This window comes from Ptiloglossa arizonensis, chromosome 1 (genome assembly GCF_051014685.1).
Source record: "Ptiloglossa arizonensis isolate GNS036 chromosome 1, iyPtiAriz1_principal, whole genome shotgun sequence".
NCBI classification, from domain to species: domain Eukaryota; kingdom Metazoa; phylum Arthropoda; class Insecta; order Hymenoptera; family Colletidae; genus Ptiloglossa; species Ptiloglossa arizonensis.
The window spans coordinates 5,342,863-5,473,693 of NC_135048.1; the positions used below are offsets into that span (position 1 = coordinate 5,342,863).

General features: G+C 34.9%; 1 protein-coding gene across 2 annotated transcripts; it reads left to right on the forward strand.

Annotated features, from left to right (window-relative positions):
* Window positions 1-45,768: 45,768 nt before the first annotated feature.
* Window positions 45,769-121,625, forward strand: Cycd (cyclin D). 2 transcript variants are annotated; one of them, XM_076324343.1, is made up of 5 exons: window positions 45,769-46,892; window positions 60,193-60,408; window positions 107,344-107,506; window positions 118,701-118,846; window positions 121,275-121,625. In XM_076324343.1, the coding sequence occupies exons 1-5, from the start codon at window positions 46,695-46,697 to the stop codon at window positions 121,491-121,493; spliced, it is 942 nt and encodes a 313-aa protein (XP_076180458.1). In that variant the 5' UTR covers window positions 45,769-46,694; the 3' UTR covers window positions 121,494-121,625. The 2 variants fall into 2 exon arrangements, with proteins under 2 accessions (XP_076180458.1, XP_076180463.1); XM_076324348.1 differs by lacking the exon at window positions 121,275-121,625 and adding an exon at window positions 117,778-118,013 and having other exon boundaries at window positions 118,701-118,790.
* The last annotated feature ends 9,206 nt before the right edge of the window (window positions 121,626-130,831 follow it).

Below are 130,831 nucleotides of genomic sequence, written 5' to 3' on the forward strand. Positions count from 1 at the left end.
TTTTAAACTACAAATATTAGTACACACGTACAAGAATCTACCAAAAGATCGTCGAATTTTTCTAGTTAATAACCTGGTTCCCTTTCTTACAGCTTTTCCAAGACTTTTTTTAAAATTTAAATAGACCGTGAGTACAGTATTTTTAAACTACAAATATTAGTACACACGTACAAGAATCTACCAAAAGATCGTCGAATTTTTCTAGTTAATAACCTGGTCCCCTTTCTTACAGCTTTTCCAAGACTTGATTTTTCACTCCGTGAGAATCTCCTGATTCCTTAATGCGCCCAAAGAGATAGGAAAGAATTCGAAACAAGTTGATGACCTCCTGCCTGGTTGGGTACCACGCCTACGTTGCCTTTCAAAGGTTCGTTCCTCTTTGGAAGAAAAATGCTCGCGCGCAGGTTCTTCGCCAGCGAATAAATATCACTAAATCATTGCATTGAAAAGTCCAACGATCCATACCGCGCAAAATTACGGTATTGTTAGGAAAACTTCCGTCTCTGTTCGAACGGTGGAATATATTGCAGCGATTCGAGGAATATGCACTCGAGGCGACTGCATCTCGGTGTGAAAACATCCTTTGTGAGTCGAAAAATTGCAATCTTTGTAAGCGTTGCATATTTTCATTACTGCGTTTACGTTATTGTCTCCTATTTCAATTATACATTGTTCTCGATTAGTGGATCAAATCTTTACTCTTTATTTATTTGTTATTCGTTATTAGAGTACTCGCAATGGAACGATTTATCAGAATATCTATTTCAAACAGTTGTGTACATCTTGTCGATCGTTATACTCTCAGAAATATTAAAAATTATTGAAACACCAAATTGGAGCAAGTTCAAATATGCATCAATTGGATCTTGTGACGTCATACGCGTTCTCGTTTATAAATAGTAAGTTATTAAGTTACTCTTAACGTGTAAACACTCGTAGATTAGTGCAATTTGCATTCTAGTCAGAACCCTTATAAGTAATTGTAGACCTTATTTCCACATACCTGCTAGTATACGAATACTTTTGTCTCTGATTGTATATTTATTTTCATAATATATACATTCTTCCATGCATGCATAATGGAGACATTTAATAATAATAATTTTAACCGAAGAGGACTGAAATTCCAACTGAAAACATTATAAATATGTATATACAGTGTCCCATATCACTCACCCACCTCTTTAAAATGGAGGCGAGTAGCTTTTATGTAAAAATCCAAAAGATCATATTAACTAATTCGTATATGCGTTACCGAATCGTAATAGTTTAAACTTCCTTAGGAATATTCGTACCAAAAGTTAAGTTTTTTTTAACGAAACATGGTATTTTATTATTACATATTCGGATTCTATGCAAAAAAAAAAAAGAAAATACGAAAGTTTTATCTCGAACAATTTTATCCGTTCCATCTAATTCGAGAATTTTGTACATATATCGAAATGAATATTTCTTAACGCGTCATAAAATATACTTTACAACAAAATTACTCCTCCGTATTTCAGTTTAGAAAAAATGTTTCGTTCGTTGCCGAAGAATACCAAAAATAAAGTGTTCGAAATACTCAATATTAAAAGAATGAAACATTTATAATAACATTTCCATTCGATAAATAATAACATCATTTTATCCGCGTACATGGCCTATTTTACGTACAGTCATGATTACGCGAAAGCATGACGTATACGAATAGTGCCTTTGAATTCTATTTCTCACCTATTTCAATTGCATAAACATCCACGGGTGTATACACGAAAGATGGCTTTAAAACTTATGATCAGGATTATGTCATGGATTCTCGGGTCAACAAAATCGGCCAACTAGCGGTAGTCTTCGAATACTCCTCTCGTTCGACGAGCAGCGCCAAAACCGACACGAGAAAAACGTCTTCGTAACGAACAGAAAGCGCGTCGATGTTGGTTCTTTGCCGGGCCGCGCTGGTGGGTGTGGGAGCGAATGCAATATTGTGCACCCACGTGCAACCACTAAGCCTATAACTCACGGGCAGCGCGCGTAAACACACGCTCGCGACAAAGCGCACCTTGGATCGGAACACCGTGAACCTTGAATCCACTGTGCGCGCATGCGTACGCATATATAACATAATATGCACTCCCCGGGATTGACCGGCTTCGTGTGTGCACCGATTCTCACGCGATGCATCGCGACGCAGGCACGAGCTTGTTCCGCGACGGAAAATTGACACCGTGATCGCTGATTTCATACCTAACCGAGTCTACAAATTAAAACGTTTGCAAAATGGAACCCGTCGTATCGTCCATTTGGAGTTTAGGAGTCGATGATCGACAGAAATTGTATCGAATTTAATATTATCAATATGGTCCACAGAGACCGGATAGAATGGTTACTGTTAAATTTGCAATAGTATACGCTGCATGTACTATGGTACATATTATTGTGTACTACGTGTAAAACGCTTTATGCTGTAATATGTATAATTTGTATATTTAGTATATCATATGTAGTAATATTATATGTAATATTTTTTAGTAGATATAGTATATATAAATATTATGTCATGTATATATACTAAAGTGTAAATGGTGTATATTTTATGTAGTACTATACGTACAACACAAATGTTTTATATTATACGTTGTACACAATAGTTTATATCGTAAAATGTGTACTATATAGTAATATATACTTATGTACTGTATAGTTGTATACACAATCCGTATTGGGACGGATTACATTTCGAATTTGGTAAGAAATAAAAAAAAAATTGTACAGGAAAAAGTCGAATGGATGGTAGTGACTATTTTTATGTGATCTCACTTTTTTCATGAATGCAACGATGCACCCGGAAAATGCAAATGCATTTTTCTTTTAAATGCAATCGCATGTTTCATTTTGCTCGTATCAATTCCTCGAAACATTCTTCGTATAAAAATGTAGAGTATAATATTTAGAGAATCAATATTTCGTAAGATATCTCGTATTTTCCATAAGTCGTGTACTTACTTATTAAAAATGTTCGAACTTTCATTTCACACAACACACTTTATTCGTTTCTTTACGTTGTTAATAACGCACTTAATGTGGCCACTGTTTAATTCGTGCTTTCGATTCTTCCACGGAAACAAAATTCACGATATCTTTGCGTTAACAAATAATCATATCAACTTTTCCATTATTACTGAATGGTATTAGAATTTTTTAACTCAAAATGACGAGAAACTGTCAGTAACTGAATGAATTTTATTGATCGTTAGAGTTTCTCTCGTCAAAAAGTTGAGTGTTGTTGATCGTTCGCATGTCTTACATTTTCAACAGTTTATAACTGATATGTAAAATATCTTCCACGAGACGTACGACCTGTAAACAATGCGAAATATCTTAAGAAATATTGATTTTCTAAACATTGTACCCTAATACTTTTCTACTCGGAATGTTCCGAGGGATCGATACGAGTGAACAGAAACACGCCATTCGATTAAAAAAAAAAATATTTGTATTTCTTGGATACGTGGCGTGCAACTTTTCCCTATAAGGTTCGTTTTAATCTCTTACCAAATGCGAGATATAACTTGTCCCAATTGCGTGACGCACTCTGTATACTACACTCCCAGACAAAAAGATATCACACGCGTGCTATCTTTAATTTCTCGTGTTATAATTGTGATAACATAAATATACATAAAAGTTGTGAATTGTATGTAAAGAATAACTTGTACGAACATATGAAGAAGATAACTTGGATCAACGAAAGGTCAGTCAGTTCTCTCACAAGATATGTAAACATATGAATGACCACGGACAGATTGATAGCACATAAACGTATATGTATACTATTGTGAATTTAAACAGAAATTATTGTATAAAACAGAATAATTTGACACCCTGTAAATTCCACTCATTACAATACAATTAAGTGTACATTGGTAACTGCAAGATGCAAATACACTTTTCTCTCAGATCAAATCTTACACAATTTTAATGCTATTAAATTACATAAATTAATCAAGAAATTATCTTAAAGCACTGCCCTAATAAACGTGTAACAGTAACAGTATAACTTGCATTTAGGGCACGTGAAACTGTACAATTTTATCTTATATTTTTTATTTCAAGATAACTACACCGTCAAGTTGGCAATCTGTGAATGAAACGTGTTTTGTAATATGTAAAATAATCTGAAACATAGAAAATACATTCGGATAAAATGATTAAGCATGTATCTTTTCTTCGTGAAACGAACGATAGAATTTGATCGAGTCTCCCGTTGCGTCAACCAATTAATCGCCCCAATCGTCACCCAATCGATTAAGCATAATCGATCGTGTGTAAGATATCCTTGATGAATAAATGAAAGTCTTATGAAACATTCGAGGAATCGCGCTGAACGAGTTTGAATGGTACCGTGAAAAATGTAATTTATTCGCGAGTAATTGAAGGTCTCTGTCGGAGTGAAGTTGAGACCGGCTGCTTAATCAGAATAATTCATTCAGATACTTCCTTACGGTAACCACTTCCTGTAATGCTAATTACCCTTATCGGAGCAGTATCGTCTGCACTATCAAATCTGTACCTACAGCGCGAACAAGATGCGAATAACCGCAGGCATTCAATTTGTGTTGTCACCTTCATAAAGAGGTATTTATTTCCTCTTCCTCCGGTAAAGATTAAGTAACCCCATTCTATGAAAAGGGTTAACAAACTTTTCAAGGTGCACCGTTAACCATACGTTTAGAAAAGATATTAAATATTTTCTTTCTAATGTATTGAACAGAAATTTGAATACTTTGAAGGAATTGCTTTCGTAGAACGAATAGAAACGTTAATTACTTCGAGATAACATCGTGGAGTCTAGAAGTTATTATTTCGTTATACCTCAACTACGTCTTAAATTCAATTACATTTTCATAATCGTGATTTTAAATAAATAATTACAATTTATAAATATACTTTCAGATCTACTAAATAGATATACGATTAATATTATTAATATTCCGGTTCAGTTATATGAAATTCCGGAAGTCGTTTTATTTTATCGAATATTTATTACTTACATTTTTATACACGCAACAAAATTATAGGTACTCCGTCCGTTCAACCCTCTGAATCATCGTCTCGTTTTAAAGATTGTCTCGTCTACTATTTGCTTATGATCCATGGATGATAATCTTATTTCAAATAAAAAAATTCGTCTCTGAAGAGAATACGATCCATTCGTTCTGTTCGAAATATTCAATCATTGTCGCTGTGAAACTATACAATACGACCACCAGTGTATTGCAGAGAACTACAAAGAATGCACACGAGTGCTCAGAATGACGAAAAAAATCTACCTTTTTCGCTTATAAATTGATCTTCAACCACAGTCGCGTTATTGCTCGTTGATCGGACGTAAATTACGAATTTTGACTTCTGTAACTGTTACAAAATTTCATGTATACGTTTAATATCGCTCGTTCGTTAAATACTGTAAGAAGCTGGAAAGAATGTATAAATCACATTTTCGTAATAGCGATATTATTGGTTCGCATGAGGCAAAATCCTGACCAACAGTGGGATATCTTTATTAAAAAATTCCAAGCATCGAATCTGAATTTCGTTCAGGGGCATTCTCTTTCAGCTCGCCAATATACACGGGAAGCACGTTCCAATCGCGAGTGGATATCGTCAAACGTGCGCAGATAAGCTTTCTTGAATTAAATTCGCCGGCCGATAAGGCGGTCACAATTACAATTCATTCATGTTGCTGTCCGACCACAGGACACGTTTATCAGCGGAAGATTAAGAGAGTAGGACGACAAAAATACACACAAGCTCGCGCTTCAATTTATATCACCGGGATGCATATGGTCGGACATGTGAATCCCGAAAGTTCGTCGTGCACGGTTGGAAAAAAACGTTCGAGTTGAAAACAGATGTTTGCACCACGGCAACTCGTCCTTTAAATGTTTCGACGGCCACTCGAGATCCTCGAGTGGCTGGTGGCGTTCTCGTGCAAGCTGGAATGCATTCGATGCACTTGATAGTGTTCCTTTAATGTTTACGACTGAACGATTAGCGCTCGTAGGAGAGATACTCGGTGACACTCTTCCCCGTGTGTTTACGTGGACAAGATTTGTACACCGTACGAAATGAGAGAGTTTTCGTGTATGTAAATTTTGGAGGATTAACACACGTGGATGTTAATATCTTCGAAACAACGTCAGAATTCAGGAGACACGGCTATTATTTCGTTCACGTCCCTAACTGCGTCGCGAACGAAGATAAGATTTCATTTTCCCAAGTGCTGGAAACCATTAGTCTCCTTCGAAAAAAATTTCAAACAGTTTACAGTATCCAAAGAACATATTTAATTGATTGAACAACCTTCCATGTTAGTGTTTAGTGCCTGGAAATAATTAGAATTCTCAAAATACTATGATATTCCTATTACTTTAAGAACAGTCATTTCTTTCCTGGACTTGGTTTGAAACAGTGTTGCATTTGTGACAGTTTTTGCAGTTAAACTGGTTTCGCATTGTTGTCCAGAACTGGCAATATTCTTCTGAGACGTGTGCTTTGCGATTTGTGTTATTTATGTTCGTGCAGAAGCAACGAGCATAGAATGAATGTATATTGTATAGTGAACGTGTTTGCATTATTGTAATTAGTGAGGAAAGTCATCGACTGCATATATTTCGAACAGAAAAGAAGACGCGAAACAAGAAGCTCTGTAATTACAATGAATGCTAATAAGATGTTTTTTTTTTTCCCTCACCTTGGTAAGATCCAAGAAGAGGAACTCGAAAAAGAAGTTCCAGTGGCCTTCAGCGACCGAATGCCCGGCAAGATTCCTTTCCTCTGTTGCAGCCGAATTGTTCGTGATGCCCCCAGCGAGAAATACAAAAGGGGAGTGCCCGGAGGACACGTATGCATGTATGGTAACGTCAAAATCGAAAGGGACAGCCGGCCCAGCCAGCCAGAGTGGCATTTAAAGTCATTTGTGTTACGTGACGTAATACGTGGCTGGTCTGCTGGTAGAGCCAACAGCCACGCAACGAGAATTTAGAAGGGATCCAGGAAAAATTTCAAACTTATTCGTTTCTTGGTTGACAACGCAGGGTTGAAGCTACAAAACTCCACAAATACTATATAAACACCAAATACTACATCGTATGTTGCGGTTTGACGTAACAGCAACAGAAACTATTAACGTTCCAAGAAATTCACGTTCACTCGTCTCGTCTGATTTTGAATATTTCTGCATTAGATAAGTTCTTTCAGAGCAAATAGTTTATTTGTAGTTATCTCGCTGATATTTATCTCTTAGTTTCTTCTTTTAAGGCAAAATAAACACTTCGTTGGAACGATGGTAATTCCTGCTTTCAAGTAACAATTTTTACCCTCGTTTCTAGTAACGGAATCGGCCATTCTCCTTTCCCTAATTTTATATTTTTTATTATATCTTCATAACAGTGTTAACAATGTATAGTTAAAATCTTCCTGGTGAGAATAAGTCCAAGTACGACCTTATACGATCTATATATTATAAATAATGAAGAATGGTCGAATTAAGAAATTCTTGCTTTGCATTAGAGCTGACACAGCGATACCGATCACTGTGCGCATGTAATGCGAGTCTCGCGCGTTGTTACTCTGTCTCGCTCACTCTCAATGAATTTTTATTCATTTTCTTGGTCAAACGGTACATCAGTTCGACGGTACAGTTTCCTCAATGAGACTGAACTTCAATTAATATCTTCATCATAAAACAGATTTTATATTTGTACAGAGTACTTATACAACACACAATTCATATCATTCTAATTTATCAAACTAAAATGGTAACGGTTACTGAAGTGTGAAAATTACTTAAATTTAGAAGCCCAAATACTAACTAGTTCTTGTAAACCTTGATTAATTACCTAATGTAAATATTATAATATATATGATGATGTATACAGCTATTTATACCAGCAATTAATTTTGGATTTAAAACGTTTCTATCCTAAGGTTTTGGATTCTCTTCAATGTTTACTCGACAATGTTAAGATCGTTATTGATAAAGAGAGGGTTCTTCAAAATAGTCGAGTTAAGTTTTATAAAATCTCAAACTAGTTTGTTTAAAATACGGGTCGTGAAAATGTATTTTATCTTGGCTAGAAATATTTGTATTTTTTACAAATGAAAGAAAGTTTTACGTTTCTTGTTTATATCTATTTTTATTTAAATGGTAGTTTGTTAAGGATACTTTCATCGGTATATTTTATTAAACGCATATTTTTAAACCCGAGAAGTGTTATCTTGATTTATTGCGTATTATTTCAAAATAGTATCTTCTTTTTTTTTTTACTTTTTTTGAATGTATTTAAAGTGGTCTCATAAATTATGGAAGTTTTAGGTTGAACGGTTTCACTTTCGATTAAAAATTAGTGAGAACTAATTGGAACTGTTTAAAAATCATAAAGCTTATTGAAAAATTTGTAATTTTATCTTAATTATATACGACAGTTTAGTTGTGTATTTAAGCTTTCAGCACCAAGTGTTATATATGACTACAAGAATTTTTTGTAATTGAGTGTTTACACGGTTCTGTGAGAACTTTTCTAACAAAGTCCATTCAATCCAGTAATTAATAGAAGCGGCTTGCACGTTGATACATACATTGTAGTAGAGGTAAGTAGACATTTATTAAGAAAAGAGATGATATAGGGTGTTATTAACCCAATTTAAGGGGAATGCTAATTTATTTTAATAAGAATAACAAGCCTTTAATTTTACTCAGGAGCTATAGAAAAAAGTAAAATCTATTTCAATATTTTACAGAATTATAACAAACAAAATTATTATTTATTGTTTCATAATTTATTTACAAATTCCATTATTGAATCAGAAATCGGTTGATTTGTTTTTTTCCAATTTTGAATTCTGTAGATACCTTATTTTGTTCACTTTAAATAAATAGTTTAATCTCTATGACTGACATGTAACATATGACAACTTGAATCATTTTTATTCGTGAATAAAATAAAATGTGGGCCACGCGATATAAATAATCTAATCTAAAATTTACTTTTAATTATCATTTCTGAGAAGTAATTGTTTTTGTATATGAATTAAGGTGTACCGAGATACTAATAATTACTAATAACTCATTTCGCTTTAAATATTTTCTATAATTATAATCCACATTTTATTCCTTACTTTTATATTATTATACGATATGTTATACGTGTGTATAATGTTATTTAATTCTTATTTTTACGCTTTCATTTTAGTATCTATTAACTAATTTTTACACATATACACTTCTCTTAGTATAATTTTATGTTTCTTTGTATTGTATTGTCAAAAACGTTTGAAATTGAATTGCTTAAATTGAATAACATAAATACGATCAATTCCTATTTTTTAAAAACTACCAACCTTAATATAAATAATTCCATTCACAGCCTAATCAACATTTAGACATAGTACTAATACCGCGTTAATTTTATTGTCATATGTTTCACAATCAACCGTTAGGACCTGAAAAAATTTGAAAAATGTATGAAATTCGAGGTATCATAGGAAACCTCTTCGGATCAAGCGTATAATCATTAGTCTTTCTCCTAGACCCACGTTTATGAACAGGTGGTGGTTTGGATTGCGTGTCAGCGACAGATTTTCGAGAAGCCAGGCTCTTATGAAGCTCGATTGGAACTCTATACTAAGAAGGGTCGTGTTGGGGTAGGCTACACCAAATCCCAAGCGCCTAAGCTTTAAATCTAGCCAGATTAGTCCGGGTAGCGCCTTTAATCTGGCCGCGTCCCAACGAAAGGCTGTCAGAGACACTGCGGACAAAATGGAAACGCATGACCTTAAAAAGATGGGAAGGCGTCTGCTTAAGCATTCCGGAGATCGCGTTGCGACTTTGGGAAATAGTCTTTTTCGAAGTTTCGGCCGGACGACACGTTCACGAGCGGGACGAGGAATAAATAATGAAATTGTTGAAGAAAATTTGCGTGGTTTCTGTTGCAAGTGACACATTCAACGAGTTAATAAATATTCAAAGTGCCTCTAAACAAAATATTTTAGAATGCTTGTATTCTTAGCTACATAGTTTCGAACACCTTTATTCATGACAAAATATTTCAGAACGTCTCACCTCTCAATGAAACATTTAATATTCATTCGTAAGTTTAAGTCTGGAATTTTTTCTGTGTTTAATTAAAGTTTTCCCAAAGGATTTTAATATTCCAAAGAAATTTTCTAGCGACTGCAATTATTTTCCTCTTTATGAAAAATTGCTACGATCTGTTTTCTGGTTTCAGAATTATATAAATTATATTAAATTGATATACAGGTGCATCGGTAAAATTCTAGATCTAACGTTTTTAAAAAGTAGTTTAGTTTTTCTTTTCTCATCAACAGTGAAACCAATGTTTGAAACATAATTCGTTAAAATTTTGGTATCAAATAAATACTTGAAGTTAATAATCACGACTAATTTTTATTAAACGTGTACAAGGTATATTTTACTGTATACATGTATATAATATATATTATACACTGATAATATACATATATTGATTGTAATTCAAAAAATGTTTCTCGATATTTGAAATTAATTTTCCACGAAGTGAAACAGTATTGATCGTTTTATAGAAAATTATAAAGTTTTAATGTGCACAGTTCGGAATTAAATTTTGCACTTTATTGGACGTCAAGGAGAAAATCAACTCATAGCGAAACGAGTTACAGCATCGCCGGCGTTTCCTGAGAATCCATAAGCGGTTATTGTACAACCTATGTTCAAAGTACTTTAGTCTACACCTCCTTCGATTTTTGCTCTATACTAAGAAGCACATTCCACAATGCCCAGTCATCTCAAGTTAGCGCAGTATAATACGCAGCTCTGGAGAATCGTGGCTTGCACTCTGCAAAGAGGACTTCGCTGTTTACCGTGCAGACCTTTGAAACTGTAACTTTTTCCAAGCGCCCAAGACTTTGACTTTCCTCCAAGAAACTGAAAAATCGTCTAAAATGCAATCGAGAATATCATTCGGTATACGAATAGTCGATAGAATTTTGAAATACACTAGATACGTAAATCTTCTTGATTTCTGTTTAATTAGCTTTAGCAATCTTTGAGTTTCCTTCAAAAAGCTGAAAAATCGTCTGAAATGTAATTGAGAATATCATTCGGTATACGAATAGTCGATAGAATTTTGAAATACACTGGATACGTAAATCTTCTTGATTTCTGTTTAATTAGCTTTAGCAATCTTTGAATTTCCTTCAAAAAGCTGAAAAATCGTCTGAAATGTAATTGAGAATATCATTCGGTATACGAATAGTCGATAGAATTTTTAAATACACTGGATACGTAAATCTTCTTGATTTCTGTTTAATTAGCTTTAGCAATCTTTGAGTTTCCTTCAAGAAGCTGAAAAATCGTCTAAAATGCAATCGAGAATATCATTCGGTATACGAATAATCGATAGAATTTTGAAATACACTTGATACGTAAATCTTCTTGATTTCTGTTTAATTAGCTTTAGCAATCTTTGAGTTTCCTTCAAGAAGCTGAAAAATCGTCTAAAATGCAATTAAGAATATCATTTAGTGTGCGGATAGTCGATAAAATTTTGAAATACACTGGATACATAAACCTTCTTGATTTCTGTTTAATTAACTTCAGCGATTTGGCAAGAGTAATATTCTTTAATTTCAGTGTTTAACTATGTAATAATTGGACAAAGATATTTGAGAAGTATTCAAAGTTAGTAGAATCGTTAAAATTAATAGTTTTGGTTTAGTTTTCCTAAAAAAATGTATATATATATTTTTTATTAATACTATTTATATTATTTACCTGACACTCTTATATCTTATATGGTCCTTGCTCTGTAATATTTTCACATTCCTTACTTCTACCTGGATCTATTCCTACTCTATTTTATTCTCAATTTCATTGTCCCAGAGTTTCTTGACCCACCTCTAACAGACAAAAAACTACTTTCAATAACTGTTATTATGTTCAGTGCATTTTACCGCATTATTTCACTGTGCAGCTCTTTTACCACTACCACAGCATTATCAGAGTGATGATCTAATCGATTGTTCCTTAAACATTACAATAACTTAACTATCCTTTAATACCAAAGTCACTGAAAACCTCACTTCCTTAAACTAAAGTGTATTCTAAACATTACATTTTATTTGTCACTTTTTTTGTTGTATCTGAAAAATTATATATTTCAATCTTCATTTCGTAAGTTTTCTAACTGTTCTAAGTTGAGTTTATTGCAAATTTCGAACGATTTTTCAAGAAAAAGTCTAAAACGATAAACAAGTGTGATACAACGTTCGAATTCTGCGCGACTTAACTGAGATTGATTCACTAAGTCTGGACCAAATCATTGGCATCCCAAGGTCATTAAGGAGCTACTCCCACTATGTCTTACGATTAGCCCACTATTCTATTAATTACTCCAAATGCTGAACTATATGGTGAATAGGGATTGAATTAGGTTAAGTTGAAGCTAGATGAACGACAGTACATTAATAACAGTATATATCCTCGTCTTTTGAACCTTCTCTTCTATACATTATACTTCACCCAACCCAGTTTCAAATGAGGTTGAGTTTAGAAACAGCACTTCAGCTGCGCCTTCCCACTCTACACTTTATTTTCCCCTATATCATCTCTCGCAATAAATAAATATTTATTTCACATATACAATACCACAAACTTCGTACAATACAGCAACTAAATAAATGAATAACTAAATAATTATGAACAATGTCTTTCTAAACCCCACTCGAAATCACAATATATATTTCAAAGCTTGCAGCTAAAACCACAATGATTATTCATAGTTTTATACAATCTAATTATGTTCCACGGCGTCTTCCGCTTCCATAGCTTATTTACCAACTAGGCCATCTTCCAAATAATAATTTTAAATAATCAAACAAAATAAAATTTCGAATGAAAGAAAACCTCAATGACTATAATTACCATTAGAAACATATAATCGCTAAACAATAAATATCTAAGAAAGACTGGTTCAGGTCCGAATCGATAAAAAATGGGCCCCGAAATGGCCCCGCCCATCGTTAGTAACGAAAAAGAGAATCACCTTTCGTTGTAAAAATCGTGTCTTGCACACTCGAACCCGTTAATAAATAAGCAAAGAGACCGAGAGGTCTATGGCAACGGGGGCTAACAAACGTGAAGCATCCCCACCACTATCCGCCATTAGTATGTTCACGTAAGTACCGTCCGTGAACGGTTTCTCCGAAACGGCTACGAGAACAGGGGTCAGAAGACGTGGAAGAAGCGAGGGATCGGTAACGGACAGAGAAAGAGGGAGAGAGATTAGTTGGCCGGTTACGTTAGGATAGGTTGGACCGTTTGTCCACGGGGCCCCATAAAGGGCCGGCGCTACGAGTCTAGGTTGGCCCAGCCTTTAACCTGCCCGCATCTGCAGGCCACGCTTGTCTCGGCGCCTCGTTCGTGCCATGTTGTAAAGTAGGAAGCGTCACAACGGAAGAAGACTGATGCGGGCACGAGATGAACTGGCAGACTGCTTCCTCCTTTTTAAGGGGAATCGCGAGAGCTGAACGTTTTGGGGGATTGGTGGCAGGTTCGTTGGAACGTGCATAGTATAATGTAGTATAGGGGAAAATTGAGGGAGTCAATGGGGACAGCTACTAGCTTGTTCGATAAGTTTTCGTGTTTTCTTCATTGTGAGAAGACAATGCATTGCAATCGTTTACAAGCGTCATAAATGTGATACACGTGATAAATTATACTAGGTTGTTCGATCAATTTTGTCGTTTCTTCTATTGTAAAACAAGACTGTGACACTTGAACTTTGAACAACTGTAAATACACGAACGAGTCCACGGATCTACATGAAACTTTACACGTGTTCATCAAACGGTAGTACTATCTTTCGAAAAATAAAACGACGAATCTAATAGTGACATTTCTTGACGAACGACAAAACTTATCGAGCAACGTATTGAAGTTCCTGCGTAGAGGGAAATTGATTATGCGTTTATTCGTATTTGTCAAATGATTCGTAGATATGAATAGTTATTATTAATGTAGTGTTATTTCGGTCTTAGTGTTGTCTTGATTCGCTGTAAATAAGAATCGTTTCAATTTTTGTTGCAATTGTTAAGTATTACATATTTCGTTCACAATGGTGCTCTTAGACTACTTTTCATTTGATCTGTAGCTCTTTGATCAGATACAAGCTATCGGTAACTATGTTTATAAAAGACACATTCCACTCGATTTTTTTTTTTTTTTTTTTTTTGATTAGTTGTTTACAAGATATTTCGTTGTGTCAACTTAAATGGAACACCTTTTATAGTTTTAACATATTTTAATCGAACAAAGATATAGATTTCAACATATTGATTTATTTGATTCATAATTCGACATATTGATTTTTTAAGTACGACATATAGGATTTAATATCTAGTGTAATAGTAGTATCTACTTATTACATATGGAAGAAATAGTATTGTATTAAGTAGAACATTTTAAAAATGAACTATTTATAGAAAACACAATAAATCATTAAAATATAAAAAATTATGAAGCCCATTATTAAGTGCAATAGAATTTATACATTGTAATTGTAAATTCAAAAATTTTGATATGTAGAAAGCAGATTAAAGATCCTTTAGTTGCAAAATGGTATAAAATTTAATTTTAGGTTTGGTACAGATATAAGAGAAAAGTTAACTACACGAGGAATGTATTAAATGTTTCAAGTCTAGACAGGTAAGCACAAAGTTTATTATTAAATGTAGTAACTCTAATGAATGCTTTTGTAGGTTATAATTACAAACACCATAAATGCTCTGACTATCTATAGTATAAAGTTTAATATCAAACGTGGTTGAACGTATTGAATGTTGATGTGAAAGACTCTTTTTCATAATAACATTCATAATTAAAATATTAAACAATCAATACTTTATACATGAAACTTTTAGACACATAAATGTTATATTTTAGCATACTATGTAACTCTTCTGAGAATTTATGAGAATTATTAAATATTAATGATGGGATGTATATAAACTGATCTAGCTTTAGAAACATATTTTTTATTATTCCATAGATAAAAATATATAATATCTTATTCCATTTATAGTCTTGCAAAGTTCTAATTCTAAAAGAAATATTTAAAATGGCTTCCTTCGACAGAAATTCAAGTTTTGATAAAACTTTAGCAAATTAACAATCGATCTTTATCACACCTTCAGCTGAGAAATTATTTTCATTGAATCAACATTCTGTCTCACCTTTTTTTATGACTATAATAAGCACAGTATAATTTTAAATTTGAAATCTTATTTTTGGCAAACTTTACATATTAAATTTATATGGAAATTAATGTAGAATGTAGCGAATTGTAAAAAACGATAATGAAAATTTTCATATTATTGGAAAGCTAACGCGATCTAAAACATAATATAGAGTAGATTAAGAATGTGGGCATTAATGGGAGTTGTTAAGGCATACAAAGCGTATATTATTAATAGATTTGATGAGATACGCTTGATTATGTGTACTTCAGAATACATCCATCATTTAATTGGTTTAAGGTTCAATGTATTTGCTAATATGCGGGTATGGTAGCATCTATTGATTTTCAGCCTTCATGGACTATGGAAGAAGAGACCAATATCAAAATACTGAGAATTTCGTTCCATTCGATTAACACACTTCCTTTTAATGCTTAATCATTTTCATCGATAAAACCTAAATTTTACAATATAAACCAAATAACAATCTAATCGTAATATTAACTTGATTTGTTCTTTAACACGATTTACTATAAACATTATTTTACGACGAGACAAATAAACCTGTTTAATAGAACAGCGTGAAATTTCTGAAATTACACTCATCTGAAAAGAAACAAATTGAAAAGGAATACTCAAGATAGAAAAAATTAATTCATTTAGTAAAATTTTTATCGTGTAAATAATTGAAGTATACCGCGACAATATCGTACAATATTTGAAATTGTTAAAAATATTCGAATATAATTGAGAATTCAAAGGAACTAATTATTTATACGTAACGAAATACGTTGTTTTCTAAAAATAACTTTTTTTCATGTAATTTATCGTTTCCTTAAGGAAGGTCAATCGATACCAAAGTGTTATCAAAGTTTTAACTTGAAATCGTTATTTAGTTTGCGCACCTAGTGGACAAACTTTATTATTGACAATATTAATCGACGAAATGCACATACATTGGAAAATCTAATCTTTCAAATATAATACAAAAATGAACAGTTACAAAGTAAAGTAAGGAGCGGTCCAATATCGAAACCTCGAAAGGTGTTTTAAAACGCATTAAAATTGAAAAAACACGATACGGTGTATGTACGTATATATGTCAACGATTGAAAATTCTTACGGTTCTTTAAATTTTTAAATGCTTTCCTCTAACAGTTTCATCGTTAATATAACTAGACGTCCTTTGAATAAAATATTACACATATTTGTAATGTAATTTCAATCACTCTCTTCATTTCACTCTATTTTAATTTTTCCAATTGTATTTTTTCTTTATTTCTATCTGTACACCTATTCTTAGTTCAGCTTTTTATTTTTCTTTCAATGAATCATACCATTTTTTATTGCTATTTTAATTCTCATTCCTCCCTAAATTCATATCTTCTCAAATTTTACTTTTACCTTAATTTCCATTTCTAGTACAATTTTTATTTTTATTTCTATTTCTATAGCCATCTCTATTTCTTCTTTAGCCTTTTCGAGTCCTAATACCAACTATAGTCTGCATCTATGTGAAAACTTGTGTGTCCTAATGCTGACTATATTCGACATTCACATTCACGTACACTTACGTTGGAACGAAAGATTTAAGAAAGTTTCTGTAATCGATTGATTGAAAAAATCGAATTTTTTTTGCATTTTCTTATAATTGTTTGTTTCAAAAATTTGTATACACGACCATTTTGCAAAATTCGGAAAGTTTCTAGAAATATGGATGTTTCAAGGTCTCGCCTCCCACACGATATATATGTATGTAGGCCCAAATTATCGCGTGGCGGACAGTAAGGATTATGGTCTGATACTGCCATAAATAGTTGTCTAAACGTTATGTACTTCCTTCGAAACAGCGTTCTTTTGTTTCTTAATCCCTGAAACCGATAAACGAGCTGACACCTCGGCGGTTGTAAATTTAAAGAAATTTTGTAAATTTCTTCAAATTTGCATAAAAAGAAATATCTTCTTGCCTGATTAATTTCAAATGTTTAGAACGTGTCGATGAAACATCGTAGAATAATTTTAAAAATAATAATAATAATCTCGAAGAAAAATATTGAAAACAATACAAGTAATATTAAAAGTTTTGAATCGTACGAAAGACACTGTTACAAACAAAGTCCTACTTCGCAATCTGGACACCGATAAATTGAGTTCCTGTTATTGTTATTTTTCGTGCGGACAACACATCTTCGTTGTAAGAACTTAATAAACATCTTAGCCGATTTCGTAGTTTCATTTGGTTAGGAACTACAATGCATTATTCGTATTATATTTTTACGTTAAAAATACAGAAAAAATATCAAACATTCTTACCGAATAAAGTTCGTTAATTACGAAAAATACGATGTATAATTTAAAATCTAATATAGTACAAGTGAAAAGAAGTTAGAAGAACTCAGTCATACACTGTAGGTAGATCAAATCGTTGGACGGAATGAGGTTATGTTGACGTATGGCGTACGTTGAACCGGCTTGAAATTAATATCGATGGTATTGAAAATTTATGAGTATAACAACTGTCAGAATTTATTTGTATAATTTCGGCGTCAAGACGGAGCACACGTGAGTTTTCTCAACGAATATGGATAAAAATAAAAATCATAATGATCATGGGTACACAAAAAGCCAAAAGTTTTTCCGTAATTAACGTACGACTCGATTTTGCGGATACATCTGCAGAAAAGTTAACAAGAACAGGAAACACGACTTAAAACAGAAATTAAATAAAAGCTCAGTACATTTAAGCATGCTACACCACCATTATGCGATCAAGTGCTACAAGTTATTAAGCCTATTTATGAAGATTCAACGGCGAATGAGTTATTATAGTCATGTCTTGGATGCTTTACGCAAATTAACAGTGAAAGTCTGTATTCGCTAATTTAGACATTCGTGCTGAAGCATATGCATAGCTGCAAAAAAATTGTAAAAATCGTTACATAACCGTGTGTACTTTTAATTAAGGTTTCGACAGTGTTTTACAAATACTGAATCTAATCGAAGTATAAATTGAAAATATCACAGCTATGAAGGCTGATCGTTGACAAAAGTTTTATACTCGTCCTTCTGAAAACGATATTTTTCAAGATGGCCGCACTGATTTCTTAGAAACTACTAGGCAGATCGGATAAAATTTCTGCATACGTGTTCGGCACATAACAGACGATATTTAGTGCCTTCAACCTTTTTTATGTTAAAAATACAACATTTTATCGGGTAAAGAGATCAACATTTTTCTGTAAAAATCAAATGCTTATGCCATCATACACCGTCAATTTGTTAATTTTTATTTTGCTTTTTAGAATGATCGAGGAATTGATTATAGAAAAATATCTAACGATGAAAATTATCTTTAATTTTTAATTTCAGACGAGAGCAGTCGCTATAAGTGCATTTAATAGAAGCATACCTTTTTCAAGACTAACGTTATTAATTATAATTCAGTAAATAATAATAATGCTTAAAAAATTACATTGGTATTGGTACAAATTTAAAGACCGAGAAGATTAGTAACTGTACTCCGCTATAAAAGAATTTCAAGAATTGTCTCGTTCTTCAATGCATCCGTAAAAATATTATAATAATATCAGTACTCGCGAAGTTTCGAATATACTGTCGAGAAACTAAAGAAGATCAAGTTTGGTATTATAGAAAGATAATTTTTTATCTACAACTACAAATATAATTATATTATAAGTAGCGCATAACTTACAATATAACTACATAATCGTATTACGTATAACTAAAAATTTGCGATTACGCCAATGGAGGATGTCCTTTGGATATACTTCGAATAACCTAAAAATGAAATGTACAATCTGTCACCTTATTCTAAAGACGTCGAAAATTTCAAACCTCGATGTTTCTCATCGTTCAGAGTTTCGAGCAGCGTTTCGTTCCGTGTTCAATTCTCCCGAATTCCTTTGAACAACAAAATAGGGCCCGGTCGGCTTTTTTATAATTTAAATGAGAGATTGTGTAGCCTCTCGCGCAGCGTATACCGTATCGTTGCGCGGGAAACGAGGCAAGTGGTGGGGATGAACGTTCCACGTAGAAGATAAGCGAGATTTGGGCTGTTTCGTTTGACGGAAGAGACGTGGAACCGTCGCTAACGCGAGAGGCACGCCTTGCATGAAGAACACTTGTGTTACTGGGAAGAATGTGAAATCCAAACACGACACCGGCAGCATCGACTACACGTTCGACAGTGTCTGTTAGTCGCTTACTGCTGGATCAACAAAACCTCGCGTTTCCTGCACGATTAGACTTATATTGTGATAAACTGTACGCAAATGATAAACCGCATTCCTGCAATAGTTCCGTTTAAATGTACATCGTGTGCAGCGACCAAGCTAAACCTGTTTCTGAATCTGACAATAGATCTAATTTGGGGCACCACTGTAACTGGTATTTTTATCAACTAGAATTCGGTAGACTGAATTTGTAATGCTTGAAAAACTCGAATCTATTTTGAAACTGGTCAGTATAAACAATTGGAAAAGTATGTTCATCTTATAAAATTAAACGTTTCATTATTGAATGTAATTGTACGTTCGTAACAGCTGTTGCAGATCAATTCTAAAATTCAATTTATTTATTATTATCGATACGGAAGCAATTTATTTTGTCTTGTGTATTAACATACATAACTAATTGAATAACTTGATGTAATTTGTTGCGGTACAGTGTATACGCATTTAATATTTTGTAATACATGTTTCCTTCTACTGGTAAAAGTAATTAAAATATCTCTTATTTAAATTATTTTGAAACTCGGTAAAGCTATCAATGTTTTACAAGCTAATAATGTAGACTAAACATTGATTTACTACATTATTATTTTATGATCTTGATACTTCTTTAAAGTAGTATCTATACCTCAACTATTATAAGCAATTATATTTTATATTAAACTGCTTAATATAAATTATATTTATTCTTCTTGTTTCTATTCTTCCCATTCGTATTTATATTTTTATTTTACTATTATACTAGTATTTGTTTTAATTTTGATTTCTCAATCAATCTTTATTTTTCATTTGAATCTTGAATAAACTATTGCCAAGTTCCTTTTAATTTTTACACTCATAGAATGTTTACAATCGGAAATATTAATAATGGTAATGGAGTGGATCTACTCAACTCATTTTTAAGTCACTTTGTTACAAGTCATTAAATTAATCTTTATTTTCCCGAAGTTTCTACTCTGTATGAATACGTCGATGTTTTCAAATATAATGTGTAGCAATTCCCGCTTTCAAGTGACAAAATTGAGAAGACTTCACTTGAAAGCGGGACAGTCAAATATTACAAAAAATTATGTAATATATCTTACATAAAACTATCTAATATATCTTGCATAGTTTCTCTACAGTTTTAGCATACTTTTCCCATATTTAAATAATACCTTTTGCGTAAGAAAAACAATCATAATAATCTCGTTTTCAAGTAAAAAAATCAATATCGTCGATTATACACACAATGACCATATATATATAATATATATAACAACGATTCTGATTTTTTACTGACTTTTACAAAATGAAATCGTCGATTCACTTGGAAGCGGGGTAGTAAAAATGCAAAGACTTATGCAATGATCTAATATGTATAATATATATATATAATATATATACATACATACATACATACATATATATATATATATATACCTTTTGTGTAAGAAAAACATTCACAATAATTTCGTTTTCAAGTAAAACAATCAGAATCGTCGTTATATATTATATATATTATATATATTAGGTCATTGCATAAGTCTTTGCATTTTTACCACCCCGCTTTCAAGTGAATCGACGATTTCATTTTGTAAAAGTCAGTAAAAAATCAGAATCGTTGTTATATATATTATATATATTAGGTCATTGTGTGTATAATCGACGATATTGATTTTTTTACTTGAAAACGAGATCATTATGATTGTTTTTCTTACGCAAAAGGTATTATTTAAATATGGAAAACGTATGCTAAAACTGTAGAGAAACTATGCAAGATATATTAGATAGTTTTATGTAAGATATATTACATAATTTTTTGCAATATTTTACTACCCCGCTTTCAAGTGAATCGACGATATCAATTTGTAAAAAGTCAGTAAAAAAATCAGAATCGTTGTTATATATATTATATATATATATGTGTGATGCGTGTGTTCTAACATATTTGCTACAAACGTTGAGTATACTTTTTAGACATGTAGATAACTTTTTTCCAACGTAAACGTTTGCAGGCTATGCGCGTTACACATTTTGTCGCGCTGCATCGTAGAAAACCTTGTCTTAATCGTTATCAATGGACTTAGTCGTTCGTCACGATCGATACGACGCATCGATGCGAGGAAGAGGAGCTGAGAAAAAAGAAGGAAAGATATCGAGGGTGCGATACGATGATTTATGTCCGACGATAGAGCGAAGAGGGCAAAACCAGGCAATTATTGGCGCCGGCGCCTGGTCATTATCATTACGTGCATGGTACAGCCTCGTGGCAGCAAACACGCTGTCATCCGTATGCAATAAAGATTGCGTAAGGGACTGTCGTTTCACGCTAATTACAAGCAGTTACATGGAACTGAATATTGACACCTCCTTCATCTCTGTTTGCAGTCATTCTAGTTAACTGAAGGTGAATCTTACTTAGGGAACTATGTCGCGTAGTAAACTATATTAACCACAATGCGATACATTCTAGACTCGAGAATAACAATGATAAATTGGCCATTAATAGATACGAGAAATTTGGTTTCTCTCGTGTATCGATACCTTATCCGTGACACTGTTTGAATATTTTCCTTATATTATGGTATATTATTTTATAATATTATCAATAACAATGAGAAACAAAGAGCAAAGAATTTAATGGTCCTTATACATAAGGTTACTACGATAGGCTAATTTTCCCTTCTGTGTGATTAATTATTGTAATATGTAATTAATGTAAGTTATCGTAGGTACTAATATTGATTATTATCTAGAAAGAAATGGAAACAGTCGAATGAATTTTATCGAAATGTATGTAGTATGGATGTCGAGCTGATTTTATTTTATAAAATTATGAATTATCATTTTATAATAATTACAAAATATTTACTTATTATTGCATACATAGAAAACGTATTGGGGTAATTTAAAACACTTTCTTAATATTCATAATTTTAATATTCATCTAAAATATTTGTACTTCGGACGTATGTTAATGAAAATACTCACACAGTGCCTAATGCTTTAAACAGGCGTTCATTTACGATATGAAATTATGAAATTCGACGAAAAATTTCTGTCCTTTAAAGATTCTCGAGTTCTTCAAATTTGCGTATGCAATGTTTGTATTCCAATTGCACAACATTGTCAAACTATAAACGAGTAGTTAATCGCCTCGTAAAATCACTGAGAAAGTACCCTTGTGGATTCGATGAAGTCAGGTTACACTGCGCTTCGGGTGCAATGAAAGCCCCCATTTTTACAAACAACATCGTTGTAACTTCGTATCGAACGCCCCTTTATCAAAGAGGAACGGAAGTAGTTATCAACGTGGGTCACGATAAGCGTCACTATTTGATAGATTTAGTTACAGGAGATCGTTAAAAGGGTGTGGTTATTTAATACCGTGTTATGAAACACCATCCCCTTTTTTCGTAGGGTCAATAACTTTTAAGAAAACATTCCTCTTCCCACTATATTAAATAACACAAAGCATTTTAGCCGTTACCAAAACTATACGTATACACGAGTAAAAAAATTAATATCTCTAAAATTCTACAATCGTTCCAAACGTTCAAAGTTGAATGATCATCGTTAATCATTGAACGATGCAAATTGATCTTGGTTCGAGATTTTGTGCGATACGTTTGAACTCGAATTTATTTTTGCTCTCAAAAACACAATTCGTTGTATACTTTTACGAATGAAATATTTTCTGTTAAATTTGTAACAAATATGGTTACGATAATATTTCATGACTCGCAAATTTAAATTCACATAGAGAAGCTTTTATCTACAATTGGTTAACAAACGTTTTCAAACGACTTCCAGCAAATTAAATATTTCGCGAATTAAACATTCAACAACAGTCTTTCCTGAAAAACAACGTGTTCTTTGGAGAATTATTTGCAAAAAGAATATAAGCACGAACAATTTGAAATTTTAATATAAGATTCTAGAGTATACGCACCACACTTTCAAATTTTCTAATATTCAAAACACGAATACACTTTGCACAACTCCCTACAATAAATACGTCTTTGAATTAATTAATTCGCATTCCAACTCCAAATATTTTTATCTCAACATTTTGCTTCGTGTCGAATGCGCATCTAAAGACCACCAAAAGCAATGATTGAAATTTTAATTATCGCTGCAACTTCGCTAAACGTTTGAACTTCGAAATGTCTTTTTGACAGAACGTTCTACGCACTTTAAAGATTTCCAAGAAAGTAAGAGAAAAAGAATTCGATTCCTTTAACTCGTCAAGATGGTGTCCCACGTTAAGACTCGATGTCAACTTCGCGATCAAAAATATTCATCGCTCAAAAGCACTCGAAACTCAACAATTCTCAGGAACGTGTCCTAGCTCTCGAGAAATCTTCCGTTCCAGGTAGACCTAGTCCCAGCAGGACACCCATTCGTTGATCAGGAGGCATCGAAAACAACTGGGATGGCCAGAGTCGTGTCCAGCAGTAAATTCAAGGTAGTAAATCCGACGGTAAGTCGAAGATTCTACGACTGAATGGTAACCCAAACTCGCCGGCGGTCCGCGAGCGTCCATTATACGGTTTATTGTCGTTCAGCAACGCTTGAGGTTGCCCGCTCCACAGGAGAAACAATGTTCGGAGTTTCATGAGATCTAGGGACAGGTACGAGGACTGGATCATTAACGATTCAGGTACCCGAAACATCAGCCGAAAGTCTGATTTTCCGTTCAGGGTGAAATCAAGCACAAATCCTTTTACTCCTACAGCCCCTTCTTGACCCTAGAGGCGAGATTCGCGTGGATAATACAATGATTACGATTCACGCGTTCAAGGGTGTCCAAATAGGCCAATTAACCGGGATTTTACCCGGTTTTATTTCGGAGAATCGTGATTATTTGACCAGGGTAATGCGATTAACTTTACAATTATTAAGGGAGGAGTGTGGTTCTGTTGAATCCTAGAAATGGAACGGGTGTAACGTTCAACGTATTTTTTTGAATATTTGTTATTTCAGGAATGATATTTACCGATTACGAGGTATTCAGATACGAGACATGCTTCTTTAGATGAAAGATAGGAAATAGTGATACAATACAATGAAACGACTGATCAATGCGTGGTGTGTTCAATAGACTCGTTCAAGGTTTTCATTTTTTATAAAGACAATATTGATTTTTACAGTTTGCTATATATAAGGGTAGATTTACCAAATTTAGACTGTTTCGAATATTTTCTATGTTCAATTATATGGAGAAAATTTCATGTTTTCGAGATACGGTGAAAAGAGAAATAAATTGTTCGTTGGATGTGTTTTCGAGTCATGTAATTCAATTTTTCCGAAAAATATTACACAATTTTTGAAAAAGTTGTAGAACCAAATTTTGTAGTTCCAATTAAAAGTGACTAATTCTCTGTGTCGATACAGTGGTGTTCTAGCTAGAATCACTCGGTAAATGGCAAAAATGATAAAAAGATTCTAAAATTTAGGATAAAGCTAGTTTCAAAATAGATTCATTTGACCAATTCCATAAAATTCCCCCATGTACGCGGATCTTCTAATTGTACATCACTTCTTCGATAGAAAGTAAAACTTGCAAAGAAACTTACTATTCTGAAGGCTAAGGAAGCCCCAATTCTTCTCATCATTCTCAAACGTTACACGTCAATTTTCTAACCATAAATTACTGCCTCGCCACAGAGTGTAACTCGTAATACTGTCCGAAATCTTAAACCGAAAACCAAAAAATCAATAATTGCTCATCAATTGCTACCTAACGAAGAAACAACGAACCTCCTGGTTGTTCTGTTTCAGAACTCTTACCGTTTCTCAATCCTTACTTTGTCATCCTAGTACCGAAAGATGCTTCCAGAAAAAGGCAGAGAAAAGTCTCGTTCAAAGTCCAATAGCTTCCTCTTATTCCACGTAGTTCATTAATTCTCCAAGTATCCCGAAAGGTGAACATTCGCCCAGAAGAACACAGAGGAAAGTCTCGTTCAAAGTCAAATAGCTTCCTCTTGTTCCACGTAGTTCGTTAATTCTCCAAGTATCCCGAAAGGTGAACATTCGCCCAGAAGAACACAGAGGAAAGTCTCGTTCAAAGTCAAATAGCTTCCTCTTGTTCCACGTAGTTCGTTAATTCTCCAAGTATCCCGAGCCGTGAACATTCGCCAATCGTAAACGATTACCCTGATACAAAGTTAGCGAAAATGTCCCCAGGTCCCAATTGAGATAACATTGTACACCTATTATCACGGTTGTCAACGTCTTCCAATCATCAGTTATTACCCAAGCCCAAGGTGAAACACTTCGAAGTGCCTTTTCGCCTTGAATGTCCGTCCGCTCGCGAAGGAAAGGCCCCAGAGAGCAAACATCCTCCAGCTTTCGAAGCCGCGGACACGTACGTGCTACATGCAGACGACTCGTACAATGCGAGAGGCTGGCGCCACGTCGAGGCTTTCAACAGTTGCGACGCTAACCCCGTAGTCACTTATGCAATCGGAAGGCTCATCGAAGGATGCGACACATTATGCAGCGACGTATAAATCATACGGTCAGGGCTGCAGGCATTGGAATTATCGAGCACCGCCCACTTAGAGACAGATAAGCCAAATAATGTTGGCCCAAGACGAGCTGCTTGATCGAATGTACGATCGCCGGAGTGTCGGAGTAGGAGGTTGCTTTATGGGTTTGTTTAATTGGATAATTCGTCGAGTGGGAGTGACTTGTTTCGATTCCAGTTGTTGCGGTAACAGTTTGATAAAGTTGCTTCGGATTTTGTGGAAATTTCAAGTTATAATTCCCTGTAAGTCTCCAAGTGAGAACTATACACATTGAATGATATTATTATTTTTTAACGAAACACCCTACTAGATAGAGTGAGAGTGACTTGTTTGGATTCCAGTTGTTGCGGTAACAGTTTGATAAAGTTGCTTCGGATTTTGTGGAAATTTCAAGTTATAATTCTCTTTAATTCTCCAAGTGAGAACTATACACATTGAATGGTATTATTATTTTTTAACGAAACACCCTAGTAGATAGATACAGTAGAAGTGACTTGTTTGGATTTTAGTTGTTGCAGTAACAGTTTGATAAAGTTGCTTCGGATTTTGTGGAAATTTCAAGTTATAATTCTCTTTAATTCTCCAAGTGAGAACTATACACATTGAATGGTATTATTATTTTTTAACGAAACACCCTAGTAGATAGAGTGAGAGTGACTTGTTTGGATTCCAGTTGTTGCGGTAACAGTTTGATAAAGTTGCTTCGGATTTAGTGGAAATTTCAAGTTATAATTCTCTTTAATTCTCCAAGTGAGAACTATACACATTGAATGGTATTATTATTTTTTAACGAAACACCCTAGTAGATAGAGTGAGAGTGACTTGTTTGGATTCCAGTTGTTGCGGTAACAGTTTGATAAAGTTGCTTCGGATTTAGTGGAAATTTCAAGTTATAATTCTCTTTAATTCTCCAAGTGAGAACTATACACATTGAATGATATTATTATTTTTTAACGAAACACCCTACTAGATAGAGTGGGAGTAACTTGTTTCGATTCCAGTTGTTGCGGTAACAGTTTGATAAAGTTGCTTCGGATTTTGTGGAAATTTCAAGTTATAATTCTCTTTAATTCTCCAAATGAGAACTATATACATTGAATGATATTATTATTTTTTAACGAAACACCCTACTAGATAGAGTGGGAGTAACTTGTTTGGATTCCAGTTGTTGCGGTAACAGTTTGATAAAGTTGCTTCGGATTTTGTGGAAATTTCAAGTTATAATTCTCTTTATTTCTCCAAGTGAAAACTATACACATTGAATGGTATTATTATTTTTTAACGAAACACCCTAGTAGATAGATACAGTGGAAGTGACTTGTTTGGATTTTAGTTGTTGCAGTAACAGTTTGATAAAGTTGCTTCGGATTTTGTGGAAATTTCAAGTTATAATTCTCTTTAATTCTCCAAGTGAGAACTATACACATTGAATGATATTATTATTTTTTAACGAAACACCCTACTAGATAGAGTGGAAGTAACTTGTTTGGATTTTAGTTGTTACGGTAACAGTTTGATAAAGTTGCTTCGGATTTTGTGGAAATTTCAAGTTATAATTCTCTCTAATTTTCCAAGTGAGAACTATACACATTGAATGATATTATTATTTTTTAACGAAACACCCTACTAGATAGAGTGGGAGTGACTTGTTTGGATTCCAGTTGTTGCGGTAACAGTTTGATAAAGTTGCTTCGGATTTTGTGGAAATTTCAAGTTATAATTCTCTGTAAGTCTCCAAGTGAGAACTATACATATTGAATGGTACTATTATTTTTTGACGAAACATCCTAGTAGATAGATTAATAGTAGTGCTTTAGTAGTATATTAATGGTTACTCTGTTGTAACTAGGAAGACCACTGGTCTTGATATTTGATATAAATTACCGATAAGAGACTATTATTTAATGTTATGATTTTTTATTCTTACTTTCTCATAGTGTCTACCTTTCAGTTTGAAAGAAGCGTGTCTCCCGCTTTACGTGAAGATACAAGAGATAAAATGGTACCAGGTACCGAAAAATAATGCTGGCAATAAACTCTTCAATGATTTTGTGCAGCCAATTTATTTTGTTTCGACCAGTAATGGTTGTCATCAGCTTTCAAGGAATTTAGAAGACGCTATACTAACTGAAGGTACTTTGTATATTATATTAAGATTTCAATTCTAGTCAAGCTTGTTTAAATTTAAAGTAAAATATTAGAGCAGTGAGGTTGTTTGTTATTTTGAGAAATTAGTAAGATAGGATACTAGTTGATTGTAATTGATCGAAATTGCTGCATAAATTCAATTAAAAAAGTTCAGTTCTTCAATCTATAAGAGGTTTTAATAAAATATAACGTAAAATCATGTCTTACATATACCATTATTGAAAATTTATGTTAAATATTTTAACAAGTATATTGAGAAAAGTAATAAAGCAGAAGTCTATTATTGTTCTGGAAAATTAGTAAACTCCACTGTTGAGCCACTGATATACCCCTTTAATAAGAGGGGTATATTGTTTGGGTATAAAATTTAATACTAAAAAGGTATTTATTTAGAAATTTTTAAAATTAGTGAAATACGATTCCAATTCAATTACTGATTCTCTAAGTATTTTTCAATCACATTTATCCAAATATCTTAGTTAAACATAATTAATTAAATTTAGTGTATAAATTATGATGAAAATTTTTGTAACAATTTCAATTGAAAACTAAATTTAGAAATGAATAAAACGAAAACTGGATGACGTGGTGCCGTTCATAAACCCTCTTGTAGTATTTAAAATATTAATACGGCTGTCATAATTTACTAAAATTGTTTATGAATTAATACTCGCTAATACTATTACACAAGAGTCATTTATCTTCTCATTCAGTGATATCTTTTGACCTCATTTCCACTTTTGCCTCGTTCATCGGTAATGATTTTGCAACAATTTCAACAAACATGCACATTATTACCAAGGAACTGTTATCATCTGCAAGTAATATTAAATGCAGAGAGCATATTCGTTTTTCCTTGGTGTATATGATTATTCGTTTCAAATCTTTAAATAACACGCAATACCGCTTCGTTTTAATTTGACACTCGACAAAATTAAACAGAACTCGCGTATTTAAAAAAGTTAAACAATGTTAAATACGGAGAGAAAATGAACGACGTCGAACATAAAAAGTTGAATAAATTCGAAAATTATAAAACATTACGAAATTTCAAATGGTAAACAATTCAGTATTGTCAAATATTAAAAAAATTGAATAAAATCAAATATTGTAAGATCAACGTTAATTATACCGTAGCTGAATTAATGTTGAGAAAGCAGGAACTATTATCAAATATTTTCAAAATTGAATGAAATCAAATATTGAAAGATTAATGTTAATTATACCGAAGGTGAATTAATGTTGAAAAAGCAGGAACTATTATCAAATATTTTCAAAATTGAATGAAATCAAATATTGAAAGATTAATGTTAATTATACCGAAGGTGAATTAATGTTGAAAAAGCAGGAACTATTATCAAATATTTTAGAAATTGAATGAAATGAAATATTGAAAGATTAATGTTAATTATATCGAAGGTGAATTAATGTTGAAAAAGCAGGAACTATTATCAAATATTTAAAAAATTGAATGAAATGAAATATTGAAAGATTAATGTTAATTATACCGAAGGTGAATTAATGTTGAAAAAGCAGGAACTATTATCAAATATTTTCAAAATTGAATGAAATGAAATATTGAAAGATTAATGTTAATTATACCGAAGGTGAATTAATGTTGAAAAAGCAGGAACTATTATCAAATATTTTCAAAATTGAATGAAATGAAATATTGAAAGATTAATGTTAATTATACCGAAGCTGAATTAATGTTGAAAAAGCAGGAACTATTATCAAATATTTTAGAAATTGAATGAAATGAAATATTGAAAGATTAATGTTAATTATACCGAAGGTGAATTAATGTTGAAAAAGCAGGAACTATTATCAAATATTTTCAAAATTGAATGAAATGAAATATTGAAAGATTAATGTTAATTATACCGAAGGTGAATTAATGTTGAAAAAGCAGGAACTATTATCAAATATTTTCAAAATTGAATGAAATGAAATATTGAAAGATTAATGTTAATTATACCGAAGGTGAATTAATGTTGAAAAAGCAGGAACTATTATCAAATATTTTAGAAATTGAATGAAATGAAATATTGAAAGATTAATGTTAATTATATCGAAGGTGAATTAATGTTGAAAAAGCAGGAACTATTATCAAATATTTAAAAAATTGAATGAAATGAAATATTGAAAGATTAATGTTAATTATACCGAAGGTGAATTAATGTTGAAAAAGCAGGAACTATTATCAAATATTTTCAAAATTGAATGAAATGAAATATTGAAAGATCAACGTTAATTATACCGTAGCTGAATTAATGTTGAGAAAGCAGGAACTATTATCAAATATTTTCAAAATTGAATGAAATCAAATATTGAAAGATTAATGTTAATTATACCGAAGGTGAATTAATGTTGAAAAAGCAGGAACTATTATCAAATATTTTCAAAATTGAATGAAATGAAATATTGAAAGATTAATGTTAATTATACCGAAGGTGAATTAATGTTGAAAAAGCAGGAACTATTATCAAATATTTTCAAAATTGAATGAAATGAAATATTGAAAGATTAATGTTAATTATACCGAAGGTGAATTAATGTTGAAAAAGCAGGAACTATTATCAAATATTTTCAAAATTGAATGAAATCAAATATTGAAAGATTAATGTTAATTATACCGAAGGTGAATTAATGTTGAAAAAGCAGGAACTATTATCAAATATTTTAGAAATTGAATGAAATGAAATATTGAAAGATTAATGTTAATTATATCGAAGGTGAATTAATGTTGAAAAAGCAGGAACTATTATCAAATATTTAAAAAATTGAATGAAATGAAATATTGAAAGATTAATGTTAATTATACCGAAGGTGAATTAATGTTGAAAAAGCAGGAACTATTATCAAATATTTTCAAAATTGAATGAAATGAAATATTGAAAGATTAATGTTAATTATACCGAAGGTGAATTAATGTTGAAAAAGCAGGAACTATTATCAAATATTTTCAAAATTGAATGAAATGAAATATTGAAAGATTAATGTTAATTATACCGAAGCTGAATTAATGTTGAAAAAGCAGGAACTATTATCAAATATTTTAGAAATTGAATGAAATGAAATATTGAAAGATTAATGTTAATTATACCGAAGGTGAATTAATGTTGAAAAAGCAGGAACTATTATCAAATATTTTCAAAATTGAATGAAATGAAATATTGAAAGATTAATGTTAATTATACCGAAGGTGAATTAATGTTGAAAAAGCAGGAACTATTATCAAATATTTTCAAAATTGAATGAAATGAAATATTGAAAGATTAATGTTAATTATACCGAAGGTGAATTAATGTTGAAAAAGCAGGAACTATTATCAAATATTTTAGAAATTGAATGAAATGAAATATTGAAAGATTAATGTTAATTATATCGAAGGTGAATTAATGTTGAAAAAGCAGGAACTATTATCAAATATTTAAAAAATTGAATGAAATGAAATATTGAAAGATTAATGTTAATTATACCGAAGGTGAATTAATGTTGAAAAAGCAGGAACTATTATCAAATATTTTCAAAATTGAATGAAATGAAATATTGAAAGATTAATGTTAATTATACCGAAGGTGAATTAATGTTGAAAAAGCAGGAACTATTATCAAATATTTTCAAAATTGAATGAAATCAAATATTGAAAGATTAATGTTAATTATACCGAAGGTGAATTAATGTTGAAAAAGCAGGAACTATTATCAAATATTTTAGAAATTGAATGAAATGAAATATTGAAAGATTAATGTTAATTATACCGAAGGTGAATTAATGTTGAAAAAGCAGGAACTGAATCTATTCATAAGATTCAATGAGAAGCGCGTAAGATTTGTCTCGTCAGTGTGGAGCCCCTTCCCATCGATTATTGGAACTCGCCCGATCAACGGACCAGATAGCTTCTGTGGGGGATTCTTTTCGGAATTTTTTATAAAGACCTCGCCGGGATTTCGTTCCCAGCTAATCGAGACAAGTTCGTGCATGGCCAGGAGCAATGGTACCTGAGGAATGGAATGCCACTTTTACCTTAACGGACATTTCCAACGATCCTTCCAGTAAACCGAGCAACCGAAAGCAAAGGAACTCGCAAACACCATGGTTCATCGATAAACTCGTTCGTGTTTCGTTCTGCACCTGTTTCCCGGAACTCTTTATTTCGGGGACATGCGTGAACAAATTCAACCGAGAACATACCATAAAAATTTGAATCGGGCAAAAAGAGTTCGACACTAATTATTTACATCCACATCGTCGTAGTTACAGTACTTACGAACTGTTTAAGAAAGGATCGATAATGACTCGTGGTTTTTTATTTTCGAGGAACGTTACTTACATTTACAAATTCCGGATACATGTAAGATTTTTTAACGACATTGATACACTCGTTAACGAAAATATCGAGCACCGACGTTTCGTTAAAAATGTTTCATCGAATAACGATAAGTATTGGAGAATTAAATAATGGCATATATTTGGAAAGTAATCGGGTTGAATGAGTAATTCTTTTCAAGTGGTTGTCAAGAAGTTATCGAACATAGTATACAGTTTAGTAGAATTCAGTTATAATATGTAGATCAGTTTTTCTTTAACAATTACTAAAGTACAAACATGGCTGTAACTCAGAGACGAGGTCAAATAGGACATATATGTTTGTATGAACTTTTTTCATTGTTTACGTGTTTCTCATACACTTTCGAAGTGAGTTCCACGTATTGAAAACAATCTCTATTTCCAAAGTTAACGTCAATATTTCATATACCATTGTTGCAAAAAAATCTCATTGAAAATTAAGATTTTCATCTCGGAATCTAAGTTCTGATTAATAAACATCACATTTCTCCATCCTTCCAGTTTTGACGATACGAAAAATATTTCATTTATAAAATTTATAAATATATGTTTCCTAACAACATTTCTAACTGTACCATTTGTACACGTGTTCCGATTATATCTTACCGATGTGTGTGTATTTCCACGTATACGTAACAAAGACATTTAACAACAATATTAATATCATTGAGAAATATAACTATAAATATTTCATCACAGTTTTCATAGTTACTTCTACGATACGTTTACAACAACTCAACAGCTAATAGTAAATATATATATACTGTCCGCAGTTCTACAGAATGCCTCTGAGTAATGTTCCCTACCTTTTCGTCTATAATTTTCATTTTCATAATAGCAGAGCTGGATATGTGATACCAAGAGTGAAGCAATCTTTCTAAAAAAATTCTGATTGTTGAAATTAAATTCTATCCAGAGGCATTCTCTCCAGCCCTTTGAAACAGCATCCTTACAGAGGTTAATCGTTCCTGAAGGACGCGTCACGATCGTGAAAATCTTCTGCGGGCGTTCCAAATGTAGGCGCAGCTTCTTCAACGACTCCGGAGAAACATTACGCCGTGCCGAGGGGCGTGAACGGTCAGAAAAAAGAAGATTATTTCGCTAGTTAAAACTAATTAGTCCCGAGCGGCAGTTCAGTTTGTCTGGACGGTCTTGCTGTTACAGAAACGGGGGACGTTGATCCGTCGAAGTTGCTCCGCCAACGTAACCGGCGAATATGTAATTACTTAATGAGACTCAGATCACAGTGCCATTTTGTGTTTGTATTTCCACGCGAGAAACGTATCCATCATTTTCGACGCGGTTTACAAAACGAAAGGAAATTAAAACGGGACGGGTTCCTCGAGGGTTCGTCCCGTCTTCAAAGACACGAAAATCTTATCGGCTTAATAATTTGAAAAGACAAATTTTGAAAAATTCCTTTTACCGAGATCGATCTTTGTCAAGGGAGAAATTCTAAACTTAAGGTTATAAAATTCTAGTTGTTTTACATCGACCATGATTTGAAAATACAAATTTTGAAAAATTCTTTTCAACAAGATCAATGTTTGGCAAGGAAGAAACTCTAAACTTAAGGTTATAAAATTCTAGTTGTTTTACATCGACCATAATTTGAAAATACAAATTTTGAAAAATTCTTTTCAACAAGATCAATGTTTGGCAAGGAAGAAACTCTAAACTTAAGGTTATAAAATTCTAGTTGTTTTACATCGACCATGATTTGAAAATACAAATTTTGAAAAATTCCTTTTACCAAGATCGATCTTTGTCAAGGGAGAAACTCTAAACTTAAGGTTTTAAAATTCTAGTTGTTTTACATCGACCATAATTTGAAAATACAAATTTTGAAAAATTCCTTTTACCAAGATCAGTGTTTGGTAAGGGAGAAATTCTAAACGTAACATTTTAAAATTGTAGTTATTTTATATCGACCATAATTTGAAAATACAACTTTTGAAAAATTCCTTTTACCAAGATCAGTGTTTGGTAAGGGAGAAATTCTAAACGTAACATTTTAAAATTGTAGTTATTTTATATCGACCATGATTTGAAAATACAAATTTCGAAAAATTCTTTTCAGCAAGATCAGTGTTTGGTAAGGGAGAAATTCTAAACTTAACATTTTAACATTGTAGTTATTTTACATCGACCATAATTTGAAAATACAACTTTTGAAAAATTTCTTTTACCAAGATCAGTGTTTGGTAAGGGAGAAATTCTAAACTTAACATTTTAAAATTGTAGTTATTTTATATCGACCATGATTTGGAAATACAAATTTTGAAAAATTCTTTTCAGCAAGATCAATGTTTGGCAAGGGAGAAACTCTAAACCTCATGTTTTAAAATCCTAGTTATTTTATCCTGTATCTTTATTTCCTTTCATCTTTCTTGCCTTTTTGTGATCATTTCTGGTAACCGATATAACGTATAAGGAACATTAATTGAGAAGGGCATGTTACCAAAGAACATTTGTCAATTTAGAAAATTTTGATAAAGTCTACAAAATTACAGTACACTCCCCTATTCACTACGTAGCATCACATAAATTTTTTAATTTTCTTCAAAATTTAATTAAATCCACCTTTTACTCTCGCAGTAAATCTACTAAGACGACACTATGTTCATCTAATAAATAAGGGATATAGTCTTCACGATTAAGAAGACAAAGGTATACGCTTTAATCTCTGGTTTTAGGTCTTCATAAGGAATGCGTAAATCTATAAAAAGAAGTAAATGATTGATACACATATATGTATATAAATAATTAAGACACTATCCTTAACTATTTTATTTATTCATTTTCGTCCATTTTCATTCATTTTTATTCATTTTCATTCTACTCCACTCATTTGCATTAATTTACACCTACGAATGGGAGTTATTCCTTTTTTATTAATTTTCGCTTGGGAAAATTAACGACAACTCAAATCTACTGAATCTTACATTAATCAGGACTAAGACATCCCCCAAAAATCGTAACCTAGTTTAGGTCATTTGAGAATCCATCGTTTCTTCCTCTAGATTCAAGAACCTACTTTGCAATTTTCGTATTAATTATATCATGACATATTCGAATAAAATTCGCACAATGATCAGACCGCTAAGTAGCCGAATGGTGCCTAGAATCTACACTTCAAACATCCAATGTTTCTTTAACTAATTTACATTCACGATATCACTTCTGACTCATCTGCACCGACACCATTGGGGTAAGTGTCTCAGGCTTCGCGACCAAGTAGAAATAACCGTGACTTCGTTTTCCCGTGAACGGTTCGTTTCGTGAACCTCCTCTTATCACTCTAAACCCAAAAACACTCGAAAATGTGTTACATCGCGATCTCGGCAAGCCACAAAGATTAGATTTCCGTTGAAACGATACTCTATCTGAGGCTCGGTGCAGCTCGTTTCCCGATGTGTCGTTCATATTTACAAAGAAAGGAAAAAGCCGAATCTGCCTAGCGACCTTCTACGACCAGCGATAAAGTCGATTATCGTTTTAAAGGACAGTGGAATATTTATCGCTGCCAACACGCTGACGCCTACTTTTCGCAGGCATGGGCACCGCATCAAAGTGACTGTTACCCTAAGTTCAGATGAATGTTCGATAAACGAAGCAACTTTTGCGACAGAGAGACACGTAAACACGGCTGGAAAGCGCTAATTGTACGTATTTCGCGATAAGGATTGCGCGACAGACCTCAAGAATCAGAGACTATTGACGCGGCGTGCTCGTGATAAACGCTCAATCGTGTTTAAGGTGTTCAGATTCTCAGAATTCATCGGATTGTTTAATCTGTGATTGCAACACGAAGCAGTTTCGGTTCTTTATGATATATGGGAGCCCCCAAATAATCAGATTACCACCATGGTGATATTCTACACTCTGATTATCCTTTTCCTAGAACTGTATGATTGTTATAACGACATTATCGTTGTTATTAGTTCGATAACTATTTTAGTCCTTCGGTACAAGTGATTCGTGCTCCATTAGGTTTACGAGATCCTTGATGTAGCGAACTGAGAGTAAAAAAACTGGTAGGGATGAAACCGGACGATTAGATTATCACTTAGGTCTATAGTATACTTAGCTGAGTGTCATCTAACACTTTTTGAAAGAAATAAGTTTATGGAAAGATAACAGGGACCGACGTTGAACCGAGTTCAGGAATGTTATTTAAATTGTTCAATTATACATCGTGAACTATACTTGTTTATTTTCACTGTTTCCACTCTATGAACGGACAGTGGACAGTTTTGTTTAATTTACTATTCGAATATCATAGACATAGTTTTATAAATACCAATTCATCTTTTGGTCTACAACAGACGAATTTTTAAAACTATCTAAGTGTACGTTGTTGAGGGTGGAGTGGAATTCATGCGAATAGACTCCAGTTTGAGTCAGTGTAGTTCCCAAATGGAGTCTCTATGGGTGGACCTCAGTTTGGTTCAGTTGTGGTATATCGCTGTATATCACAGAGATAAGCTGTATATCGTTGTTTAAAGAATTTCGTTCGCCTCTTGGACTAAGCTATGTAATATTCATACGTATTGTACGAAAAGAACGGTAGATCGAAAATCACTTACACTTTTGTCTGTAATTAAAATATATGCTAATATTGAAATACAATTATGCTTAATTACAAGGATTTGACATGGAAGACTGTTAACAACGACCAGAAATGAATACTAAAGATGGAGACAATGTATTACTGTTAACATTGCGATATTAAGCTGTGTAAAAATTACGTAAGAAAATTCGAAGAATTACTGTAAAGTATGTCTATTGAATTTTTATAATAAATACAGACAGTACAGATAAGAAAAAAATGGGCACTCGCTTAATCGTATTCGGTCACGTTATTAAACAATAAAAGAGATATGTAGTAACAATACTGAAGGAATGGTATGGTTTTGATAATCATACCTAACCTAGGCACTATTTGATGACGATTCAAAAGTGAACTATCTGGTTTGATCAATGTCAGAACTAGAAATTAAAATAAGATTATTTCAAGACAATTACCTTGATCAAAATCTACTTTCAAATAATTATGTATTAACTTATGTAATTTATCTCTGAGCTATTTTCTTCTTTGATTTATCAGCATGTGATTTGGTATCTTACTTTACGTTTAGATAAATAATTTCCAAGATAAAACAAAAAAATTTATGATACCTCTTTCCACATGTACTTGCCAAGATGTTGTCTGGAGTATTTCGTACAAAATGTTACTCCCAAAGCAAACACTGTTAAATTGAAGTTCTCAAAATGAAAGTAAAAATATATTTTCTTCGTGCTCGACATATTATTAAAAATAATACAATAATCCAAAAGATTCCTTTTTTGGAACATTATGTATTTTATTTTTGTTAACTTAAAATGAATACCTACTGCTTCGGAAGAGTTCTTTAGAAAATAAATTAAAAATTATAGTTACACTTCTTAATGGCTACTTTATAATTCTTAATAATTACATTTCAGCGAGATTAACTTATTGTAATGTTTATGTTATTAAATAACATTAGAATAATGTGACTATTATCACAAAGAAATACAATTATTCTGCAAACCTAGAAAACTATTTGGAATAATTGCCATAAATTGAAGCTCGATTGTGTTATTAGTTGCGTCACTAGATATGTTACTTATTGAACGCGATTGTATCGCAATGAGTGTCATTAGATGCAATTTGGTTGCATCCAAGTAATTCTGGAATTCCATTATGCGAGACGTATTATTATTCATTTTTTTCAAATTTTCTATGTATAGCACGGATCAAGGATAAAGTCCAATGACTTTATCGAATAAGATTTTTTAAAAAGAAACAATACACTTCAATGCACCATACGCATACGTTACTATATTTACGTTTGAAAATCTTGCAGTTATTGTGTCTTCAAAAAATTGTAAACATTTTTACCGTTAGTCAGTTGTACTCGTACTTTGATAAGTGATACTGTTATCGTATACTCATTTTTTTATATTTCCTTATAAAAAATTGAACCAAATTAAGTTAAATTAAATTAATATGAATCTTCCGTTAAACAAACGTCGTCGAAACGAATCAAATGGTTGATAATTCGTGTATTCGAATGAAATTCATTCGGATGTCTTCCCTTTCCCAATATCAATTTCAATTCTAATTATTATTACCTTCTACTTACATAAATTTCAAGAATTACATAAACGATTACAAAATGATTCTCCGAATATATTAGTGTACGAGATATTGAATGCAAACATGCATTTTAAACATTTTTATTTTTTTGTTGGCGAAGGACCATCTTGTCCACCCGCATCCACAGCTGCATAAATGTAAATGTAACAAACGCTTATCAGACCGCACTACGTACCGATAAGTAACCAACGAGCCTGGTTAAAGACGCCGACTCCACTAGAAACCGGGTTCACGACTACAAATGGCTTATTTGCCTGAAAAGTGGAACGACTGGACAATCTTCGTTCCAAAGGGAGAAGCCACTGAAAGTTTCTTCTGTAAAAAGAGAAAAACCTTGGATCACCATGACCCAAAACGTAACGGTTACCAGAATCGAACGACTATATCATTTTTTCAATAGTCCTAGTTAGTCCTGAAATTACTTCCACCTCTTGCGAATATTTAGAATCAAAATATCATTTGCAATTAAAAAATTCTTAAGGTTACGGTGTTCTTGCTATAAATATACACGGTGAAAAGAAAATGATTACAAATATAAAGGCAAATTGTGTATTAATATAAACATTGAATCTTTTTTGTTTTTATAGATGTTCAAGATATGTATGTTATAGAGGAATACATTTTTCTTTGGTTGGATCGAGTTAACTGTTTATTGACAACAACACTTTGATCGTAAAGTTGTATGGTTCGTCGAAGAAAATTAATTGTAAGAGCCTATATGAAAAAGGAAAATATAAACCTTAAAAATTGTTTAAATTATAATACAATGCTGATCGATATAAGAATTTTGCACTATGCTCTCAAGAATTTAGAAAACTTTGAAAATGGGCACAAATCTAAAAACGAACTGAATGCAAAAAGAATCCTAGATTTGATTTGTCGAACCAGAAAGTATTGCTCATTCCTAGTATCGCCCTAAATTTTACTCATTTTAGTAAAAAAAGAATACAAAATGTCCACTACCTCTCGAAGTAGCCCTCAAAGAAAAGTCCAAGACCTAGAAGAAAGAATTGTTCGTTTTTTTATTGACAAAATTGATCTTTACAATTTGCCGTATATAATCGCAATAAGTGATTTGGATGATATACTATGACTTAGAGAAAAGTCATCCATCGACGTCACTCCCTGGTAACAGTGCAGCTTGATATGATTTATGTCTTGAATGTAGATCTGTAGGTCATTTTCTCTTCAGTCTTCTTACTGCAAGGTGATTGGTTTTATCTATCTATATCCAAAGTGTTGGAATATTATAAGTGCTTATGATGATAGATTATGGCAAGTCTTTGGATTTCTACGATGAAAAAATAAACGGTGTGCATTGAGATCTCCGTAGATTACACAGTTGTTGATATAAAATATAGTGCATGTAACACGAGTACGTACCATTACGTTGACATAACATATCCCTAGAGTTGTATTCCATAGCTTCAAACCGGTTTTGGAACGATTTTACAATTTGCTTTCGATTCAAAGTAACCGGGTACACTTCCCTGAATGTTATTTTCACCTGTCTCTTTTGCTAAAGATGATTTTACATTGCGATCCGAAAAAAAAAAAGAAAAAAAAATAAAACCTTTCCACTCGTCCTCGAAACAAACCTCGAAAGATGTTCTAGCGAAGGCACGTGACTCCAAGTAGCGAATAAGTATCGTAAGAAAAGTTTCTAAACTCCGCTGAGAGGAATTGGCGTGCTTTAAAATGGCGATTCACGAGACACAAGAATTCAATTGGATAAACGAAATTCAATTCCTCGAACGATGTGTTAGAATCCGCGCAGTCAAAGCAATGCTTACCCGAGTTCGAAGGGGAAGAAGTTGCAAGGCGTATCGTAAAAGATGGGTAAGCACCGACCGGAACATTCATGCTCTAGTGAAATTAAATACTAGCGCAGCGAGAGTGCGTACAGAGCCACCTCGAAGCCATTTAAACCGGCCGGAGGCGAGGATATTCGCCTGGGTCTCTAGCAGCATAAATCTTCGAAGACATGGCGACCACGTGGTGCAACCGGTACGTTGGCCACTTTGTTGCGGCCCCATCTCAGAGGACTCCTTGGATGACGCTCATGAAACATTCGTGGAACTTAGTTTATTGTCGTAGTTAATTATCCTACGTTTAGTTTCTACTGCATAAAAACAATTAATCGTGCGTTAGATAAAATAATTAAGGGAGTACGTACATATGTATGTTTTTCGAGAGCTCCAACATGGTATGAGAGTTGAACAATGGTAATACGATATTGCTATGTTAATCGGAAAATAATGTGTCATTTTGTATAGATAAATGATATTTTGGTAGTCGCAAATAACTGTACGAAATATGACTAAAAATTGATTTTCGTCTAAGAATACGAAATTAACGATTAAGTCCTTTAATTGTTAACGAAAGTCAATTACGTTGATAGGTTAGTTTTAAACTAAAGTACTTAGGAAATCCAGAAACGGAAATCGGATATAGTAATAGGGAAGTTACAGTGTGATTGGTACCATAAGAAGACCCCCCTATAACGTCATTTGAGGGTTAAGTATACAATATTATTTGTCCAGGATCGTGATACTAATCTAAACTAATTCTTTGTAATTCTACTGTATAGATCATGAACAAAAATGCATCGAAAGTCTGCATTTTGATAACAGGACTAGCGTAATATTGTGGAGAACAATCGAAGCAAATAAAATGGCCGCTCAAGGCTATCATACCATTTGGCTACATTAATCGTTGCATGTTTCATCTCTGTGCAAATTTAGAAACACGTACTCTCTACATCTCAAACAAAGAAACTAATTAACATTTCATACAAAAAGAAGTTACAATTAGCATTTGGAAAGAGGCTTTAAACAGCCAGTCGAGTTTACGGATTAATGAAATAATTAAACAGTAGGTAATTACCTATTTAGGTAATGGAAATTATTTAATTTGATCAGTCTGCTTGGAGATTTATACAACACAATATTGAAAATTTGTTGCATAAGAAACAATTCGTTAGTAGAATTTGATAGCAAACAAGAGAATCTGTGAAATGTGAGCGTTTTATAAAAAATTATAGCACACCATTACTAACGTTTTGCACCATAATAACCACCATAATAGATTATAGTTACATTTCTATCATATTGGAGACGTTACTACATTTATTTATACTTAACATTCACGTGGAACATAAGTATAGTAATTACTGAAATTTTATTGAGTATGAGAAGTTTCTGAACAATCGCTGTCTAATGACTTACGACATAGTTAATAATTACTAAAAATCACTTACAGTCTCGTATAATGGAATTTTGTCTAGATACGAAAAATCACTATAATATTTTATAGTGAATGCTTCCTATATTAGAAAAGTAAAAATTGTATCGAATTTAATAATTTTTAAGTAATTTTTAATCGAGGAAAGTTTCTAAACCCTTTGGTACATAAAAGTGTAGTTAGCGAAAACAATTATAACACTTCATTTTCAAACATCGAAAGAAAAAATGATCTCTCTTCGGGTTTGGATTAAATTTTTCGCATCGAGTTCGTTAAATAAAAGTTTCAGAAAGCCGTTGTAATTACTATCAAAACTTTATTTTTGTTGTTAAAAAACAACGGCGACAACGTTCCATCTATTGTTAAAAGCCGATTGTTTAAAGAGCTGAACGTTCCTCAAGTTGAACACAGGATTACTACGTGCGTGCTAAAAAGAACGTTAAAGCCTAATTAAGGTGAACTAATAACGAGCAAAGCTGCGAAAGGATAATGAATGCAACCGCGGACACGATTTGACTTTCAAATTCCATTGATACGATCAGCACTGAAAGTGAAGAAAGAAAATTGTTAATGCTTTTAGTCAACTAACGTTCACAGTATGGTGTTTAATATAATTTCACAACCTGAAACTGCACGAATAATTAAGCCAGTTCCACGAAAATAGTTGTTAGAAAATTTAAATTACTTTCAATCTTCGTTTCTTTAACGTTTTCTTTGCATTTACTATTGTTATCGGTATTGAAATTGTTGTTGCTACTGGTGTTACCATCGGTATCATTACACTATTATTACCACACATATCAACAGTTTTTAAAAAATACTATTATTCTCTTTATATTTTATTTGTCACAAGTATCGACCAATATTATTATTATTACTGTTGTTGTTGCTGTTTCTAAACATCTTTATTACTCATGTGTAGATGTTCAAGGACATAAATATATAAACAAAATTAATGATAAAACAAAAATGGACGTAGTATAGAAGAAGCGAGATGCAACTAAAAGTGATGGTAAACATTCAATGCTCGTAGAATTATCATTATTATTATTAATAGTAATATTTTTATATAATGTATATAAAACCTCGACTTGAATAACGTTACAATCATATCTTCGTCATTGTTACTACTATTATTTCGCGCTCACTGTAAACGTAACTTTGACCTTAACTATAAATAATACATTGATTACAGACACTATTGTAACTTGTAATACTACAACTGCTATATCTATTGCTATTATCACTGTCCTAATCATTACTATTCCTATTACTACTTATGATAATGAGATTTTTACATCACACACATTACCAATTTATTACTTACTCAGCTGTTTCACCGTTATACAATATTCTACCTTCAAGAGTATTTCTGAACTCCTTAGATTTCAATAATTACACATAATTGGTCTTTTCATTTGCATTGCTTCAATGCCTAACAACAGTAATAATATGTAGACATTTTTTTGTTACTAAATTCCAAATAGACAAGCATTACTCTCATTCCAGAAAATTACAGTTTATGGAAAACTTTTAAAAATTTTATTTTAGCGATAATATGGTAAGAACAATAATTATAATTTCTTGCGTAAGTATATAGTACATATGTGAACTGTGATAAAAATATAAATTTTCTATTTTCCAAACATGTAATGGGCACACATTGTAAAATATCAAAATATCAACTTTTTGTAAAATATAATTTAATTGAATTGGAGAATATATTTTAATTTCATTGTAAAATATAAACAAATCTTTGCAAATCAATTCAGCAGTTTCTTCGTTATAAATTGGAAATTCGTAACTGAATTTGATATCTGTTATTAACATTCGTGAGAATTAAACGCATCTTGACGCGCACAATAAAATATCTATAATCAAAATATATAGTTCCATTTCTAAGAAAAGCTAAACGTGATATATAACATCTTTATAAAGAATAATTTAAAATACGCTAAAAATTCATAATCCAATAACATACTTTCCTGTCCAAAAAAAAAAAAAACAACACATTATATATTATCGATTTAAAAAAGAATAATAAAAATAATACTTATAAAATGAGTTACTCAACTGATTAAAAAAACTAACTGCGTGTATAATCTTGAAAATGTACTTGACACATTGTATATTTAAATAATTGTAATCGTATTATATTGTATATACGACTTGTATATTATTGGCTGAATGATCGAATATTGGTTATCCGGTTTTCCCAGAGACCGTTCATCCGAACTGCTCGAGATCGTTCCGACTTACTCGCTCGTAGTACTCCAGCGTAACACTTATTGTTCAGTAGTTACGACGTCGTCTGGTACGCGCGGCAACATCCGGTCGCGTAAGTTACACACGCGTACGACGCTGTAGTAAAAGAGTAGCAATCGCAACGAGCCGAGAACCCGCGAGTTTCGTGCACGAAGGACATTCCCACTCCTACACGGACCGTTTCTTTCTCCCGGTTCGTTGAAATTATCCGGCGGAAGTGGCCCTTACTTTCCCTGCACACGATTCAAGAATTTCTCAACCGAACGAACAAAACAGCTAGCCCCGTTCAATTTCAACACAAGAAGCATTCTCAAATCGTTCACGCGAGTAAATTCTACGTTCCGTAACAAACAATACGACTAGCGATACCCCTATATGCGAGAAAGATTCGACTTAAGGTTTTGATATTTACAATTTCACGTTATAAATCAATACGTAACCGATTATACGTTTTGGTATTATATATTTTGTAATCTATTGTTCCATCAGAACGGAAGTACAAAGTATTTCGGAAGTACGCTTCTTAATACAGCATGATTTCACGATTGGTGATTCCTAACCTATCAAACGTATTCTAGTTTATTTTTCGTCTGGTGACAATGCATTTACAATTCTTACATTTCTCGTTACGTGCAGGGCAGAGACACCTCTCGGAATGACTTTCATTGTTCTAAGTTCTTCGATACTTTCTTAGTAATCGAGTAAATCTTAAAATCTTTTCAAAGATTCGAAACGATCGAGTCAATCAACTTTTACAGCATAAAATGAGAATCGTGGATAAAAAGCTGTTCCAGATAGAGCTGAAATTTTGATAGCGAAGAGCAAGGCGGAGAAATTCAATGTCGCGCATGAACGAATGAAAACGAGTAGGTCTATACTTGTCCGCTCTCTCGAGTCGACGTTGGATCGTGTGTCAATGGCACCGCACGCCACGTTGTTAGACGTTCAACGTAGCCGCGACTCTCAAGGAATCTGATACTTCAAGAATCGGACATATAAACGTAGAGAAAAGTCACCGAATACTTTGTATATAATTTTTTTCATTATACTTTATAGAATTCAAACATTTCACGAAATAATATTTGTAACGTGAGAAACATTTTCTATACGTCAAAAATATTTGAGAAAACAACGGTTTAAACATCTTAAACGTATGAAAACATCTACAGTAAAGTAGATGTTTACGCTGTTAAACAGGCTACGTTTCACATCATCGAATCATTCGCATCAAAAAATCTGTCCTAAGTGATCGAAGAGTTCTGATCATCTCAGAAACAGCACGAAATGCTGAAGGTGACGACCCCTGTAGTCGTTAGACGTGCAGGGTTCTTGTTACACGATGCGAATCCTGCACTGGCGCCCCAGTCATGATGGTCAGTGGTGGGGGGTCAGTTACGTTTCACGTGACACGCTGGCGCCCCAGTGGTAGGGATCGATCTAAGACCACGTGACCATTTGACGCCGAATGGTGGGGACGCACCTACCACCCCTTCGGGAGGAGCGAACCGGCGAGGCAGGAGGACCGGCAACATTCTGACCTGGTAAGTCGCCAGTGTCGGATCGTGAGAAAGTGAGTAAGGGTAGGTTCGCACCGCAGGACATTTAAATCGACTGTAAGCAGACTTGTTCGAAAAGGAAACGGTTTCCTTGCGTACCGGAAACCTACCGCAACACCGTGGACCTACTCGCGATCACTCGTCGCACAATTCTAATCAACAATACAAGAGCAACGGGCCGAATTACGCTTATTTATTCGAATCGATTTTCTTATTTATTTGCTAGTGTTTAGTCGAGGCACGTCGGCTTCGACGAAGGAAAACGAGAAAACAAGAAACAAGAAACAAGAAACAAAAAACTATCTAATCAGCAAACTACGTCAGAACACGAGAAAACGAAGGGAAGTGTGTTGTGCATATAAAGTATAAAGGAAAATAAAGAGAACACGGTACACGTTTATTTTTTCATGTCGTCGAGCACCCGGAGTCTCGTATTGTATATTGTTTTCGCGTAGACGGCCTCTAGGTGAGTGTTATTCGAAGTCATTGCCCGAAACCAAGGTCCCGTACGTGTACGTATACACGCATACGACACGTGCACGTGTGTATGTATATTATTTTGTGAAGTGTTGAGTGTCCCGGGCGAGCGTCTTGCCGGTGCGAATTTGTGTGAACTCTTCTACCGTATCTTTACGATCGATTCGTGCATACTCTGTCTGGTCGCGTCGGCGAAAAACGGTTTGGCAACGTGGCACGTGAATAAAGTGAACCGCGACGACGGCGACGACGACAACGACAGCGGTGAGAGGAGACGGGAAAAAAAACAAAGAAAAGAAAAACGGCCCGATCCGACAGCATCATCGAGCTTCTTGGCACACCGTGGAATCTTCGATCGCGAGTCGCCCAGAAAGAGGCTGTGCCACAGCCACTGCGTGTTTCGAGAGGTTAGAAACGCCACGGGACCATGGATCTGCTTTGCTGCGAGACCACCAAGACAGAATGCAGAGCCTACGCTGATCCCGCTCTCCTCGGCGACGACCGTGTGCTGCAGAATCTGCTGAAAACCGAGGAAAGATACGCGCCCAGCAGTTCTTACTTCGAGTGCGTACAGAGGGACATCTCGCCGCTCATGCGCAAGATCGTCGCGGAGTGGATGTTGGAGGTGAGCAACCGTTTCCGGTCCACGTGTCGCCCTTGAATTTCCCAAAATTTCTCAATTTCCCCATTGTTATTCGTCTCGGATCGATGAAAAATTCCTTGCATTATTTTTCGAAACGTCACGTATAACCAACGGGGTCGACGAAACAATTCGTTCGGAAATTCGAAATGGTTGCTTGTCCATTGTTTTCACGATTGTAATTTTTCTCGTATGTTATTGACAAAGTGACATTGACAGCTTCTTGAAACAAGTGTCGATAATAACTGATATTAAATCTCTGCATTCGAAGGGCAATTTTATCGTTGTTTTCGTTTTTTTAATTCCCGAATAAACACAGACGATCGTCGAGGTTACGTAATTGTACACCAGAAAGTCTTCACGAAGCTGAATACCCACGCGCAATTATTTGCATCGAAAAGGAAGTACATTTTTCGACTGTAATACACGTTTTCAAAGTGTGCGTTCAATCTATTGTACGATGAAAACCAGTCTCAGGGTGAAGGCTTGATTTGCGTTGGCAAGTGTCACAATAGAGTATATTATATTTCTACCGCCCACGGTATTCGCGGACTATGAGAGTCGCCAGCGTACTTACGATCCTCGCGCTTTTTGTCTACGAGAGGTCGCGTGACATGTAATCCCGGCGACCATTGCTCGGGCGTTGATGTCCGAACAGGTTCGTCCGAGTTCGTTTTTTGGTTAGACGGCAGCCGTCAGAAAGTCGTTCAGGCGTTAGATTATTTTTGGCCGGTGGGGCGTTGGGACGCCCGGTGACGTCGACGGGCGTCTGGGTCCCTTTAAAATTTAAAAAACACATTCATTGTGTAGGTGCGTGTTTCACTGGCCACGATGCTCGAGGCTCTGTAGTTTCAGTCATTGACGAGGCGAATCGTGTCAGCACGATAAGTCACGGGTTACGTCACCGTGCCCTGCCAAAATGTATCTCGATAACGCCTGGCATTCGTAATTAATACTTAGAGCATCATTATTTTTAAATTTGTGTCTTTGGAGATTTTACCACACCGATTTGAATTGCAATGGTAGAAAATTTAACCAGATAGTGAACACGTGTCCAATTTCACGTTAAAAGGCCTACTTGAATTTCGATTGAGAAACCGGAACGATAACAACGAAGCAAGTTTGTCGTACATTCCTGTCGATGGTCGCTTCACGCCAGACTTGCTTCGCCGACCGTGATAATGAAATCATCGCTTTTGGATCGAATTGCACGATTCTACTATTCGGTTTTCCTTTCAACGTAACTGCGGAACCGTCGACAATGTAGTCTGTCAGGCCTGGAGAGAATGTTTAAATGCCTGCTATTCGTGCGTGCCGCGATAGAAATATGCGTGTTCGGTGCTCGATTGTTTGCTCTGTCCAGCGACAATCTTTTTTTTTTGTTCGTTTTTCGCTCGTGACTAACGCCTGTAACGGTAATCTTTTTTTCTAGCAGCCCGGCAACCTAATTCGAGACACAGCTCTCACGTACGAAACTAGTCCCTCCGAGATGAAATGTATTTCGATGTCGATCTTTGCGCGTTCAATATTCAGACATTAGAAATTGAAATAACTTGTCAATCGTTGAACAATTTTACCAATTGCTCTCTGTCAATATTTGTAACAAGTCCCTATTCTCTTAACATCGTAGTGATATTTACCTAATCAACACGATGAAACGATAATTTCCAAGCCGTATTCGTAATTGCAAAAACAAAGACATATACGGTGTGATTGTATAAAAAATTCAATTTCGAACAATGTCAATGTACATGCTTAATCTCGAACATGGATGAAACAGTGAATTCGAACGTTTTCTTAAAATGTTAACCACCGAATTCGAACATTTATTTAAATTATTCGTTTTCACGGAAATTGATCACATTCCGACAGTTTCGCGGCGACTAACATCTAATTATATATGTACGTTAGGACATGCACAAGCTAAGCTCCGAGGCTTAGAGTGCTTCTCCCACTCCGCCTCTATCACCTTGATACAAAGTCGTTAACTGCTGACACGCGTCCAATACGGTTAATACCCGCTCTTTTTCATTTGTTTCTCTCTTTCTAAGCTATCCCTGTCTCTTACAATTGATGACAGTGGTGGGAGACTAAACGGCATGCGGGGCCCCTTACGGGAACAGGCCTGCTGTATGTCGATGAACACGTATCCCCACTGCTGGTTTTGGCACGACTTCTTTTCATGTTTACCGACATCGTGCGGATCGACGATCGGCATGCCGTTCGGCTTTTCAAGCCATGCGGCCCAAGCCGACGCACTAGTCCACACTTGTTGGCACTGCCGCGCAGCTTCAACGAATGGCAAATGCTGATGCAATGGGGACGCGGTTTTAGATTTCCTTTAATACTTTGTGGACGTGCTGCAAGAGATTAAAGTCGGGAACTTTTTGTAACCGCTATCTGAATCTAATTTAGTAGTATTTTTGTCTCGCGAAATTGGAAACATTTTTATTTGCGATTTTATTCGTTTCTGCGTTCGTTATATAACGTTTCCGTTCCGGACGGTTCGTGTAAATTTTTATCGCGAGAGATTACAAGAAAATAGTGTTTAAAGAAACAAAATGCAACCGAAGTGTCCAGTCCTAACATCAATTTTATTATATATTTTATGCGATACAAATAAAAAATGTTTTGAAATAAATATGGATTTCCAAGATTTTTAAAATTTTCTTGCAAAAACTACTTACACAATATCTGTTTTTAGCACGAAGTAAATAATTTTTTGAATAGTAAATAATGTGGTTAGAAATGGAAAATTTTATGCCTAATAAATTTCTCGTTACGATCCCGGGTGTGTTTCATGCCTGACGTTTAGTTTTGTGCCCGTAATTTCTAATTGTCAATTACGCGAGGAATGTAGTCTGATTTCATGTTCGGTACTAGCGTGATATTAGAATTCCTTGAAATGTGTTTTATAGCGGTCATTCCTAATGCACTTAGGTTTTGCGAGATAGATTCTAATCTACTTTTTCGCATTACGAAATATTAATTTCTAATTTGAGATAACAGCTGGGTTGTAATATAATTATACTACAGACAGACGTTACGCTAGAACTTACAAATTTCCGAGTCGTTTGAATTTTTAAATATTACACGATTACCGTAATATTATTGAATATTTTTTTACAAATTTCAAACTTGTGGCGCAGTGTGAATTCCTCGTATTAAACAATTTCATAATTTCAACGTGATTCTTTTGACTTCGATTCCATCCGAAATCGATCGGTGGAAAGCGAGTAGCCCAGACACCTGAAATCGCCGCGCTTTCTAATGATGTAATTCGCGTTAAATTAGAAATCGTTGCTTAAAATTGTGGTATTCCAATCGCAATTAACCCTCGGATGTTACTTTTCATAACACTAAACCGAAAGATTTCAAACGATTGGTTACCTTGATCGTTCTATAAAGATTAATAAAAATGAAAAATACAGAGGAATCTACTTGGTTACATTGATCGTTCTATAAAAATTAATAAAAATGAAAAATATAGAGAAATCTATTTAGTTACCTTGATCGTTTTATAAAAACTAATAAAAATGAAAAATATAGAGGAATCTACTTGGTTACCTTGATCGTTCTATAAAAATTAATAAAAATGAAAAATATAGAGGAATCTACTTGGTTACATTGATCGTTCTATAAAAATTAATAAAAATGAAAAATACAAAGGTATCTACTTAGTTACATTGATCGTTCTATAAAAATTAATAAAAATGAAAAATATAGAGGAATCAATTATTTAAAAAGCTGATGGCTTTCTTCGATTTCGATTATTTTTAAATATGTTGTCAAGACTGATAAGATTGATATTCTGAACAACTTTTTCCTATACATACGATCGCCTTAGTTTCCAAGATATTCGCAAAAAATTAGTACTGTTTATTATATTGAATTTTTGCCTGTCGTGTGTGTTCATGTCAACGTAAACGTCAGTATATCGGACTGTCGCTTTTATACTATTTCTGTAAACAGCACGATAGTTTGCAATCTCGTATATACATACTCGTATAGTATGTACACATAACGAGTAAACTTACAGATCAAACTTAACCGATTTCAATCGTTTTAAGTTTAAACCTGCGACCGGGATATTACCCTGACCTAAACTAATCTAATCTAACCTGATCGGTGGATGTATGGGCATAGAAAAAATTAACTGTAATCGAACCGATAATTTTTTGCGAATATCTTTGAAACCAATGCCAAACGACGATTACATCTTTAGGAAAAAGTTGTTCAAAATGTTAATTTCTACAACATCTTTGAAAATCAACGAAATCGGTAAAGCCGTACGCATAATTATCTTATTTGTTTGCCTGACAATATATCCAAAAAAGAACATAACGTAATTTTAATGTTTCGATATTACATTTTCAACGACAATACTGTAGTGAAAGAATAATAAAAAATATATACGATCTAAAATATTTCACAAAATGATCCTCGTTAATACCGGAAAGAACAAATTAATTCTTTCTTTATATAAACTACGTTTCTTCAAATTTCAACTTTCTAATCAAGACACAAATTATTGCCCGGATCGGGTGCTAATAATTCCCAAGTTTTCTATCGGATTTCGCTTTTGACACTGTTCCACAGTAATCGATCAAAGCCAATAATTAAATCCGTGTCCATCAGTCCGTGAAGGTGACTCAAGTTCAGAGGATTAAACATCGCGACGAAGATTTCTCGAGAACGGCCATCTTTGCTGGCCAGATTCTCGCAATTAGAGGTTCAAGGCCCGATATATTCGACTGTTGATTGATTTTTTGCGCGATTAATTGCAACGACCGGGAGGTTTGTAAAGTCGACCTTGAAGCATGCGACTACGTCGAGAACGTGACCGGACTGGGATCGTGTGTACACGGCGTGTCGAAGTCCATTGCTTTGAATTCTTCGGCATTAGAGCCACTCGCGTCGATTTAGCTGGCTCGACTTGTTCTAGAATCCATTCTCGAGAGACTTCTCGAAGAGTGAAACATCAACGATGCCCTTTTCCGTTGTATTGAATTGCAAAAGTTACAAATGTCTGAAACAACGCAAATGGCCACCGTAATTTCCAAGCATTCCGTTTATCATATTTTGTAATTTTATTTCAAGATTTCAACACGTTTGGTTATCGTGTAGGTATTGGGAATTTTCGAAAAAATCGTTTCACGAAGTAGAAGGATTCTCTGGAGAATGAAATAAAATTTTTTTTGTGGAAGATCTTGTTATTTGAAAATATATAGAAACTCTCAATTTCGGATGATACTTAAAAATTAGATAGAAAGTTCAGAAAATGGTTGAATTTTTATTTAATTACAGTTTAACTTTTCAGATGCTAAGATACTAGGGTTAAATTGTAGAAGAGCAATTTTGAAATTTCTACGCTCTTTCACCTAGCTTTCCTTATATACTACAAGCAAATTGCATATTTTTTCTCATTACGGTGACTACAATTGTTAAATCGTACTCGACAGTTGGACATTCCCCTCGTGCGGAATTTCCGTAGTTACATTTCTTAAACGTACGAATCAAACGCCCATGGGCGTTCACAGCACGGCGTACACTGGTAAATTGAACAATTATAAGCGTTCGCTGTCCTATAAGTGTTAAACAGAAATACGGTACAAAGAGTCACTTAGTTTCACACTGAAGCATAACGACAAGATATTTTGTTTCTGAGTGCAGTATACAGAGATGGGGAAAATTCTATTCGAATAAAATCAACGTATAGCAATTTACTCAACGTATATTCAATTAGACAATTAAATTTACGTATTTATTCGTTATATTGTATTTTATAATTCAAATTTTAATCTTTATTCGACGAATAACGAATAAAACTTGTTTATCTTTTATTCTTTGGTCGAGACTTTTATCGAAATAAAAATCTTATTGGTTTCTGTCGAATTGGTCGAACGAAACGTGTACGGTGAATTTATCAGCCAGAGATGCAGACGACCGAATTGCGTGAACTACTTAGGATAGTTGCGGTTCATGAACGCATAGCATTATAGATTATGGACTTGAAAATAGACTTATCGAACTTCGGGACTATTATTGGCTGACCTCCGCGCGTCAAACACACCGTAGGCCTGTTCCTTTCTTTTCTTTGATCAGGATGTGGCGTATAGGATGGATTAAAGTTTATCGATACAGATAATGTAGGAAACCCTGCTGTCTGACCCTCCACGGCCGTACGAATGTTTGAGGATCGGCGAACAGTTTTTAGAGATTACTGTCTGAAGTTGATAGAGAAGTACAACGTGTCCCTGAGGCTTGCATTTAGTATCAATAACTTCTGTTCTATGAAAGATAAAAATAATCTATGCTATAAATTTCACCGAATAATTTATGACACGAAGGGGGAGAGATCTCTTGAACAAGGATGAGTTGAAAATTACAGAATAGATTCTTTGTTCTAGCGGGATTTATCATAAAAGAAGTTGAATCGAATTTGTCAAAGTTTAGCAAAATTTTTCAATCAATGTATTTATTAATAGTCGGAGAATAGAGACAATTTTATGCGGTGAGCATGAAATATAAGGTGAACTTGAACAATTGCGACAAATTTATGCAAATATACTTATGAAATGTTATCTCGTACATAAATTTGTTAATGTATGTTTATGTATATTATATTTTATTATTTTTATATATTAAATAAAATGAAATATTTTTAAGTAATAAAGTAAATCAATGTAACGAACCGATGAAGTAACAAATTGCAACAAATTTGAATTTATTGCATTTTGTACCATTGATGGTTTTTAAAAATCGCTAAAAATTAAATAAATATTTCGATCAAATTATTACTAATTAGACGTAACATTACGAACAGTAAAGTGTAGTTGCAATTGTACTGGAGGTTTAGTATTTTTCTACAGGTTAGTATTAAAATAACGGTATACATAACGGTTATAAGGGCACATCTGTTTTACACACGATGCCCCAACTGCAGGAAAACATTGCCATAAATCTCTACCCTTAGAAAATATAGTCTGCCAGGACAAGTTCTAAGAACTGACCACCCTGAATCTTGGAACAATTCATTGTCTTTGAAGGGAATACGATCATTCAATGAAAATCATTAAAGATAGAGAAAATAAACCTGGTAACAGTATTTTAGAAACACAATCCCAAGATTAACCGTTCGAGGGTTTTTGGAAACACACTGTCATAGAATCCCGAACAGCGCGACCGCGCTTCTTCTAAACGAACACGAGAAGACCAAAGCGGCGCGATAGCGCTTCGTTTATTTTACACCGATGAATCCCAAGCGGCGCGATAGCGCTTTTTAAATGTTATGTTCCGCACATATAAGATGTGCTAGGAGAAACGTTCTCATTTCTTTCACATTGCTCCGTCAGTTAAATATTGAAAAAAGGTAGCTTTTAACATAACGAGTCACATGGTTTGTTTTAAGTACATATATAATTTACAAAGAAAGAGTTAAGTGTAGTGCAATGAATCGGTTAGATTTTATCTCGAATATTATTTTTGAAATTGAGCGTGAGTGGATGAACGAAAAGAAAGCTAACAGTTATGTAAAGGAACAAATATTTGGTTTAGTAAAGTTGCCATAACGTAACATGCGAGAATGCGTAGTCCGCCGCACCAATAATGCAATAAAAAGATCACATTTAATTTGTGTGCAATGTAAAAAAGGAATTCATTGAATATGTTTTGATAAACATATATGTTACAAATTATAAGTGTTACCCTCCATTTAAATTGTTTGTTCATTACGTAAAAATATTTTTAATTTGTAATTCGTTATTTTATGAAATACCTCTGTATTATTATATACGCGTACTGTAAGTTTATAAATATATTCAAGTTTCGTTCGATAGAAATTATTGAGAAGGTAACAATGAAATACGAAATGTTTTAATTTGTAATGTATTATTGCACTATTATTATAGTATTGTATTTATTGGAAAACGTATTATTTACGTTAAAAGAAGGAGCTGTGTGATGTAGTTGCCTCGGTAAATCTGAGCGCGCGACTTCGACAATCGGTGACGCACTGTCATCTGTCGACAACGGTCGTAATGTGTTAGGTTTTCTCGACATAAAATCTAAACAGCGCGATCGCGTTGCTTGGGACTCGAACGATTAAATAACAGCATTTTAGCTGCATCTCTTGTTTCATTTATTTTTATACTTTTGTATCTTTTCTTCCATAGTTACACGGTAGAAAAAAAAGTATACTGAATAAAAGGAACGATTCAGTATCTTAACAAGTGAGATAGGGATATTCTTTTTGGCAATGGGGGTAAAAATTAATTTAGCGAACAATTGAGTAATTTTTATCAAATTCAATACGTTTCAGAGCAAACAATACTTTTGGATAATTAATTATTTATAAATTCAAGGAGAATTCACTTGGCGAATTTTTACTTACTTAGTTAATTGGATATTTTATCAAACCGATGAATTCGTTCTTTGTTCTAATAAGATTGTCTATTTTATATAGAGGTTTTATTCAGTAAAAGTAAAATCTACCTTCCGTCTTGCAATGTAATTCAATGAGGTACTATCTCATTAAATTGAAGTAGGGAACATTGCGAGTATAATGCAGTCCGTGCCAATTGAATGGAATTATCATTTAGAAAGGAATTCACCTTCTACAGGTTCTGTAGATCTGGGCATAAATTTCTTGGTATACAGAATCATAAATAATATTTCAAATCACGATCGTTCGTTGTAGGAATATTATTAAATTTATTGCGAACATAATCTAGCCATCATCTCACACTCAAATGCTTTGTTCCAAAATAATTTTTTAACTGCATACATTATTTTAAGTAAATAATAAATTTGTTCACTGCTGGTATACATTAGCTAAGTAATCGAAACGTTTAAGATTAAATTAATTTCCCATAAATAATGTTCATAGCTTACTACAGACTTTCGATTCTTTATTACCCTCCTGACTCTAAATCTTTCTCTGGATATCGAATTCAAACTTTTAAACTTTTAACTCTAGATTCAAACACGCTCAAAGTTTCAAATCCATGTTCGAACACTTCCAAAGTCTCAAACATATGCCCAAACTTTCCTAATACCTCAATTTTAGGTGTTCAAACTTCATCAAACTTCGTCAAACTTTCTCAAACTCTCTAAATTCACTCCAAGTTCAAATTCCCTCAAAAACTAAACACCAGGTCAAACACCCTAAAACTCTCGACTCTGGTTTCAACATCTCTCAGACCTTAGACTCTAACCTCAAACTCCCCCTGGTTGAGGAGACATCGGTAATTTGTCTTCGTTTCTAAAAACAACGCAACTCTCTGTTTGTAATTCATTCTGGAAGCCACCAAGTTTCCGGTGTAAGAATTTCTTCTCTAGTCGAAAACGTGAAAGGTACTCACGCACCCTCGTAACGCAGCGTTTAATCGATCAGAGGACACAGACAATTATTTAGTGAAGTTGCTGGTACTAATTGGTCGTGGTGTACGCGTCATGAAGCAATTACGAGGGGTGTTGGAAAAGGGTAGAACGTTGGTCACGCTCAATAAGTCCCCATACAACGGCGGCGGCCGATTCGTACGGCTGCTTCCACCGGTTGAAAGCAACCAATGGGATTTCTGTGAACCCACAATGAAACATTTAGGGTCAACCTCCGACTTTCTGTAAATTAAGGAGCTTCGTCCGGTTCTAGCGTTCGGACGGTGTTTACCTTGGGTAGACCCTGACATTTAGGTGTCTCGATAAACATTGTTCTTGTTACGTACTTGTTACGAATATTGGAAATTAATTAACCAGCAACGGTCGGGATATTACGCTCTGGTAACTACTCGATGTTGTGCAAACGGGATGTTTTATTTAGGGGCGATGTACATTGTTTATCTGGGTAAGTTTTTTTTTCGATGTGTATTGGAATTTTGTTTAGTTTCACCCTTTGAGTACCACAGCACACTTGAAATTAAAAACTCTCATAGTGTACAGAACGAGTGAGTTACTATTCACGTCAGGTTACGATTATACTGCATATTAAAAAAAAAAAGAGGGGATTCAGAACTTTCAGGCCAGATGGTATCGTACTGGTCGAATGGAAGAAAAAAGCTCTCGTATACACGAGTCGAAAAATGAACATTCTCGGAATTACAAACAATTCTCTGCTTCTCGGTTGTGTAATATAAAAACAACGGATTACCTTACCGTTTCTTACGTTGATGTTTACAGAAGATTTTTCCACGTCCTATTCTCATTTCCATACACACGTATCACATCCTCGTACGAAAGAATTTCTATTTATTCGTGTATTTAATAGTTCCTCTGTTATTTATCGGTAAAGCGATTCGGTGGGCGATTTGTGTAAATAATTGCGTTAAGGTTTCCTTTCGTTCGCACATGGTTCGGAAAATTTGTGATACCGTCTCTTGTGAACGTAGCTGAATAAAAAATATACGAAATAAACTGTAGGTTTAACGAACGAATATCCACCGAGAAAACTTTACTCTTGTCTCATGGTCTGATCGAGTGACCAGACAACATGTCTGGGTACGACAACCGATCGTGAAGAATTCTCCACACAAGAGAATGACTCATTCCTCCTGCTGTTGAAATTCTTCTCCAATTTATTTCTGGGTTTTTTTTTAACCGCCCTTAACACCCTGACGACGACACTCGGGTCCGTTCGGACCCTACTCTAGACATAAAATACTCGCTTCTTCAGTACTCGATATTAAACACGGTTTAGAAAATGTAATTCACCGTGTTCCAATGTAGAAAATGTTCGAAAGTTCCACAACATTTTCATATACGATTTCTGATTATTACTAATTATAATTTACCTTTTCACCAGTCAACAGGCAATGGAGATAATTGTAAGTATCAAGTTCCACGCGATGGTGGATGTGATAGGTTGTTCAATAAGCTTCATCGACTATGAACAACCTAGTATATCGCAAAACGACATTGAGGCAGGATTAGATATATTTATTTTGTGTTATATTCTCATTATCTATTATTATTATTCGTGTCATGTTTTGTAGAAATCAGCGAATACAAACAGTACGATACGTGCTCAAGTTGGGGTGCGAATGTTAAGAGTTTCTTTATCAGAAGTAGAAATGAACCTAAACCTTTTCAAATCTCGATATCGTGTTTCAAATGAACTGGTCTCACGAAGATGTTGATAAAGTTTCTTAAACAATATACGAGATATTTTCGCGGTTACAGCGCTTTCATTGTCAAAGTCAAATGCATATAAAATGCATCTTTGTCAGAAGATGCATTTTTTGGTCAGAATAATACGATGTCATAACTTAAGTATTTAAAAAATTTTGCGATATCTCTCTCAAACTGACGCAGAATTTTTTTGTCAAAGTGTGATAACAAGATAATACGAAACGTGTGTGGAAATGGAGATTAAAATGTTTACTTGTGTAAACATCAATGGAAAAAATAGTTAGGTAATCAATTGATATTTTGTATGCAATTACATCTTGAATACGAGACTCTGTTGGGAGAGAATTATAATCGTTCAGACGAGAGTCTTTTCGGCCCTTCGAACTGGAATTTCGTTCCACGTCGAGAACTCTTCATACTCTTCCTCAGCATCGACTGTATCGATTGTATCTTCTTCTCGAGAATGCTTTGAAAACAAAAACCGAGGTTCCCGACCTGTGCCCCAGGGTGATCGATTAGCTAAAGCCACGATGTTAAGTTACGAAGAGAGGAAATCCGGTTCGACGTGCCCGCGCCTATCTCTTCTTCAGTATTTCACTAATTTGTCGTGCTTCGATTTTCGTGCAACCGACGATCTTAACACTGTCCGTAGCGTTGTTAAATGTTCTCCTCTTTGAACTGTAATACATCCCGATTTGGTAAATAATTACAATGAAATATTCGTTTCAATCGTTTCAAACGAGTTTGGGCAATTGAAAAGTCACTCCTTTCTCGATTGTTTTGAGAACAAATATTTGTAGTATTCTCCTATGTACTATTATATTTCAGATACTAAATTCATTATAGTAAGAATCTTGAACTCTCGATATCTCATTATTCTTTAATTGTCTGGTATGATTATTTCACCATTGGTATAGCTCGTTGAGGTGGTTTAAAATGAAGCTAAACGGTTATGAATCAGAATAATAAAATATAAAGGAAGTAATATACGAGAAAATAAAATAAAAATTCCTTTTCCATTAATGGATTCATTTATTGAAACAACAAGAAAATGTGTCATCGAAGCTCACGATAATACCGAACATTCAAAATTGCATATCTGAAAAGACGAATAAACATAAAATTCGAGCGCTGTGAATAATACCAATAGAAACTTGTTTGTTTTGTTCCTTTTTTTTCTTCAAAATAAAAGTATAATTTGTTTATTTCCACACATGTAAAAATATTACTATTAAAATCTTGTTCAATCTGTATGAATTCAGAAGGGATCAATTTTGTCCAATTCCTTCAATGTTGTGTTGGAACATTCCAACACAAACAAACGCAAAATCGTACAGTATCCAAGAACTCTATGATCACACATTGAAAAAACACTATTTTATCTAGGAAAAACTTTTCGAAATAAAACCAGTGTCGTAACTTTAATTTTCCAAAGGTGTTCACCGCGTGAAATAATATAAATCAGACTCTCTCGTTTTCGAAGGGATCAATTTTGTTCAATTCCTTCGTAAACATTCCAACACAAACAAACGCAAAATCGTACAGTATCCAAAAACTCTATGATCACACATTTTATCTAGGAAAAACTTTTCGAAATAAAACCAGTGTTGTAACTTTAATTTTCCAAAGGTGTTCACCGCGTGAAATGGTATAAATCAGACTCTCTCGTTTTCGAAGGAATCAATTTTGTCCAATTCCTTCGTAAACATTCCAACACAAACAAACGCAAAATCGTACAGTATCCAAAAACTCTATGATCACACATTTTATCTAGGAAAAACTTTTCGAAATAAAACCAGTGTTGTAACTTTAATTTTCCAAAGGTGTTCACCGCGTGAAATGGTATAAATCAGACTCTCTCGTTTTCACGTCGGAGACGTTTCAGAAAATGAACAAAACTCCTGGTTACCTGGCGACATAACTGTATACCCGCATTCCGATCAACTCGATCCCAGGTATCCGCCACTTCCCCTAATTCTGAAATATCAATCGGGGAGAAAAGTAACCGAATCACCGTTCCCTCGATCCTTGGTACCGCAAAGGGACAAATTGTTGAGAGCAACCCCTTGATCGTCCTTTGTTCCAACTTCCAACCGGCCATTCAGACAGTTCAACGAAGCGGGGACACACTTCTAATCTCGTTCTTGATGATCCGTGGCAGGTATGCGAGGAGCAGAAGTGCCAGGACGAGGTCTTTCCCCTCTCGATGAACTACGTCGACAGGTTCCTCTCGATCTGCCCGATCAGGAAGTCGCAGCTGCAGCTGCTAGGAACCGCCTGCCTGCTTCTCGCCTCGAAACTGCGAGAACCGTCGCCGCTCACCGCTGAGGTGCTCGTTTTCTACACGGATAACTCCATCACCCTGGATGACTTATGGGTAAGTGCTCACCTTGTTTTGTTCCTGTTCTATGCATATTTCTGACCGTCGGACAATTAATCGGCTCTCCGATACCAACTTTTCTGCACTCGGTGCTGAACAAGTCGGACGGATGATGGTAGCCAATCGCAAGTGGATGGAAAGTTATGATAGACAGGGACGAGTGAAACGAGTAGATCGTTCTAGCGTAGGTTACGTTACTAGTTTATGGTACCTCGTGTCGTTAGTCCTTCTTAGGCCACATCGACTAGTGTCACAGTGTAGCTCGTGTCACTGGTATTTCTAGCGTAGCTCAGAACTGTTCATCACTGGAAGATCCAAATGTTCAAAGATGCTCGATTTGCAACTTCAAAAAAATTAACTTTTCATACTGGTAAGTATTGCTCGCCGATTTTTGACTTTATTTTTACGAATCTTGTGTCCGGGGACTAATTTTTGGAACATTTTTTAAATTACGTATACTTGAAAGGACCAAGTGAGCTACACGGTTTGGTATACATCGTGGTGTACAAAATTGTAAAATATTTCATTTACATATTCTTCCAGTAGAACGTTTCATGTACACGGTTATTATACTGTTATTCAACATCTTTGTTGTTCGATTATTGTGGAATTTTTCAATGTTTTTCATTTACAGTTTGCGAGTTCAAAAGAATTTAACTCATATACTTAACATACGTAACCGTAACCCAGATCTAACGGAGTCTTAGAATTGGCTATACTTAATACACACATAGCATAAGTAGCTCTGGTTTGGATACAATCTAGAAAAGTACATGTACCTAACATAAAGCAAACTGTACATATAGTTAACCCAGATCTAACGGTGTCCTAGGACTAGTTGGTCTATGTTTAATACATCCTAGCATAAGTAGTCCTAGTCTGGATACAATCTAGGAAAAGATATACACCTATCGTTGTGTGAGCTATACCTAACACATATCCAGTTCTAATTCTAGCTCTAATACTAGTTCAGACGTATACCTCTATCTAATACATTCTTGTATACACTTAAGAAGACTTATCATCCTTCTAAGACAGATTTGATCTATCTTTAACCAGACTTACTCCAAACATTATCTAGATTGGATCATTTTTACATTTTTTCGCAGTAGAATAATTTATGTATCGCTACTATGTAGTGACACGTAAACTGAACTTGTACAAGATGAGTTTAAAGTCTTGTTGAAAATTTGTCAGGCTCGTCTTACACTTGGAGAATAAACAAAAGTTGTAATAAGCACAGATTGAAAAGAATAGTTTTATTACTTTTGGACGTAAAAGACACATTAGAAAAGTCAACAATTTCGAAAAAAAGAATATCAGAACCATTGACAGTTTGCTTTTGTAAAGTTGCAAATGGATCATTTCAGTACCAGCTCTAAAGTTAATTAATTCAGTGTCAGTTTTTTCTAAAATAGTTTAATGTAAACGGATAGAAAGAGAAGAAGATAACCAATAGTTTTATTTCGATTGAAAATTAAACGTTACTTCTTAAAATTCACATTATTTGCAAATAATCAATTTCATTTCTGAATATTAAACATCATCGAACCAACTGATTAATAGTTTCTCTTGGTTTCTTCCGTGAGACAATCGGACAACTGTTTTAAATCCTATTTGATTTAAGTGTTTAATATTAATTCATAACGGCGCGACAAATGTGCAGTATTTTACAATATACGTTCAAATAGGTTTAAAAATAATTCTCCTTGGAGAACGACAAAGGAACCCCCGATAGTACAGTTATTATAAATACAAGTACTTAAGTAGAGTCGGTGCGGTCTTTTTATTATTAGCGATAAGAGGAAGAAGGAAAATCCTGTTAGTAAACACTATCACCTTTCACCGATAAAACACTATGCGTTAATGAAACGCATCGAGCTTATCGCTAATTGCACCTCGGTACATGATAAGTCTCAGGTATAGTAGAGGAATGTCGTGAATAGGTTTTCGATGGAGAATCATGTGACCGATTTCAATCATGCGATACCTTCCACCTTTTCTATCTGGAGAAAAAGATCCTTTTGCGATAAATTAACCGATAATTAGCGGTTCAGCTTTCTACGTCTAATCCATTGGAAGATATCGATAGTATAAGCTTCACAATTGTTAGGAATTTGTTGTCACCGTTTATTGAAAGTTCGTTTCTTCTTTTAGACTTGTTTAACGATTAACTTGATTTTGTAACGTTGAAAAAGATTTATACAACGGCCAGGTATGTTTTTCCCCCTTTTAAAATTGTAAATTGAACGAAATGTTCGAACTGGAACTAAGAGATCATCATTTAATCGGTACTACGATTATTAATATTTTTCAATGTTTAACCATGATTGTGAAAGATATTTACATGCGTGACAGTTTATACGGATTTTGAAATATTCCCACTAATGTAAAACTTTCAAGGTTTGTAACTCGAAAAAGAAATACTTACTAATCTGTGTTTGTATGACACTCTTTACCATTATAATGAGTATAGAATATTCCAAGTTTATGTACCAAATCTACGTAACAAGTACACATTGAGAGTACACATTCTAAAAATATATTGAAATTTAACCACGTATTGGGAACAGCTTGTACAATACGTAGAAAAAATTTGTCCTCGTGAAACATTTTTTAGATTAATCTTTTCCTACGTTGAAACTTCAAATCTCGAAAAACATATGAATTTATACCATCGCGGGCGAATGATTTTTTCTTCTTCTTCTTCTTCTTTTTTTTTTTCAAGCTACCTGCACGTGTAAATAAAAATTCAATACACGGCTAAAGTGACAGTCAATATACGAAGAAATGATGTTTCAAAATTTTGTTGACAAGACTCTGCGACTCAAGGACTTCTTCCTTGTTGAATAATTCTGCAGTCAAGTTGTCCTAAATATTCAGAAGCTCGTACACCTCCATAATCGAAAAGCATCGGACGGACGTACTGAAAGTGTATTTGTATTTTTTTTTTTTTTTTGTTTCAGTCACGTCTTTCACGTTACTCGCACGTTCTTGTTTATCGCCGAAAAACTTGAGCGCACGATATTTATTTCCCCTCTTTGCGATTCTAAATGAGGTGTCAGCTGGGTCAAACGCGCGGTGGATTTCCCTTAACGTTAAAATGTATCGCAGCCGGTATCGATCCGCGTGTCTGTATACTAATGCCACGAAACTTTCATAGGAAAAGTTTACGGTACACTTCTCTCACCATTTGGCGAAACGATCGAAAATAGAACACGTTATCCGTATCTAAGCACTCCTATTTTCTGGCCCGTTCCTCGACAAGACCGTTAAATGGCCGTCGTCGCTGCCGAATCTCGAACTGGTGATAACCTGTCGCACGGATAGCCTTATCGATCGACACGCGATCCAGTGTAACGGCTTGTTTTTTAGTAAAGCACGAGAAAGCATTCATGGTTCATTTTGTTATTCAGAGAATTGGAAGAGTACACGAAACCGGCTACTTTGTTATTTGGTCATTGTGAAACTTTCGAATCGACTGGAGACACTTTTAGTAGAGGTTTAAGAGGAAGGTTTAACACAGATTTCAATCCGATATGTAGGATAAACATTAGTGTAGAACCTGACGTACCATCAGCCTAGATCTAACGTAGACAAGATTTAAACATCAGATACGGTAGGGTACATTTAATGCATACTTATTTCTGGCTCTAGTGTTGGTCTAGTTTAGAAACTTTTCAATCAATCGATGATACATCGTTCGTAAATTTCACAGGAAGATCTAACGTAGATCTCATCAACCTAGATTTAACGTAGACAGGATTTAAACATCAGATACGGTAGGGTACATTTAATGCATACTTATTTCTGGCTCTAGTGTTGGTCTAGTTTAGAAACTTTTCAATCAATCGATGATACATCGTTCGTAAATTTGACAGGAAGATCTAACGTAGATCTCATCAACCTAGATTTAACGTAGACAGGATTTAAACATCAGATACGATAGGGTACATTTAATGCATACTTATTTCTGGCTCTAGTGTTGGTCTAGTTTAGAAACTTTTCAATCAATCGATGATACATCGTTCGTAAATTTTACAGGAAGATCTAACGTAGATCTCATCAACCTAGATTTAACGTAGACAGGATTTAAACATCAGATGTGGTAGGGTACATTTAATGCATACTTATTTCTGGCTCTAGTGTTGGTCTAGTTTAGAAACTTTTCAATCAATCGATGATACATCGTTCGTAAATTTTACAGGAAGATCTAACGTAGACCTCATCAACCTAAATCTAACGTAGACAGGATTTAAACATCAGATACGGTAGGGTACATTTAATGCATATTTATTTCTGGCTCTAGTGTTGATCTAGTTTAGAAACTTTTCAATCAATCGATGATACAACGTTCGTAAATTTTACAGGAAGATTTAATACAGGTTCGATCAGGCTCATCCTATATTTAAAATACAAGATTTGACATTGTTCTAGTACTGGATCGTCTATGTTTGATATATGTCTAATGAGAGTTCTAGTCTGAATAGTATCTAGGCAGGATTTAGGGCAGTTTGGGGTATATCTAGCACAGAACTAGTTCTGACTTTAGTACAAGTGTAGCTTAGAACTAATTAGATCCGCCTTAGGCCTAAGCTTAACACATTCTAGCATTAGGGGTAGCTAATATCTTAGGTAGATGATGAAAATTCACCATCGTCTATTTAATGTAGATTTAATCTACGTTTGTGCAGACCTAATATAGAGATGCCATTCTAACTATATCTACTTCTCACTCGGGTTTAGTTGTAGTTCACACTTAATTTTAATCTAACCTAGACCTGTACTTGACATATTCTAGTCCAGACTTAAAAAGACCTATCATTTTCTTCAGTCTTCAATTTACACATAATCGCACTTAATTTAAATGTATAAATTATAATAAATCTATGTATCTTCATCTAGACAAACGAAAAATATAAAATTGGAACATTTTCAAAGAAATACTTTTAACGTTAAGTATTACACAAATCAATAATGAGAAAAAGATTAAAATTTCTTTTAAAAATTTCGGTACCTTTTACCAGCTACTCTAGCCGAATTTATCGTTACATGGTTAAAAATTGAAAATGTCAACTTCTCGTTTATCGAATAAAAGTAACGCCATCGAAAATATTTCGTCGATTTTCTGTTAGAAAAATTCAGAGGAGAATTCTTTCTTTCGTTGGATTTAGAAATATGGAAGAGTGGGTTAAAAACGAAATAAATAATGACAGTACATGTTTTGAACTGGTTTATTGTACCTTCGTAAAAAAAAGTAGACAATTTACTAGATTTTAACTAGATCGAGTCAGTGAGTCATTGTATCGCGTGAAAACTGCTAGATCTTCGGCCGAAAATAGTCTTGGGTGTCATCTTCGATTAGAATGCCGGGACGCGCCCCTGAGGACATCGTTAGTTGCAAAAGTTTGTTACAAAAACATTCGATTTAACAGAGCACAGTTGTTGCTAGACTTTACACGATTATGGATGCGTCTTCCTCTCCCCAATCGCATTACATTAATTAATAAGTTTCACAAGTTCTTGCTAATTCATCAGGAATATCTGATGAGGGGCCTGGAGGAACGAACAAAGTTTGTATATTAAAATAATTATATATTTGATACGTTTTGATTTTTTTCGTCACACAGAAAAATTATATTTGTAACTTTTATAGTTACTTGATATTAGAAGCGAGTAATTTAACAATTAGACGAGAAAGTATGAATCATTATCGATTCATCGATATTTCTTACAGTTTACAAGAATCGGTAATATTTGTATTATTTTTATCGTTATTGAAAATTGCTCGAATTAAGTTTTGCTTTTTCGCAAAAAAGCACTTGTCGTGTTTTTTTTTTTAATGTATCGTTGATTCAAAGTCGAAACACATCGATGACATAAAGTTTCTCAAACTACTACATTTTCAAAATTTAAATGTTTTTAAAATAGAATTATTTATATTGGTGGCCCCAGGCGTAGGTGGCAATGAGTATATGGGTATTTATATATTTCTTCCGCATCAGTTTCTCAAATGTCTCACTCGTATTGTAAATTCAGGACAAAATTAATATTATACTCCACATCTGTTTAAATTATCCTCGGAGAATTCTCCTTTTTATTCGGGCTTATTACTTCATTTACTAGATTTTATCATTTTCCAGTAAACACATTACTTCAGCTGTAACTGTGCCGTCACAGATAACCTTTTGGCTTTGAAAGTCTCAGCGAGAAAAAAAAAAGATAATTATAATCAGTGCCACAAGGAACTTTAATTTCTGCTATTTTAAGATCTATGAAATTCCATTGCTTACTACGGCCCATGCGACCAGCAAAAATTCTTATCAAGGTATTACAACGATTTCAATTAATACCGCAACACAGAATACAATGAGGTAAAGTTTTACAATTGCGGTTAGATTTTGTAACGCACACTTTCGACTGCACATCATCTTAGGAACTCGATTACACGTATCTCGATTGTTATTTATCTTTGTATAAAAACGTTTAATAATAATAATAAAAATAACAAGGTAGATAACTTCTGCCTGTCAATTTTCAAATAATTAACCCTCAATAATTTATAGTAACCCTAAGAGCAACTCATCACGTTTGACATTCACATTGCTAATGTAATTTCAGATTGACAAACATTTTCATCGCAATGAATCGCATACCAAACGAAATTTCCACGTTAATGTAAACCTCCTTTTTCAAAATGTATCTTCTACCGTATAATTCAATTTCGAACAAATTGAACCGTAAAAGTGGTTAATTGAATAAATACCCTCTTGACGTCCACACGTGACAATTTAATATTCAATATCTAGTAACCTACTCTTTCGCGATCGATGTGAATGAATTGTCGAGTAACGTTCCATTCGAGATCTACTTGCACTTGTTACATTCCAACGATAACATCATTAACGATACGCAATCGTTTCTCGAATAAAGTACACCCAGTCGAACAGATTCGCTTTTAAAAGTCGCGATGGGAAAAAAGAAAATGGATGTTGTCAACCTTTGAACATTTCGGAAGCATTGTAGGGGTCTAACCGACACCAGCGTCGAGTATCGCATTGCGCGAAGTCAGGACAGCGTCAACAAAATGGTGTGTTTCGCAAACGCGAATACCTACGCAATAAAGAATCCCCTGGGTAGCCTGCGTCGTTGAGCAACCGGAGGCATAGCCCGGGTTTTAAATACCTCCACGATGGAACAGAGCGAGCGAGCGAGCGAGCGAGAGAGAGAGGGAGAGAGAGAGAGAGAGAGAGAGAGAGAGAGAGAGAGAAGGAGAGAGCCGAATGGACAGTGTCGCGCAACGAATTCCCGCTTTTCGAGAACACGAAAGCGTAACTGAGCTCCCCGGGCAAACAAGCGATAGCCTAAGCAAGCCTAAATAGATAACGACTGATACGGGGAACGTTATTTAATTTCCAGCCACTCTCGGCTCGCTCGATTGCGTCCGGAACATCGGTGTCGTCTTCCGTCGATCTCGGGGCTCACGAGCGATTTTCGTACGATTCGCTGGCTCGTTGCTCGTGGAAGTTTCTGTAACGGACGATTGAGAAACCGCGACGCCACGACGCGAGTCGAAGGGTACGCGCGATAAAAATATTTCGATGGAAGAAGAAAACACGTACGAGAGACTCGTGATATATCATTTGGAAACGGGGACTTTACGTATTCTCGTGCCTTCTGTGACAGGATCACGGTAGAAACGGTGGCAGGTGGGTAACCCTCTCCTGTAGCACGGTACAAAATTGCGACCACCCCTCTCGTGTGACAGTTTTCGTGTATTCGTTATTGCGATCTATAGCACGTAGTATATTAAAGAACGATACATCGTTATTTAAACGAAAGTGCAAAGCATGGTATTTTAAATGATTAAAAGCGAAGTTGATTCTGAATTCTTAATTATCCTCCGATTGGAAAAATCTTAGATGGAACTTGAATCACATTTTTCAAATTTTTTTTTTTTTTTTAATGCTTTCTGTCGCTGTAAATTTCAATCACGCGATATTATTTAGAGTTTGTAATTGTTACGCGCGAGAGGGAAAAGTTTGACCCAGGGTGTGAAAGCATGGTTCAAAAATGAGATTGCGACCAATATTCTTGTAATCAAGGTTTCGATATAATGTTCTATAAATTAACAGTGTTTATAGATGTTTTATATTGTAGAGTATATGTTATTGTCGCTCAAGGTGCGTTGGTTCTTTTTCGACAAATATTTGCACGTTTGGCCCGCTTATCTGAACGAGGAATGTTAGCAGTGTAACTGCATTCATCGTCCAGGAATGAGTTTGGTGGACCATTTGTAACTTTGAGTGATCTAGATTGAACGTAGCGTTTAAATTGGTGTCTTTTTATCGTTCGATTTTTGATAAATATCCAGCAAGCTGTGGAATCGTACGAATAACTATTTTGAAAGAAACGCGGACAAATTGCGAATGTATCGCACCTTTGGAAATTTAATTATGACGATACGAATCAATGAAAAATTTCTCCATAGCTGATACCAATTTTTTACTATATTTCAGTTGGAAGAAATGTCTAAAAACAAGGTAATTTTCCATTCGGAAACTTTCAAAGTATTAGTAAATTGTTATAGAACAAATCATAATTGTTTTACGGGAGAATTATTGAAACTTGGCTTTGCTTAAACTTGACAAAAATTTTCTTTCATTTTAGTTCGACTGTAATTGCTCCAAGTCTGAAATTTATTTAAATACGTATAAATAGGCCAGGAACCTTTCAGACACATGTTAGATGTAATTAAACAAAATAGATTATTAATATATTATTAACGTAGATACCCTTTTAGTTCTGCTTTTCCTAAAACTAGGAAATAGTATTTGAAAAACTAACAGGTATTTTCGATTTTATATGTTTCTCCATACATTTGCTCGTTTTTTAAAGAACGATACATCGTTATTTAAATAAAAATGCAAAGCATGGTATTTTAAACGTTTAAAAGCGAAGTTGCTTCTAAATTCTTAATTATCCTCCGAATGAAAAAAATCTTAGAACTTGAATCACCCTTCTCAAATTTCTTTTCAACACTTTCTGTCGCTGTAAATTTCAATTACACGATATTATTTAGTGTCTCTAATTGTTACGCACGAGTGGGAAAAGTTTGACCCAGGGTGTAAAAGCATGGTTAGAAAGCGAAAACCCGGTGGTGAGGTTGATCGGATAATTGTCCCGTAAACAGTCGAAACGTTGAAAGGGTAATTGCTGTTTTGGGGCCAATTTCGTTCCCCCAAAGCAATATGCATACTCGGTGTAGGGTGGTGTTGCGGCTCGTGCTCGCCGAGTCGTGTAACAAAAAGGAAAGAACGACCGCTGACTAATCATCGGAAAATAAACAGGAAGGTGTTAGCTGAGGGCGTAATGCACCTGCACCACGCCGGAATGCACATTGCACTGGCACGCGTGCAACAGGCACGAAAAAGTTTATCGATCGGACGTCGGACACCAGTTGAAATTACGAAATTCAGCGGCGACCCGGAAACAGGGGGTTCCCGTTTCGATGGGTTGTTGATCGGATTACCGATTGTAGTCACGAGCAACGTAATTTTCTTTCATTTTAGTTTCACTGTAAATGCTCCATGCTTGAAATTTATCTAAATACGTATATAAATAGGTCAGGAACCTTTTAGACACATGTTGAATGTAATTAAACAAAATAGGCAGACGCAACGGTTCTGATCGATTATCAGTAGATTATTAACGTAGGTACCCTTTTAGTTTTGCTGGTTTCTTCATTGAACAAAATGAATCTTATTGTGAAATGTAATTTTATACTAGTTTCACAAATTGAACCTGCGAATAGAACTAAGATGTTGAAAATGGTACAATATTCTTGCTACATACTGTAATTGTTTGCTCGAAAATCCAATGAGACGGAATTATTCTTTAACAAAATATTTTTGGCTAAAATAAAAGATACCTAGCGAGAGATGTCTATTTATATCTAAATGTGTTAACGTAAATTTGATACGCTATTCATATGTGATGAGTGTCGTAACCTAACCTAACCTAATTCAGATCAGGCACTTTGCAGTAGAATTTTTCTTTTCAATCGTGTATCGATCCAAAACTTAGGACTTATTCAGAGATTGGCTGCAATCGTGTCGTAACCTAACCTAACCTAATTTAGATCGGACACTTTAAAGAAGAATTTTTCTTTTCAATCGTGTACCGATCAAAAACTCAGAATTCCTTCAGAGATCCACTGCAATCGTGTCGTAACCTAACCTAATCAATCTCGAACCAGACATTTTGCAGTAGAATTTTTCTTTTTAATCGTGTACCGATCCAAAACTCAGGACTCATTCAGAGATCGTACCGCAATCCTGTCGTAATGTAACCTAACCTAGTCTAACCTAACTCGAACCAGACACTTTGCAGTAGAATTTTTCTTTTCAATCGTGTACCGATCCAAAACTTAGGATTCATTCAGAGATTCACTGCAATCGTGTCGTTACCTAACTTAACCTATCTCGAACCAGACATTTTGCATTAGAATTTTTCTTTTTAATTGTATACCGATTCAAAACTCATTCAGTCCTGTCGTAACATAACCTAACCTAGTCTCACCTAACTCGGACCAGACACTTTGCAGTAGAATTTTTCTTTTCAATCGTGTACCGATCAAAAACTCAGGATTCATTCAGAAATTGACTGCAATCGTGTCGTAACCTAACCTAACCTAATTTAGATCGGACACTTCGGAGAAGAATTTTTCTTTCCGATCGTGTACCGATCCAAAACTCAGGATTCATTCAGAGATCGGATTTGCAAGGGGTTTAAAACAATCGTGGCATGGTGTACGAGAGCATCCTGCCACGAAGGTCCCAGAAAATCTCTACCTTCCCAGGCTCGAACCCCTAAAACGTTGGCAAAAAAGTAGCACGAAGTCCCCGTGGGCCAAACGTGTACGACACCGTGCTACGTTAGATGACGCGAAAATGCCCATAGAGGAGAATTCCGGCCGGCTGGGCCCGTGTACTGTGTCCGCTGGCTGCGAATGCCGCAGAAAGGAGGGGAGCAGGTGAGGGGCCAGGTGCGTCCGTCGTCGTCGTCGCTGACGACATCCTGGCCCTTTCAGGGCTGCACCGGGCCCAGCGTTCGACGTCCAAGGCAGCTGCGTCCGTGAATAAACCCGCGTGCACCCCTTTCTTCCTCCGCGAGTCAAGAAACCCCGCCGGATCTTCTCTGGTGCATACTGGGTGTGCTCGACCGAGATCTGCCACGAAGGAAGCCACCTTCCTCTCCCTACCTGGTGTACGGAGGCTGTGAAAGCGAGCCTGGGTGGAGCGCGATTCGTCACGGTGCTCGCGCGGATGTCTGGGCCAGGTGCGGTGTAATTGCAATGGAAAGCGTCACCTGTTAATCTTTGGATATCAGGTACAAGTAGGGATGATTGGACTGCTGGCCAGACTGACGCGAACCGGTGATTGAAACTTTTTTCTCGTCCGGGTGGCTAAGATCGAGTACTTCGGGCGATCGTGGTTACCGAGACTCGAGTGGTCTCCGTTTTAAGTTTCTTCCATGGACGTATTTTAGGACCGAGAACAATTGCGGCGCGTGGAACGAGATAGTTATTCTAGAGTCACGGTGGTTACGATGCAAGTAACAGCTTATTTTACGAAAGTAATTTCATTCTTACGAAATTATTGTATCGATTATTATGAAAATCGATGGCTAAGATCAAATGCTTGAGCGATCACAATTAGTGGGCCTTAGGTGATCTTCGTTTTAAGTTTCTTCCATGGACGTATTTTGGAACCGAGAACAATTGCGGCGCGTGGAACGAGATAGTTACTCTAGAGTCACGGTGGTTACGATGCAAGTAACAGCTTATTTCACAAAAGTAATTTCATTCTTACGAAATTATTGTATTAATTATTATGAAAATCGATGGCTAAGATCAAATGCTTGGGCGATCACAATTAGTGGGTCTTAGGTGATCTTCGTTTTAAGTTTCTTCCATAAATGTATTTTGGGACCGAGAATAATTGCGACGCGTGGAACGAGATAGTTATTCTAGAGTCACGGTGGTTACGATGCAAGTAACAGCTTATTTTAAAAAAGTAATTTCATTCTTACGAAATTATTGTATTGATTATTATGAAAATTGACTGCTAAGATCGAATGCGTGGGCGATCATAATTAATGGGCCTTCGGTGGTCTCCGTTTTAAGTTTCTTCCCTGGACGTATTTTGGGACCGAGAACAATTGCGGCGCATGGAACGAAATAGTTATTCTAGAGTCACGGTGGTTACGATGCAAGTAACAGCTTATTTTAAAAAAGTAATTTCATTCTTACGAAATTATTGTATTGATTATTATGAAAATTGACTGCTAAGATCGAATGCGTGGGCGATCATAATTAATGGGTCTTGGATGGTCCCCGTTTTAAGTGTCTTCGTGAAATTGGTAAAATTATTTGAGATTAGTTTCTAACTCTTCGAATATGTCGCATTTGGGATTAAAAACAATTAGGGTGGACAGTATAAGTGTCTCATTCTGTGTTGAATGATGGTGGTAACAAGTAACATGTTATTACTGAAGTAATTTATTGTGGAAATAAATTCATTAAACTAAATATAGTATATGGGAATATAGGTATGTATAGTTGTCCAGTACAAGGGACGTATATACACGTTCATTGTTAGCACTAGCGACGTGAACGGTTCCCTATTTGAAATTAGGAAGAGAAAAAGGCAAATCAATTTATGAATGTAATTAATTCACTATTTGAATAATTCACTACCTGAATATTTAGGCAAGAGTATCGTTAATAATTGAGTGATTTTAAAAAGAAACTCGAAACAGGTCAAACTTACTTTAATATTTCTAGTCTTAACGACTGTCCACTTGCAGAGGGTGTATATATACGTCTAAGAAATCATCAATGTTTTATATGTACAAGTTTAATGCTATACTTACGATCGATACGATGTGTATTAGTTAAACATTTTTCGACAGATTAAATTCGTACACCCTCTATAATCGACATACGAATTCGTATGCACCGTGCTGTTTACAAACGTTAAGAATGGAAGAAGAAGCAGCTGTCGAAGTTTTAACCCCTTCTTTTCAGCTTTTGTCGTATCAAAAAGACTCTTTAAACTTTTCTCCCTTGGGGCTCCTGTCGAAATCCTCCAAAGCAGCTCAATCTCTTAAAACCATAAAATTGACGACTCCTTCAAAACTACTTCTCGATACTTTGAACAAAAATTCTGATTCCAAGTTTCTGAAAATTGTCTCCTCGCTTTATATAATCGTGGAAAATTCTTAGCGTTTCTGAGAAGATTAGAAAGTTCGAATTCAATTTGCAGTTGTCAAAAGCATCAAACGTTGTAAACGTTAATCTTGTAACTTTTGTGTATATGTGCACGAGCACTGTACGTAAAATTAATTTCTAATTCACTAGTGTCGCGCATATACGATGTTGAGAAACAACTATGTTTTACGACGTAGGTATACATACGGTTGAGGTGAACATTTTTTGGGTCCCAGGTAACTTACAGATAATAATTCGAAGAAGTGTGTCAAGTAACAATCGACCGTTTCTTTTACTCCTTTTTGTCTTTAATGACATGACGCGTATTTTTGATAATTTAACGCGTTGAATGTCACGGTGGTCACTGGTAACCGGCGTTCCAAACTTACGACGTTTTAAACCGCTTAAAAGGAACGAACCCTATCGTAAATTTTTAAATTAGCGTCGTTAGTAATGCTATACAACTATTCAATATTTTTACTTTTAACGAGTACTCCAAGAAACTGTTCAACATTACTACTTTTAACAAGTACCCGAGAAAACTATTGAATATTTCTAATTTTTGCGTTATAGTTCGAACAAATATCGAGGATACCAAGCTCCAACCTCGATAAACCATTCGATTCTGATCTGTTCTAAGTACAATGTATATAATAACAAATATAAAATTGAGCCTATAATTAAACATACCACTGAAACCGTTGCTAAAAATCTAGCCGTTAAACCAATGATAAAAAAAAAAGGAAGAATACAGTTTTCCTTAAATATTCCTTTCCTTAATGATGGAAAATTGGTGTGGCAGTCAACGTGTTCAAACATCGTGCAACACGTCCAAATACTATTTCTAGACAGTTCGATCTCTCTCTCTCTCTCTCTCTCTCTCTCTCTCTCTCTCTCTCTCTCTCTCTCTCTCTCTCTCTCTCTCATATTCAGCAACGAAAATTGTGGATATTGGTAATATCAGATGAAAAAAATTGAAACACAAAGATATACGATTCCTTCTAGTCGATCCTCGTTGAATCGAACCACCACCACCACCACCACCACCACCACCACCATCACCTGCCTGATGATTATGCATGCAGATCTTGTCGCGTTTCCCGTATTATTAAGCGAAACTTAACGAGCCGGACAGTTTTCCCTCCGCAATTACTTCGACTATTAATTACCAATTAATATCCATATTGTTTTTTCAATCATTAGGCCTGTCGCGCATAATACGCGACCAACGTTCCACGAATGTGTCTGGAGTGGCCGATATAGTCTGCTGGCGATGCGGATGTTGGCGAGCCGCTTACTTCTGATGATTCTAACCGATAAGAAGCTGAAGGCACGCGAGAGTTCGGTTACACTTAATCATTCCACGCTCATTTCGCTTAATCCGCGCAATTCCTCGAGTTTCTGAAAGAGGCTGGCTTCTGGACGATGCGTCGGTGCACCTGCCACCGCTCGATTAGAAACCGCGTGTCCTTCGAGGCATCCAAGGTGCTTAAATTTTATAGCTCGTGCTGCGAATTAAACCGGGAAACACTACGCTCCGAGATGCGAACAAATGGGTAAATTTTCCGAATTTTTTCTCCGAGTAGTTACCGAATGAAAAATCTAGTCCTTTTCGGAGAATATAAATACAACTAACAGCCTCGTTTTACAATTTTTCGAAAGTAAAAATCGTACAAAATGGCGAAGTTATTCGCTATTCCCAGAACCCCTTTCTGGTGAAACATTGTTCGTTGGCTGTCACAATTGACAAGAATTCGGAGGTTTGAAATAAGAAAATGTTGATTCGTAAACTAGGGACTGTTATTTAAAATGCAGTGTACGAGTTTTCGAGAATTCCAGAGATTATCGTTAATTTTATCATTTTTAAACAGGATTTAGGTTCGTACAATGCGTAATTCTGTTACGACAAGAACTTCGTTTGATTCTTTATTTTAAATCGATACACAAAAATGTTAAGTCGACAGGAAAATCCATGAAGAATAACATTTGATTTGACACGAAGTTGTTAAGCTCGGTTGAACGCGAAAACCGTATATATACGTCCTCTGAAAATGCAGAATTCCTTACGGAAATCGTATATATATATATATATATATATAGGTCCTTCGTATACATCCCTTGCTCAAAAGTGAGAGAACAAAAATCTAGTCTAAATGGTGCTAAATAATTGTAAAGCCTAAAAAAAAAAAACAATGGAAATCGTTACAATATTTAACGGGAAAAAATCTTTTTCCATATTATAAATTACAACCTACGTGTAGAATAGAAAAATATGTCAAACAATTTGCACAAAATCTCACCAACATTGTTAGTAATAATTAATAATAGCCTTTTTTTCGTTCATGCATCCTTAGTATGCTTTATGTACTGCTTCTACTAATTTTGCTATCTTGGCGATTAGTAGTTTCTTTCATAATTTCTCGATTAACACTGTTCCATTCATCTCGTAGAATGTTTAGTAAATATATATAGTTACTATTTCACACCTTTTTTGTGACTTTGGCCTTTTTTCAACCGTTCAAACATGTTATTCTCGTTATTCCAAACATTTAAGGAACTAAATAATTCTTTTCTCCTTTTACTTATCCAATATCGAATATACGTTCGCAATTATATGCAAAGACAAAGCAAAATAATTTCAACGATTTACGTCACCGTACAAAAAGTTTTCCGTACAAAATAGATAATTTTGTTCTTATTTTCTTTTCGTCTTATTCATTCGTCCGCTACTGTACACAAAGTGTATATATGCATCTGTTAATGCACCATTATACACGAAGTGCGTACATATACACCCGTTACAGGCATTATCATGCAAAACCGTATATGCAATATGCCCGTCACAGTGCAGAATCATATACGAAAGAACGCTTATATAAACTCTCTGAAAATGGACTTCCTGTATATGTACTTCCTGTAAAAGTGGACAGTTCCTTACTCGAAGAACGTCTATATACGTCCTTTGCAGTACCTATTTTTCATATACAAAAACAATATTTGCGGATACGCATATTTTACAAACACACACACACACACACATACACTAAAATAAACTTTTATTTAGAGAGAGCTTGTATGTACGTCGTCTAAAATTATACATACAATTTAGCAAAGCGTATATTTATGCAATTGGTTTTCATAGAGAACGTGATAAGAGTAAAATCACGTCGAAGAGTATTAGTTCAAATAGAACGTCGTCAATTCGTCCAATGCGTATCGTAAAAAATTCCTTTAAGCTTGCCAAGCTGAAGCAGAAAGTACGAGTAAGCGATGTGAAATAGAAAATAACAAAACCGCGCAGTTAGACCGCGCAATAATTTTTAAGATTGCAAGGCCATCGGCTGGATCGACGCACGGACGCGGAACGAATCGTTCTTTTGCAAAAACAAGACTGTCGTGTCATAGACTAGTCTGTACCGTGATGTGTATATAGCGATGCTAATATAAGCCCTTAATCGCGAAGAAAATGTTAGTGAAAATACCGAGTTAAGGTCAAGTGTAAATTAGCATCCACTTTCGTTTTACTTGCGACCACTTTTTAAAGTGCACAAGTTTTCTCAAATTTCCCAATATCTTCCCTCTTTTGTTTTTTAATACAATACGCGTTGTATTTCATTGTTATAATATTCATTTCGTTCGCGAAATTTGTGAAAAACTATAACTTCAAAAAAAAAAAAAAAACGATTAAAATATCGCGAAGAAAATTGTTTAAAAAAATCTTTCGTTAATATCGGAAGTGTCACGGATATTGTTAACACGTTGAATATCGCACGTTAATTTTACAGGTGAAACGTTTAAATAAGTTACACGTTCTTCGAAACAATTAGATACGTCTCCGAAGTCGAAAAGAGAAATGCATACTGACACGTGCGGAGGATGCATATGCAAATTGCCAGAAGTTCACTGTTGACAACGCAGGCGAGATTCGCTCGCAGAAGATGAATACATTCATCGTTCGACGTCTCTTTTGTCTCCAGAAATGATTACCTCTTGCTCGCAATCGTATAAAGTACATCGGTTCATTTCTCGATTCTTATTTCTCGCAGCGTTTCAAATTACGAAATTTAAATACGATCGATTTCCCTTACCTAATCTCTGTAGTCTCACTGCATCGGTGCACCGACGGTGCACCGATGCAACTGGTCGGTCGACCATCTGCTGCAGCAATTAAGAGCCAGCACGCGAATCGTAAAAAGTTACAAGCATGGAAAGGTGCTGCTTTCCACCTGTTTTGTTTTGTTTTTTTTTTTTTTCTTTCCTTTTTTCATCTTCTCTTTCGTTCTCGCCGCCCCTTTTCCCGTCGTTTTCCATTGTTGTCTTTTTGTCGCGCGTTGAAAACTTTCATTCTTCCACTCCTGTCCACCGTGGGCCCCTATTCACTGGCATTTAAATTCCCCGTGACGCGTGACGCGTATGAGAAAAACGTCGCGGAACCATTGCGTCACTTATCAAACACAAATGAAGTATCACAAACATCGAGACCGCTTTTCAATGGAGAAAAATGAACGAACAGGTATCGATCAAACATACCGTGTTTAGACGTTGTCGATAAACTTGCAACGTAGAAAGAAGAAGCCCTTGTTTATTTAAAGCACAAATATCGTTGACGAATGTTGAAACAGATGACAAACCAGAGACTTAAAATTAACCCTTTTGTGCGGGACGATGCAACGTGAATGAAAAGAAAAAAAAAATGTAACTCTTATCGAAGAGATTGGTACGCGTTTATTGCACCATCGTGTACTGTATAGAGTGTACACTGTATATTTTCTATAATTCACTGTCCATTTTATACGGTGCATATACTATGTTGTTCGATAAGTTTTGTCGTTTTTTCCCATTGTAAAAAAAATACTACGACACTTCAACTTTGAACAATTGTAAATGTACGAATCTGGACAGATCTGCACGAAACTTCACACACGTTCATCGAATAGTAGTACCATTTTTTGGAAAAACAAAACGACGAACCTTGTAGCTAGATTTCTCATCGAACGAAAAAACTTATCGAGCAACCTGTTATATTTTCTATAATTTACTGTCCAATTTGTACAATGCATATGTACACACTCCATAATTCACTGTTCAGTTCACAGAGCATGTACTATATACGTTCCTTTGTAGGTGACTGTCCACTTTTAGAGAACGTGATCATCCACCTTTAGAAGTCGTATATACAATATATAGCTCGTAACTGTCGTGACGATTTTTCAAAACACTTGCGATAATCAGACAAAAAGTGTTTCGTACAAAAGTTAGTCGCCTTCTTTTCCGATAAAACGACAAGATTACCTTAAATGGCAGAACGTATTTTCAATTTCATAGCGTCGTAACCGATGTCAAGACGAGTTCAACGACTTGCTAGACTTACAACCTTGAATTTATAACTGTAGGATGAACTAAGCGTAACGCTATCGCGAAAAGTTACTCTATTTAGATCAAATTACATAATCGCGCACGAAAGTAATCCCGAAAATATTAAACAACTTTCTACTGTTCGAACGTCTACCGTGATCCAACGTATTTTCGATTAATGTATCTTATCATTGTAACAGGGTCGTAAAAACTGATAGTCGAGATCGAACGATAGCAAGATAGTGAAACAACAGATCGTGACATTGTGTAACTGTACGAAGTCGTGTCGATGCAATTGTACACAAATGAAAAAATGTACCTTTCTGCTATTTATGCTCCTTTTGTAATACGTTTATGGTTAACGTGTTTCCTGTAAACGGTCACCATTTTTAACGTGTAATTCGATCCAAATTAAACAACGTTCCACGATAGCGTTTTTCATAACAGACTCGAACTCGTCTTGGTGTCAGTTACATTATACTCGAAAATACACGGAGATATTTAAGAGTACTTTCATTTTTTATTAAAGCGACCAAAAATTGTTCGAGATAATATTGCAATTCGTAGACGATTGAAAGCTGACTTTTCTCATTTCGAAACACTTCTGTTCGATTCGAATCAGTTTTCTCTTCGTAATTGAAGCATTGAACGTGAATTGTTATACCTAAAATAAAAATACGCTTCTCTGGCCGCAAAATTTCATAAAATTCGACCATTCGTTACCTATTCGTGTTTCCTATTCGGTGGATCGGAGCAAACATTCGAAGTAACTATTTAAGTTTGTAAACTCTCAATGTTATGAAATTGGTCACCTTGGAGCACGGAACGGAAGAAGCTGGGCGCAATTTTATGGGACAAGAAAGGTGCATAAAAGCAATATGGGGCGTTATCGAGCACATGGTACAACCTGTTGCGACATTTGTAACGCGCACCTTGCGGCCCTTGACCAATGAAATGTTCTTCTTCGATTCGGCTTACCTTAAAGCAGTAGGACGACAGGTGCTTCTCGTATCTGCCAGAAGGTTTCCGTTCTGATGGAACTGGGACGAAAGAATCGCTCAAGCGGTCAAAGAAAACTGGAATTGAATCGACCCCTTCAGCCGCGTGAAATTGAATCTATGAAGTTAATTGAGGCCCTCGTTTTTGACGTTTGAAACCAGGAGTAGTTTCTCTCGAGATGGATGCTCCAAAGCTGTTAATAAAAGGCTTCTTTCTTCCGTAGCGTAGTCGTTTCGTTGGAGAATCTTTTTGTTCAATACCACAGTGGTAACTAGATACCATTTCTTTTTTTTTTTTTTTATTTGAACGTGTCACGTTGGTTGTAACTAGTACAACCTACTAATTATTCGTAGCGAAGTAACCAAGTGATACGTTTGTTGCAATATAACTTAATTCGAACGAATAAGGTGTTCAACCGTCGGTGTTGAAATTTCTACATTCAGTGTGTACCTTTTCTATGAAAATTGCACTGTTACGTGTATTAATCATGGTCGTGGACCGCCCATGAGCGTTTATCGCACGCGGTGCACCGATCGAGCACTCGTGAACATTTGTATCATCTAGAAGCTTGAAATGTTGTTTAATTCTCGTAGAATAATTTTTATTCGGATAAATGAAACGAAAAATCGTGACAGTGTAAACGGTAAATGAAAGCATGTAATCTGAATTTGTTGCTCGTGTACGAGTTTCGGCGAAATTTTACTGTAATATTCGCAACACGTAGCTTGTCCCTTTCACCAATTTATGGACAATTTCCTGGATATTACCTGTTGTCGGGGTAGCCCACGACAGGTGGGCATCGTTTTCACTGAAAAATATTAAAGCGATGTGTCGCGAGAAAATAAACGAAGCGACGGGAGAAAAAGTTTTTCCGAAGTATGTTATACGAAAATTAATTTCTCGATTAATAATCGGTCAATTTAAAGTTTTATTCTCTAAAAAAATCTGGTCCCAAGAATAATTTGAAGTATTCACCACCCATGGATGAAATTTATTTCACGTTAGTAAAGTTTGCACAAACAACGTTTAAAGATTTGTAGATGTCAGTAAAAAGATTTTGAAAACATTCAAATTTTAGGAACAGTAGATTTCTTGATTGTAGTCTGTAAAATCTGCTTACAAAATGGCTACCCATGAGCCCATGTACTAGTAAATTAAATACTTATTTACAGTTACTAGTAAATTAAATACTTATTTACAGTTACTAGTAAATTAAATACTTATTTACAATTACTAGTAAATTAAATACTTATTTACAGTTACTAGTAAATTAAATACTTATTTACAGTTACTAGTAAATTAAATACTTATTTACAGTTACTGGTAAATTAAAACTCACGAGTAAAAGAATCTAGAAAGAATATTTATATTTACAATAAATATTCTCAATCGTTGAACCACAAATTTTAATATTCGATATTTCGAAAGTTTGCCATACTTTCAGAGTTTCTTCACTTCCTGTTCTCCCAGTTTTGTTTAATTTTCGATATCAAACTACAAATTGGTGCCTTCAGTTCGTACCTTCGACTGTAACATAACCTTTACCACGAATATCATTCGAACTGATACGTATACTCCGTGTCCCTTAACTGGAACTTTCTCCAGCCCCGCTAGAACCTCCGTTAAGGTTCCTAAAAACGTCTCGAGCGGTGACTTTTGTCGTTATGTAAAAAGTTCTTGGACAGATGGAAAAAGAAAAGTCAAACACAATAGAGATGGCAGTTTCTCAAGTTAGGAAAGCTCTCCTCGATGGTTCTTAATTCAGCTCGGCGTATTTGCCTATTGTTCGAGGCGTCACGGAGTCGATTTTGTCGGCTCGTAGCCGACTATTAGAAATAGTTTCGCCGTGAAGAGAGATCGGTGGGGGCGGTGACCAGCCCGAGGCCGCGTAAACTCGCTTTTCTGGCTCGTGCATGGCCAAGCGTACGCTTTATCGTTGCCTTCGACAGAAATTCAGGCGTGACGTAGGTCGATGATGAAGCCTATCCGTTTTTCTTTTTTTTTTCTCTCTTTTTAAATAACCTTGACGTCTACGAACTTCGTGGGTGGCTTCAGATATGCTCGAAGCAAGGGTTGTTGTAGATTGGGGCACGATCGAAGTGGAATGTGTACAGAATAAATGCAAAAAGTGGTGGAAATTCGATCGGACTGTAAGTTTTCGATGAGTAAAAAATTTGGTGGAGATTCAATTTGAAGTTTTGACTGAGAAAACGATGGGAGGCGAATTGCAAATATTCGGAAATTTGAATGGAATTAAAAGTTAGGAGAGTAGAAGGTAGAAAAGATAAGTACGAAAAGTAACGTGTTCTATTAATGTTACAGTGGTTGAGTATAAAAATTAATAAACGAATTGGTTTATTAATTTTATTAAGTTTAACCGATCAAGTACTAAATTATTTTGTTCAAAAATTAACGTCTTTATCTAGAAAATTTCATCGTGTTTGTCAATTATCAGTTTTAGTTGATTGCATGAAAATTGTTACTTTTTAATCGATATAACTTCTAATGTTTCTTGAAGATCTTCTTTTCTTCTACGCTTTCGATCAAATTTTCTAATTCAAGTACTGCAAAGAATTATGAACACCAATGTGTGATAAAAATGTTCAAATTTAAGAAACATTGGATTTCATATGAATACAGTTGCAAGATCCTTTACAGGTCAATGACCTCGCCACAAAAATTCGTCGACATCTTTACACTTCCTTGATATCTCAAACGCTGGACGATGACTGGAATTTAAATGCCACTTTTTTGCACAGGGCTTTCTAACGTTACTCGCGGATGGCAACATGCCTGAGAGGCACAGTTGCCAATTTGATAAATCTAAGCGAACAAATTAACGAACAGGATTTATAGATTTCTTCTTTCTAAATTATTCGTTATAATCATAATTGAGATAGTTTGTTACAGTTATTGCGAACATTTACAAATATATTATAACATGGGCAACGTTCCTGGCTACTCGCTATAATTTTGTATAAAAAATAATTAAACGATGTAATGTTTGTGCAATAAAATTCACGGATAAAGTGCAAAAATCAATTCGACGAATCGATAAACATGGTACCATCGAAAAGGGAATGAGTCTGCGATAAAAAATAAAAATTGTTCGTGCAAGGCTTTATTTTCAAAAAGATCGACTTTGAATATTCTCCATATACACGTGTATTTAACTATGACGTGGTTGGTCTCGATATAGATCGTATGACGTTTACAAATAGCATTAATATCGTACGTAATATCGATTTCTTATCAGTCTTTGTGTGCTGCTATCTATGTCTGCCTGCTTAGAGTGGGTTTGCTAATAAGACGCATAATTTTTAAGATTTGCTTTACTGATGCATAAATTGTTAAAAATGATATTCGTGGTGGATAACTATACTCTATAAATTAAATCATTGTACACGGTTTCCTCTTTCTTTCTTCGATTCATAAAATGCTATCAAATTCTTATTTTCGACTGCTAAAGGTTCCTGTTATCTTCGAAATAAACTTGTGATTTAATAAAAGTCCATAAAAGAAAAAAAGAGGCACATCCACGTATCTTACTATTGTAACCAATAGTTGAGATCCAAAGATTGTAAGATAGTAAGACAACAGACAGTAAGATAGTAAGACCACATTGTATCACGACCGTACGAAGTCGTGTCAATACAATTGTATACAAATGGGAAAGTAAATAATGGTCTGTATCGAGATCCTTTCAACCACGGTATAGTTAAGTGCCCGTCTACCAAGAGAATATTCCAAGTCGAATTACTCGAAAATCAAACTTTTAACGTAAAAATCTTATTTCACATTTTCGACTTGTTTCTTACTGTAAAATCTTCACCTTCCTGTTTGTACCACGATGACTAGGACACCCTAGAGAGTGTGTGTGTGTGTTTGTTTGTATGTATTTGTATGTATTTGTATGTGTTTGTTTGTATGTGTTTGTTTGTATGTGTTTGTTTGTATGTATTTATTTGTATGTATGTATGTATGTATGTATGTATGTATATGTACGATATCCGTAAATGTCTCTGTGCACTTTTAGAGGACGTACATATAGAGCTTTAGTAAATGGCTATCTACTTTTATAAGGCTCTCTCGGTATCTTTCTCGGTGAATATTGTCGAGCAAGAAACAATACGCTCGACCGCGAAAACAATCGTTTTACGAGCGAATGAAAATGGCTTCGTTAACATTTCGTAACCCACTGCAACTTGCAGGAAGCCTTTTATGCGTTTGCATCGTCTTTTTTTTTCTCTCAGTACGACTCCGTTTTACGCGTCGAAGTGCGTATTGTGTTTGTGTGTTTAAACATTGTTCAACGCCTGGAGCTCGTATCGATGCAAATATAATGCGAGGATATTACTTGTAAACACAAAGAAACACAATTTGGCGATATTGTGATTGTTAATATTAGCTGCAACGATACAGAATAGGATTTCTAATTTGAAAATAAGCATTGTTTATTTTCTTTTTTTTTTTTTAATCCTTTTCGAATAAATTTTAGCTTTTATATTTCAGAAAGAATCTTGTATAGGCATTGAAAGGGCTAATTGTAACGTTTTGAGTACTCAAGAGTCTGGTTATTGACGCAATAAGTAAACGAAGACTAATTGTTAGTCTTAAACGAGCTATTTTTAACTACGTTTTATGTAATAATACTAACGATAACGTCTTTATTGTATCATAGATAACAAAAATACATATACAGCGTGATGTAAAAAGCGAGTCTAACCTAACTTATAATCGAGGAACGAACAACAAAGAAAATGAAAGCAATCGTAATAAAAAGAAAATAAATTGTATTAAATATATAAAAACATATACATGTTTTTGCGTATTCAATGTAATTGATTTTCTTTCTTTTATTTGCAAATTCTACAATCAGAATCGATATTTCTTTTATTTGTAAATTCAAGAAGAACAAAATATTTCATTATTTACATATTAAATATTTAAATACTCAGATATTATTTAAAATTTATTTCGAACAAAGAATTTAATTTTACATGCTGGTTACGCAACCTTAAAAAGTAAGTTTTCTTTTTTTAATAGTTTAGTTACAATTTAAAATTTATATTCCAACATTTGATCATTTCAGTTTGCACAAAACTTTGACACGAATGATATACATTGAAAACTTCTAGTTTCTTGATCAAGTTCTAAAATTAACGAACGGCTTCCTAACATTGTATCAATGACAAAGCAACCATTTTACATTTCGTGCATTATATTAAAAAAGATAACAAAGTTCGTCTCAGAGATTCTAGACACGATCGCACTTTTCTTCCAAGTTTATTCCAGTTTCTCAATGATAAAACAATCGTTTTACATTTTGTGCATTTATATTAAAAAAGATAACAAAATTCATCTTAGAGATTCTAGACACTATCGCACCTTCTTTCCAAGTTTATTCCAGTTTCTCAATGATAAAACAATCGTTTTACATTTTGTGCATTTATATTAAAAAAGATAATAAAATTCATCTTAGAGATTCTAGACACTATCGCACCTTCTTTCCAAGTTTATTCCAGTTTCTCAATGATAAAACAACCGTTTTACATTTTGTGCATTTATATTAAAAAAGATAATAAAATTCATCTTAGAGATTCTAGACACTATCGCATCTTCTTTCCAAGTTTATTCCAGTTTCTCAATGATAAAACAATCGTTTTACATTTTGTGCATTATATTAAAAAAGATAACAAAGTTCATCTCAGAGATTCTAAACACAATCGCACTTTCCTTCCAAGTTTGTTCCAGTTTCTCAATGATAAAACAACCGTTTTACATTTTGTGCATTTATATTAAAAAAGATAACAAAGTTCGTCTCAGAGATTCTATACACGATCGCACTTTCCTTCCAAGTTCTTCCCGGTTTCTCAATGATAAAACAACCGTTTTACATTTATATTAAAAAAGATAACAAAGTTCGTCTTCGAGATTCTATACACGATCGCACTTTCCTTCCAAGCTCTTCCCGGTTTCTCAATGATAAAACAACCGTTTTACATTTACATTAAAAAAGAAAATAAAGTTCGTCTTCGAGATTCCGGACACGATCATCGCACTCACTTCCCGAGCGAAGTGTAAAGCCCGAGCGAATATATAGAGCGTTGTCCAAATCGCAAATCTGGCGATGACTTCCTGGAAGTCGAGTGCGAACTTCCGTTTGCACAGGCTACCGTGTTACGTCAGAATTTGTCGCGAAAGACGCGGGTACGGGCTCGATGAAACGCGTTACCCCTTGATGTTTGATCTCCGTAAACCGGATGTTCGTAAATATTGATCGAGCCAAGGCCAGATATGCCGCGAGAATTGGCTTTCTAACTTCTAAAAGCAACAGCCGCTCGATTCTTCTCGCCGTTGGCCTCGAACGCGGACGTGATGTAACGGAGGAACCTTATTGGCCGAATTTAACCACGTGTTGAGACTATGCGCGCTCGCGTACGCCAACGATCGCTTTCTTGGCTCGAGATACGATCCTGTGGATCGAAAATTATAACGCGTACAGACCCAGGAAGAATACACGCGTCGATAATTGTTCGAAATTCGATCGATGACGAATATCGCATGGCTCCGTCGAACGTAGACCGATTTTATTTTCGCGACCTATGAAAAACGAGAAAGAATCAAATAAAGTTACGTTTATATACTCGTATTTAGAAATACACGCATTGAGAATCTGAAATATTTCCTAAACAATATACTCGTCGATGATACAAATATTGTAATCGAGTGGGGAATTAATAATACAATTAATTCTGTACGAAAGAATCTTTACAATGGAAAAAGAAGTATTACACTGTCCACTGTTTACGGTTTTTGTAAAGAGTATTGGAATTTGGGTTATGAGCGCGATTGAACGATAGCTCTGTATTTCTATTTTATTAACGAATCAAACTTTATTAATACTCCGGTAGGTAGATCTTTTGCATTCGTCGTTGTAACAAACAAACTCTTATTTCGTTTAACGAACATCACGTGTCCGTGGAATAGAATCTTCTGGAAGATTCTGGAAAGACATTTTCATTGTCTTTAGATTGTATTGGAAATTCAACGTAGAGAACAAATAAAAATAGTATCTTCCTCCGTTTCGTTCTTCGATTGGTTAATATTTAATTCCGGACCAAATATTATTCGTATTCGTGTCGTAACTTGTGTTATTTCCCGAAGAGGGCCACACCAAGTCCAGACGTTTAGAAATTGAATGAACTTCGTTCTCTTCCGTATTTCTTAGCAGTAAACAATTAACATAAGGTTTTAACAGCTACCAGAAAGAATTGAAAATTGGAAACGAGGAAGGCGTAAAATTGACTGGAAGCAGGAAATGTCTGATCCCTTGGAAATACAAAACTCTTGGGTCTCGAGCGAACACAAAGTGAATCTTAATTACGTTTTTCCGGGCGTTCGAGTCCCGGTGCGATCAACGAAAATACGCAGTCGTTGACCGTGCATCGATTCTTTTCAATTTCGTCGAGTGGTATAAATACAATTTTGGACGATACCGACGTTCATCATGCGGGTACCCGTAGCCCAGGTACACTTAGTGCGTTGACACTTTCCTAGAAACTCTTTCCGCGAACGATCCGCTTAATTCCGAGTTATGAATAAGACTGGTTGTCGACCCGTCGAGTTTCGTTGAAAAAACGTTTCGAGTACTCTTTGAAACTCTTTCAGCGTTCGTGAAATTGATTTTCGTGCATAGAATAATATTGCTCCTTTCGACCAAAAACCTGTTCCCCTTTTCTGCGAAGTAATTCTTCGTACGGTTCCCGAGATCCATTCACCCTAAGATTATAATTATTTCGCGAAAGAATGATTAGCACTCGAACATTCCATTTTGAATATTTTCAAAAGATGGAACAATCGTATACGGTACATATTTCTACGCGTATCGTTTCAAACCGAATTAAATCAAAGGTGTTGTAACGATTGTACGTCACGGTGGAACTGTGGAAAAGAAAAAATAAGCTACCTTCTTAATTTAGGCGAAGGGTACGTCGAATGGAATACATGGAAGAATTACGAAGAAAAGTTCCCACGAAACGAGGAAAATCCTGACAAAGACCACGTGTGCTTGGCACGAGAAATCAGTAGTCGCCGCCAGTACCGCGTCAGACACGCACGATGAGGTCACCGTCGTTCTTCTCCAAAGTGAACGTAGAAACAAGTCGGACAAGGTTGCAGCAAGTTCTTTCAGAGTTTCCACCATTCAATTTTTTCAATCTTCTTTTTCACAGAAATACTCCTAAAACGAAAATTGTCGAAAGATTGAACAAACTAATCGTTGCAAATGGTAAAAATTATTCGAAAAGAAAATCTCCTTAATGTTGGACGAAAAATTAATAATTAAAATCACGTTCGTTTTTCTAATCTGTGAAAATCAATGTTTACTTGCATCGAATTATTTTCTCATTTTAAAAAGGAAATTTTTCAATTGTGATTAATTTGATAACATTCTCAGGTACAATATACGAGATTGAATAAGAAAAGAATATCGAACGAGGAGAAACGATATAAGAAATAAATCAATTGGAAAGGAACATTTTTCCGGAAATTAGAATTGCATATGTATTATATTTCACGTACAAAATAGAAAATAAGGGAAATAAATTTTCAAGGAATCTCAAGTGATCCAAGAGAGCGTGGGGACCTAATTTACCATTGTATAGTCGAGTCAGATAATGCTGAATATTAGTGACATTCAGTCTGAATGTGTCGAGAATTAGGGGATACGTTTCACGGTGTAGAGATGCATAAGCACATGTACAAATAGAGGTCGGTATTCGAGGCAGATGTCCCACATGATTCCTGGAAAGGAATCGACAGCAGGACGCGTCTTTCTGTGTATACACATTGCATGCACTACAGAGCTCCCATTCAGAATCCTAAACAAATATATAAATATACGTATTAAAAAATTTTCTTCATATGTAAATTTAGCCGAGTTAAGACGATGTCTGTTACATTCGGGTTCAGCGAAGCTGATATTTCCCTAAAATTGTCGCGAATTTTATTATTGAATTAAAATTACGTAAATGGTACAAGAAATATAATATTTTACCAAACGTGTTTACCACCCTACACGTATGTATGCATACGTGTATATATTTCTGTAACTCGAGGTTCCCTTTAAATGATAATTGATAATCTACGCCTTCTTCGTTTATCTAACGGTCGATGGTTATCCTTCATTTATCTGTCAGTGTGATGTGTTATCAAATTGATACGGTACAGAGGATTATGGAAACTTCGTTCTGTTAAATGAGAATTAAACAGAGAGTTTGTCGATGAAGAGCTACGATAATGTATTAGATAATTAAATGAATAATATATTTATCTGATAAGAAATGGAAATATGTTAACATTTGGCAGTTACTCAAGGCTAACTGTTCATTATGTTACACGTTTAAATATTAAAATGAATTCTTTATTAGATACACATTTTACGCTATTATTTTGTCTGAATAACTTTTTATTCAATTTTATCGTTTTGTATAAAGTTGACAGATTAAAAAGCTCTTGGTGTGCCTATGCCTGCACCAAATATAGCGATCATTTTATCTTTTAACCCAAAAACACTGCACGATCAAAATAATTTCTCAAATACCAAATATTTTATATATCTATAAAACTCTATATCTTTTGATATCCTGAAAATTCATTCTCATGGCGAGTCCTTTGGCTACTGTTCAACTGAACAACGACAGATGCGTAGTGCACCATTGGTACCAATATTTTAGAGGTGACATTGACCAGACCATAGTTATTCGACATTGCATTTCTCCAATTATTATTGATATCGAATAATTGATATTTTGGACCGTGTACGTACAACGTTAACAAAAGAGAGCCTACTTTCGTATACCTTATATATACGGTGTAAGCAAACGTTACCAACTAAAAAGTTACAAACTCCTCAAATCTCGGTCTAATTCTCCCTAAACCCTCACTTTCGTTACAATAACAAACAACAGATATCATTTCGTTCATCAGTAACGAATAACTTTTCGTTCCAATAAATAATCCTCCTAAACAACTCAAACGAACATTTATAACTTGTTCGCTCAAGTGATATTTAGTAATATTTAAAAATGTACATATTATTTATCTCACGCTCCGACGTTTTCAAAAACAACCTCTTAATGGCAAACATTGAAAACCTACTAAGTCTATCCTAAGAGTGTATCTAAACAATTCCTCTCTCTCTGCTTCTTGGCGAGAATCAAGACACACTGTTTCCATATTAGTAGCAAGTGATATTTAATAATATCCAGAAATGTACACATTACTTATTCCACGCTCCGACGTTTTCAAAAACAACCTCTTTAATCGCAAACATTGAAAACTTACTAAGTCTATCCTAAGAGTGTATTTAAACAATTCCTCTGCCTCTGCTTCTTGGCAAGAATCAGTATACACCGTTTCCAGATTGATAGCAAGTGATATTTAATAATATCCAGAAATGGCTACACATTATTTATTCTACGCTCCGACGTTTTCAAAAACAACCTCTTTAATCGCAAACCTTGAAAACCTATTAAGTCTATCCTAAGAGTGTATCCAAACAATTCCTCTGCCTCTGCTTCTTGGCAAGAATCAGTATACACCGTTTACAGATTGGTAGCAAGTGATATTTAATAATATCCAGAAATGGCTACACATTATTTATTCTACGCTCTGACGTTTTCAAAAACAACCTCTTTAATTGCAAACCTTGAAAACCTATTAAGTCTATCCTAAGAGTGTATCTAAACAATTTCTCTGTCTCTGCTTCTTGGCGAGAATCAAGACATACTGTTTCCATATTAGTAGCAAGTGATATTTAATAATATCCAGAAATGGCTACACATTATTTATTCTACGCTCCGACGTTTTCAAAAACAACCTCTTTAATCGCAAACATTGAAAACCTATTAAGTCTATCCTAAGAGTGTATCTAAACAATTTCTCTGTCTCTGCTTCTTGGCGAGAATCAAGATACACCGTTTCCATATTGGTGGCAAATCTACACATTATTTATTCCACGCTCCGACGTTTTCAAAAACAACCTCTTTAATCGCAAACATTGAAAACTTACTAAGAGCGTCTCCAAACAATACCCCTGTCTCTGCTTCTTGGCGAGAATCAAGACACACCGTTTCCATATTGGCGGCAAATCCTCGGGAAACGAGGGGAAATCCCCGAAGGAGGTTCGAAAGTTTCCACGGTGCCATATATCACCGGCGTGGCCGATAAAGTGGCAAAAGAGAACCCGGGGACTCCTGTTCCGGTGCCGATGCCGGGTGGGGGGGTCCCCTTACGTGCGAAAAAGGACCCGACGTATTCCCCGGTAATCGGAGCAGATGTCCTGCCGAGGAGACGGTTCCTGGAAGTAGCGTTGGCCTGCGTTACCGGCGCGGCTATAGATGGCTACTAGAAGGACCAGAAAACGACCCCTCGAGCGCCGCGCCGTTTCGACTCCCGACCGTACCACGGGAAGAAGGGGATCCTCTCTTCCTCACCCCGAGAATGCCTTACGCCCATGGCGGGCAAGGAATGCCGCGGACGGTGATTCTGCTTTTTGTTGCCAGTTACGCCGAGAGAAGGAGCTCTCCTGGCCTTTGTACTTTATTTTTGGCCGGAATGGTAAACACCTTGCTCACAGGCGCCGCCCTTCGATCCTGCATCATTCTTTCCCTCTTTCTTCTTCCACCGTGGCCCGGCTTCCATTCCTGTCGACTCGTTTTCTACCTTTTCTTCTCACTTTCTCTTGCCCTCTTCCATCGCCCGATTCTACGGTCTTTCCGTCTACCGGGTGTCTCGATCATTTGGAACTCGAGCCTCGCGCGCTGGTACGGCCACCTAGCGGCCGCGAGACGACGTTACACGAGGAAGGACGCTCTTCGACGATTTTAACGCGTACGCAAATTCGTGGAATTTTAATCGAACGATTCTTTCAACGGAATCTTTTTTCAGCCGTTCAACCGTGCGTGTATGCGTGTTTTCTCGAAATTACGGGGCGATATTTGATTTCTATCTGTTGTGAAATAATTTGCGTTTTTCGACGGGGTATGGTTTTCTTTGGGAAAATTTCTATTTTTTTTTTTGGATAGTTTTTATTTTTCGAATTATTAAATACGATCTTTGAGACGCGTTTGTGATCCAGTTGTTCGTGCAATACCGGAGTATTGAACAGCTCTGGAGAGTGTAATTGAGTAGTTTTTTTTTTAAATTGACATTTTCGATCGATACGTACATAGCTTAAAAAAGAAAGTACTTTTGATAAAAAGAATATTTTTGAAAATAGTTTGGGGACAGCCGTACTTTAACAGCGCTTCTCTAGAGTCCTTTTGAAAGTTTTGTATTTGTGGTGTATATCTAGTATACATTATTACATTTCTACACCTTAGTCTCCAAATATTGAACTTGAACAATTCTGTTTACGATAAATATAATCCGTCGTATAACGTAACACAGATGATAGATTAGATAATGGATGTTGTATAGGTTAGGTTATTAACTGTGTATAGCTGGTGTCTCACTTTTGGACTGTAAATGTACACTTATCTTTACTTCTATATATGATTATTTTTACGAATGCCTTATATCATATTGTATGTAATTCTGGTGCAATACGGACGTATTATTATTGTTGTCGTTTTTGTTATTATTATTATTATTAATAATATGTAACACAGGGTGTTCAATAAATTCTTGTAATTTTGAAAACTTAGAACTCTACGACAACATATTATGTTACATTCCTGGATTGCAATCCATTATATTATAATATCTTTCATTATCTATAATTCGTTATCCATCGAATATACGTACTGTACTAACATTTGACACAGTTTTTAACTTTCACTTTCAAAATTCTCAAAGATATATTCATAACACACATTCTATACTATACACCGTAGCACCTTGATAAATTAGATAATGATTGATATACAACGTGTTCGGTAAACACATTCCATACCTTTATTAACCATTCTCGCACTATAGACACGTCAGAGTACCGTTTCTTATTCAAAAATTAATTATTTACCAGGCCTTCTGTAATACACTGTAACCAATCGATCGTTTTCACTTTGAAATTGAGTTCCCTTTTCACAAAATTTTAATAATTGTTACACTTGCATCGCAATACGAAAGAAAGTATGAAATTAAAAAAATAATATTTAGAATTTCAAATAAATCGTACATTTACCGTACGAATGCGGTGTACGGCTGTAAATTGTTATTACTTGACCTCGTGTAAACACCTTGCGATCTAATTTGTACAGTTCAACGAATCGCGTCGCATTCGGTGATTCCCCCCTGAAGGAATAAAATCTCGTTAACTGTTTCGAGACACACCGTGTATAGTTCGGCTTCTACCTTTCCGTTGCAGGCTACCTCCTATCGATGCCTCATTGCGAACCAGATAAATCGGACCCCCGTTTCTCGGAACCGGCCAGGTAATGGCAGGGACGTAACCCTCCGCGTTTCTCCTCTCAAGGAAAGCTATTGTCCGTTAGTCTTGTTAGCCATTTTCGACCCGTAGTTTCTCGGTCTGTCTAGAATTCGGGCCGCTTTCGTACGGCGGAAATTAATTGCCCCCACGTTCTTTCCAAATTTTCTGTGACGCAACAACACTCGAGCCGATTTTAATCCCGTTTCGCTTGTATCGTGTACCAGCGAAATGGAAACCGTGTACCAATAGGTTGCACGATAAGTTTCGTCGTTCGATAAGAAATGTCACTATCAGCTTCGTCGTTACATTTCTTCCAAAAATGGTACCAGTGTTTCATGAACACGTGTGAAGTTTCGTGCAGACCTGTCCACTCGTTGTACATTCACGGTTGTTCAAAGTTCAAGTGTCATGGTATTCTTACAATGGAAAGAACGACGAAACTTATCGAACAACCCTGGTACAAGGAGAGTGTCTAGGATCTTTACTACGTGCGACGTATATTACAGTAAAATGTTAACAAAAGAAATTTAACGAGGAACGAACAATGGTAGAGATATGGAGTACAACTGGTAAATAATATAAAAAAATAAAATAAATAAATAATGCAATTATGAAGACAATTATTTAGAAAGTATCAAACGGTTCCATTTCTTCCTTTGCTACATTTTTATATTTCTGATATAGTCGATAGTGTATTTAAATGAAAAGCTAAGAATATTTAGCTGCAAATGAAATAGTAAATGAAATTGTACTTTGTAAATTTTCACAAGAGTCTTTGTATTCGAGATTAGATCCGTATGGAAGGAAAATAGCAACATTCCTCTCGTTTTCTCGCGTTCACCACCTGTCGCACTGATTCCACCCCCAAATCAACATCTGGGCGACTTAATATCGTCATTCCTGTACATTGAAAATGATGCAGCATACCACATGGATTCACCTTAATTATTTCTAATAACTGTAATTATGCGTTGCGTTATCGCTAGGTACCATCAGATTTCACACGATCCTATCTCGTGGACGCGTAACATATGTTGATGCAATTTATCGTGGACTAACGTATGAGAAATTTGAGTTTTGAGAGTACTCAGTTTCTTCAAGTATAGTGGGTATGGATTTATGAAAAGTATGTGGTTCCCAGAAAGTACAGACTTAGTCGTGAATTTTTGGTAATAAACAATTTCAACAACGGTATACAGAACGTACAATAGATATTGTATTGCAATTGGAGGAATTTGAATGAATGTTTAATATCGAACAATGTAGAATTAGGTATATCTTTTCACACTACTGCAAAGATTGTCTTTAAAATAAAAGAAAATTAAAATAAAAATGTTTAACCCGGTGTCTACATCGTTAGATTCATTTTATAATATTGAAGTTATCACGGTATTATAGAATAGTTGTAATATAAAAAATTATAAACGATGTTGAACGCCCTTGCATAGCCACCAAGATTAAATTAATTTCTGCACCTTGATTTCAAAAGTACGTTAGTTGTACGAGGTACAACAATTGAACTAATAGTTGACCAGTTTTTAAATGCACTTTGGAAACTGTTATATCATAGCACTCGAATTAGTGCAGTTATGAAAAATGAAGGAAATTTTTGACTATATCGACTCGTATATTCCAATGTAGTAATTGTTTTCAAATACGTTTAATACGAGTGGTCTTGTTGACCTCAACTCTAGATAAACATTTCTACCCTTCTCTAAAATCAACTGTCACTATTATTGATATATTAAAAAAGTCAATTTTGTTACTTGAAAGCGTGGATTTAAAAACTGCTTTCTTCTTTCTCGTCACACACTAATTGTATAATTTAAAACAAATGCGAACAAATTGGCATACAAAAATAAATATCCACAATGGTGAATATACTACATCAATCTTCAAACTGTGTTGTCGCTTTTCATATATATAAATAGCGTTGCGAAGTCAACAATATTTTAATCTAAAAATGTAGGACACGATTATATTTAGTATCCATAAGTCAGGCTTTGAATTATAAGTAAGGTATATACCACGAAAAACAGAAATAGGTATTTCGTTTGCCGTGAAAATAGTATGTACAACGTACCTGGCATAAAGGATCCCATAATGCCATTGAAGGGTTAGGGTAGGCTTCCTCCGAGGTAGTTAAATTGCAACTACCAGTTCGGTTTAAGATTAAAAATGCAACTCGTTTGGTTTGAAAGCGAAACTGAATAACTCGGTTCCAGGTTGGAATATAACTTATTTGGTTAATAATTACAATATACTCGTTAAAATAAATAGAGATTGTACTTTTGAGAGTTGAGGCATACAGATTGATCAATTTTTCCAGAGGTTTTAAATTCGAAGTGGATGATCACTATTTTTATTTAAATAAAAATATTCTCCATAATTGGAGCTAACTATTTACGGATTATCCTTAAATACAAGATTCATCTTTCGGTAGATGATGAATATAAATCCATAATTCGTAAAAATATGAAAAATATACAGGCTAAGTTACAAAATTGCGATCCAATGAGGTTTCCACGAGTTGCAGATCTGTAAATAAAAATTCAAGTTTGTGAAAATTTAAAGATGATCGAAAACGTGAATAAACGCAACGGTTAATTTAATAAATTTTATGTTTTTCGAGTTTATAGTGTCCGAACGAATTCAGAATTGCTATAATAAATAAAAATAATCTATTGCACGTTGCGTACACGAATCTTGGTATCGCTGTGAACGGAATAATGAAACAACAATATCAAATTTTAATTGAAGTTATTTGATACGTTAGAAGTACCGTCTTAATTACAATGACAAACAATTTATGACGTAGATCCGATTCGAGTTGAAACTGAATTTAAACCAATTACCGGATAGCCAACGGCAGAAACAAGTACCGATATTGGTGGAACTAGCGATAAAGGGGTTAGGGTGATTTCTCAATAGGTCTATATAGTAAATGGTATCCGTTATTTTCAAGGCCCGTTACGTGGAACAGCGTTTCTCAAACACCTTCAATATCGTTCATGGCCTTAGATGTCACCTCCAGTATTCAATACCACAAAATATTAATCGATACTAAGATCACAAAATGATCACAATGCTGCAAATTCATTCGTTCGTTCTAGGAAAATATATAGAAAATTGTTTCCTTACGCTACATTGAATATTTACGAACATCTCGTGGTATATTCTTGAAGAAATGATGTTTCGAGAAGTAAATTTAGACAAATTGTACAACAAAATATAAACTTAATATTACGACTAAAGAAACTATTAGCATAGGTTATTAAATAAAACGCTCCCATACGGTGTATTAAATTTTCCATATTTCTTTCACTAAACGCACAATATTAATTTACTTATCTCCTCGAACCATACGATTTATACGTCGTACAATAATTTCAATATCCAATTACAAGTGAATGCAATATTTAATATTTACATATTAGATGGGCAATGATCATCAAGTGCATGATTATATTTTCAACCGCAAGTTCGTGGAATGACGATCATAATAAACCGTGACAAGTTTGGCTAGGCATTGTTGTCGAATATTTCTATTAAATCGAATTTTTATGTATTTAATCTGATCCAGAAGCGATAACGATAATCTACGGTATCGAGTCCTGCCAGACGAGACCACGGGGGGTTAAATTGCACGTGGATCGCGCATGCACACGCGTTGCGTCATTCGTGCGTGCGCATGCGTCCACGCTGCGCGAGTACGCGTACACACGATACGCACTACCGCAATACCATGAATACCCAGTAGCGTATCGAGTCGCTGGCACGTCAGACTCCAATTTCTTTCAAAACAACTCCTGCTCGAATTTTCAACGTGACTCGGTTCACAATGCACATTTATTCCGTTACTTTATAAATTTAATTGATCGAGCACTCGCATATTCCAAGGCAATTGTATTCTTATTTAATGAGCTTAATTTCTGTTTTTTTTTTTTAATGGCAAGAAATAAAACAATAGACCCTCTGTGTAGATAGTACTAGTTTATTAACATAAAATCGAATATTTTATACATTTTTTTTTCAGTTCGTTAAATTTATGATACATACAGATGCTAATTTACTATGGACAGTTTGCAGGTTTAATTTGAAAAATTAGAAATCCAAATAATTGATAAGAATTTACTTAGAGGGTCAGAATTCCAGAAAAATAGCTTTATTTTGTTGACAAATGCTCCAAATTGGATACTTTCATTTTCGTAATCTTCATACTACAGTTTTTACATTTGTTGTTCGTTTTTAAAGTTCAGTGAGACCAAATTTTAATTGAAGGGCAAATATGTACAGCTCTGTTCTTTAGAATTTCAGAAATTGTTAAGAAAAATATGAATGCATTTCTTTAGATTATCTCTACAAATGAATTACATTACAATAGTTACATTTTACAGAATTGAATTTTAACAGGTGTCGTTATTTTGTATCTCCTTATAAAATTATTTTTGACCGTCGTATCTTGTATAAATATTAAACATCGATCCAGTTTCTGAATTGCATTAAGAAATTGTTTACGCATTTATTTAATCGCGATGACCTCGTATACTACACATCAGAGGCTTGGAATATTTTATGCTTAAAATTCAGATGCTTTTGAAAATAGTGCAGCTAGCTGCAGTAACTTTTTATATACCTTAACTTCTTCGTATGGAATGCATCTATTCCAGACGTAGGCAATCAGCTTTTCTATTTTCACTTTGTTAACCGGTTCGAACCAGTCTGTGATTTTTGAAACGACGACGTCCTCGTCTTCCTGATCCCCCTTTTTTCCATCGATCGTTCCTTGAACTATTGCTCACCATAACTGGTACTCGGTATTGGGATAATATATTTACTGGACGTACATTATTCTACAAGTCGTGTCGGACAGTAATTATTCTTGTAGAAAATTTGATCGTTTAATCAATTTTTGGGAAATTGATACGAGTAACAACTAAAGTTATACTCGAGTACTCTAAATTAAAATAATTTTAAGGAATTTTTTGCCGCAATACTACTTTTGTAATATTTAAAAGTTTTTCATTATTAAACAATTTACATATTCAAGAAATACTATTATATGAATATCTGATCAATACAAACTTAGGTTTTCAAAACATTGTAGAAAATACTACGAGGATCTTTACAGTTTATTTCAATATTTGTTCAGAATATTTCAAAATGATAAAAACTCACCTAACTGGAAAAGAAACGAGTTAGTCATACAAATCAGTTCGTAAACTAATAACTCTTTGTTTAGTTGTACATATTGTCGAATGACTGATATTTCGAAAGTTTAACTTGAATAAATATATATCGCTATAGATTAGATTTTCTTACATTTCTTGTAGTATAAAAGTTCACTTCGAGCGATCATTTCTTTTCCCTACATGCAAAAACTCTTTTAAATTTTCTTAAACCTTGAGTCAATGCAAAATGTCGTTTACGTTACATACAAACGAATAGTTTATTGTATTAGAAATCGTAAAAGGAATTACAAATTTACGAACTGAAAAGCTATATCTCGAAAACTTGATTTGCTGTGTTTAATCCAAACCTAATGTTTACATATGATTGACAAGGTACTAACAGGTATTAATTTATTGCAGATGTGTCTGTACGTACATGTTATACAAAACATAATCTTGTCAACGACTATATCTCTAAGGGCTAATTCGTTACGTGTGTATGTACATACTGTTAAGTATTTAATCGAATCAATAAAATATTTTTACCAATTTTATTAACTATTCAGACAGGTACTTACAGTTACAAAGTACTTTGTGAATCGAATTTAAAATAAGCTGAGATCGAGCCGTTTTCGATAGAAGGGTTGAAAATATTTAATAATAATGTTTTCTCCTTTCTCTCCAGCGTATGGCCCTCTGTTCGATGTTACGTCCCTGTTACTGCTTACATACTTATTACAACACCCATAGCTTCGCACCTGTGGACATACCATGTGTGTAGAGCTCGAATATTCCACGTCTTACGGTACGCTCCTTCTTCATCTTTCTTTTCCGTGACTCGTATCGACTTTCTCTCTCGAATTCGTGCCCGATAACGCGTATCGAGCTGGTAGAAAGCTAACAGGAAGTTCGATTTAATGGTAATAAAATGATACTGACCCTTTGGTGTAATATTCATACGACAGACTTCTTTGAAGTCGGTATTTATTACTTTTGTAGACCAAATACTCGAGTATTGTTATTCAACATTAGTAAATCACCGATCGTTGTAATTATTTTTCATTTCCTTAGCAGTACAGTCACATATGTATGTATATGTAACACTTTTGGGACGAGACATTAAAATTGAATTACAGATCCTCCCATTTGTCATGGTTAAAATTGTAATTTAATATCTACTTCTATGTCTACTAATGACCATTTGAGTCTTTATAAAAGCAATATCTTTCTTCTCTGATTTTTTTATATGAAATCAAATGAATAGATTCGGACTAATTTATTACCTCATTTCTCTAAATTATTAAATAATAATTACAGGATAATGTGGAAATCAAATTGTTCACTTAATTTAATAAATTACGATGTATATTAACGTTCGACGATCAAGTACTAGAGATAAATTTTGTTACTTTTATAATAAATTCGTACTTTGGCTGAAAAGTGCTATCTTTGTTGAATGAAGATTGGAATCATTTGAAGCATTTAATAGAATGGACGAATGTGGCGTCTAAAAAGTAATAATCGAAGGTATTCTTTTGTTTTCAAGTGTTGTAAATACTATTGTATTTTTTATACATTTACTAATTTAACCTCATAGTTTTGTAAAGCATAGGAAACTGTTAAATTTGTGTTGTAACCATGTTTTTCTCTATATCTACCATAGTACTATACATACAGAGAGAAATGTAGTCAACAAAAAGATCTACAAATTTGTAAAGTTTCAAAAAAGTTTGAATTTTCTCATTATCGAAATTCCTTTGTTCAACAAAATCAATTTCAATTTTGGTACGAATAATTTCGATAACTATTACAAAACAAAATTTCTCGGAGAATTATTCATTGCTAAATAATCACCGATAATAAATATTCACAGTTCTTCTGCATAGTAATAACAAGAATCGTCCGATACTTCTCTTGGAATCTTCTAAAAATTTGCAAAGTTTCAAAAAAGTCGGAATTTTCCGATTATCGAAATTCCTTTGTTCAACAAAATCAATTTCAATTTTGGTACGAATAATTTCGATAACTATTACGAAACAAAATTTCTCGGAGAATTATTCATTGCTAAATAATCACCGATAATAAATATTCACAGTTCTTCTGCATAGTAATAACAAGAATCGTCCGATACTTCTCTTGGAATCTTCTAAAAATTTGCAAAGTTTCAAAAAAGTCGGAATTTTCCGATTATCGAAATTCCCTTGTTCAGCAAAATCAATTTCAATTTTGGCACGAATAATTTCGATAACTATTACGAAACAAAATTTCTCGGAGAATTATTCATTGCTAAATAATCCCCGATAATAAATATTCACAGTTCTTCTGCATAGTAATAACAAGAATCGTCCGATACTTCTCTTCGAATCTTCTAAAAATTTGCAAAGTTTCAAAAAAGTCGGAATTTTCCGATTATCGAAACTCCCTTGTCCGGCAAAACTAATTCCATTTTTGGAACGAGTGATAAACATTACGAAATAAAATCGTTCCAAGAATTACTCACTACCAAATAATAACCCATCGGCAATCAATATTCCTTGTTCTTCCAGATATCAATAGTTCGAGTAATTTCTAAATTCAATTCTATCGAGAAAAAAAAATTCGTTTACCGAAAGGTAATAGTAATTCAATTCAATCGAGAAAAAAGAATTCGTTTACCGAAAGGTAATAGTAATCGTATTTCAAGGGCGAAAACTCGTCCTCGTGAGAACTAAGCGCGACGTTGGAAAAACGTGAACTCGCAAGTGCAGCCGCGAGATAGCGTTGCATCATTTAACAGGGACTTACGCTTGGGCCGCGACACCAGATATTCCAAGGCGAAATAATAAACGGCCTGGCGAGCGAGTTGTCCTACCGTCGTCTCTCCCTCCTCGGGGCCCGATCGGCCGACAATCAAGAAAACCGCAACGCGTTACTTATAAATAGTAAACGCGTATCCCTGAGGCGGATCGTTGGCCTCCCGCGGAATCGTTACGTTTACGCTCGCGTACGCATCGTACCGTGGCGTGCGTAGCCCCGGTGCATCGCGTCGTTGCACCGTGACGCATTCCGTGACGAGTCCTCTACGACCATCGACGAGATATTACGTGCCTGGCGTTGTTCTTACGATGCTCGCGCACTAATAGCTCCGATATATGCCGACAATCTTTTAAATCGCGGATGCTTTTATACGATTAACGCTCGATGCACACTGCTTGGACGTACTTTTTTTTCCCCCCCCACTCCCACGTTCGAGAACCCTGATGAGTTTTAGACGAATTTTACGCCTCGAAGAATTTAATGATCGATACGCCATACTTTTTCTTTCCTTTTATAACCCAACACGGTTCTTTCTAACTTTCTTTTGTCCTTTATAATGTACTTGCTTTCTTTTTTTTTTTTTTTTTGTGCGCGCTATAAAAATACCATTTCGGTCAACTCTTTGTAAAGCAAGGGCATTCGTGTAAAAATTCCACTTACGAGAAAACAACGTTTAAAGTGGTATTTAAATGTTAGTCATCTTGAAATTTTTGTTAATAGAAGAATACGGATTCTAATTTTGAGTTTCTTTGTAAAAAGAAATGTCTCACGATCGTTTTGTGTGCAATCATTATACTTTTACAGAGGCATTTATTTTATCCGTTTTTGACGCGAAAAATCCATATTAATGTGTTAAATAACAATAGCTTATTAATGATACATCTATCGTATTAGAAATACACTAAGAATTTTGAATAAGGATATTTTTAATAATACATTACACTTTATTATTTTATCACGAGTAATGATTACGGGCACTTTTATAACGATTACAATAATTATGCTCATTAAACGAAACGTGCAAAGACAGCGTATCGAGTAGATGATAATCGGAGCAGCCAAGCATTACTTCAAAATGCTCCATCGTCTTTCATTTTAAGGAATGAAACATGGAGGAAATATTTGTTCAAATGTAGAATCTATCGAGCTTGTATATGCAAAAGAGATGTGTGGCAATTATATTAGATTTTTAACAAAAATTCAAGTTTAAAGTAGAGACTCGATTTATAATGAATATTCATGAAGAATACAGTCCGAGCAAGTTGTAATAAAAATATTTGAAATAAAAAAAGAAAGTGTATACACGCGTGCATAAAAGAATTATTAATGTTCTGCACTAATGTGTAATTTGTTTCAATGCATACGAATGTTTTCGAAGTATTTTAAAAAATTTTAATTTCTCCTCAATTATGATTTCAGAATTCGTGCAATTGTTTCTGTAATTATCTTTATCGACTCTTCGCTGTTTTGAAACAAACGAAGCTTTCTCTATGGAAAATTATATATAAAACTAATAAATTGCTACGTATAGAAAATTAATTTCCATCGTATCGAGCCTTCAACGTACGATTAATCTCCACCGGGCAATCACTTTCCGGTATTATTTAAGAAATAAATCATTCATTGTATTTCCACAGTGATCGATTACGAGACCACTCGAGAATCGATTTCTGGTCGCATAAAAATCGTGCCTGTACCACTGCGCGACGTCGTTTTATTTCATTCACTGGCACACCGCGTGTCGCGTTACGAACGTGTACGCTCGCACTCGAGTGCGAAGCTTCACCCCCTCAAGGATAGAAGGTCAATCGAGGAGGTGAGTCAAGAAGAAGGAGGGAGATAAGATTTATAAAGAAACAAAAAAAAAAATGGAAAAGGGAGATAGAAGGACGCTACCAGTTGCGAAATCATTTCTTAGGACACCTAGGTCGATTTCTCTTTTGTTGACTATTTGCATTCGTACAGCACGACATATCCGTCAAGATGACTCGTGTTCATAAACATCGATAACGTTTATGTTAATAACCAAAATGGTAAATATATAACATGTTATTCGGTATATTTAATTATTGTTGCGTACGGTAATATACACGAAAGAAGTATATTAAGTATGTAACACTCTGATACGTAACACGATGACCAGTATATGTATTGTCCACTATGATGTCTGGTATATTGGACGTGTAACGTGTACGATGTTCGTTATATTATACGTACAGCACGACAGGCATGTAGGACATTGAACATGTATATATTATAAAGTACTTTGAACATGTAATATAAAAAATGCTTAGATATATTTTATATTATAAAGCATGTCCACTGTATTTGATATTTAATTAAATATATATTCAATATACCGAATATGTGACATAAAGAGTATGCAAGTACATCGAATGTATAATATAAAGGATATTAAGCAACAATATTTCATATTATCCTAAGCCCCTCTCTCTCTCTCTCTCTCTCTCTCTCTCTCTCTCTCTCTCTCTAAAAAATGAGTAACAATTTCATAAAATTGTAAAATCCTTCGATACTCTACGATTATTTTTCTAAAATTGTGAATATATGTTCCAATACTTTCAAGTTGACCAATAAGTCATTAAAACTGATTACGAGTACAAAGGATTGACTGCTGGATTTTTAAAAATTTCATTTCACGATTCAACGATTCCCGATCGCGCATTCAGAATATTCACATTCCGAGCGATGTTTTTCGAGAAAGCATCGAAAGAGAAAGCCATCGATATCATAGTTCTATAATTGCTTTCGTACATCGATTGTTCGGCGTACTCGTCACGGAAAGAGAGTATTACTACCCGAATCCGTAATTTGTATCATTTCGAGAATGCCCATTGACGTTTCGAAATTAATATACGCAAAAGAGAATTCCAAATACTTATCAAAGATACCTTTCAAGACTAATATATACAAAAGAAAAATCCGAATATTTATCGAAGGGATATTTCAGGACTTATATACAAGAAATTATTTTACACAATTATTATATACAAAATATTATACAGAAAAAAGAAAATTCCGAATATTTATCGAAGAGACGTTTCAGAAATAATATTATATACAATTATTATGTACAAAAGAAAATTCCGTATTATGTACAAATAATATTTATCGAAGAGACGTTTCAGGACTAATATTATATACAATTATTATGTACAAAAGAATATTTATCGAAGAGACGTTTCAAGACTGATACTATATACAATTATTATGTACAAAAGAAAATTCCTTATTATGTACAAAAGAAAATTCCTTATTATGTACAAAAGAAAATTCCTTATTATGTACAAAAGAAAATTCCTTATTATGTACAAAAGAAAATTCCTTATTATGTACAAAAGAAAATTCCTTATTATGTACAAAAGAAAATTCCTTATTATGTACAAAAGAAAATTCCTTATTATGTACAAAAGAAAATTCCTTATTATGTACAAAAGAAAATTCCTTATTATGTAAAAAAGAATATTTATCGAAGAGACGTTTCAGGACTAATATCATATACAATTATTATGTACAAAAGAAAATTCCGTATTATGTACAAAAGAATATTTATCGAAGAGACGTTTCAGGACTAATATTATATACAATTATTATGTACAAAAGAATATTTATCGAAGAGACGTTTCAAGACTGATACTATATACAATTATTATGTACAAAAGAAAATTCCGTACTATGTACAAAAGAATATTTATCGAAGAGACGTTACGGGACCAACATACGCAAAAAAATTCCGAACCTTTATCAAAATTTTTTATTTCCTTACACGAGACTATTAGACACAATTTTCTTATTCGAATAAAACTACTCCTCGTTCGGTGATAGAAACACGTCGATCTAACAAAGCGTTGCAGCTTTGTTCGATTCTAATTGCCATTGACTTCGCCAACCGCTTAAAGTCCACGTCCAGTACCCAGTCTCTAGCGTGACGTTAATGATAATTCATTAAAGACGGCCACGCTTTATTTGGCGAGCCGACTAAAGCCACGTCATGCTCTTTCGTAAGAGAATTTCGCAGCCTTGAATAGCGTGCCCACCGAATTCAATGGACTTTTAATCAAGCCGAAGGACACGTAGTACTCCACGTAGTATAGCCGGCGCGTAATTTCATGGTCGAGAGAAAACGAGGGTACTACGACGTACTCGAGCGAGCAGCGCATCCGCGAAACGGAAAGGAAACAGAAAGCGTGCGTGTACGCTACTACGATAACGCGATACACCGCGAGGAAATGAGCGTGTACTGCGCGGAGAGCCATGTGAAGTTAAATGGACCTTTCTCGGGGTAATGCAGGATGTTTAATTTATGAAGGGAATAATGCAGAAGAATGAACGATAACGATATCCAGTGTGCACATGGAATGTGGAACATGGCGTATAGTCAATGCAGAAGATACGTATAATACGAGCCGGGTTCCTAATAAGAATATCCTGTACTTAGTATAGCTAAATGCGATAAATATTTAACACGCGGAATATGCTACACAAAGAGTACTTTATATACGCGTAGGGTTCATTTACCGATGAATGATCGCGTATGTACATTACCGTGTGTGTATAATATTACAGTGTGTCGAACATATATTTTTCGTGTTAAACAAGTTACGCGAAGAATACTTTGTTTATGCGCGGAGTTTCTATATTGATATTCAATATGTGCATCGTTCGGGTGGAATATTATACAGAGTATTGAACGCACGTTGGTGTTAAATTTGTGGCATGGTATTCGGTGTTTAATGTGTTGAACGATGTCTGATTAGTTTGGATGTTGTTTAACACATTGAACACGTATTGTGAAATATTTTCAATGTGTCAAATCCGTAATACGATGTCCAGTGTATGTGATACATAAAATAATATTAGGATATAGGATATACAACAATGGATGCTTAATGTATCGAATGTGTCTTACAGGTGAGAAGAATTTTCTTATAATACGAATTCTTTTTGAAGCTATTTTGCACACATTGGGTGCACATATAAAGAATGTTCGGTACATATAAAGAATTTCCATCGATTCTCAAAACTGGAAAAAATCATTCGTTGGTCGACAATTTTCGTCAGACAATGAATCGATAGCTGTGGTAAACAGCTATTTTGAAAACAGAGATTTCAAAGATGACGTAAAAGCATTAGAGCATTAAAATTGAGGGAGGTTTATGTCGAAAAATAAAAGCAATTTAAAACTCAAAATAAAACGTTTTCACTTTTCAAATAACACGAAATGAATTTATTTATACATAGAGGTGTTCAATATACGTACTATATATGCAACGTAGCGTTGAATATATTAAGTGTCCAGTATAAACGATTTTCAGTAAATTGAACATATAATATAATATAATAAATATTCAATTCATTGGATACATAATACAAATGGAAATGGAATATATTGAATATCCAGTCTCTGTAATTCTGAACGTGTTCGACATAAAACATTACATATTCATGACCCAATACCATAAAGCGTATACAAAGATATCCAGTGCATCCATAGAACAACCATCGTACCGAACATCTCGTGCTAAGAGTATCTACTACATTATAAACAAGTAACTACAATATCCTATATACCAGTGTAATGTACGTTACATTCGGTGCACACGGTATCGTAAAGCGCGAGGGATGTTCAAAACCTAGAATTTGTATCGTAAATAATAATCCACGTGTTTCGTTACACGATCGTACAAAGATCTCCGATATTATACGTAGACCCTGTGCATTGACCGTATACCTCTTACGATACGAACGTTATCTACGTCATCTTGCACATCGTAGCTTCCAAGAGCCCATCCCCCATGCGTGAAAAAGAAAAAGAACGCGCACCGTTCAAGTCGTCGATAACGAGCAGGCCTTAAACGCGTTCTCTCTCGTGACTGTTGCAGAGGTGGGAACAGCTGGTCGTCTCGAAGCTGAAGTGGGAATTATCCGCAGTGACGCCCGGTGACTTCTTGATGCACATCCTGAGTAGACTGCCGGTGCCACGTACCTGGGACCTGGCGATGGTCACGAGGCACGCGCAGACCTTCATCGCCCTCAGCGCCAGAGGTGAGAAACGATCGGGATTACAGAACTGCATATGTATTTATGTATGTGGAACGAACCGGCATACGCACCTCGCGAATACGCATGCGCACGCGCACGCGCACCTCGACGTGGAAAACTTTAGAGAACCGTGGCAAAATGACACGACACAAACCGACGTACGGTAACGTCTCGCTTGGTGTTCGAAAATCGACACCGTTGTTATCAATACGCGATGCACCGGTAGGGAATTTTTTCATCGAAACTGTTACATAACCGAACGGATTTGTTCGAAAAGAATCGGGGTACAATGAAATAAAAGAACATCGACGGGAGTGTATCGATAAATTTGATCGATACACGAGACATTGTTGTACTCGAGACGCGTGAAGTTCGTTTTACGGGAAATCGAGTCTTTTCATCTTTCTTTCGAAACGACGTTGATTCGTGAGAAGATGGTCGAAATCACTCTGATCGGTGACTCTCCATTTTGGAGCGTGTTGAAGGTGAAGATATTCCGATTTATTTTGTGGACGAGAGTATCGATTTTTTTTTAATCGAATTGTCGAATTGAAAAAATTGTTACTGATCTGTTTGCCGCGATGGATTTTTTCAAGCACGCGATCAGTCCACCGCGTGCGACGAACGCCTATGAGCGTTCAATGGATGTGGTTAGGAAATATGACCACGAAATTTCCGCACTTGTGCTGAACGTGTCAATCTTGCCATTGTAAGGTTTGATAATATTGCAACGGTTGAAACGAATTAAATTTTCAGTGATCGCAAACGCGTTTCATAAGAATCTTTTTATTCGTGCAAACCGATAGAAGCTTCACTTGGCAATTTATATAATCTATAATGGTATTTTCCATAGAAACATAAATTTGAATTGTGAGATTAGTAGTAACTTATGTTATCTCGACCGAAATGTTATTTAATTATTCTTTATTTTTAAACCATCGTTGCTTCATTTGTTATTGCATTGAAAACTGATTTAACGAACCATGAATTTTAATAATGGCATTTCTAAATTTTGGAAATATTACACTTTAGGATGTAACAATTGAATTAAAGAACGATTGCAAAACGAAATAAATTATGGGGAAAAACACACGATATATTAATATCGAACAGCGGTGTTGATTCGTACATTTTTACTTTTTGAAAAATCAACTTGAAAAAGAGACAATCTTGTCATATGCAAATTATTAATAATTGACTATAATACAATTATTTGTATTGAATTGTGAACATAAGCGTATATATATATATATAATAAATGACATAAGAATGAATAGCCACGAGGTTAATGAAAAATATCTATTGTTCGGTCGTCTCGGTCATAAATATCCGTCATAAACTGTTCAGAGGGAAATTATAATTCGTTCTACTTTCCTCGCTTATGAAATGGTTATGACGGGTTTTCAGGTTTTATGGCGTCTTATGGCCGCAATTTTCATAATATTCCAGTCGTCGCGATAAGGATAATTAACAAAAGAAACAAATTCATGCGTAATAGTTGTGCAAGAGAGTATTGCGTAAATTCTTGAATGTGTAAATATTTTCAAAAGAATGTAGTTTCATTTATAGTCTAAATAATTCTAAACGTGTTCCATATTTTTTGATTTTTTCAAAAACTTGAAACATTTCGTGAAAGACGAAGAAAATTCAGAGTGAAGTATTACAGAGGAAGTTTAATAATTAGTAGTAACTTTGATAGCAATAAGTGTTATTCCGATTCGAGTACAGATTTCACTTTCTCAAAAATGTATGGATAAATATCAATTTATCTACTCAAATTAAAAAATTAATACTTATCCTTCGAAGATCAACGGTTCTGCAATTATCTTCTCAGGTGGGGAGGCATTACGTTTAAAGTTTGAGAACTAATGATTATTATTTCATGTTCGTGGATCTCTTCAAATTAAATTGTCAATGCTTACATTTTTAGGTCAACACTTAAGGCATTGAATCGATTCGCGTGAAATCAAAAGTTTAATATTCTCACCTTTAAATAAAAGGATAATACTTATTTTCTCGAATTGGGAAATCAGCACGTGTGAATTTAAAGGTTTAGTGTTCACCCCCTTCGAAGAGTTTTTCGTTGATATTATTACCACGTTGACAAAATCGATTCCTGTGAAATCAAAAGTTTAATATTCTCACCTTTAAATAAAGGGATAATACTTATTTTCTCGAATTGAGAAAATAACACGTGTGAATTTAAAGGCTTAGTGTTCACCCCCTTCGAAGAGTTCTTCGTTGATATTATTACCACGTTGACAAAATCGATTCCTGTGAAATCAAAAGTTTAATATTCTCACCTTTAAATAAAGGGATAATACTTATTTTCTCGAATTGAGAAAACAGCACGAAGAACTTTTCGTTGATATTATTACCACGTTGACAATTCGTTTCCTTGTCCATGACCAATGTCGCACTAATTTCACCAATGGATAGTCCTATCGTGATTCGTATGGCATCCGGGAAAAAATAACAATTCACCCCCAACGGTTCTCGGTTGTAGCAGACGTTTAGGCGCTTATTAGAAGTTATAATCGCGTCACGCAACGCGTAGTAAATGCGGCGCGCGATTTAAAATGCAATTCTTATGCGCGGGCCTTCATTGTCAGCCTCGTTAGAACCGTGCCATGGTGTCGTAAACAATCGGGAACGTGCATCGTTAACTCACGCGTTAATGAATATGCCTGTGCACCGTATAATACACTCGGCGGAAACCATCGCGTAACAACATCGAATCGATTTCTCTGTGCTTCTTTCTTTTCACTTAATAGGTCATGCGCGGATACAATTATAAATAAGACCGAAAACGAGGTAACGAAAATGCGACGTTACGATGACTGTTTTGTTCCTTTACGCACCCTTTGTAAATATTGCATATTTGTAAATCGATGAGAATTATTTGCTCGTTGAAAAGGTTCATATACAAAAGGAGTAAATTTGTCGACTCGTAGGAACAAAAACGTCATAGTTCGGGGATGAATTAACGGCTCGTTTAACTAATATGACTGTAATTTTGTAATTGAGATTATCATTCAGTAATAAGTGATAAGAGATTATCATTCAGTAATATTTACACTGTAATGTTGTACAGTGTAAATATTTTCTAAAGAATGTAATTTGTCTTATGGTATAAATAGTTCTAAACGTGTTCCGTTTGTTTCGGTTTATGAAAAATCTTGAAACATTTTGCGAAAGATGAAGGAAATTCAGAGTGAAATATTATGAAGAGAGTTTAATACTTGGTAGTAACTTTGGTATTAACAAATGTTTTTCTAAATGATCGCTGTTACACTTAATTCATCCCTCTGTAACGCGATAGCTCGCAGCAACATCGTGTTTTTTTTTTTTTTTTTTTTTTTTTTTTTTTTTTTTTTTTTTTTTTTTTTGTATAGACAACCAGTTTCTTATCGTTAATATATAATATAATATAAACTACTGGAAATTAATTGCTTTCATGAAGAAATTTACTTTAGATTTCATAGCACATTTTCTGAAAACATTACGATTTTCCTATTCTATACATACGATCAATCTTACACATTCCTCTTTTCTTCATCTACTGATTTTCCTCAATTGCATATGAGGCATACATTAATATATCGTAATTTGTTCGTAGTCTTAGCGTTGAGTAGTTAACATTTTTAATTTAATACAATATCACCATGGGGATAACATTTTAATACATATTATTATGCTGTTATATTGTTCTTTTAATTATTTTAAATTTTCATTATTCTAATAGTGTATTCTTGTTTTTCATTGTTCCCTGTTCCTTTAACCTTCGTGGCAAAAAGAAAAATTTATATTTCAAAAATTGAAATGAATTTATATTTCATTTACGAGCAAATATGTTCTTGCATAATCGAAATGAATACTTCTTAAATTATTGTAACGTGAAAAATATTCAGAATTTCTAGATTTCGATCTGAGATAGATTCGATGTTTGGATCAACGTCTAAATGCAAAAGCAGTTTCTCTTATGAATGACATAAAATTCGAAAATCTATTAAAATAACGAAGTAATCCTTCTTTTGCCACGAATAGCAACGATCGATATTTTTCTGAATATATCGTCACTTGTTAAGAGATTGATCTTTCCACAATTTTCGCACTAATTGAACGAATAGTTGTTTACTCGTATCCTACCAACGTGAATTAATTGTAAGTAAGTACGTAATATCATTGTATATCAAATGATCACATCGTTTACGTCAACATCGCTGGTGGAACCACAGTGATTCCTGTCTTGCCCCCACGTCGTCCATCAAGCTCTTCAGCTATGTATATAGTAGTGGGGACTGGCTTGGTCGATAGTGGGGGCTTTGTGGTTCGTGGAGAAGTTCGCCACCCTTGTTCTAGATCATGGATCCTTACTGAAGAATCCTTTAGCGGATCTGAAACGACATACCATAATATTTTCACTCTTAAACTCACGGATGATTTACCTCTTTTACATATAACATATAATAGGTTGTTCAATAAGTTTTTTCGTTTGATAAAATTTATCGAATAATACTGTTCAATGTAGTACCGTTCACTAAGTTTTATTCAACGACAAAACTCGAACAAACATTGAACAACATAATATTTTCGTTACAATCAAGGTATGGTAAAATTGAATATTTGCATTAACTTATGGTGGAAAATTCTGTTTTTTTTTCTAGTAAAGTTATGCAAAATTTGGCAAAAAATTATTGTTCCCGACGTATTACATTATACTTATTATATTCGCAACGATTATGAAAATAAATTAGCCTTTCGTCCAGGCATAATATTGTTTTAGATCCAATTACCTCTGTATCGATTAGGTTTTAAACCAAAGAATTCACCATTTTCGTAGATTTATCTTCCAACAAAAAAAAAAAAAAAATAAATAAATAAATTCAAATTTTACATAGTAAAATTGCTCGAAGAACTTCCCCTCTAATCGTTTTAACTCGTATTTAATAAATCCCCACATTTCACAACATTGGTTGAAATGTTTGCCACCACATCTACTATAAACATATTCTTCTTTACAACAGTAGAATCCATCGAGAAATTTCTTCCCACAGTTTCTTTATTTCGTCTTGAACAAATTCCAACATTCCAATAATTGTTCAAATTTTTCTCACGAGATGAATAAAGTTACACCGGGTCAATTTCACCGACAAAATTAATAGTTGCCCGAAGAAAACGATTGTACGTTCACAGCCATAAAATGGTTTATTAACGGGCCAGAAAATTAACTCCTTTTACAAACTTAAATCTAAGTAACAAAGAATCACCTAACGGTAATGGGAGGCTGTTTAGCGGCCACCATATTAGCAGACTTAACCTCTACGAAAATCAAAATTCCTTCTTTTCTACACACACATACACACAAACCCAGAAGAAAAGAGTGCGCACGCGAAGAAAGAACCGACGATGAAGAACAGAGGGCTAGAAACAATGATGAAAATCACCGAGCCCGATCGTTGTCTTCCAAAAACAGAGACCGAGTCCGGAGCGATGAAAATCGTTGGCTCGCGTCTCTCCTTGGAAAGTCACGACTCGAAAGAAACAAGGGGACCAAAGAAGAGAGAGAGAAGAAAAAGAAGAAGAAGAAGAAGAAGAAGAAGAAGGGACACGACGAGATCGAGACACGTTTAAATCCCTTCTGGCCGCTGAGAGTCGGTTGTTATTACAACCGTCAATGGCAAAAAGCAAGGACCATCGTCCTTCGTCGTCTGGCCGGCACTCCGGTTCCGGCTGGAGAAAGAGAGGAGACTAGAAGCGGGCCCGGGAACGACGGTGATTGTTTCTCACGAGCCAAACTAGGTAGTCGGGGCCCAGTTCGAGTCGTTTGACCCTCTTTTTCAGCGGCGAAAAGAGAAGCAAACGGCGCCACGAATTCCGACCGCTTCCTTGAATCGCGGAAGGTCGCTGAACCTCTTTACCTTTTTTTTTTTCCTCCCTTTTTCTTTTCTTTTCTTTCCCCCCTCCCCGCTTTCTCACCCTTACGTCGGCACACTTCTTCTCTCCGGTGTTGAAATTTATATCGAGGTGGAAATTATACGGGGTTTACACCGCGCATGATCATCCTCGCGTCCAACCAATGTTGACGCGAGTGGATAAAAGAAATGGTAGTTTTGTATTGTTTTTCGAGACAGTTACGTGTACGTGTAATTAAAAAAATCACTTCTTTTCTTTTCTTCGTTCCGTCTCGAATTCGAGTGTCCTTGATACGATCGTTACTGGATTTTTCCTCGAACGAGATTCAATTTGTTCTTTAATTATCGTTGTGGGAAATCTGCACTCGTATTGTTATTATCGTGGAACAGCGATCGTGGATGGAGAATATAGAATTTGAAAGGGGAGGGTCGCGGTGCACTGATATTAAGGTGCTGGTATAAATAATTAGTCGTTGATGTGAAATGCAATATAACATTCGAAGTTACGGTTTTTATTTATATTATATGGAGCGTGTAATTCGTCTAAGGACAACACTTTTGAGACGATACAGTTTAAGAAAGTAAATAATGAAGACTTTGGAAAACATCAAATATCAGGGAATTATATACAGAAATTCGTTTTAGAGCGAGTGCAATCTTTGTTTGTCATTATTAGAGTGCATAAATAGGAATTATTATCCCTGGTATCGCGAGAAAAGAATACAAAAGATACTCTTCAAAATATGATGATCCGGGAGGGGGAGAATAGGTATTAAATATAATAGGTATTCGATAGAATACAAATTTTATTGAGATAAATGAACAATTTTTAATCGAATGACTAGTATCTTGAATTAGCATCGTTGTAAAAATCAAATTAAATTACAAATTAAAGTGGGTAACAATTATTCATTGCAAGTACAGAAAGAGATCTAGCATTAAATTTTTTCATATAAATAGCAAACATAAAATAATATATCAAGTCGGGTTACAAAATTGGATCTTTTTATTCTGTCATTTTAAATAGAGGATATTTGGTTTCAACGAGTGAAATGTAAGAATAGGTCGTTGTTTTACTCCCTCAAAAAGAGTACATGTATTTTTAAGAGAAAACTGTTGGTAACCTTAATTATAAACCGCGAGTCTGGCTCGATATTATAAGGCAAGAAGTTAACATCTCATCTTCCTTCTGTATACTTACCTTCTTTTGCTATTAACCTTTCTACTACTACTTGTACCTCGCTCATTTTGCTCATACTGCACATCTTGTTATTTGCTTCTGTTTGCTTGTACAATCATCTCTTTCCCGCCCTTTTTCCTAACCTCACTTTCTAATCTAAATTTTTCATTTGTCTTAGCTATAACTTTTTTTTCTTATTCCATTCTCTTGTTTAGTGTTTCGTTGCCTTTTGTATACAAATTTCTTAAATCTTATTTAAACTTTATATATTTTTTTTATATCTAAATTGTAGTTATAGTGATCGAACGATCACACTTCATTCGTGCATCTAATTTAGTTCCAAAAGTAGAATTTCATTTTTAACCTATGTAGGAATATTGCACAGACATGTACGTTAGTTATTAATTTATTTTAGATATTGTAATATGCAAATAACTTCTAAAATTACGAATAAATACTCATAATCAGATTCGTCGATGATGTAGTGTAACTTCATCGTCACGACATTGATAGATATCGTAGAGTTTGAATTTTGTATTATTTCAAATAAAATATTTCATCCACGAAGAGATTACGTCAAGACCAGTTTGACATTGAATTTAACATTATATTTATAACAATTGGTGACGTTTAATTGATCCTAGATATATTTCTCTACATTATTACAATCCTATAATTCGCGTGTATATTTTTGTATACAATCATTTAATTCATTACTTACTATAAATGACAGAAGAAAACGGAGAACCATAAGAAGGAGCAAGAAGAAAAGGTGAGCAAAAGAAGAGAATCTAAAAAGAGTCCAGAGAAAAGTGGAATATGAGAAGGGGAAGAAGCTTGAAAAAGAGCCGTCAAGAGAGAATGGACAAAACACACTCAAAGGAGACCTAAGAAAAGATGAAAAGAGGTTGTCGTCAAGATAAGGAAATGAAGAATGGGAAAATAAAACAAGAAAATATCAAAGAGCTCAAGAAAAATGAAATATGAGTGGAGGGAGTCTGAAAAAGATCCGTCAAACGAAAAATATTCCGTTGAAGTACAAGTCCTTTTATCTTTTTTCTCGTTCTTGAAGTAATTTTATTTTATAATCACAAAAGCTGCATTCTGTAAATAAGTTCTACGATCACATGCTTGTATTATGTATTAATATTTCTTTATATAATGTACGATTCTGCATAAGTATTGTAATTTTCTTGTGGATTTATTTTATAACAATGCAAAAATTCCACGTAGACGATTATTACCGCTTAAATGGCTATAACTGCACAAAATGGATACTTGCAGCTTTTAGAGTTAACGGAACAAAATTTGCAAAGATGGCGGCGTAACCTTACGCGCACCGTAACGATCAGTTTCGCAACGTTGTTCCAGTCACATTTTAAAATCGTTAAAACTAAAAAAAGTTCACAATTTCTACACGTTAACTGTAGCAAATAGAATCAGGTAACAGATACGTTTCAAATTTTGAATATTGCTATATATACTTTATTTTCAACATTTTGTGTATTTTTACATATCGTGAGCGTTTTATACCTTTATTACATTTAAACTTTTCACAAGTGTGGAAACACACAGGTAAAACGGATCTGTTTGTAGATTTTATTTGTCGTAGTTACTCGTAAAAATTGTAAACTGCACCTGTTTCAACGAATGTATTACAAACAATCGACATTGATGCAAGTACATAAAAGAAATGGAATTTTTGTATTATTTGTAGAGACAATTATATGTATATGTAATTACACCATTATTTATTGGAATAAAAAATACAATTTTTCTTGCTATATGAACAATCGTTGCATCTTTTCAAATAAATGTAACCGACTTGATTTTTTTTTAAACATCGTTCAATATTTTTGTTTAACGTGACATTGTATTTTCATACGTCAATGGTAATACAATTTTCGCAAAACAAATGTTTTGTTATCTCCAACCATTTTGAAATTAATTTTGTGGGTGTCGAAGTTTCGAGGGTGATTTCATCCCTTAGATTTAAATTATCGCGGTTAAAAAAAAGAGAAATACGTATATACTATTTTTAGCTATTCCTTAAGCCTGCAAAGTTTTATTCAAATCGAAGTCGGATAGTTCATGGCGCTTCCTTGTCAGTCATTGGGCACCGTGCACAGCATAATGGTGAAGTAGGCTGCATACGAAACTCGCGTCGTTATTATTGCTTTATTTCTCGTGATGCATCAGAGAAAACACCACGTGTTCAGCATGGCCACCATCCAGTCTCACTGATGGATTGATAAAGCAAACTTTGGTTAGCAAGATTTCTGCGATTTCGAATGATTCGTTAACTCACGTGAGTTGTTCTATAAATAATGAAATTTTATTAAAAAAAAAGAAAAAAAAACATTGTATTCGTCGTCGGTAATGCTATTTTTCTGTGCTCTGTCATTCTACATTTACACGCACACTCCATCTATGAACTCGTTTCTTAATTTCATTCTCAAAGAATGCGTTTCTGTAGCCTATTGTTGTACGATTTGTTTCGCTTCGTCTTACTGAAACGAAAGCCACTAACAGTACGATAGAGGGACAGTAATTCTCAATTTAACTCTTTATAACATCCGAATTTAAAAAACTTGTATAAGGATACTTTCGGTCGTTAGAATCAGTGAAAGAGAAGCTCTACGACAATAGATTAGAGAAACTTCTTTCAGGTTGTTTGAGGATGAAATTAAAGAACCAGTTCATAGATGGAGTGAGTACATAGTTTTAGGAAAATTATCGACGAGGAGTAAATATTTTACAATATAATTCTCATTTCTCATATTATATCTTTATTTATTTATTTATCGTTTGTGAGATACAAATTGTAAACGTACAAATACATAATATAAAGCAGAATAAGACGAGGGATAGAAAAGATAACAAAGTACAGTTGTTAAAATTTAACCTCACAAGTACCTACGTGATTGAGGGTTAGAATACCAATTTCTTTTTTTTTTTAATGATGCTAGTAATACTGTAATATTGTTTATACAAACGAAAATCCAGATATATTTACCGGTTCGCAAAAAGGAATATTTCGTTAACAAAGACATTAGAAAGTCCTCGATCGAGTAATGACCGATCCAGTTTAATCGCTAAAACAGTTTTGGAAGGTCACCTTAATTGTTTGCCTCCCCAGTTTTGTGGAGATTTGGCCCTTACACGCTATTTCTGACTAGGTGACAAAAGCTTTCACGCTCGAACCGGCGTAATAAAGGGTCTGGAGGGAAAGGGCAAGAGATACGGCGCGAATGGTGTGTGTTTGCTGTCGGTAACCTTTGGACTTTTGTCCCCCCTTCAACTCGGAGTCCGCAGTTTTCAGTGTCGTAAATCTTGTTTCGGGCTCCAACATCTACCTGCGCACTTCTATTAGCGGATTTTTCAGTCTTGGTGCCTCGAGGCCAACCTCTTCCGGGTAAAGTTTTCCATCGTTCGTTTAGGTATACTTTACGAGGACAGATCACGACTTGAACGTGCAAATTTTTCGGTGAAACCAGGCAAGGGAATTTCTGGTAATTTTATCATTTTCAAGTTAACATACTGTCACGACAGAAAATCGAATTTGGACGTCAGAGTGATAACTATTATATTACAGTTACTTACGATATTTGTGTGTGCGTATAATTCATATTTACGATTGTTATTGTAACATTGTAACATATATATTTTACGACAATTAATACGGTTGTTGTTGTCACTCATATGTCATTGAAAATAGAAGGAGATGAAAGAAGAAACCGTTGGATTTATCATTCTTTGCATAAACACATTTGAAATGTATTCGAAAAAACAAATGCTTCAAATGAGAAATAAATAAAATGGTTAGAAAATGCTTATTGTGTGATGGTGCATTGTTTGAAAATCTCAAATAAAACATATGCTTTGTTAAGAAATTATATATATTGTATCGGCAGTTTCGTATGGAAAAAAATGATTTCTAAACTTTCAATTTGTTTATGAACAACTACGTAGAATGAATTGAAAGAATAAGATCTGTAAAAATAAAAAATTTAAAGCCCATCTAGCAATTAATTAATTAGTCACTGAATTAAGAATCCGTTGATGCAAACGTACTAATGCAGTATCGAATTTCTTTTTGCAGAGTACAAATTTTCGATGTATACGCCGAGCATGATCGCAGCAGCAAGCGTCGCAGCGGCCCTTCACGGTCTCGATTGGACTGGGAAAAGCGGTTACGGACTGGCAGGCCTCCTCGACGAGCTTACCCGCATCACGGCTATCGAACAGGTTTGTCCTCCCGTTGATGTTATTACACGACACTCGAGAAAACCTCAGGTAGCAGTGTCAACAACTAGGTCTAGTTGCAAATCCATTTGCACCCGGTTTATATATGCATCAGAAGCGAGTGTCGCGCCACAAGTTTAATATTTTTGATAAAGCGAACGAAACCCAATGAGTGTTGGACAAACTAAAGAAACGAGACTCTGTTGTGGTGCTTTATTCTAGAATCGTATATTTCTTACTGTTAATTTAACGAATACCATACGTACCAGTTGCCATTTTTTTTTTACATTTTCTTATTATAAAACAAATAAGTTCGATGTCATATTTCGTTTCAAATTTCTTTCTTGCAAACTACAAGTGAAAAAACGAAAAATCAAATCACTGTAGTACGTTCGAGTTGATGAAGTGGATGTAAACAAAACCACGTGACTGTTAGGAGAACCGTATTGGCAAGAGGTTATTTCCTGAATATGTACGAAGATAATAGGATGAAAACAAGATACGATTCATATACATAAATAGCAGTTTTACAATTCTATACGAGCTTTGTTTATAAAGAGAAGTACATAAAAATATAAAGTAATATATAAAATATAGGAAATAACAGTACAAAATATTTATAAGAAAAGGAACTAAATAATCAGATGAGCTAGCTTCGTTTATATCGATAATATTAGATTAAAGGTTATTATCAATAATATTATCCAATTCCCAGATCTTTGTCTTACTATTTTCTTCTATGCCAGATACAATTAAATTTAACTTATTTATTGCATTAAACTAAAATTAAAAATCGTGTATTTCATAAGGCTATGTAACTTTTCAAGAATCATTTTTCACGAAAGTTGATTCGTAAGAATGATTCGCATATTTCGAAGCATCAACGATTCGAGATCATGAATGAGGAGGGCAGGTGGCCAGATAGAGACTCGAGGATGGTCTTCCTGCTCCTAAACACATGTGGCTGGTGAAAATGTTGCGCTTATAGGGCGTGGACCCCATGCCGAGCCATTCACGCGTGCAGTTTATTTGCGCTTGGTGCATTATGAATGTATAGTCTGCGTGTGTTCGAATCGCGCGTTGCTCTTTGCCCTCTTTTCCGCTCTCGTCGTGCTCGCTCGGCCCTTTTTTCGCGTAAACATGTGCCCGACACCTGCTGCACTCTCCTCGTCAAGACTTTTTGCATGTCTTGGCTGAATTCGCGAACGATCTCTCTGTCTAACAATAAGTCTCTTGAAAATTTCCCTTAAGACCGTTCGTTGTGGATTAATCCTGTTAATCTAGGAATTTTTTCGTTGTACGAGGTTAGGTGAAAAATGTTTGGACGATTTAAAATCCTTTTTTATTAAATATAGGACTCTGTGGGAGTATTTATTGTCGTGCCAGACTTGAAATAAATTGGAAAGTAATGGAAATTTTTATACAGAAGAAATACACTAATAATCTTATTACTTAAGGTGAAATATACATATATTAACCTCCAGAATCTTTCTCAATTTTAAAAAATTAGATTGAAAATACTTGAAGGATATAAAATTGTAGTACACTGTTGTGTATCTCTTTCTTTTATTATTCATAGTAAAAATTGTAGAATTATTAATTCTAGAAAAGTCTAATAGCAGTGAATCTTTGTCTTTATTTACTGGTTTTTTAATAAATCACAACTGATAGCTTGCAGCAGTAGAATTTATTATTTATTGACAATTCTTTATTTTGTATACTAACTAATTTTGCAGTATACTTAGTTTTATAAAAAGTTCCTATCCATATTGGTATAATTAGATTTACCAATTCTTTTATTCTGAGCAAATTGTTTTTTCCTTAACAATTACGTAACAAGTACTTCATCTAATATGTCTCTTCATTTACAGAAGAAGGATTCTAATCATCAAATACAATACAAAGGAATTAACAATATTCTAAATATTTGAAATATTGTTTACGCTAACAACAAAGAATGAATTTAAAGAATAATACTTTAAAAGCACCTTGTTTTTAATTTCTAATACATATTTTTTAACACAAAGTATCATATTAGCAATTGTTGTTTCTAGTGCACTCTTCATAAACGGTCTCTTTGTAAGAAGTAAAAGTACTTATGGTCCAACAAGAAAGCAGATTTGTTATAAATGAATTAAATCCTCAAGTATTGTGTCTTTATTAAAAGGAAAAAGAAAACAATTATCATTTGTGACAGAAAAATAAATAATATTCAAATTTCATAGTAATACTATAAATACAATAAGTTGAAAAAAATCATGATTGATTAACTCCATTTTATTCCTCAAGATCTAATTTACAGTTTTCCAAAAATCGACCTGTTCCTCTTGTCACTGAAGGCAACGAACAAACTTACAATAATACTAATATTAAGTTTCCTCCGATATCAATGAAATCACAACTTTTGTGACATAATATCTCTTAATTTCAGGACTACCTGCAAGGCTGCCTGGAGCAGATAGAAGAGATGGTGTCGCAGGCGCATGTGGGTGCGGATGGTACCGGCGGGAACGGGCACCAGGTAACCGGAACATCCGTGTCGAGCGTCCCACAAAGGCCGCTGGGGGACGAGATGATCACCAGCCAGGAGAAGATCCTGGAGCACGAGAAGGCGGGCACGCCGACCGACGTGAGGGACGTCCATTTTTGAGAGACGCCGCTGAGGGAAACTCTGGCCAGGGTGACTCTCTGCTGAGCCTAGAGGCCGGGGAAGAAACGTTAGCCAGCAGCGATGACGACGCTGAAGGACCCACGGCCAGGAAGAGAACCAAGAGGAACGAAGAAGAGAAGCTCGAGCAAGAAGAAACGCGCGAAGATTCCTGAAGAAGGGAAAACACACTCGACCAATTTAACGCCCAGTTTCCTTCTGTTTCTGCGAACGTCATCAAGAAGGAAACGCGAAGCGCTCTTGTGTTGATTATTTTAGTTCCGTAGGCGCGAAAGATTCATTGTAAGGGATGGTTCATGGGTCCACTGGTCCCCTAAACCACGGCCCAGGCATATCACGTTTGTTTTGTTTTTACTGGAGGGTTCAGCGTTCAGAAGCTCGGGCTACCCTCGCGAGAATACGAAAATCGCGAGCGGTGCTTTTGAGCTGCCCGATATAGATTAGTTTTACTAGAAAAACCGGAGCGTCCTGGATGGATCATGATTCCGCCAGTCCAGAATCTTTCTCATGTCATCGAAAGACGGCATCGTGAAAGGTGGGTCCGCCAACTGGATCTCGTTGTTATTTAGTTGTACGCGTTTTACTTGGAAAATCGTGTCCCCGACGCGGCGTCGGGCTTAGTTTTTTTTTTCTCGTCGGAGTCTACGTCCGTCTCGAATCATGATCTAGAGTTTCCAGAGACTTCTTTTTCCACGTCGCGACAGGATCATCGGAGACGCCGAGCCTTGATTTTTTTTTTCACTGGAGCCGTTGATTGCGATTTAACCCCGTTTTGGAATTTTTCACAATCTTTTTGGGAGATCGTAAATTTAAGGAATGCGAACGTCCTGCAAAAAAGTAAGCACGGATGAAAAGTGAACGAAAGAGATGAAATTTAACTCCAGCAAATATTATGTCAAACAAGCAAAATAATTTGTAAAAATTACAGCGAATCAGAGAAGACCGAGAAACCCGAATTCGCAGTTAAATTTTCGGTTCTCTCCAAAGACTACGTAATCATGACACGTTGCATCGTCGCAACGTGGGATGTTAAAGTAGTCTGAAACTTTCACATTAATATAGGCTCTTGATCGACTCACTTTTAAGCGATTTTCAGTTCCAAACGAAATGAATAATTAAAGGGTTAATAGATCAATCGACGATGATCCAAGATGAGCGTGAAGATAAACAATAAACGGTCTAGACTTGGTGTTGAATGGTGTTTCCATTTTGGATGAATTATGAGAAAATATAGTTAAAGAAAGGACATCGATAAAGAAGACTCCAGTAATTATAAATAATGAATATTCTTAGACTCGAATGCGTCTCCGAAATGTACCCAATGTCGCAAAAAATATCGAGCACCGCGTGAATATCGGTCGTATAAGAAGAAGAAGAAGAAATAAGAGAACAGAAACCGAAAGGAATCGAGAGGAGGCGTGCTGTTGGGGGAAGGCAATGCAATACGCTTTACGCATCTATTTCGTAATAGAATTATACACTTAATTTTTAGCCGAACGACTAACGAAACTACCACGCCAACTGTATCGAGTTTTCGAAGGGCGAGAACGGAAGCGCGGATTATCCTCCTCCGCGAGACTATAAAAAGGAGGAGGAGGGCGAGGAAGAAGCGAAAAAGGGGAGAAATGCACATAGTCATGTCGAGTCACTTAGTGTTTTGTATATAGGTATACATATGATGAAAATGATTATATATGAATATATATACATATATACACAAGGTATGTGTGATGAGTGCATACGAGGAAGAGAGAGAGAGAGAGAGAGAGTGTGTAGAGAAGAAAAACCGTAGATAAGATTGTGTGTAAATCGCGAGAGAGAGAGAGAGAGAGAGAGAGAGAGAGAGAGAGAGAGAGAGAGAGAGAAATGTTAGACGATAGACGGTAGTTCCCTTTTTTGTATTTACGCTACGTTATTTGTTTATCCAAATGAGTTTTCCCGGGACTGTGGCGCGACCCGTCGCTTATTCCAATCGGTTCCTAAGATCGGTCGCGTCAGCTCGTCTATAAACGCGGTGTGTGTATGCGTGCATGCGCGCGCGTGTGAATAGTTGTGTGAAAAACGGGGAAGAGGAACTTCTGTGGAATGTTGGTTTCAAAAACGAGAATCACGCGTATAAAGTCCTACTTTTCACTTAAAAATAGGTTACACGATGAACGTCGTTAGTTCGAATATTTGTATTAAATTTGATGTTATCGTTGGAAGGTCAAAAGGTTAGAAACATGTACTACAGAAGTTAAGCGATTGCCCAGAACAAACTACAGTTAGAATAGAATTAACTGGAGGCTTAAGATCACTGTGCGATTCTCTCTACCATAGGTCTCATTTACTCGTTATTGTGTCTCTCGAACAGAGCCAGCATAAAAGAGTCGTGATGCAATTCATAGTGGAGGTAGTCTTAATCGTTCAGTTGATATCTGTCTCAAACATAGCGACCAATATGTCCCAGAAAACTCAGTGAAACAACGAACTTGGTTGTTGAGTATATCAGGTTTCGAAACCAACCCCCTACGTCGTTCTTCTTGCCCTCTATACCGCGGCTGTACATATGTAGGTAAGCTATACGAGGCGTACGATTAAGAGTTAACGCGTAGTCCGTGTAAGATAGAGCGACAGAATTGAGAAGCGCGAGAGAAACAAGATGGGGAGCTTATCTGTGGACGGAACCGGGTAATTTCGAGCGACCCGATGATTCCACACTTTCGGTGCTGCAATCATTGGTGCGTCTGTATTTGGACCTCTTCTTAAGCTTCCAGGATTCACTGGGTCTCTAAACATTGCGATTCTCACCAATTCTGTAACTAGGTGGTAATCGTCGTCGCGAGGAAAGATGTAACTTTAGTTCCTAACTTCTCCAAAATGCACAAGATTCAGTCACCGAGAACGTCCCGGTAGCTCGACGAGCAACGGGTTTGTCTATGGCACGAAAGTATCCAAGTTCAAATCCCAAAGGAACTAAGTATTTTAAGTAGTACTCTTTGTTCAAGGTCCTCGTTATCGTGCAAACAAAGAGGGCCTATTATGAAAAATTAAATACTCCAAATGACGAAACTACGCACGGATCAATTTACAAAAATCCTCCAAACTCTACTTCAGTGCATCAGATTTTCAAAAGATGAGCAGCACCGAAGGAGTCAGACCTCGACTACCATCGTTCCAACCGACACGTAACTGCCGCCATTACTGTCAGATCTCGAGACTCCTGATCAGCGTGTACACCATTATAATCTTTCGATAGGCACTGTACATGTATAGTTTGTATTGCTAAATAGTTATAGGGTACACTGATTCAACCAAAAAAAGAAAAAAAAAAAAAGAATAGAAAAAACAACGACGAGAATAAACCAGTTACGAGACCACGCGTCAAATGTTCGAGAGGTGGTAGCCGAGGGTTGACTGACATCAAACGTCCGAAAAAGATCGAGGAACGATCATCCAAAAAAATAAAAACAGAAAAAATATTAACTTGTTAGTACTTAAAACGCGTCGATAGAGTAACGAGAAAGAGGGGACGGACTTTTTGAGAAACGCGCGTTCCTTTTCTACTTTCGCGTTGGACCAGAAAGACCGTCGATGAGGAACGCGCGTTTCGTCCGCGCTCGTATCCGCATTCCGACTAACAAATGGGAAATAGCCCAGTGCCACAAAGCGAACTAGTTAGTAACATACTCTTCAGTAACCAAATCTTAGTACAACGTAGAGATCGAGTAATATAAACTGTATCATCCCGGCTGGTATGCACGGTTGACGTTTTTCTTACTTGTACTACTAGTGCGTGTGTACTGTAAACGCGTTCTATGCACGCAACCTATTTTACATGTATATTATGTACCTTGGAAAACATGGGAGAATTGTCGAGAGACGGGGGAGGGACGCATCGGGAAAGCATCGATCAAGCCGGGACAAACGGTTCTTTGATGCAGAGTCTCCGATTTTTCACGAGCTCGAGAAAGAAAGAATGTTCGATAAAGTTTTATTTAACTTTTGCAAAGTTCGATAATATTTGGTTACATTTAATAACGTTCGATAACATTTCACGATGTTTGATAACGTTTCACGAATGTTTGATGAGGTTCGAGGTCTGCTTATTTTAAGACGTCTACTGGCGACATCTGTTCCTTAGATATATAAGAGAAATTTGTAGAATTTAAGTTGATAGTTAAATGGGAAACTTGGCAACTGAATCGCGAGACCTTTTAATTGTTCGTATCTATTTTGTATTTATTTACTTTAATGTCTGGAGCTTGTGTTTATTTTGTATCAATTACCAAGATACCATGTTCTTTTGTACTCATCTTTTATACCAATCTTTTATCGATTCGTATAATTTTTGAAACTCTGTATTTCTTTACATCGGCTTCCGATTTTTTTATGTTAATTTTGCCATGATTTCGCCATACACTTGTCCTAGTTGCTGATTCTTTTTTTTTTTCTACGCCATTTTTTTTCGAATAACGATCGATTTGCATATCGATTGATGGCAGTACTGCGTTTGTATCTCTTTATTTTCAAATTTTATTAATTTTTTTTTAAGAGTCCTCATTTGTTTTCATTAATTTACAAAGTGTATAATTTCGTATTTATCGAAATTAATTGTTAGAAATATCCTGTTCCTATACTTCGTCTTAAGTCGTGTTATCATTTCATTTACGTTATTTACTCAAGACCCCTCATTCTTTTACATCACTTTTTAATTTGTAAAAATAATTGTATACTATTATAGAGGCACGAGGTTATGTACCTTCTAGAGTGGAAAGTATATAACCTTATCGGTAATAATTTTGTAATATTACCGAGGTACACAGTAGACGTATCGCAAAAAAGCAGACCACCGAGAACGAAGAAAAGTGTTTTTGAAGCATCTTCGAGAAAATTATGTTAATGCGATAAACTCGAGAAGCCTATTAAAAAAGTAAAAGAAAAAGAAAAACGCTCTCGATAAGAGCAAAAAATCTATTGGAGATCCGTGCCCCTCACGAATCTGTTCCTAAATCGCGTCTCGTTCCAATTAAACAACCCCGTATTTCCGCCCCCTGTTTTAGCATTGTAAGAACATGAATGAGCTTGCGTCACCCATTTCTTCCTTTTACCAGCCGAACAAGATTTGTAATAATCGTCACAGCGAATTTTCAGTTGCCGAGGATCACGTGGGGGCCCGGCTTTTCAATTGTTTTTCCTTGTTCGGTGCGAGCACAGGGTCCTTGAACACTTTCGGTGCCTGTGCGTGACCCCGAATATGCCTAATTCGCCATACACGGCTCACAACCCTCACTGTGTCGCGCGTTACTGTATGTATTAGAGTCGAGGCAAACTTAATTGGCCACTCAATGCCACCGAGCAAACCTCCCCACCTTTGTCTCTACGCAGCCTGGACGCACACGCTCTCTCTGTCTCTCGAACAGAGAGAGAAGCTGACATAGCACGGGACGATAGCGTTTAACGTAACTCATAATTGGAGAAATTCTCTCGAACGGCTAATAAAGTTTGACGAGGCTGTAGCTGATGGCGCGTGTATGTGTGTGCTCCATGTAAACGCAATACGGATGCGCAATAGGCATGAAGACAGTTTTGCGCATACGCCGAAAGGGTTGAAGCCCGTCTCCTTCGCGACGCGGATTCGACTGCCAGACACGACGAACAAAGGTACTCGCATCGATCTGTATGTTACTTTGTATATTTGTCGTATCAGTTGTTTTACCGATTTTCAAAGCAACGCAATAGAAATACCACTGATATACCTCAGGCACCGCATATATACCGCTCGGAACAGCATGTATAATTTTTAATCACTCGCCGTAAAGGAGCAAACAAGGCGGGGGAAAAAAGTGAACAGAAAAGAGAAGAAAAAAATGAAGCAACCACACTTATGCGTTACTTTTTAAACCTAGCACGTAAAATAATTTTTTAATCAGTAGACGCGCGAGTTGTACCGGAGGGAGAAACAGTACGACGACTTTGTACATATCCCGTGCGTGGTGCGACGCACAGTCGATTGAAAAATAAAGTATTGGTATTTTATACAGTCATTCGACGTGTTCTTCATTTATTATTCGTATTTCCTTCGAGAGCAAGCCAGTAAGGAGAGGGAATATATATAATTTTATATTCACAGAATAGGAATATTTTTTAAAATTACTGTCAGCATAATTATTCGCATTAATTCTTTGGAAATAACGCAATATAGTTATTATTTCTTAGAAAACTACAGTTGAACTAATACATGCATCAGTTCACTTGATACTAAATAGTGTAATATACGTATTTGTTATTGCATAATCATCATTTAGTAAAAAAACAAAAATATTAATATTAGTTACTTTTTTCAACGTTAAACATTCTAGTAATAGTAAGTTTGATCAAAGAGCAATATCTTTGTGCGTTATATACTAAACATAGAAACGTAAAACAGTTATAAATTACATGGGGATGCACTGTACACTGTTCCAGAATTAAATTTACAATCAATACCAGTTACAATCGACATCCTTGAAAAATATAGTTTAAAATTCTACGAATTTTGTATCAATGCTTTTTCGTTTCAAAATGCTGGCCCTTGGCGTGGTCAGGGATAAGAGCTACTGGGCGTGTCCAGGGAGAGGACCTCTAGACCTATCTGAGGGAGGCGGGGTGACTTTCACCTCCAAGAAGGCTTTGCTCTATCGCATAGAAAAACTGATAAGCGGCATGTATTTTGTAGTTTGCGTTTCATGTCAAGGAGGAACGTTCTGTAACTCGAATTTGTTATCCTATACTAACATTACTACTCATGCCGGATGGTTGGACCCCACCACTCCCTAAGTCTCTCACGCGCAAAGACCCAATTGTTTAGAATAAACGTGCTATTTATCATCCCCTCACCTTTAAACGAATCATCGAGAACTGTCGAAAGATCCCATATCACCACTCTAGACCCTTACATTGCAAGGATTTTATTTTCAGGCTGTCAACTTGGACAGGTTTAGATTGCATTCCATTCCATTCAGATTCCAAACCGAAAAGCTATAAAGCCCTGTTGGTCGACTAAGAAGGAGGAGAAGTTGGCCTACATCGCTGGTGCATGCCTCACCATACAACTTTGAGCACCACTGATGAATAGTAGAATGACTGCCTTTCGGAAAGAAATATTCCCTGAAAAGACTAATCAGGGGATCGCAAGATGCACAGAATCGTCTAGGGCGACGCCGAGCAGGAAAAAGAGAAGTGAGTGGCGAGCTAAGGCCCTGTCCGCTAATGTCTTCTCCAAGCTTGCAATCCAAGTCTCAAAAGTCATGCCAGGCCCGACAGTCCATGCTGCTGCAATGGCGAGAACAGCTTACCCAATCCACCATTGGTCAGTGGACTGTCGGAGCTGTTTGACCATTCCTATCAGAGTGACTGGGCAGAGGTTTTGGTAATACCTAGCTTTAATTCTAAATCTCAACCTCCTGCTAATCAACCGGAGTGAAGCTTATTGTGTGCGATGAAGAGGGGAGAGGAAGTCCATAATAGATCTTATAGGCTGACATGTAAATAATAGTGAGTTGAAAATCTTCTCGAACTATCGGTATATTCGGATGATCATATCCGCTTCCGCTGCTACTACCACATCGAGACACGTAAAATAAGGTCGATTTATAGGATTCGTCCTATCGCGAATTGTGTATGACTTTACAGATCGCCATTAAACGGATCAAGATCCATAATTGAAAGGAGTTTCTTGAAATTTTCAAACACGACGTCTATACAGGATGGTATTGAACAAGTTTCGCCCTTACGAGACACCGACCACCGAGGTGGTGTCGACACCCAGAAACAAACTATTCATTTTGTTTATTTCTATTTGAATAAAGTTTAAGATAAAACAAATAATTGTTTTATTATGAGAGGATCTACTATATTTGTGATAGATATTTTGAAAATACTATCTGCGTATAATGCATAGAATTGAAGAACAGAAATTTGGTTAAAATGTATAGCAATGTAACTTTATATGACAATGTCTTTACAAAATTCACGAGAAAACACGAATGAAACTTTTTTATTTGATAATATTTTATTCTACTGTACAATGTTATAGTATTTTGTTTTACGTTTCGTATATATACAATTATGTTATACGACGGTCATTTTGTAAAAGATTCTATACGTTACATGAAGCTTTGTAATTTTTTACTTATGTACAGATTTGGTAGAGCAATGATTCTTCTCAATGAGGAACGATCGAACATTGATTGCAATTAGATGAATATGACTTTTTCAACCTTCGATTAAATCTTAGATACAAACTATCAAATTGAATATTGTAAATTGGTGCACATCGAGGTCATGTAGAAGCATTTGTGTCCATAAAAATGTTATATTTTTTCGTTATAAATTTTACACTATTCGATATTCGTACAGATTATTTTAGCAAAAGCTTCAATTTACTTCATTCTTCACAGTTTAAAATTTATGAAAAAGTGCTGCTACAAATTTATTCTGTAAATATTACAATCTCGTAAACTTCTTTTTATATCTAAAAGATAATCTCTCAAGTTTAAATCCTAAATATTTGTTTAAAATTCTGTTTTCTTGTTTTTAGTTGTAATTGAAATGTAATTTATTTTGAATTAATAAACATTTGTACAAGACTGATTAAAAGTTATCCCAAAAATGAGTGGCTTCAACATGACAACACGAGGCACGAGTAAAATATAAAACAAAATGTAAAATACGACGAGAAATAAATTACCCTTCAGTCTAAAATAATCACAACGCACGCTTTCTAATTGTATAAAATAACATTTTTCGCGCTCCTTTCTTACCGAAGAGATGAGTATTCTTAAAACGGGCAAATGTACAATAATCTGCTTAAAAAATGATAAAAAAACACAGTATCACTCCTCCCTAGAAAATCTAAACAAAAAGAACCTGACCCGATCATTATACGAGTGTTTCGTTATTATTTTGCCAACATTACGCAGTTATGCAATTATTTAACAACTGAACTTTCAATCAGTGTTTAAGCACTGATAAAGCAATTTACCACGTAAGATAACGTCCTTTTTCTCCTTCGTGTATTTTTTTCGTGTGTTAACACATTGATATCAACTATGATTTATGTACTTAACGAGACACTCGAGAGTTCAGTTTGTATGAATCATATTAGCTACATAAAATTTTTACATCGCGTAAGTTAACAAAATGTATTTTGAAAGATAAAAGTTTTTATATTTCATTTTTGCAAATATTAAAACTTACATATGATATTTTTTTGTTTAAAAAATAAACTATGATACTTCTGACGATCAATGTGTTAACAGAAACTAGAATTGAAGTTTTACATCTACGAATTTATCCAA

Bases quoted from the DNA above. Each gene is read 5' to 3' on its own strand.
- Cycd (XM_076324343.1), top strand. From the start codon at position 46,695: ATGGATCTGCTTTGCTGCGAGACCACCAAGACAGAATGCAGAGCCTAC. The intron at 60,409-107,343 runs GTAAGTGCTCAC...TGACTGTTGCAG, and splicing joins TCACCCTGGATGACTTATGG to AGGTGGGAACAGCTGGTCGT. The intron at 107,507-118,700 runs GTGAGAAACGAT...TTCTTTTTGCAG, and splicing joins CATCGCCCTCAGCGCCAGAG to AGTACAAATTTTCGATGTAT.